Below are 144,179 nucleotides of genomic sequence, written 5' to 3' on the forward strand. Positions count from 1 at the left end.
TTTCTGTTTGTATCCAACCAAAGATATTAATACAAACCTTCTAGGAGTTCTACTTCTACTTTAGTAGAAGTGATCTAGTTGTATGGTGATATAATCCAATCTGTAACCCAAGTTAAACAACTGGCTTCATAGTATAATTTGATACTGCCAGTCGGCCTCATTCTTTTATTTGACCAAATCGAATTAGTTATTTGTTTCTGTCACTCATTTAATGTTTTTTCTTCAATTTAAGATGCTTAAGTAGAAAAAAAAATCAATACTCTAGGAGTGCTCTGTCTACCCTTCACCTGACCAGCCCATGATAAGCTTCTGAAATGAATATAAAGAGAAGAGAACTAGGTTACAGAAAGCCATTTCATCTTCTTCTCATGAGACAACATCTAGAAGTGACTTATGCCTGGCAGTCAAAAACATACCCCTTGTACAATTGCTTTCTCCACTGGATTCAGCCATGAGCTACATAGTGGCCCATAAGTTCCAATAAACAGGTCCTATAAAATTTTGCAGCTATTATAATTCACAGCACACAGTCCATTCTCTGACTATTCTCTCCTGATTAGTGATGTTATCAAGGTGCCACTTTCAAGCTAGTAATTCACAGAGGCAAGTCTAGGCTGACTTTAATGGGACCTTCACTGATTTGTAGCTTTTCTGATTCGCTGGTATGCAGGTGAACTGGAAAGCCATTTCAAACAAACACAAACAGGACGTCTGTAATGAGAATAAATCCAAATAAGAGATGCTAGAAGGAATAAAAGGAAATGGCACTCATCTTTATTCCAGCTGTGAGGCTGGAATTCACAAGGTCAGGCTATTTGTCCTTCCAGCCCAATACTTGCTTGATTATTTGTAACTAGAAACAATCAAGAATTGAACTTCGGATGGATTTCATTACAAAACACCCTTGCACCCCTGAGCAATGGACCCTTTCTTAAGTACTTAACTAGACTTTTTATATTAGATTTGTAACCCAAAAAGTTCATATTATACCTGTGGTATCACAACAATAACAAGAAAATTATAAATTTCCACTTTTAGAAGACTGCTGATGAGGAATGAGATGGGCCTGGAGATCAGTTTGTGAAGAAACTAATGTGGAATTTGAGATTAATTTTATTCACCCTAATAGGGATATGTATCTCTGCCTTGCCTTATCTCTGAATCAGGATCCTCTGTGAAGTTCTGTCTCTGATAATATAGTTCAACAGCTCAATGTATTGGATGTAAAGAACAGGAGTGCTCACAGCATTAATGGTGTGGCCAATTTTTTTTTTTTTAAGTATCTTTAGGCATTTTAAGGGAGTATTGAAGTCTGGCATTGACAGGTAGGTCCTCAAATTAGAATAAATTTGAGGTTGGTCTCTTTAATCAGTTACTTTTACATAGTGACATCATGGAGAGATTATGAAGGGAAAGACAGGGAGGGCATAATGCATACATTAAAATACTAATCACCGCAATCCCACCTTGTGTTGCCTAAGCTCTCTTTTGTGTGTGATGTTTCAAACAACCAAACTATAATTTGATTTCTTACTGATTCTTTCTTTCAATCATTTGTTATATTCTTTATGTATGCATAATGCTGTAAATATTATATATTGTTGCATATATTTATACTTAACCATAACATTTTATGATGTCTGTCCTTATGTTAACCAAATGCTTTTATTTTACTATTAGGCAGCAGAAATGTTGTGTTTGGAAGGAAAAGAGACAATAAGGAAAAAAACCTCAAACAACAACAAAACAACAAAAACATTTAAAAAGGACTGGGGAAAAAACTGCTTTACAATTACTATTTGCCTCACAATCAAGCGTAAGAACAACAATTAACTTTGTCAGATTAAAAGACTACACACTGAAAGGGCAAAACAAAATGTCAGTACCATTCCCTGCCAGGATTTCATCAGTACTGAATATTCATTGTTGCATTCAGTCTGTAAAACATCCCTAACAATGTATTTTCTGAAGGGGGTGTTTCTGATGACCATGTCCACCTGTGTTGTGGTAAGCTCCCCACAGAATTTAGTTGTCCGAAAAAATTAAAACTATGATCAATGCCATGGCCAGACTTGGTATTCTAGATTGTTTGTTAGAAATACTGTGCTTGCAGAGCCCATCATATATTTGATATGTTCAGCAAATCTAGTTCCATGGGGATTTTAAAGCAATGGTCTACATGTTATGTACCTGTATTCAGCTCTGATGAGAACAGCTATTATTTTGAATGCCTTCAGCTCTTCTGAGGATCTTCTCTGGAGTGCAACTAATCTTTGCTAAAGGTAACTGCACTAAAATGGACACAAAGGGTAATTTAGTGCCAACAATTAATGGAGCTCACAATCCATTTACACATATCCAATGGCAATTAAATTGTGATGCTAGAAATCAGAAGCAAACTAGCTTCTATTTTTGTGCTGTTGTGTGATATTGTTGAAGAAAATAGGCAATTCTTCCATGGAGTCATCCATAATTACTTCTGAAATAATAATAAAAAAGCTTCCACGGCAACCTTGCCCAATGTTATGCCCTCCAGATGTGTTGGACTACAACTTCCATCATCCTCAAAGAAAATAGTGGAATGCTAGAAGTCTGTGAAGAATATTGTTGACCTGTTCCAGCGAAGTGAGAGGGAAACTTTTCATTGTTAAAGAGCAACATCTTTTTTGTTTGTTTGTTTGTTTGTTTCTTTTAGGGTTGCATGGATATCCAGTTATCAGCTTTTAGTGGATTAATTGGTTTGTAGAATTGCTTGTTTGATGAAAGTTGTTGCATTAGGCCTCATAGCAATAAGGATGTGAATATTTATCTTGTGGTCCTTGCTATAATTGGTTCTGGTATGGCAACCTCAGCTCATGTTATAAGGTGAAGGAATCATGATTTAAGCTCATATGGAAGGCAATCAACATTCTATGCATGTTGACTTGTAGTACACACATTTCACAGAAGTTACTTAACAAGGCCATTAAAAGCTTACCTGTAAAGCTAAACAAATCAAGCTTCATCCTAGATTTGGGTCACTGGAATGAGCTTAAGTGGGTGGCTTTCAGTTAGAACTTTTATTGTAAAATCACTGTGCCTCATCCATAGATTTTTACTGTGATGGTAGTGGAGAAGTTGAATGTATTTTTGTGTTAAATTTGCAGGCCTTCCACAGTGTATCACCACTTCTTCCCCTCATCATTTAAAATCCATTAAGCAAGGAAAAATGAAATAGCTGCATTGTCTTCCTCTATCAGCTATGCTGGAAGTTATGTATCTCAGAGCATTCAGTGCTGTTGCCAAGACGGACGAGGCCTTCTGGATCTTAGGGGGGTTGTTCCATAGGGCAGGCACTATACCCCAAGTATGCACTAGTGGAAGCCCTAAGGCTGTATCCATCCCCACAAATCTTGAGTGCTGCATTCAGAGGTGTCTGGGAAAGGAGAAAGGGAGCAAGCAGGAAACATGCATCGTAATGTCACAATACAAATTCCATGACTTAGATACTTTTGTCAAACATTGGGGTGCAAATATATAAGGGTAGAATTGTGTTGGGAGGTTTCTGTGTGCATATCATCCTTTTCCTATCATTTTGGCTTGCTGCTAATGCCCCTGGTGGCCCTCAATAATTGCCCTCAAAAGTTGTCACTGAGTTACAATTTTTAAAGTGACAGAAAGAGCATTACTAAATACTAATCATACTAATTGCATTCAGTTAATTTCAATGTAAAACAAAATTAAATTAAATGCAATTTTTGTCCTGGCCTTCTATTGCTTTGTCCTAGCTCCCCTTACTTTTTCAGCAACTCACTCAGAAGCCAAGTGTGGCTTTCAGTCTGAAAGAAGTTGTGCAGCTTGCCGCAATGATTTGTATGAGCTCTGTTCTCACCGACCGATCAGATTCTACAAAACAGAAAAGTAGGCAAACATGCTCTTATGATTTGGTTTGGTAGAAGGCACATTCTTATTCCTTGCAGCAAAATATGACCTAAGAAGCAGCTGTTCCTAAATATTGATGTTCTTGGCTTTCTTATTTAAGCATAGCCCCGGCACCATCCCTATCGCTTCTTCAGCACAGAGCCATGGTGCAGTAATGATATTTAAAATCTCCACACAAATAGATAAAAAGGAGAAGCACGTTGCCAAGTGAATGTCAGTCTCATCAAATATTGAAAGTTACATGCTGTGTTGACATTCCAGTGTTCCCTGAATATCATAAATATCCTCTCACTGATTAAAAGCACCTCTGTGTTTGGGCGTGTTTATTTGTAATAGAAAGATAGGAAGCAGGATGAAAAGATAAATAATATTTGGCTCCATATTGGAGGGACTTGTTTTTGCTTATAGCCGAAGTGGAGAACTTCCTTGCTTTCAGGCCTGAGAGGGGCTCCCATCTGGCTAGCAGTGTCCCAATTTGATCCTAGCTCTGGGTCCAGCAATTAATTTTTTTTTAAAGTTTTCATTGAAATTAATAGAAACTCCCCCACCCCACCCCATCCCCCAAAGTCCTCATGTCACATATGAAAAAGGAGGTTGATTTCCGAGAGAAGCTGCAACTCTCTTTATTATGACCCTCCCACCAGAAAACCACACTCATTGCAATTACAAATGAGGCATGGCATTAAGAAAGGGAAACCACTGGAAAAAGAGAAGGGCTGGGGAGAGTGGAATGGAAGGTGCATATGAATGTCCATTGTGTATAAGAGGATGGATGAGGGGGTGGTTGCTGTGCCTCTCCCCTTTTGTTCTGCTTCTACCCACTGCTGACATGGGCTCCCACAGAGGTAATGTTACAGTTGGAGGGGGAAACTTCCCACTCCTTGTTTAAAACGATGATCAAACATCTGATGTCCAACCCATATTAGTTGCAGCGGTGATCATGATTCTTAACTTTCCTTTTTGACCTCCTACAAAATTACAGCCTTTCAGAAAACATTGTGATCAGCTCTCCTCTCCCTTTAGGGTTGACAGCTGCTCAGCGTGGTAAGAGGCTCATTCCAGTTGGCTACAGGAAAGAGGAACAAGCAAACAGCACCAGTTCTTTGATTAATAAGAAACTAGAAAATTGAAAGAAAGAAACTCTGTGATGCCATAAAGAATGTTACAATCAACTTTTCCCAATTCCTATGTTCTTTGCTGATTTTCTAAGACTAATTACTTTTTGTAAGTCCAGATTGTTTCAGACTTTCTACCTCTGAGACCTTTCCCCACATGAATGTCTACATCATTGGATTGTGCATTACAAAAAATTGTGGATGGGATTCTTCTCTAATTCTCCAGCATGCATGGTCATGGAATTAAGTCTAACACACTGGTAAGCACCATGCTAGGGAAAAATATGTCCTGAAACCCCCAAATGCCTCCAACAGCCTTCTGCAGCTGCACAGTGCCGGGGAGGATAAAAAACAAAACAAAACAAGAAAATGGTCTTTATCAAACATACAAGTATTTGTGTCATTGAGTATCTCATAATCTGTAAGATTCCTGGAATACATTTTAGAAATCACTGCTGCCCATCTTGTCTCCTTCCTGACAAATCTTCTCATCATTGGGAATGCATAATTTTCTTACTGTCAAGGCCATTTTAGATTTCTGCTTGCTTAATGAGGACTATGTTTTAATTGAAAAAATATGGTGCAGAATTAAGCTTTAACTATTATGGCAAAGTAAAAAGGCCCCAGCAAGCCATCAGTGGAACGTGTCTAATTTAACTAGCTGATGGTGTGAGTGGCTAATGGAAGTAGTGCTATGCTCAAAACCACAGATGAAATTTCTACAAGGCTGTCTCATGTACCCTTCCCTACAGCTCACCTCCCCCATGCACTTTGGTCTTTAAAAGACTTCTCTTCTGCTCAGATACAATTTAACACTGTCAATTATGTATTTCATGTTGAAGCTATCCCCTCCCCCCTTTTTTGGCTGCTTATGGCATTGCTGGAACTGATATGTGATCCCTGATAAAACATTTGCATGACCTGACCTTATCAGAAAGAGCCTGATTATCACAGCTTTTCAGTCAATCCCTGTTCCTTTCACTGCCAGATAAAAGCAGAGCCAGGCTGAGGAGAAACAAGGGTAAGTAGATTACTAAATATCATTGCCAATATTATTTTGTCCTTCATCTGGTAAGGATAGAGTACCATAGGCAATTCGCCTTGGTTCCTGGACCCTTCTACCATGTCCTGCTTTCTCTTCAGAAAAATGTAAATGTGTAGGCTTGGATTAATTCCTAGTGACCAAAAGGCAAACACAGATAGTCCTCAACTAGACCACAATTGGGACCAGAACTTCCATTGCTAAGTGATGCAGTCATTGAGTCCTGCCCTATTTTGCAAACTTTTTTGCTGCTGTTGTTAAGCGAATCACACAGTTGTTAAGTGAATCCTGCTTCCTCCATTCACTTTGCTTGTCAGAAGTCCCCTGGAAAGGTTGCAAATGGTGATCACACGACCCCAGGATGCTGCAACCATTGTAAATACATGCTGGTTGCCAAGCACTTGTATTTTGATCACATGACTGCAGGGACACTGCAACAGTCATAAGTGCAAGGACTGGTCCTAAGTCACTTTTTTTAGTGTCATCGTAACTTTGAACAGTCATTAAACAAATGGTTGTAAGTTGAGGACTATCTATTATATATTTGGCAAGGACTGAGCAGAAGATTTTAGAAAGGGATAGTTGGCGAATGGAGCATTAAATGGCAAAAAAGGAAAATGCCAGTGCTGATCCTCTGTACACGCCCCTGAGTAACTTCTTTGAAAGTATACCATAGATCAAAGAAAATTTGCTTCATGGTGACAGCAGCCTTCATTTAGGAAGTTACTTAAGCATGCATTTAATTTAAACATGGGAATTAAGCTCCATTTACTCAATGGTGCTAAAGCACATGATTAAATTTAAACAGAAGATGAAATACTGTGCTCAGTGATGCCATGTTTGCTAAGAGCAAGTGTTCAGAGAGAGTCAGGAAAGCCCCTAATAACTGGAGTTGAAAGATTAAAGAGCTTTGCTACTTCTGCTGTTGAGGGGGATGTTTCCCAGAGTGGTCCTTCTAAGTACAACTGAGTTTGTAGGGAACAGTCCAGGAAGAAAATCTTTGCTCTGTGTGGAAAGAGGCAGTCTTGCCATAGAAAAGCCTGATTCCACTCCTGCTTTGCCAGCTTGAAAAAAAATAAGTTGTAGATTTAGCCTTGATTCCTATTAGTTCTATGTTTATTAAGCCCAACTGTTAGCAATTCAGGAAAGCTGGGCAACAGCTGAGTTAAACTAACAATTCTGGTTTAATATATGTTAGATGCTGCATTTGACACAAAGAAAGCTGTGCTATGTGATCTTGGGAGTATGTGTGTCTTGACACAGAATTAGAAGGCTGAACATTGGCCTGATGTGAGGAGGTTGAAATGTATGCATTTTCTGCCCATCTAGTATAAAATCTCCACTTAACTCCCTATTTATACAGTTGTCATAGCTGGACTGGGCAACCATTGGAAGGCAACAAAGAGTTAGTGCTCTTTGCATCTCTTTGTTGCCATCTAATGGTCAGGCAGCCCAGATAATGCAAACCTACTTATAAGAAGGTAGTGTAACTTAGTGGTTGAATGTGGCTTGTATGCAGAACATTCCCAGGTTCAGTCCCAGCTTCTCCAGGTAGAAGTGAGAAACCCTGATGAACAGTTGCTGGTCAGGACAGGCTATGCCAAACTGTATTGGCTAAGGCTTTAACTTCTACACCCTATACAGGTGCACCCATGGTTATATCCAACACATCATGTATAGGCAAAGCAGTATGATTGTCTGATGTAATTAGGCAATCAACCACAATATGTCTACTTTTGCACATTGAATTACAGATAGATAGATGATAGATGATAGATAGATAGATAGATAGATAGATAGATAGATAGATAGATAGAATGAATGAATGAATGAATGAATGAATGAATGAATGAATGAATTTTGGACCTACTGTTCCTGAATGTAGATGCTGAAATGGTAAACACAGACTAGAGAATAGTTGTATCTATTGCTTCATCCCACCTATGGGATGGAGATGGGAAGCAAATGTTTCATTAGGCTAGAGTTATTTCTTTGTAATAACACATCAGCCCAGAGAAGAAGCATAAACTCAAATCTAGAACAGGTGGCTTGAAATGTCATTAAGTAACAGATAAAGTACTACTTTTACTTCCTGATTTGAATCCTGAATAAAAATTAAAGAATAAAAATGTAGCCAGAGCTAGATAAATGCTTTAATGGGACTTCATGAATTAGGAGGCTTATTCTATACTGACAAATGGGCCAACACTGTCCTTTTAAGTCCAGAGATACAAAACTTGAGAGATCTAAGCAAAAGGAATCATACTAGATTTTGAAGGTTCTGAATGTCCCCTTTTAATTTGATATCAATTTTATCTAATCTGGTAAAAGTTTGTGAACCAGTGGTGGTTCTTAAGGTGGTTATCAAAATTTATAAACAACTTAAGATGGTTATCAAAATTTATAAACAAAAACAGAATGCAAAAAGTTAAAATGATCACCATCATTTAACAATTAAAAGCCTGGTGAAAGAGACGTATATTTACAGATTTTCAAAATGCTGAGACAGTGTGGGCAGATTAATCTGTGAAGGCACTTTGAATGAAGAAATATTGTATATCTATGAAAGTATCTGCTTCTTTCTATATGCATCTGTAGAAGTCACTAGAAAGCCATTTGAAATTCTTCCTACTCATGTGAGTTGTTGTTTTGCAGGTCCCACCAAAGATAGAACTGAGCTTTCTGCATGTTATCACAAACTACCCAAATATGAGGCTCTCTGAGCAATTTTACATAACCACCAACATATTCAGAAGTTACATACAGACTTGTTTTCAGATTCAGATAACCAATTTGTTCTGTGATTGGTTAAAAATTCACTTGACAGATTGTTTTCCACAGTGTTGGGTGAGACACTGTAAATCAAGCGGTGGCAAGCTTAGTAACTTGATAGGTTCAATTAATTGTGGGGTTCAGTAGACTGGTAAGTAGCATTTTAAAATAAAGAGGATTGGCTTCCTTTGAGGCAGCAGACATTTCCATATTAAATCCACTCTCCAGTCAATCCATTCTTGCTTAAAAAAACAATGCTAATTTAAAAAACAAACAACAAAACAGATAACAGGCAAGCATAAAGGCAGCCTAGATTTGGAGCTAGCCAATAAATGCCTGGGTGAACTTCAACTGTTTTCAGAAAGAAGGCAAATGTGTGGGGACAGCAAAACATATCTTGGGAAAAGCTTCCATAGACCAATGTCTACAACCTTAAACTGGATTCAATCACTCACAAACAACCAGTGCAACACTTTCAGAATTGGTGTCATATAGTCCCATTTGGTCACCCCACTTGACAGTCAAGCAGCTGTGTTCAAGGATCTTGGCTATCTTCAATGGTAACCCAACATAGAGTGCATTGCAATCATCCAGTCAAAGGCTATGACTCCTGAAGGCAGGCTATTTTGGACCAGGTGGGATCATAATTGGTGCATTTGCCAAAGCTGGACATAGGCCTGCTCTGCCATTAAGGTCCCCTGTGCCTCTAGCACTAGGCTGTTACAAGTATCATGAACAAAATTCACTCTTTTTGGGTTTTCCTCTTCTTTCTGATCTATTCAAAGGCGAAATTCCTGTCTCCTAAAGAGAGCTGGCATCATTATAGTTACAGAATCTTGGCACATCTTACATATTAGTCTCTGGGTTTTTTAAACTTGCTAATGCAGCAATATTCTGCATTAGATGATTACTGCTGAAGAGTGCCACAAGTTTCCCCACTGACACTTCTTCTTCTTCTTTTTTAATTGATAAAACTGACTGAGTGAAGAGTGAGTTTTATAATCATTGCACAAGAAAGCCCTGGGCAACTTTTCTCTGCAAACCTTGACCCTCATTTCTATGCTATAGCTTTTCCCTGATACAAAATCTGCCACCACCTTAGTTCCTTTTGTTCTGTTTTAAATTAGTCCTTGACACATATAGAATGGACCAATTTGGTATCTCAGATAACATAGCTTTGTCAAAAACATGAACTCTTTTTCATGAACTGTCTTCATCCTTGCACTTTCTAGTTCCATCCTTAAGAAAGATGCATGTTTCTATTCATTTTTTTCTTAAATGCCCATTTCATTGTGTACCTGGTTCATAACAAAATGTAAAACTGAAGTAAAAAGCAGTGTTACTGGGCAGTATGCTGTAACCTGAAGGCCAGAGTCACATGTGGCCTGAGTCCTCTTTTTGTAAATGTTGGAGCCTCTCAACCCCCACCCCATTAAAACTGTTGAAAAATGTTGACAGTTTTCTACTATTTTTAGATGATAAATGAAAACTGTGACATATATTCTAAAATAAGCAGACACAGTTAAGAACCCTCAGTTGCTTCCCAAAACTGCAACACCCCTTCTCCCCTTGCAGCCTTTTAATTGTCTGCTCACTAGACAGGTGCATTTAGAATTTGCCACTCAAATTTGTCTTGGAGTAGAAAAAAAGAAAGTAGAAATCCTACTTCTTGCTCGGACAGGGCTAGGGCTCCATGTTTCCTGGTGTCTGGTGGTTCCTAGTGTTATAACCTTTGCTGGTAAAAACGGAGAAAGGGTAGTCTGTCTATACATTTTGGATATATTGGATCTACCAAACCTTAAGGCCTACTTGTTGAAGAAAACTGATCATTTTGGACAAAGTTTGAGCAAAACAATCTGCTTTTGACCACTCAGTTCACCAAAACTGGCAGATGGGGAAAATGTGAGAAGTAATTGTATCATCTTAAAACAATTACTTAAAGTGGCTTAGAATAGGGGACAGGCTCAAGAAAGGGTTGGAGGTTCTTCTTATTACCCCAGGCCAACATAACTTTCTTTAGGAGGAGGAGGGTTTTTAGCCTTGAGAAGAAGAAAAACATACAAGAATGAATTTCCCTTATGTTTGTCACCAACCTAACCATTTAAAGTCAAGCAGCAAAAAGGGTAAAACTGAACTCCTTTTTTGCTGTTGTCATTTTTGCTGTTGTTGTTAGTAGTACTAATAGTAATAGCAGTCCAGATCAATCCATTATAGGATGATGGCTTTTTCACTGATGGTTATGGTCTGTAATCTACCACACTGGTTGATAGATGTTCTTTGACTTTCCAGCCTAGGTCTGAGAAAGCGTGACCAGCCCAAAGTGACCCAGCTGGCTTCTGCATCTTAGGGAAGACTAGAACTCAGATCTCCTGCTTCTAGTCTTCAAACTTAACCACTTCACCACATTGGCTCTTTTTTATGCTATAGCTATGGGGATATCTTAATGTAGAAATTCAATCTGAGGCTTCAGGGTTACCTACAGCCCCACAAGCCTTGGAAGTAGTCTCCATAGATTTCCAAAAATCATTATCAGTTCATCATTTTCAGTGTGACAAGGGGAAAATTACTATATATAGGGATTAGGAAGTAATCCTATTAATTACATTTCATTTTAATCCCATTTAAATGCATGTGAAAATAAATCAAATTTAGTTTTTGTCTTGATCCCATCCACCATTTTTTGGACTGTGGTCTCCAGACATGGCTCAAAGGCCAAGTACACCCCTCTGTCATGCACCCCTGTCCTAATGAACAGTTCCTAATATTTTAATGCAGGGAAAGCAATTACCTAAAAGTGCTTTGCAAGCAACAATTCAACAAGGGAGAGATCCACATCACTAGCAACCATCTCCATTTGTACCAATTATTGTGCATCTACTACTCTTCAGAGCCACATATTTTGCTGCTGTTGCTATTTTGTGGCTGCTTTGGCCTTCGTGTGGGAGAGACTGTTATTTTAAGGCAGAATTGCCACCTAGCCTTGCCTTCTGTATTTTTCTCAGTGAATTGGAACAAAACTGTTCATAGCACTGGAGCTTAAATGATGCTATGATAGGTAGTGAATTATTGTTGATGATGTTGTTATGCTTTGTCTTGAATACTTGGAATGTTAATGTATATTAGAGATAGAGATAGAGATAGAGATAGTGGCAAAGACTCTCATACCATTTCTGACAGTTCCATGAGTCTTTAAGTGGTGCAGATGGAAATGGACTGGAGCTGCAATATTGGATGGATCTTAATATGTCCACAATGTTCTTAAGAAAATGTCTATGTAACAATGCGTTGCATTTATATGCTCATTCTTACCATTTCCCCAGGAGTGATTATACTGCTAAATTAGACTGGCTGTAGATATTCTTGTCTGTTTTGTCACTCATCCCCTCTGCTATATTTCCAGTGTTCAACCTATGAGTGCTGTATCTTTCAGAGCTCAGATGCACCAATGAACTAGGGAAGGTATCAGTGAACCTGGGAAACCTGAGGCATGAAATAGTTAAAAAAAAATATTTGGGAATAAGAATCCTAGAGGGAGACAATGCTCTAAAACTGTTTTTTTTCAAATTTGGCAATTTTAAGATATGTGGACTTCAACTCCCAGAATGCTGGCTGGGGAATTCTGGGAGTTGAAGTCCATACATCTTAAAGTTGCCAAGTTTGAAAAACACTGCTCTAAAAGGTGCTTCAGAGTGTTCCAGAAGGGTGATTGCTGAGGGCGAGGGAGGCATAAAACTGCTTGGGAGAATGTTGGGGGAGAGGGAAAGGCTCAGTTATAGGAACAAGGAACAGGAGCCTTTCATGTTCCAGCATTTAAAAAAAAAAAACAGCAAGAAGTATCTGTTGTATCCCACACCAGCTGTTTATAAATACCACATACTCCATTTTATTGTTACATGTCCTACTGGAAAGCCGCGGGGTAATTGTTACCCATAACCCTTGTTTAAATAATACAATAGGATGACAAGAAGTTTTAAAGAAAGACTAGAGTTTATGTGCTGGCAGGCAGCAGTAACAAGGGCATTTTTAATGGATTCGGCATAGCGGAGTTAGCTTGGGACTATACTAATGTTTCCTGCATCTTATTACTTCTGAAGACATGCAAAGTCTATAGTGGCAGGGTCACTTCTAATAGTCCTTGTGTTTCTGAAAGGGTAATGGAGTTACAATGTTGGTTGCACGCTAAATGGAATGACAATCATACTGTTTCCAACCCTTACTCTGCTTCTCAGAGCAGTGCTTCAGAAGGGACTGGTCTGACATTCCATAGAAAGATTAGTTTTGCACTGAGAGCTTACAGAGAAAGGTGGCAATCTCAGCACCCAAGTCAATCTCATTGGTCACATGCGAAAACTCATTACATGGCAGAGGGTCCACTGCCAAGCTCAGAGGACCTGCTGCTGCTGCTTCTGTTTAGCTGCACTCTCTTGAGTGTTGAGTCATGGCACGAGTAAGGAGAGGCAGCTTCCACTTGTTTATCTTCTTCTTATAGGTGCTAGTGAAAATCTGGTAGAGGGCAAGACCAAGTGAGTAAATAATTATGAATTGGATCTAGGCATGAGCTGAAGGAGTCTTGGCCAGGATCTTCTAAAAATGGGAAGTGTAGGAAGAGGCTGCTGCTGAATGGAAATCCAGGAGGACTGGCTTCTGTGTTCTAACCTATAGACCCTGGGAAGCTATTTTACCAATAAAAGAGTATTGGCTGTGCAACTTCTTTGGCTTATGACTTGCAGTACTGTCCTGTGCCTGAGCTTTTTTTCCCCCTTTTTTCCCCCTCGCAAAGTGGACAGATTGCTTAAACAAGCTATCTCTTCCTGAGCAGCTTTTCTCTGTGGTGTGGTGTTTCCCTAATAAGCGCTAACCACAAGTTAACAAGCTCTGCTCTGTGACCTTAATTAGTTAATTAGTACCCTCTGGCATGGCTGGTGCTGCTGCCTGAAACTGACAAGATCCCTGCCTTGACCTTAATACATTAGGAGCTGACGGCTTTTGCCTCCTGGCCAGCTAGTGGCTTGGAGCCGCAAGTGCGCTATGCAAACAGCTGGCACTCTTGCATTCTTTTCAATGTGAATTTCCTATTGTTTGCCTGTTTAGTTGCTTGTAATTTCTTCCTCTCCAATGAATGTAAATATAAACATTAATTCCTTTCTTGTTAATCACTCCAGCTCCATGGTGAGCATTCCAAAGGGTGGAATAGAAAGCGTGCTCCACAAAACTGATTTTCTCATGAGTCAGATTCTGGAGATTGTCCTTGCCACTTCGGCTCATCGTGGCAGATTGAGGAAGGACTCCTGGTGCTGTGGGTATATTCAGGGACATTTTCTTAAACTTCCTTAAAAATTTGTTGCCGTCCTGGCATTTCTCATGGTGTTTTTGTTCTTTGGTATTTGTCCTGAAAATTGTAAATTAAACGTCAACGCACAAATTAGTGGCAACGAATGCCTGCTGGCAAAATCAATGGATAGTAATGGTTTTGAGAATGCACCTGACCTGCCAGAAACTATGCAGCTGTTTGAGACAGTATGATCAAAATATATCCTTACTGGTGTTTCAAAGGGTCCTGAAGATCTGGCTCTTTGCCCAGGCCTTTGGTGAGTGTGACTGAAGCCCCCCTTTCTTCTTTCTTCTTTGTTCCCATCTGTTTTTTTTTTTTTTTTTGTCTCTACCATCGTTGTTTCTTTTTCTTTTTTTGTTTGTTTTGCTAAACATTTTTAACAATTTGTCAACTGCCCTATTGTCACTGGGAATTGGGTGGAGGAGGAGGAGGAGGAGGAGGATGGTGATGGTGATAACAATAGCCAGAATTGAAAAATCATCAAATGATTCAAAGTGTAGATTGTGCAAAGAAGCAGAAGAAACAGTAGATCATATACTCAGCTTGTGCAAGATTGCACAAACTGACTATAAACAATGACATAACAGAGTCACCAAAATGATTCACTGAAAGATCTGTAAAAATTATCATCTGCCAGTAATGAAAAATTGGTGGGAACGTACAGTTGAAAAAGTAGTTGACAATGAGCAGGTTAAAATACTGTGGGATTTCTAAATACAAACTGTTAAAGTTTTAGCACATAACACACCAGATTTAACTGTGACTGAAAAGAAGTGTGGATAATTGTTGTGGCAATACCAGGGGATAGTAGAATAGAAGACAAAGAATTGGAGAAGATCAGAAAGTATCAAGATCTGAAAATCCAAGTAGAAAGGTTAAGGCATAAACTGGCAGTGGTGGTCCCACTGGTTATCAGCACACTGGGTACCATACCAAAAAACCTTGGATGGCACTTAGAAAATCTGTACATTGACAAAATTTCCATCTGTCAATTGCAAAAGGCCACACTGTTTGGATCTGGACATATACTACACCAATGCATTATGACATCCTAGGCTCTTGGGAAGAATTTGATGTGAATGAAGGCCAATATAAGTTAGAGAACTGGCAGCTGTGATTTCATGTTGTTGCATATAATAATAATCCCTCTGCTCTTCCTGCTGACGCCCTTTGCCCCTCTTACTAGAACAGATGTGGAGCTCCCCTCTGTCTAACTTAGGAGTGTACAACTTTTCAGAATAGGACTCTACTTCACTGTTGAATGGTGTACTGGGACCCATTCTCCAAAAAGCAAGTAGAGCCAGAACAAAAACTAAATTAGATTAAAATATAATTGAAATCAAATCACTTCAATGTAATTAATATGATTATTCCATTTGTATTTAAGAATGCCTCCATCTGTCAAGTCAAAAGTAACAATTTGGTGATAATGTTTTGAAGGACTATAGGAATTGCACACTACACTTTGCAGGGTGGAGGCACTCAAGAGATTCTTGGGAACTCAGGTTATGCAACCTTGTCCCAGATCACCAATCAGCAGCAGTCTCTTTCCAGCATGCTACAGCCCTCATCCCCTGCTGCCATGAATCACTGCTGGATTTTGGGTAACTAGGAAGGGCTTTGGGAAAAGCACACAACTACTGAAATATTTCATTTGCAATTTTAATTGGCTTATCTGAGACAAAGAAGTGATGACAGAGTTAGAAAATGGAATATTCATCCTCCCTCTTATTCTCAACCACTCAGCCTGCGTTGTCTCTTGGGATGTTTTCAGCTATGCTGCATGGAAATCAGCCATTATAAAACAAAGAGATTCTCATTCTTTGAAATCTCTCTTACATCAACTATTATTCCCTCCCCTCCATATCATTCCTCCCACCTCCCACCCTGTAGCTGAAGCAATGCTGACCTAGCATAAAGCCTTTTCGGTATGGTAGATTGGTATATAAAGGGTCCCCTCCCTCCCTCCCCATATATATATTTTTTTTACAAAAGAAAATTCTTCACCCCCTCTTCCTTTTGTTTTCAATGTTATTCACAAAAGTTTACAAAATAGCCTTGAAATTAAGTTTTTGAATTGAATCCAGTCCATATTGGCTAACTGACATTGTTAATTAATTCAAAGATTCACTCCCCTCCCTCCCTCCCTCCCTCCCCCTCCATAGGATTATAATAGTTTTTCCTGATTCTCTAGCATGAGAAGGTTGCCTCTCTTCAAATTCACTTCCTTGGGAAAGCACTGCAGGAGGCAAACTCTTCAGGTTACAAGAGACTGGTTGGATCTGGTCAAGATTCTCCATGGTGATATACATCCACCCACTCAGAAAGGTATCCCCAAAGGAAGAGGCCTTTTGGTACTTCCAAGGGAGCAGAAATGTGTTGAACACAAAGTATATCAGTAACAGGCTGCCAGAGGATTCATAGTTGCCTGGAAGAGGCCGAGATGTTTTGGGATTTCGAGCTTGATGCTTTCCAACTCAGGATGTCTGCTCTGGATATTGCCTGTCTTTTCAGCAACTTCTCTTTCAATAAAAATGGATTGTCTGTCTTGGATTAAAAGATAACATGTTTGGCCAAGCAAACTCGTGATTTGGGTGGAAAAGGAACACACTTTTCCTACCCATCCTCCATATTTATGGTTTTCATACTTCAGCATCTCCCCCCTTTCATCTGTATTTGGTAATTTTTAAAGAAATTCAACAGATGTATGAATTCATCCTTCTTGCAGAGAAAACCTCCCCACAGTCTTCAGGAGTCCAGTGATGTTGCTTGTACCTCCATGGCCAGGAGTGTCTCACCCTTTCTCCCTTGATCCCACTGTTTGATGAAAGTTGGATATACTACATGAACTGAAGATGAGGCTGTTTTCCATGGCATGCAGGCTCCCTGGCTCCTATCTTGCAATGTGAAAGAACTTAAACCATAGTTGCCTATGAGGCTTATAGACAGCATCAGTATGCAGAGGAACAACACCATCAGGGCACACTGCCTGCTTTCCAAGTATTGGTATTGAGCCTCTTTAGTCCTGGCATTGACACAGGCAACCTTGGTCTGCAAATTTGCAAATGCTATATGAAGACAGGCCCAGTATTCTGTATTGTGGTGTAGTCTTGTGATGTTATACGCATGGGTACCTGTTGGAATACGGGCTATATTTGTTAAGTCCAAGCTGGGGTTGAAACTGGACCAAGTGACATTAGATGAAATTGTATTGAGATGAGGTTTCCAGGCAACCAGGATATTGTAGGTCTGAACTTCCTCAATTATCAGCTCTAGCATGTCTTCACTAAAGGGAAAAGAACTGTTGACTATCAGGCTGATACTTCTAGTGTCAGCACCTATGAGATTTTGAGCCATGCATGTATAGAGGCCTGCCTCTTGTACTGTGACCTTGCGGATCTCCATTGTCCCTTCAGAGTCCACTTTATACTTTCCATCTTCCGAGTATGGCAGTAGCTTAAGGCCTGATGGTGTGACCCAGTAGATCTCTGGTTCTGGTTCTGCTAAAGCCCTGCAATGAAGAGAGATGTCTTCACCATCTACCACCTCTAGATGAGAAGGGAAGCTTTTGTCAGAGATGAGGGGTAGGCATCTATCAGTCATTTCTCTGAAGGGGACATCACGGATGTGCTTTCTCTTTAGGTCTGGAGGCTCAGCACATAATGTGGATTGAGGCTCAATGAAGCGTATATGGTTCTCAGTACTATTGACCCAGCGGATGACACAATCACAGTGGATGGGATTGCTGTGGATGCTTATCTCCTGCAGACTGGGGAGGGACTCCAGTGTTTGCTTATGCAAAGCACTTAGAGCATTGTTGTTGAGCATGAGAGTCTCCATCTGGGGGAGGTGGTGGAATGCACTAGGATGGATATACGATAGTTTAGGGTTGTTGGTCACATCCAATTTCGTTAGTTCAGGCAAGTTGATCAAGGCAAACTTGTCAATAGAAACCAGCTCTTCCATATTGTTGAGTCCCAATTCCTTGAGGTGTAGCATGTTTGTGAAATCACTCTGTTTAATCCTCTGAAGTGGATTTTTGTTCAGATCCAAGAATTTAAGTCCAGGAACTTGCTGCAGCGCTCGCTTGGGGACACTGACCAGCTTGTTATCATAGAAAGACAGACTCTCCAGACTTTTCAAGCCTACTAGAGCATAATCTGAAATCTCTCTCAGGTTCATTCCAGCCAGAACCAAACTTCTCAAGTTGGATAAAGACCTGAAGTTCATGTCCAGAATGGCATCTACTTTGTTACCACCAATCATGAGGATCTCTAGACTAGGTAGTACTTGGAACCAGCGGCTGTCAATTGTCCTCAAGAAGTTGGAGTTGAGGTGGAGTCGAAGGAGATTTCCAAGGCCTAGGAAGGCTTGGGGTGAGATCCTGCGTATCTGATTGTGATTAAGATAAAGTTCCTGAAGATTAGCCAGGCTTGAGAAGCTCTTATCAGGAAGTTCAGCCAGCTGATTTTCTTCCAAGTGAAGACTCAGCAATTGAGGCATATTCTTCAAGCCAAAGTCCCAAATGTCTGAGAAGCTGTTCTGTGATAAATCTAGCTCTGTCAGGTTTTTCAGATAGTCCAGTTCACTCTGCTCGACCCTGACAATATTGTTGCTTTGCAAGAGAAGGATCTGTGTCCCCTCTGGCAATCTTTCAGGCACTGTGGAGATAAACAAATCATTGCAGTCAACTGTGGCTGCCTCCCTGTACACAGACCTAGGGGTATACCATGGTCTGATCTGGCAGACACATTGCAATGGACATTTGACCTTCCATGGCAGAACAGGAATTGCAGTGGTGGTTGCCATACAGATGAGAAGCAAGTTCAATTGGAAGTGTCTCATTTTCAATAGGCAAGTCCAACTTCCATTCAAGGTAAAAGTTGTCACAGGACACATCTGGAATTCAACATGAAGGCAAGAGGAAATAGCCACTGCCTTGCCACACTGAATACTTCAAGAATCTCTGCTGTTACTGCAGGTGGGTTCTACGCTAGGGGTAAGAAGCTTCCTCAGCTGAAGAGGTCATAATGGAAAGAGCTGCAGTCTACTCTCTAATCAGAGGTTTGGTTTTTTCTCTTCCATAAATGATTCATTTTTTCTTTTGCTTGTAATGTTGATTTTTTTCTTACAGCTGTAACTGAAAGAGATTGGAAAAAAAAAGTTTGTAAGAAAAATGGAAATATGCATGTAACAACACATGAAAATCAACACTTAGCACCACATTCTGGAGGTAACATGAAGTTATAGAGTACATTAGAGTTAGTGTACATAGGGTAGAGTTAGTTGGATCCAAACTCAGGACTCACATGGAGATTTCTGGTACTCACTTTTGTGAAACCTGACTAAATTGATTTGACCAAATTAGGAGGGTAAAATGGTGGTAACAGAAATAAGAAGGAGAGGGAGGGATCAACAAGGCCATTCTTGGTCATTTTCTTACAAGAGTTTATCTGCTTAGCTAACAAGAATACTCTCACAGAAAAGAGAGCCATATATGCCACTCTTGCTGAAAAGTACACGTACCCTTTCTCTCTCTGAAACACACACACATCTTTTTCCAAGTACCAATTGCTAAAAAGGGCTATATTCATAAGTCTCTGAGGTAGGTCAAGTACTGTATTTCACCAGCAGCTTAAGGAGAGGCAAGGAGGGGGGAACGCTCTCCTGCCTCAAAAAGTATGTCCTGCACTGAAAAATCATGGAGTTGCTAATTAAAATTCCACTGTCATCTTCATGGTACTCTTGTAACTACTTTGGATCTCTTGCAGATACAGTTTCTGAGAAGGGAAGGAAGAGGAGATGGTTGTAAAATTACTTTCTTCCTATTTGCTAACTGACATTAGTAGCCTTCACAAGAGACACATTCCAGACTCCAAGGTGTTTTTAGTTTCACTTGTGAATAAGCTCTAAGACTCATGGAGGGATCTCTACTGTCCATTACTTTTTAATACCTTTATCTACTGGCAACTGTATTTGAAGCAGAGAGGCCAACCTAGTAACAATAAGGTAGGATCTAGACAGGCAACAGGAGGAGATGCAGGTGATAGATGGGCCACAGGGTCAGCCTTGCCATTAGTCAGGCTGAGGAGCTGCATCAGATGCAGATGTTGAGTATGAATGACAAGTGAGAAATAGCAGTCCCCTCACCCAGTCATTTCCACTTTTGTACTGCCTGAAGACAGTGCTGAAAGTGGCCTATCGTGTCCGTTAACTTAGTTTAGAATCCTCAGAAGTAGTGGAGGAAGCTTTTGTGTCCTGAGTAGTAAAACGTTAGTTGGTTCCGTATACAGTATAGAAATGGGGGTTGTGGGGGCACAACTTGTCTTTTGCTTCAATCAGCAGAATATTTTTGGTTAACCCTGCCCAGCCCAAAAAAGGACTGTGGTAGGGTGTTCCTGGGAGGGATGAGCAAAAAATGCTGGAGGAATGCCTAGAAGATATAGTACCAGCAAGGCCAACCAAGGCAGGAAGGCCATCCCAACTGTCCAGCTAGAGCAAGCAAACACCTATGTTGGCCAGCGGCAAAATAGGAACTTGCTGGAAGCGGATGATCATTTTAGTAACAAGGAACACTAGTGACAAAGGGAACCTTTCATACTGTGTGAGAGAAAGCAGAATCACTCCTGTATTTCACCAAAAAACCCACATGGATAGAAAATATAAAATGATCAATGATATAGTGCCGGATGATGGGACCCTGAGATCAGATGGCACTCAACATGCTACTGAGAAAAGCCAAGGAGCTTTTGGAGTACTAAATGGTGTTTATGAAGCAAGTAGTCTAAAGTCTTCAGGTTGCCTAGTTGCTGATGTTGCCATTCAGGAAAAGAAAATCCAAAGCCACAAAGTTAGAATTACAGTGGGGTCAGGGAACTTAAGAAGCATGAATACAGGAAAGCTCAATACAGTGAAAATGAAATGAATCAGCCACACATTGCTATCTTAGGCATCAGCAAATTGAAATGGCCTAGAACTGGACACTTTCAGTCAGAAGATTATACTATCCAATAGTCAGTAAACAAAGAAAGAACAGTGTTGCTTTCATTATTAGAAAGGATATAGCAAAGACACTACTTGGATACAGTGCAGTTATGACCAAATAATATCAATTACACTTCATAGACCACCCTTGAATATGGCAATTATCCAACCCCTGATGCAAAAGAAGAGGGGGTTGACAGGTTTTATGGTCAACTTTGATCTGAATTTGGCAGAATATGCAAGCAAGATGTGTTGCTTGTGGTTGGAGACTGGAATGCCAAATTTGGAAATATTAAGGAGGAAAATGTAGTTAGACTGTATGACCTGGGAAACCATAATGAAGCAAGAGAATGACTTATTTTTTGCCAGTCCAATGATATCTTCTTTTGCTAACATAGTCTTCCAGTGACCAAAACTTTCTGTTTATTCATGGCCATCATTGGATGGACTACACAGAAGTCAAATTAACTATATTATTGGCACATTGAGGTAGAAGAGCTCAGTTACAACAACAAAGATATTGCCAGGGGCTGTCTGTGGAACAGATCACAAACTACTTATGTGCAAATTCCACAGGATGAACGTGAAAAATGTCTACTAGATATCTAGAAATAGAAAAAAGCAAACTGGGTGTCAGAACAAATGGTGGAAATTGCCATGAAGAGAAGAAAAGCCAAAGCCAAGAAAGACAAATATCTTAGGAAAGAACTTAACAAAGAATTTCAGACAGCTGTTAGAAGAGATAAGAAGCAGTATTACTATGACATCTACAAATATGAATATGGAAACTGACTTTGAAACTTAAGGAAAGTCTTCCAAAAGATCTCCAAAGTCAGAAGGAGGCTCCAACCTCAAATTGATATGCTAAAGGATGCCAATAGACACATAGTAACTGATTCAAAGAAAATCAAAGTTGGAACAAGTATTCTGAAATTCTATCCAGTAGAGATGTCAACCTCCAAGATACTTTAGAAGATATTCCCTACTTATAGGAATCTTTAGTATTAGAAAATGAAGTTAGATTAGCACTCCTGTCATTACCAAGTTGGAAAGCTACAGGAATTGAAGGAATATCTTTAGAAAAACAGCAAGCAACAGAAGAAAAATAACTAAAATTTCTACCCAAACTATGCTAGCAAAACTGAAGAATAACACAGTGGCCAGAGATTGGAAGAGGTCAGTCTACATATCAATACCAAAGAAAGCAAACCATTACAATACCCTTAATTTCACATGCTAGCAAAATAACACAGATTAGAGCCCTATATGGAAAGGGAGACACCAAATGTTCAAGCTGGCTTTAGAAAAGGCTGAAGAACAAGAGACATTATTGCTGATGTAAAGCCAAAGAATACCAAAAATAAGTCAATACATGCTTCATTGATTATAGAAAGGCTCTTGATTGTGTTGACCATGTTAAGCTGTGGAATGTGGTTTAAAAATGGGAATCCCAGAATTTCTCATTGTCCTTATGAAAAATCAGAAAGTCACAGTCTGGATGGACATGTCAAAAGAGACTGGCTTCAGGTTGACAAAGGAGTGAGACATGGCTGTATATTCTCCCTTCCCTTTATTTTTTTCAACCTACATGGTAAATATATATTGGGGGAAGGTGGACTGGAAAAAGATGAGTATGGTTTTAAAATTTGAGGAAGAAACATCAAAAACCTGCGCTATGCTGATGATATTATTCTGATAGCTGAAAATGATCTGCAAGCTCCAGTAATGAAAATCAAGGAGCACAGTGAAAAAATGGGCTACAATTAAATAGCAAGAAGTTCAAATTAGTGTACAGATACAGCAACCAGCCTTAGAATTGACAATGAAGATACTAAAGTGGTGGATAGCTTCCACCTTTTAGGATCCACTATCAACAGTAAAAGAACCAGCAGTCAAGAAATACACCACAGACTAGCACTTGGTAGAGTAGTAAAGAAGCCCTTGGAAAAGGTACTCAGATACCGTGATGTGTCTATACCTAAAAGATCAGAAATGTTCAGGCAATGATTTTCCCTGTGATATTCTATGGAAGCGAACATTGGTTTTCAAAGAAGCAGGATATTGCTGCTTTTGAACTTTGGTGTTGGAGAAAACTCCTGAGAATACCATGGATGAACATAAAAACAAACAAATGGATCATAGAACAAAGCAATCCAGAGTTCTCACTGGAACCACATGTTCAAACTATCATGTTTTTGATACATTATGCAAAGACCTAGTTCTCTGGAGAAGTCTATAATGCTAGGAAAGAAGAAAAAGAGGATGACTAGCAGCAAGTGGATGGACTCAACTGCAGCAGTGATGAGAGCACTGTAGGAAGAACTGAAGGACCAGGTTGAGGACAGATCATCTTGGAGAAAACTATGCAGTCACTAAGAGTTAACACCAACTTGATGGCACATAATTGTAATCAACCAAAGGATGCTTCTCTTATAAACAAAGAAATAAATATATTAAAAAGATCCCTACACACAGAAACCCAACACATCATGGAAAAGCTTGTGTTAAAGTCCTTTTTGATATCTAGTATACTATGTAAAAAGTATTCAGGCACATAAACTGAAATGATTTCAATAAAAACTGTAATTTCTGTTGTGATTTAATCTGTCCAGGATCACTTTTCTGTCTCAAGGAAATGAAGAGATCTTTTTATTTATGTTTTTCCTTTGAAAGAGGAAAATATATTGTTTTGCAGTATCCTGATAGATTTATGGCAGGGGGAAAAAAAAAACTTCATCCAGAGTGGAAAAGAAAATTGAAGGTCCATCACAAAGGATGTGAAAATCGATATAGCAACCCCTTCCTTAATACAATTACTCTGGGAGATGTTATAATAAAAAGCAAAGGCTGGCTAAAAGCCGAGGCATAAATGCATAGGATCAATTTTGGCGCACAGACCACAGCAAGACACTGGCATATAATCTTTACTTAGACATCCTTTACAAAATGGGGGGGGGATAAAGACTAACTATGTTACCCTTGGAAAACCATGTCCCTATTCATTTAATTTTCCCAAATTGCATAGCAGGTGACAAATCACAGATCAGCAACAGCTGCTGGAAAATCTAGGAGGCTGAAAGGAGGACTTGACATTGTTACTATGTCTTAGTCCTCCTTTCCTCCTAAGAGCCTCCTCTGGAGGAGACATGAGGCAATCAGCAACAAATAATTTAGCATGCTGGAAGTCCTCATCTTTTCTAAACTATCTTTAAGCCAGGCTGATAGGGAAGGTAGAGGCAAAGAGTCTTGGAGATGTAGTTGGGATTGTAAAGTCAGGGAGAGGGAAAGATATTTAAAGAAGAATGCTTGACAATGCTCAATATGCGCAATTTATTCTCAAAGCAAATTTGAAAACAACTCCAGTGTCTTTCTTTGGGGTAAAAAAGGATCCTCCCATAGTTCAGTCAGTACCATTGCTTTTTGATGGAACTCACTCACAGGGAAACAGAACGTATGTCATTAGATGGACAGTGAAAACCTGCCCTTAATTTATAATACTGGTTGCAAAAGAAAGAGTTAGATAATGTGAGTGAAGAATCCCCTTCCAGTATACTGACTCACTACTCATAATTTTATATGACCAGACTATAGTCAGACCATTATCCATTCAGTTTGTCCTTGTTACTAATGATGGGTTCACATATCATATTATGCCAACAATAAACTACATTATAATGCATTCCTGGTGTGTGTGAATAGAGCCATTGTATACTTCGTAATAATAGTTTGTCAAATGACTTTCCTAGGTCCTGTGCTTCACTATGGAAGTGTGGTACATTTGAAGTTCTACCAAGGTAGAGGAAAGCATTCTCCCTCCAAGGCATGGAAGACTCTTGCCATGGAACTACTAGAGTCTTCCATGCTTAACCATTTTGTGTTTATCACTCATTTTCTGTCACTCATTGTAAACAGACATACTCAGCATATGGGATGGTCAATTCTTGCTATGGATTTAGCCATTTTACTGAATAGAGGAGTTATGGAGGTAATTTGCAGAGGCCTATGTGCTATGAAAGGCATATTGAAATAAACACCTCTCCATTTCTGATTCTGAATTCTTAGCAGGAATGCCAGCATTTCAAATAACTGCCACTGTAACCCTGTTAATATCCTCAAATACTAGTTGAATGCCATCTTCTTTTCACACATGAACTCTGAAGCACCAAAAATTAATCATTAACCTTCACTGACCACAGGAAGTTTAAAATTCTACAGCGGTTACCAATTGACAACTTAATGTTAACCTAATTGGTTGCAACAGTGTCTTGTCTTCTTTCTGATGACTACCTATGATGCTACCTCCTTGGGCTCTAATTTATATGTGCTGCAAAACTCTTGGCAACTATTAGATGGCAACAAAAAGTTAGGATTTTCTGTATCTCTTTCCTACCATCTAGCCATCATTTGCATTTCTGTAGCCAAGATATCATAGCCCCTACATACCAGCCCAGAACTAGAAATTACAAAGTTCAGATGGGACAACTGGGCAGCTAGATGAAAGCAGGGGATGAGATTTTCTTGCTCTGATTTTTTTCTACTTATCAGAGGACTGCTCAGACTTAATCTTATTGAAAGTTTACACAGCATTTTGCTCAGTATTAAGACTGCCTCTATGCAGCAAACATTTAAAATGGAGAAAAGAGGTACGTAGATCTCACATGACTTATTGACTCCTTAGGGATCTCAGTTCCTCATCTGAAAAACTGAAATAATTGTGACCACCTTCACAGGTATCATGAGGATTGAAGTGATTTATATTGGTTACTGCTTTACTGACTAATTGTTCCACAACAATGTTAAATAGATACATTTTGTTTAAAAGATTTAAGCTCATTTGGGAAATTTAAAAAGCAGACCTGGATTCATGGTTAACCCATCAAGTTTTTTCATCTCTATTTCTCTATCCCCAGTATTCTCACTACACTACCATGCTATTTTTTCCCCCTTTATCATTTCCTTTTCAGATGGGTTGACAGTATGGGTTTGATACAGCATAAAAAAAGACTGCTAATGGATTCCAGGCATTTTTAAAAGGCTTCCTTCTCATCAAGACTTACTCTGAATGTTTCATTTACCTATGGTGCTTCAGGAAAAGTTAGTATCACGGGAAGGGGGAATCTTGAAAAAAGTGAGCAGATTGTTTGCAATGTAATGCTTTAAAAGAAGCAGCTTTGCTGAGACAGAGAACAACATGTATGGGATTGGCTGCATTACCTAAGAGGACACAGAACAGAATGTAGGCTGCAAGGTGCTAATTTTAAATCAATGTGTAGCTAAACAAATATACTAATTTATTATTAATCTGCAACCGAGTAGCTCATCCAAACATCTCCTTTAATGGCAACAGTTGCTAAAATGAAACTTGCCTTAGAATGCTATACCAATAATACATTTTAAATATATATTTGTAAAAGCAAACATCCCCAGATCATTACTCCATAATTTTATGGTTTATCTTATGCATCTCTCAGTTCTCTCTTGTATCAATATTGGAAGCATATGCATCATGTTGTACATATGAAACAAGGCCTAGCTGCTACCTGGGATTTTTTATCTATTTTCACATGTATTATTGTGCTATCATATGATGTGACTTGAGATTTTTATGTATCTCTTAGAGATTCACTTTTGTTCTCAGAACAAAATAATCTGTGTCCATTTACCAGTGACCTCAGTTGAACTTACTTCTAAAGTAAATATATCTGGGATCAAAACATATTTTGAGTGTATAGAGATGCATTCAGTTCAAGAAACTTGTTTGTGGAATTTGTGGGTAAAATACAACACATCTTCCAATTTAATCTAAAGTTAATTTACTTGGGAAAAATCTTGTCAATTTGAATGGAACTGGTTTTTAAACACATGCTTTTAGGACTTGGATAAATAGAGGTCACAAAGTAAGGGCCTTAAAAAGACAATTGCTTTCCTTTAGAAAAGTTAATTGAATAATTCTGTCTCTAGCTAAATAAGCTGGAAGTTTTCCTAATGCCTCATAAATAGGATTTAATGGAATTTCTTTGAGATGAGTGCATCTATTTAATCATCCTGCTATTATGAGGCCTGGACAGTTGCACAGAAACCCAAATGCATCCACTAAGAGGCTGTTAAAATTCAGTCTACCTTCTTTGCAATGCCCTGGATATTCTTATCGTGTGATCCTAAATGGTTCACTGAGAGAACAAAATATTTTTACTAGAGAGAAATTGTGGGCAAGTGGAACTGAAGGACCATGTTTGTGGAAAGTTAAAAATAAAGAAGTATAATTTTTTATTATAAATGTCTTCATCTGGAAGAAAGCAGATATACTGGTGGATTGGCCAGTTGGGCCTGTTCTCCTTGCAACCTTGTTTGATCTATTAAATACATTCATTTTCATTCAAAGAGAGGTCCTTCATTTGCACTCCCATGTGTTGTGAAGAAACTCTACCAAATGCTTTGTACATCCTATAATTTAACTAGAAGTGCAGTTCATCTCATCATAGTGGAGAAGGCTGTAACAAATGGCAAATCTATGCCTGCTCGCTTGGCTGTTCTGGTGCTATGGGCAAGCTGAAAGCTTCTACTTTCCCAGTTTCTTGAGGCTATTTATCATTATGTTGGACTTGAACCACTCCTCTTCAATCAGAGAACATTCCCCGGTACTACAGAATACTTGGCTACTCTATCACTACCTGAATTTAACTCTCTCTTGACTCTCCTCTTGAGAAGCCTGCTGCTTATTTCACTTATGTCGGGCACAAATCTTAAATCTGTCTTCTCTGTTATTTTTCCAGCAGTAGGCAGACCAGTGGGGAGGATCAATGAAACATCTTAAAAGTTGGAAGAACATGAATGGCATGACTTGGCTGGAGAGGAGCAAATCACTTATACCAGAAAAAGAAAAAAAGCTAAAGACTGTCCATTATTCCTTCAGTTCTTCCTTTTTAAATTTTTTTGTCCTAAAGCTTAGGTATATGAGATTGTTATACCCTCTCAGAAGTGCATTTCCTTCCATTAAAGGATTCTTAGGAAAAGGCTCAGTGCTTTGCATTTTCTCCTCTCTGCCTTAAATTTATTGGTTAAGTGTTGCTCAGCAGCTCCAGCAGGAAAAACACAGAAGCCAGCAAGGCTTTTCTCATCTGAAAACCAGATAGTTTCTACCTTGTCAGAGTGAAAAAAAGAAAAAAAAAATTTGCTTGACATTTGAGGGAAAGAAATTTTGTCTAAAAACCTTACAAATTTCTGATATACTTGTTCCTTCAAATCTTACGTTCCTGTTACTTTTTTGACTGTCCATTCAGTATAAATATAATCTACCATTATGTCTAGCAGATCTGGGCTGCAAAAATCCAGATAATGGATGGCAGCCAAATTAATCTTTTCTGTATTCCTTTGTTACTCCATAGTGGTGTTATGGATTTCTACAGCTCAGATCTAGTTGCCATATCAGGTTATTGTGAGGTTTTCTGGATCTGCTTCTAAAAGTAAGATGATGCATGCTTTCAAGCAAGTCCAGAGGTTGGCATGTCCAGCTAGCTGATTATAGCCCATTGGTTCCAAGGTCCCATCTCAGTTATGTTGACCTTGCAGGAACATCACTTTCACAGGAGAGACAAGCTGGTGCCTGCCCTCATTGTGCCCCTGCTGCTTGTCACGTCAGATAATCCAAAATGTTGAATTAACTTTAGATTGGCTCACATATGAAAACACTCTTCTGGTGCAACATTTCAGTGAGGTGTTGGCCAATATGTGGATAGGAAAGAAAAGTGAGACAGCAGGTACACAGCAGGATGAGGTGATAGTTGAGGGGGAGAAAAATAGGCAACTTACGGCTAGGGGTCCAGCCCAGCAACAGAAGCTATGTCGAACTCCCATATTCCACCCCCACATGGCTGAAGGCTAATTGAGCTCTGATAGCAAGGCCTTAAGAATCAACAGAAACCTAAATGCTGCTGATAGTTCCTCCAATGAAATGCCATAGGAGTTCCTCTTCCACTCCTCCTTTTGCATCTCCTGTATTCCCCAAGGTGCTCCAGACAATCCTCCCTTTATTGTATTCCATCTATCATAGCGCATCTGATGAAGTGAGCTGTAGCTCATGAAAGCTTACATCTTTTAATAAAATTTGGTAGCCAAAAAGGTGCTACAAGACGTATTTTGATTTTCTACTTCCATCCCTCTAGAACACATAGAAGCAGCATATAGGAAGTACAAGGGAAGGAAGAGATGCATTTTGGCAGAAGACCTGTTCTGCTGGTGAACAAATACAGCGAATGCTTCTCTGGGTAAGCAGCTTCTCCAAGGATGTCCAGGCAGCAATGTTCCACATTCTGCCACAGGGTCAGCTGTATTTTGAGGTCTCTCTGAGAAAAGTGTTTTCAGTTCCTCTGCATGTACTGCTCAGCAGTTGGTTAGCAACGGTGGCAGAAGGCTTGAAAGCAGCACAGTCAGAAATACAAAGCTCATGCAGCTAGGCTTGGTAGCTTTGCCATTCTAATTACTTCACAGTACAATGAAGTAAAGAGGGCACAGCACTGTGAGAGAATTAAAAGGGTGGGGTAGAACTGGCCCAGCATCAATGGATCTGTTAAGGCCCCAACATTTGCCCAGGGATGCTGTGTACAATGTGCTGGAACCAGAACTACTTATAGACGTGCATAATATGCATATTTATACAGCTGAAGAGAAACTTCTTTCCATGTTAAAATTTGTTACTGTAATTTTAGGGACATGCCTTAGATCTCCTTAAAGAAAAGAAAATTCTGGTGATGCATTTGACTGAATCTTGAGAAACAGGGCCCAGGGCAATTCTTATAGGCTTAGAACAAATTTGTAAGAGAACTTACCTTCCTCTCTCCCCAAAAGCTTTGTCTGTTTTGAAAAATGGGAAGACAGATACATTCTCATTTTCTTTAATCTCCTAACTTCTCTGTCAGTTTGAGTGTTCCATTTAATGCCATATGTGGCAATATGGCAAGCATGTATGTCAAAGTCTTGGCTGAACCACTTCTCAAGGCTACCACAGGCTTGTATTCTGAAAAGCCAATAAACAAACTCAGGCTAGAGTTGGAACATCTGAAAGGAGCTCTTGTTTACATATTGGGGTATGCATGTAAGGTTTCAGTGAATCTGGAAGTCTGCACATGGTTTCAAATTTCACAAAACTTTTTATGCACATAGTTGTATCTGTGCATTGAAGTGAATACACTGAGACTGCTGGATGTGCCCCATAGTACACTGATGTTAGAGGTATGCCTATTTTACCTTCAGTGTCTTAGTTGTTGGGTGTATAAGAGTATAGAGAACAATTATAAGCAGGGCTCTAAATATACACAATTGTATTTCAATTGTAGTTTTATAGTAATATTTACAAATTATGTTTTGATTTTTAATGTAATTTCATTGTACCAAATTCTTATAAAAATCTAAAAATGTAGCCTTTGTCTTCTATATCTGCCAAAAAGTAAAACAGCCGCACAATTGTTACATGATAAAACTGATCCTAGTGTAAGATCAATTAAACAATGTAGATGAAGGAAAGTTCCTATCCATTTACTGCCTCAGATCCCCTACATTTCTTTTGACTTCTTGAGAGTTTGTGTATTCATCTAAATAGTATATAGATCATATGCTATATACTAATTTTCTAAAGAGTCCATCACCCTTCTTGGTACAGTACAATATATGTATAAATTAAAAGCATGGTATGAATAAATGCCAATTTCATTAAAGGTTTATGGTATAATAATGCAAGAATCTCTGGCTGATACTGAAATTCATTCCTTAATGGAAGGTATCTACCCATCCTAGATAATGATTTTTCTCTCCTCATTTTGTTTACATCTTAGGTGACAGTTGACTCTTGAGACATTTGATTTCCCCACTAACTCAGCAGTTATTTACTATTAACACTATTAAGAGCCTGGCATGCCTATTTCATTATTTTCTATTTTTATGCTTTTAACCCTCTTGTAAGATGTCTAGAGATTAGAAATCGCATGAATGAATGAACGAATGACTATGTAGTCATAACCTGGGCAACAGGTTTCAGATATTGGCAGAGCTGCTACTTTTGGTGAATCGCTGTCAAAGGAATGACTTCAAAAGAGCTGACTCTATGAATTGTCAGAGAAACAGCCAGAATTGCTCTCCTATTCTTTTGTCTCTGTTTCAACAGGGCAACACCCTAACCTGGTGCCCTCCAAAGGTGTTGGACAATAATGGTTATGTTGCCTGAAAATTATAATAACCTTTGGAAGGCATTAGATTTTGGTGAAGGCCATTCTGGGGAAGTATAATGGTATTTGAGGTCCTGCATTCTTTATTTATTAAACATTGTGAATTGTGCTATGAAAGAGTCTAGTTCACATATTGTTAGCTGTCTATTTCTTGGATATTTGCATTTCAGGAATTTAATATTTATTGATATTGTATATTTATTGATATTTTATTCAAATTGCTATTCTCTCCATGTATTGAATTGACATAGAACTGTAACATTATTTTTATTGCTAGAAATGCTTTTTATAGTTTGTTTCCTTAATTTTTGTACTACTAAGTTAGTTTTAGGATATATTAACTACTTTGACATCCCTTTTAGAAGGAAAAAGCGGGTTAAATATTAACATGAAAAGGAAATATAAGGATGGATTTTATATAAAAAATACTTTTGAGAACATTGTTGTTGTTGTTTAGTCGTTAAGTTGTGTCCGACTCTTCATGACCCCATGAACCATATTGCGCCAGGCCTTCCTGTCCTTCACTGCCTCCCTGAGTTTGCTCAGTTTCATGCTCATTGTTTCAGTGATGTTATCTAACCATCTCATCCTCTGCCGTCCTCTTCTCCTTTTGCCTTCAATCTTTCCCAGCATCAGGGTCTTCTCCAAAGAGATCTCTCTTCACATTTGAGAACATATATATGTGAATGAAGCCGTTCCTATTCCTTTAACATCTGCTGCATCTGGCTGTCACTTTCTAGAACTATATTTGAATCTTCATGGTTTTAATATGGAATATTGCTCCATGCAACTACATCGAACAGGAATTATAGGTCCAGGAGAATCCCTAAATTGTGCACCAACTCTGTCTGGAGGAGTACAAATCCATTCAGAGATAAAGAAGGAAAATCTCCAGAGCTGCGGGAGGTGGGGATTATCTCAGAATCTACTGCCACTCAGGGTTGCCATGGTTGAGTTGTACCTGTTCTTCTCCAAGACATAGTGAGGACCTTGGGCTCTATCTCTTCTTACCTACCAACACTGACTGGAAGGGGCCCTGGAGAAAGTAGGAAAGCCACTGGAACATATGCTTCCCATTGCTAATTCCTTAAGCCAGTCCAGAAGGGTACCATGATTGAAGGTACTGAATGTTGCTGAAACATCAAAGTGGGCCAGGATGGACGCACTATCCCTATCTGAGTACATCAAAGGTTATTGGAAAGCACAATCAATGCCACTTCAGCACTATCACCCTCAGACTTAATCACCTCCCAGTTGGATTACTGTAAGATGCTCTACATGGGCTGCTCTCGAAGAGCATTCAGAAGCTGCAGCAGGTCCAGAATGCAGTCATACAAGCAGTTTGGGGTATTCCACAATATGTCCATATAATACAATTGCTCCATAAGCTGCAATGGCTTCCAGTGGGTTTCTGGGGGTAATTCAAAGTGCTGTTTATCACCAATAAAGCCCTACATGGGTTTTATAAAGCCCTATAAAGTGCTAGATGGTTGAGTAAGCCCCATTGGTTGGCTGTTGATTGTGGTCTTAGTGATAGAGGTGGTATACTTTCTCTTTCTACTCCAGGCATGTGATATATTGTCTGGGTGGTGGGCTTTGTGGGGTTATATTATTTACACTGTTTTGTTACTGGTTTTAGTTGTCTGTAAGCTGCCAAGAGTCATTATGATGAGATGGGTAGCTATATAAGTTATTTAAATAAATAAATAAATAAATAAAAATTCTTTCTTTGTGTTTTATCATATGGAGGATTAGAATGTCAGTATTATTAATAGATATATTTTCTTGTTTTATCACTTTTTTTAATTCAAAGGGAAAACAGTTAAATTTAGAGAGTCAACTACATGCTATATAATTGAAAACAGATTCTTTCAAAATGGGATCTAGGGTATCAACTAAAATAATATTTCGAGTATTGAACACAGTTCTTCTCCATCTTCACTCTTTTCCTTAAGTTCACTAGCATTGTAGAATTGCTACCACTACTATACCATATTTTAGAAAGTCAAAGCATTGATGGATCACCCCTGCTCTATATTCTGCTGACTGAAATAGCCTAACAATCTTTATGTGCAGGGCTTAAAGAACTGATGATAGGCACAATGGAATCTAACTCTGAAAAACTTCAATCTACCTTCAAGAAGATAAACTATGGTTAAGAATAGAAAGGGAGAGATAACTCAACAAAATGTATATAAGAAGAGCTCCTTGGATTGTACTTAAGACAACTAGATACTTAATATTCTGTAGTTTGCTTCCAACTCACTTTTTGCAAAACTTCAACAAGGGTCCATTAAACTGCCAGACAGTGTTTTCTTTATGTTTCTTCTTCTATCATTGTTTTCTGATGGCTAAGATGCCATCTGAAAATGTTCTATTTTTACCATGGTTAAAAAGATGCAGAAGATGCCTAGAAAAGGCAGAGGATCTTGGGCAAAGAAACCCATATAAGAATGCATTTTGGTGATATGGAATTGAAATGTCATTCAGATAGAGCTTGACAGGAACAATACAATCTTTTCTTGTTCATAAGATTGTGCCAGTTTCAGAATGGCTGTAAAGAGCTAATATACTCATGTCTCTTTATAAGAAAAAGCTAGAAACCCACTGGGTCATTTCCCCCAAAAGAGGGAACAGTCACCATCTAATAAAAATTAAGTTGATTCTTTTTTCTTACTCAGACATGTCGGCCTACACAATTCAGAATTTAGGAATTGGTGGAGAACCATGATAGGTTAAGACAATATATTCCACCGTGCACCCCAATTTGTTCTGTAGTCAGTTGACTGAACTTGGAAGCACTCATCTAAGTGATTCTGTCAGGGAGGAAAGAAGAGGAAATGAAGGAGAAAAATGGATTGGATAGTTTAGAAATGGGTGCACAGTTGGAAGATCCCACTGCTGAATAGAATCGCCAAAAGACTATCAAAACAGGAGGTACAAAAAATTGTAATGATGACCAGTCCACTATTTAAAAGCGGTTGACTCTTTTCTCCAGCCATGGTTCTGAGAAGCAAAAATTCTGCCTCCTTAAGGGAGAAGGACAGTGGCTCTTGTTTTTAACTCATGGGCACAGTAAGCCCTTTCATGCTACTTCCAACCTCTTCTCTCCTAAGTTCCTACCAGGCACCCAGGCCTGAAAGCAAGAAAAAGAGGCTGTACATGTTGTGAATTATGCCTGTTGGATACCAGTAGCATAGCTGCCGCAGCCTCCCTATTGGCTCCTGCACAAATCCAAGTCCTGTGCACAGCACTCCCAGTACACCCAACTGCACACACACGTTTCCAGATTGGATTTTGTTGCTAGGCACATTCTTGCTTCTTTTTCTTCCGCTCAGCTAGGACTGCCTTTGCTATTCCTATAGTGTGGAATACAGTGTACTCAGCTAGCTGGAGAGCACTCTCTGAATTTTACTCACAGGCACATACCAAACTTCTCTGTGCTGCTGCATCTCTACTGGAAAAATCAGGATTTTCAGGGTGGGATTTTCAGAATTGTTCCCCACAAACTGATTGTCCTAGTCAATCCAGGGCAGTCAGCAGAAATGAAAATTCTATCCAAATCCATCTACATTCCTTTCTACTGAGCCCTCTCTATGGAGAGTTTAAGCTACCAGTTTAAGAGAGAAAACCTCTGAGATACTGGGCTAAATATCCATCTTATCTAGCATTCTCTTTGCAGCAGCATGAGGTCATTTGTCCCTAGGAAGTTTGCCAACCCTTTGCATGTAATTTTTCAAATACCTTTGGACTTTGTAGTTCCATTTAGTTATTTGGCCAACTGTAATGGATGGTACTTTTCTTTGTGAATTTGTTCAGTTCTCTTAAGATGTCTCAAATCTAATTACTTATTCTATGCACAAAGAACTCCCCCCCCCCCCGACTTACATGGTTGCTTATCTGAAGTAGTCACTTGGAGTAACAGTGGAGAAATGGAATATTTCCCCTCTTTACAGTTTTTCTTTTGCTACAACTGGTCTTTTCCCAAACTGCCTTTCAACCTATGAGATTTTTTTAAAAGGAAAAGTCTAGAAAAACATGTTTCAATAATAGGAACTATCAAAATTAAACAAACAAAAAAACCCCACCAAAGATTGTGTAAGCTAATAGCTTCAGTAGCCTGAAAAATGCTAAGGAGCATGTATGGATGGGGGGGGGGGGGGAGTGACGGTGGGGAATAAGCTGCAAAAATTCAGTACTAAAATACTTGAAGGGATCTCAGCTGACATTGATACTACATTGCAGTCCATTCCAATTAGGGCAGTTTGGTTTACAAACTTCTGGAATGTGGCCTAAATAATTTCTTTAACCAATGCAGGGAAGTTTTCTATGTATGTTGATTAATGTAGCAATGAGCTAACTCTATGGAGTTTCATTAATCAGGAGCCTGTTCACAGGACCAAATTGACATGTTGGGAAAATGCAGCTTCCAGACAGAGGGTCCTAGCACAGTCCTTCAAAACACACTGTGTAGCTATTCTATTTCCCCCTTCATAGTGGATTTTAAATGGAAACAGACCCCATTCCCCGAAAGAGGAAGAAGTAGTGAGAAAAAGATAAGATGGCTATTAATGGAAAACAATGGAATCCAGAATGCCTCTAAAATCCTATGAATAATGCAGGGAAATCACATATTAAACCCTTATCACTTTTTCATGCTAAGTACGAAAATGAGCATTTTGAACACAGTAAGGATTGCAAAACCAAAGATGAGGTAAATTGTATAAACAAATGCCATGGTCATTTCCTTGACCCACATTTTATCCCAGATTATTATTATGTATAGCTAACATAAACCCTTTAGGCTGACTCCACAAATCACTCTTAGGACAATCAAAATCCAGAGAGTGTTATATGCATCATGTGTCAGAGGAAAGAGAAAAGCACATGTCCAGATAGAAAACCCACTGAGGTTCCATCTTGTTTTTGGTTCTTCTCCAACCTTCATTGTGATACTGATAATCTTTCAAGTTACAAAAATCTGTCCTACACAAATGGGAGCCCTGAGGTGGGCAGGATTATTTCCATTGCTAGCATAAAACTGGGGCAGGAGACATGTTGGTCGTCATTTATTAGTTCCGCAGTCTAGAATGGAGTCTGCCTCATTATTTCTTAATTAGAAGCCAATGAAGCCAGGAGATAGCATGCAAAGTCATTTACTGTTTTATTGCACAGCATCACAGACCGGCTTCAGGGAAGGGAAACAGGGAGCCCCATCTGAGCAGGAAGAATCAGAGGAGGCATTTATGAGTCTGTTTTAATGTCTCAACCACTGGGATGTATTGTACCATGGAGGGGAAGGAAATAAACTGTAGAGAGGTAGAATGTTCATTTTAAAGTATTACAGAGGAACTGAGCAATCTTAACATTTATACGGGGGAGCAGGAAAGAAAGATAATATCAATAGGCTTTCTCCCCCCCCTCCTTCCCATAACTTTTCTAGCATGCTATGAAGGTGAATAAATATTATTATTTATCTGACATCAGAACTTCACAGCATTTAGAGCCACAGTTCATAGCTTTGATGTGACTGGTCCATCCTCTTACATCCTATCCCTGAAGAGAAGATCATGAAATCTAAAAACAATCCCCTAGTTCTTGCCTTCCTACACTGATGATAACACTTCTTAACATGATAATGGTCAACTAATTTTGTTCTGAAGCCATTTCAGATCATCTGTTTTTCACTGAAAGTAGACACTGAACTGGTAAAGTGGACACCATTTGTCTGGAGCCTCCTGTAACTCAGATTACAGATTTCTGAATCCAGGGCATGATTATGAGAGATCCATATCCAGCGAAAACTCAGATCAAAAGGTTCAGAATCCCTTTAAAAGAAACATAACTAAGAGTTTTTTCAGTGTCAAGGGGAAGTTAGCAAAAGTTTCTTCATATGCAAAGAGTGAAGGTGCAGTATTCTGCTGCATCTGAGGTGCTATAACTTGTAACTGACATTTCTTGAATGTATGAAGGTTTAGAAGGAGGAAGTGTGCAGTCACCAAAAAAGAACTGAAGCAAAACATGCAGTCATATTGATGCACACAATTATTCTGGACTACATTAGTTCATGCTGCAGAAGACCATGTTTGAATGCTTCATGGGAATACAGAACACAGTGCCCATCTTTAAAAAATATGCATCCCTCCAAGGTAAACTCACAAGATGGGCTACTCTCAGATACAGCAGTATTAAAAAGTTTCTATTGAGAGCAAGAAGCAAGGTTAAGGTCATAGATATTCAGTTCAGCAATCAGCTGGAAATGGAGAATGATCACCTGAAATATTTTTTCATAACCAGTCTTTGAAAGTAAGTGAGCATGTCAACCATAAGAGTGAAACATCAAAGTATAATTACAGTAGGATAGAGTCCCTGATTGGCCCTTGCTGGAGCTCAGATCATACTCAGGTTGAGACTTTTTGATTTCAACTTGAGAACACTAGAGCATTTTATCTCTCTTTCAGCATTTGCCCTTTGGCTCTGCTTTCTGTGTGATTTTCATCCTTCTGGGTACATGCTTTCCTAATTCCATAACAGAAAAATAGCTTACACAATCATGGGGATAGACAGGCACTAGAATAATATGGTTTTAGCAAGCCAGTTCCTATCTTTTAGCTATGGAAATTCAATTGTCCCTTGGCTACTTGTAAAGTCAGCTAGTAAGTCCATCTTTCTTGCTGGCTTTGTCTGTGAATAATGGGGGAAGGTTCCATGTGCTCCCTTTACACAGAAAACTGGCATTTCAAGAGGAAGCCTAGCCTAACTTTATACTCTAGTTTTGTATCTGTGGGGATCTCCCACTGGAGTATGTCTTGGGTATAACATATCTGAATATAGCTTACATACTATACATACGATTTATATCCCACCTTTTGTTCAGGAGCTCCAGGCAACTTACATAACACTACCACCTCTCATTTTCCCCCACAATAACCACCCTGGGAGATAAGCTGGGCTAAGAGAGAGTGCCTGACCCAAAATCACCTAGAGAGGTTCCATGGTATGTGTGGATTTGAACCTGGTTCTACACAGTGTCAATCTTACAAATAGGAATTCTTAAATTGTGTTTCCACTGTAATTGGTTTATAGAATGCTATAATTTTCTTTTCACTAGCTTTTCTTCTCAGTTGAACAAAGCCATGCTCTTTTAATCTCTGATCATAAGTTTACATATCCTGCAATTTTTTCCAGTTAGTAATATAGTCCATAAAAGAATCACACATTTTGTAGTGGCAGGGATTGTTAATTATATTGTTCTAATTAAATTTTCTCTCATGTGTAAGGAATCTTTATAGTTTTGTTTTTTACTATTTTGCAAATAAACACTAAAATTGCCATAGTCAGTAGACTCAAGAAACATCTGCATTTGTAATAACATGTGAGGAGGTGATCTGTAAAACCTTTCAAGGCTCTTCCAAGATGAAAGGCTAGAGAAAAAACAAGCTATTTAGGTCTGAGCATTGGCTCCTGCTGCCATTAAAATCAATGGACAGATTCCAACAGGAACTGGACAAAGCTCTTTCTTGGCAACGGTGTACAGAAAGGACACCTTCTCATTAGCTCCCATGTAGTGCACACATTTGCTGCAGGTTGCCTGCAATCTGTTGCTGCCTCTGTTCAGAGAAGCGTAGGCTCAGATTCCAGGTTTTAAGAGTTTTTTATTATTATTATCTTCAGTTCAAAAGATTCAGCCTATGGTGCTGCATGCTGGAGTCTGCGAGGGAGAAAAAGCATTTGCGATGTGACTGGAAATTCAATGGCCGAGCCATGTGATTCATGTTGGAGCTTTAACAGCCTGCTGTTTTTGTTGGTAATGAGCTACTGTCAGCTGGGATCCCCCAGCTTCAGGCTGGGCCTGCTTCTGCTAACAATTGCTGAGATGCAGGGCTCTAATGCTGAGGGTAGAGAGAGGAGAGTAAAGTGGATTTTGGCTCGCTATTCCCCAGCAAGCAGCTTGCAGACCACAATAGCACTGTTGTTTTCTCTTCTTTTTATTTCTCATGTCTGCCATTCCTGACCCCAATGACTGTTTTGTTTTTCGTCCTCCCCATGTTTTCCTGGTCTTTAACATTTTATTCACCATTGTTACCCAGATATTATCTGATGCTGATGCTTCACATCCAGTAGAAACAGCTAGGCACATTTGCCTCTACAGTATAGTTACAGAGTGGATGATCAGGAAAGTCAATCATTGGAAGAAGCCATATTGGTTGTATCACATTCTGCCGGTTATCCCTTGATGTTCGCTGAGAATACGCTTGGTGGTAATGCCCACCCTTTGGAATATTCCCATTCTGTTATCTTTTAGATGCCTGTTAAAGGTTCAGTCTCTTCACCCTGGCTTTCTCTATTGACATCTTTTGTCTATCTTCATTCATATGTATCCATGTTTTCATTTTGAGTCTCTTAAATACTTTTATTGGTGTAGTTGTGAAATTCTTGTGCATTTTGAATTTTAACCCTTTAATTTTAATTGGTGCATGAATACACTCCTATGAGATGTCTATCTCATTCTGGGAAATGTTATAAAATCAGTAAAATTAATCAAAAGTAGAACTTATATGTGAAAGCTTTGGAGCAGTATCTGAGGAAGAAGGAAATCAACAATATAAGTGAATTAATGCTTGGCCAATCTGTAACTGGGAATTACATTATAGCCAGATTTTTTAGGCTATAATTTGCAACAATTTGTACCACTAACCGTGTTGCCAAGGGCTAATAGGGACTGAAGCCCAGCCGTGGATGCAGGGCCACATGCTCCCTGCCCTACTGTAGTTTATAGATTTGAAAGGTTGGACCACAAGTCTCCAACATTTGGGGGGCAGTGGCCACATTTGGAATGGTAAGAAAGCCTTACGGCTGGTTGAGAGATACCATCCATATACAGTACGTCTGCTATTTCACAAAACAGTTAACTATTGATGTCTAAATATAGATAGGTTGCCTAAAAATCTTAATATAAGGCAAAGATATTTTAAACCCTCAAATATCCATTTACTTCTTTCAACTCATGGTTTTCTCTCTTGTTCAAGATCATCCCCCAAAACTCTTTCCCTTTTCTCTTTCACTGAAGTGAATCATGGAAAGTAATCATCAGATATCAGTACTTGATGTGGAACAATTATCTTAAGCTACAAGAAGGAAGATACCATTTTAATGTTAGGAAATGTCTGCTAATGGTAAAAGTAGTTAGTAGAAGCAATTACAAGGTTGGTAGTGAGCTTCACTGGGTGTGTGCAAGTAAAGGCTGAACAGCCATTGATCAGGGATTATTTAATTTGGATTTCTGCCCTCAATGTGGATTGGTTTCAGTGCCCCTTTCTACCTCATGATTCTCTATGTTTTCTACATATTATCTGCACATACAACTGTTTAAAGAATTATATTCTCTTGAACACACCCAGACACATATGCAGATACAGTGAATTCACTGAGTTCTTTTAGTGACAAAAAAAAATTGCTTGGCCAAACAATTCCTTTACCTCTATTTCATGAAATAGGCCTAAAAAGAGGGATAATAAATCAATTTAATCCTAATACATGCCATTTTATCTGTATGCAATTATAAATGTAGCCAGTCTAATTTCTGTATCAGAAACGTTGAAATTTTCCCATATATGCTTATGTTTGAAGATAATTTTCTACATTGTGCTAATTTTTGTGAACAATTTATCCTATGTAATGGTTAAGCTATCTACCTATTATGAATCTGCAAACTGTCAATTTTGTCAATTCACTTAAAACTAAGGACCAGATTAAATTCTTTGCCATCCTTACTTAGGTATGTCTAAGTTCCAATAGGCTAATATCCAGGAGGCTTAGATAATGAGATTAATTTATGTATGAAAAAAAATTGTCATCTTTTGCTGAAGCATACATAATTGTATCACTGGACTCCATTTGCTTGGCTGAATGGAGAGAACGGACAAAGCACACTCCAATAATCTGAAAACAGATGGAAGCTGTTCTAGAATTCTTGAAACTCATGTTCTGGTTGCCTTTGTCCAAAACAGGAGGCTAGTAATGATGAGGAATGAGTGTGGAGAGGAAAAGATTTTTACTCTCCCACATCAAAATAGCTTTTTCTTACAGCTAGACCAACTACAGTAGTATTTTAGCATCTGCCAGTGAAATGGCACCAAAGCAAGAGATACCTTCCAAAACTTTCTTGTGTTAATGTGTTTTGATACCACTTTTAAATCAAATGTAGCTGTGCCCCAGCAGATGCTATGATGCTGCCCCCCCACCCCAAATCCCCCCAAAGCAAACAAACGAACAAACAAACCCCCCAGAGCAATGCCACTCAGACTGTGCAACAAAGCCATTCAGAACAGCAAAATATTTTGGGCTGATGCTGCCTTAGTTCATATTTGTTTCTGAGGTATGTTTTTCTAGACACTTTTTAAATTCATAATCATTAAATTGGCTTGCAACTAGTAAATCATAGAAACAAGTAAAGGTAAAACCAATACAAAATCAACAGTACCCACATCATGAATCATCATTAAAAGCATTAACTTGGAACCTAAAATGTACTAATCTTGGAGCTTTCCTAACTTACCCGGGAAGGATATTACTCAAATGGAATATTACTACTACCCTTTCTCCAGCTACCAATCCCCTGTTCTGTCTGTGGATCTTCCTGGTAAAGAAACATCAGAAGAAACCTTATAACAAGTGAGACGACTTATCCATTAGCCCAGTTTTTGTAGCAGCTCACCAAGATTTCAGACAGGAAGTTTTCCCCCCTACGTGTAGAGAAGCCAAAGACTGAATACAGCACCTTTTGCATACAAAGCATGTTCTGTACCATTGAGCCCTGGTCACGTTGCAGTTTTATGATTTATGGTACCTATGAAGATATAGCACTCTTAATATGCAAATTAATGATGAGATGAATTGTTGTTATCTCCATTTTACAGCCAAGGAAATAAGCTTACGTTAGACATGCCTAATTTCATTTTCTGTGTTCATAACCAAGAGGGCAGTTCATTCTTTTCCATGTCTCCCAACCTCAAGGAATAAAAACAAATGCAAAGAAAACCCCCCCACTCTACAACCACCACCAAATTCTTAGCCTCTAGGTTTCAAAGGAATCAAGAGATGATCATTAGTTTCTGTGGCAAGACAGGAACTTGCACACATATGAACAACCCAATTCACATAATCAACCCAGGCAATCCAGGTCACAGTGTGTTACCCGTATGCATACCAGAAGAAATAACTTCAAATAATCCAAATCATCAGCTAGCTAAAGGTTGGCAAAGATCTATCTATCTATCTATCTATCTATCTATCTATCTATCTATCTATCTATCTATCTATCATCTATCTATCGGATCTCCATTTAAAATCCATCTCCCAAAATATTATTGACTGGATAATAATTCCTTCCTGTACCAGTACCCTGTCACTTTGTTTAGTGCTTCTCCAGCCCTGCTCCAGTGCACTGGCTGCCATTTGGAGAAGATAAAACAATAGTGAACAGAATACAAGCATTTCTGAATCAGGTTTTGGTTTACTGAACATTGCTAGGGATGCGTATGGGAAATATCAATCAACTATAGCCAGGTTTCCAATGCAATGTTAACCTAATACACTAAGCTGTGAGTCTCCAGACCCAAAACATTTCCTATTAACATATGGGCAGCTGCATCCTGTACCAGTTGCAGTTTCCTGGCAGTCTTCAGGGAGAGCAGCATCTAGAGCACATTACAGTCATCCAAATGTGATATGATGAGGGCATGAGTGACAATTGCCAGCACCTCATGTACCAGGAAAGATTGCAACTGGCACACTAGCTGAAGTTGGGCAAAAGCTCTCCTGGCTATGGCAAAAGCTGTTCTGGCTATGCTTCTGCTATGGCTTCTAACAGGAACCCCCAAGTTGCAGACCAACGCTTTCTGGTAGATTACAATCCCATTAGAGGTAAAGTTTGTTCTAGCCACACTTAGTCAGCTTCTGTATCAGAAGCCACTCCATTTTGCCTTAGTTAATTCTCAATCAGTTTCTCTCCATTCAAATCCTCAAAGCTGCAAAACACCAGGTCAAGACTTCTGCTGCATCTCCCATGTGGCCTGGAGTAGACATGTACAACAGGGTACCTGTCTGATGACCTCCCCCACAGGATTCATGTAGATGTTAAATAAAATAAGTAAGTGGGTCAAGCCCTGTGGCACCCCATAGTAGACTGCTTGAGGACTTGATTTCTCCAAGCCCTACAGTCATGGACTGGAAATATGTAGTCAGGAAGGAATGGAATAGAACCACTCACAACTTGGTTGATAGTATTCAAAGCTACCAAGAGATTCAGCAGCACAAACAGGGTCATAGTCCCCTTATCCAAGCCCCACCAAAGGTCACTGATGAGAGCAACCAACACTATTTCTGTCCCATGCCAGAGACCTGAATCCTGGCTGAAAAGGGTCCAGAACAGGGTTTCTCAACCTTAGGAACTTTAAGATGTGTGGACTTCAACTCCCAGAATTTGGGGGCTGGCTGGGGAATTCTGGGAGTTGAAGTCTACACATCTTAAAGTTGCTAAGGTTGAGAAACCCTGGTGCAGATAGTGCATTTCTTCCAGAGTTCTTTGTATCTGTCACCTCACTGCCTTCTCAAGAACTGAGATTGGAGAATAGGCAATCGTTCTCTAGTTCTGGGCCAGTCCCTTGAGGGGACAACACAGCAATACCCCTTTTAAGGTGGAATCTCTCCCTTCCACAATATGGATAGACATACCTGTTAATATTAGTAATTTTTATTTTTCTGAAAATGTGGCCCTGTTTTTCATCAAATAAATTAAGTAAAACACAGAATGTTATTAATTTTGGGCACATTTCACTTTTTAGGGTATGGAGTTTTTGAAAACACATTTTCCCCTACACGGTATTGTACACATTGTGTTTTTTCCTGAAACACGTACAGTACCATTATGCTTTTTAAAATATTTTTATGTTGAAAATGAGATTTCAAAATCCTGAATCAGCACACGTGTTCTCATTCACCTGTAGCTTTGGAGATCTGAACTAAGTACCTTTGTATAAAAAATTAGATGAAATGTATTTATTTACTTATAACATTTTAGCCTGCTTTTTGTTAAATGTGATCACAAATTCCTGATCCACTGCTAAATCACATCAGTCTGAGATGCATATAAAGTTATCCTGTCCTATAGCTCTATAACAAGAAAAATGTCATTAGCTCCATTTCTGTAAGTCTGGCTGCTAAACTGAACTAATCTAGCTGTTGTGAAAGGCATAGAACCAATAATGGTAAAGGAGAAAGAGAAGGAAAAACAGCGACATTTCAAAATCAAAAGCAGCCAATGGTGTCAGGGGGAGGGGTCAAAATAGGCAAGATGGTGGAAGCAGGGTCATGATCCAAACCCCACCTCTTGGGACAAGGCTTGGCTCAAGATACTACTTCTGCCATCTTCTCTGTTTTAGCATCCTCACCCCAACCAGGGTGGCTGCAGCCCAGAACTTATCTTAGTCAATCCTAATTTTTGTCCTGTGGATGATAAAAGAAGCCTTCTGTGATTTTTTCTCTGTCCAAATCCCCTTCTATTGTTTCTCATACTTTCAAGAATAGCTTTGATTCTAATAATTTTGTGCATAAATATATATCTAGCCTAAATTTAAAAAATGGTTTAAAACTAGGGCTCAGAGCTAGGAGAGGATGTGTTGATAGACAGGAAAGCTAGGATCCTCTCTCAGAAGTAGAAGTGGTAGCTGCCAGATCAAGTGTTCATGTAAAAGGTTCCATAAGCACAAAGGCTCAGATTTTATTGTGGTGTTGCAACAGATAGAAATATGAGAAAGGTAGGAAGTTTGAGAAATTTTGCTTCTGCAGAAAACTGTATTATTTCCCATATCGGTTGGAGACTGAAAATCTAAAGAGCCTGAAAGGCTTCTCCCTAGAAAAAAATGCTTTATATAATAGAAAAGATTGGCAAGAGCATTTTGAGAAAGGAAACCAGTACTTCCTTCTTATATAGCTACTTATGCTGAGTCTTGCTATTTTGTGCCAGAAATCAATTACTTCATTTAATGATGCCACATGGCTAGCCTCCGCTGAGGTGCTTTACCAACAATCTATGTGAACATTCTCTCTTGACCTTGATCTTAAAAATAGCTGTTGGGTCTATGCTGGGAGTTAATTGGGAAAGCAAACTTAGAGACCACTTCCATATCTGCTTAATTTTCAGAGCCATTATTTTGACCACATGGGTTATGAGGCCCTAGAGGTTATCTGTAGGAACGTTTGCAAAGCAAATATGGTGATCAACAAAAAATCTATCTTGGCATGTTTCATAGAGCTCCTAGAATTAAATTAAATTTAATGTTGGAGAGCTGAAATTAGATTCTTTGGTATCTTTCTTTTCCTTAAAAGGGCTATATTGCACCATGAAACTGGAGGAGAGATTGTTTTTTCTGAGACATTTCCCTTTCTAAATTTCCTTTTCTAGAGCTGAAGGAAAAAATGATGGTATCATATTTTATCTGCCCACACAACTCAGGATAATAATAGTTTGGGGAACAACAGATGAGAAATGGTGAATCTCACTCTTCCTCAGTACCATGGCCCCATCCAAAATCTTTCAAAGACTTTGGGAGATCCAGTCACAGATCTTTGGCATCATTTTTAAGGTTTAGAAGGACTGGAAGACGTAATAGATTACATGTGGGCACCTAATATCCCCAGGAACTCTAGAGATTAGGCCTTTTATTTGGATGAAAGATTTTTTCTTTGGAACCAGTCCTTTTTAAACTGATACTCAGCATAAACATTTCCTGTGATCTGGAACTATTTGTCTTCACTAAGAATGGATAGACTCAAGTGGGATATATTATGTATTTTTTTACTAAATTCTAAAATTCATCACAGATCATCTGGTGCAAAACATACACCATTGGAAATTAAAAAAAAAAAAAAAAAACTCATCTCAGGAATTTAGGTTTGCCACAAAACTGAATAAAGTTAATCCAGCCTTTCATTAAGACACAAAGAAACACACTCCAGAATATCCCAGATCCTTAAATATTTTCATTTTATGGGAAGGGGGAAAGGAGTTATTTTGTTGCTGATCTACTAAACACTGTAGAGTCCATAGGGTTCTCTGAGCTTGGTTGTTTTCTTGCAGGCATGTTATCAACTAGGTAACATCTTCAATGCTAGAAGGGAGTGGGGTTTGCTCTCTATTTATAGTTTGCCCTGCCAGTGTTGGTGGGGGTGTTGTTTTTTCTTAGTAGTTCCTAGGCTAGGCTGTCATTTACTGCTTGTTTATTTGTCTGAGTTGGTAGTTCCTTGATAAGGGTATTGTTTACCGCTTGATTGTTTGTCTGGTGTTAATCCTGGTATTAATCCCTGCTTATCTGGGAATTGATTGCTGGTGGGTAACTAAATGTTTCCAAGAAAACAATCAAGCTCAGAGAACCCCATGGACTCTAGAGTTCAACCCTGAGCTACATATATTCTCTTCTATTGGTAATACTAAAAACCACCAGAATTCAACCAGTAGATCCACTTCTGCTTTCTGCACATGCCTGATCTAGGCAGTCCAAAGTAAAAGCTACTACATACTGACTGGCCTATAGAAAAATCCATGACTCACACTCTTACATTCAGCAAGGCTTAGGTACAGAGTTAGCAGGTAGCAGCGATCATCAATAAACTTATAAGACCATGAGAAATAGTCACCCTTTCAGATCCACAGAAGGAATAAAAATAGAGCAAACATGATGAGAGACCAGGAGAGATATAGAAGGGGGAAATGAGGAGAGATAAAGAAGTAGGAAGATAATGAGAGATTGAAAAAAGAGCAAGGGAGATAGTGGTTAAATGAAAAGAGTCTAGAAATCTTTTTCTAAATGGGGGGGGGGGAGATGCAACAAGAATGAGAATTGATGAGGCGCACAGAAAGGAAGAGTCCTTCCATCAGCAAGTTTGACAGATGAAGTTGGGAGATAAATCACCCACTGGAAGGAGCCTAGGTTTTCAGTGCCTCCACTGGCTGCTTTTTTCCTTCTGTCATCTGTCTAATAGCCCAGCTTCAGGAGATAAATGGCTGCATCTGAGTCTCAGGCTATTCCCCCTTCCCCCAACTTTCGTTTTCTCATTCCCTTGCTATAGCAAGAGAGAAGGTCTGAGAGTTTCCTGCCTGCGAAAGTGATGGCTGGCTGGCTGGCTGCCCCTACAAATAGCAACATTATTCAGACTGGACAGAAGGACAGCATTCAAATAAAACATCAGTGGCTTTAATGTCTTCTGAGTGTTTTATTAGGAGCATTATTATTTTAGGAAGGGAGAATTTGATGTATAAAGAAGACAGTCAGCAGATAAAAGGAGGTGATAAGTGACATCAGAAGAGATGGTCAGTGGGATACAGCCAGGAACCCATAGCTGCAAATTGACTTGGTTTACACTCATCTGCCAATTGCCTCCACTGTGAATTTCATTTTAAGGCTAAGATCTGCCTTGATGTACCAACATGGTTTTGGCTGCTGGATTGATAGGTATCATAAAATATCGCAATCATCATGGTAAGCTGATTCTCATGCTGTAGTTTTCCTACATGGGAGAAAAATATGCAGTGAAGATTCTGAAGGATCTTGGGCTTCATACCATGCTCTATCACATGAGCAATGAATGTTCTTCACAGAGCTACATTTACAGATATCATTTTAAAATAAAATACAGGTAGTGCCCAGGTTAAGATAGCCCAAGTTACAGACAACCCATAGTTAAAAACAGAGCCTATTGTAGCAAAATTTGAGTTAAATACACAATGGTCCGAGTTCATTACACAATACTACCTATATACTATTATACAATAATACTGTTCTAGCTTACATACAGATTTCACTTAAGGACAGACCTTGGGAACAGAAGTTGTTTTTAAACTGGGGACTACCTGTCCACAGTTGTAAGACATTTGTTGTACATTGTCCAAGATTCTCGAGTTTACATGATTATAATTCCCTCAGAGAAATATATGAGAAGCTTAGCTGCTTTCCTGATTCCCCTAACCCACTCTCCCATTTTGGCAAGTTTATGTTGATAGACCTTTAATTATACAATAATAGGATTGAATTTGTCCCTACCTCAACTGGTGGAGGAAAACCTTTACTGTATTCTACCATCTTTAGAAATTTTGAAAAATAAGATATTAGATGAATGCCTGCACAATATTTTGAAATTTATGTAAAATGTTAAAAACAGCAAAATATCTACTACTGATATCAGCTGAGCTTTCTTATGGAGTGGGATACAAAGCTAGAATGCATCTACAAAAATAGTTTTATTTCCAGTGGTAGGAAACCTAATATTTATACTAATATTTGGTATTAGTGTAATGAAATACAATTATCACTTTATCAGCCAAAAAAGTCACTTTCAATTTATAAAAGTATTTTATAGGGTGTTTTGTTTTGTTTTAATTTTTTTTTTGCTCCATAAGCCCAATATTGTCAAGTACCTAAAGACTTCAGCTGGGAAGTCTGTCAACTGCCAGATGTAAGAAGGAAGTAACAAACACTTCAGCTACGATAGTCACATAATAATTCATAATTTCATAAAAGTAGAGGACAATCTGATATTACTGGTTATTTAAAACTACCTAGACCAGCCTTTGTTCTCTCAGTCTGGTAGTTATGGAAGTTCACCAGTTTTTCCCTCCTTTTCCATTTAACTAAGCACTCTCTTTGAACACTTCGAATTGGCCTGTCTTCCAGCTGTGCAAGTATTTGTCCTATGGATTTAGTATTTCTATTTATTATGAAATTGAGCCCAGGCTTAAGAACATAACAACAATACTGAATCAGACCAAAGGACTATTGAGTTCTGCATTGTGTCTTCCACAGTGGCCAGATACTTCTAGGAAGACTACCAGAAAACATAAAGACAGCCATTCTTTCCTACTTGTATGTCCTTCCCCCATCTGGGAGATAAATTCTATAATTTGTTATTCTATGATTTGCTATTTGGTAATGAACTTCTACTGAAAATACTGTAGATTGTTTTGTTTTTTTTAGTTAGCATGGCTAATAAGTGACTGATATACGTCCATTGGTTGGTCTAGTCCTCTTTTAAAATCATCAAGACTATCCTTACTTTCAACACACCTTAAGGTGGCAAATTCCACTGAACTGATTATGTCTGAGTTAATTTCGTTTCTCTGAATCTGTCAATCAGATTTATGGAGTGACTAAACATTTTTGTGTGATAAAAGAAAGAAAAAAATGTCTCTGCCTCTGTATCAGGCAGAGAGAATATATAATACCTTATATTATCACTGTTATATGATTGGCTTTTTAACCGTCTATCATATGTCCAAGATTTTGGTCATTTTGATTGATCATTTCTATGTGTTTTCCAGTAGGATAATATTTCTGAGGTATGCAATTGTAGCTATTTCATTTTTAGTCCAATACTTTCATTTTGTATTCCATCAAAACCGCTGTCTGTGTCTCTTTCTTTCTTTCTTTCTTTCTCTTTCTTTCTTTCTTTCTTTCTTTCTTTCTTTCTTTCTTTCTTTCTTTCTTTCTCTTTCTTTCTCTCTCTCTCTCTCTCTCTCTCTCTTTTTTACCCTTAGCTAGTTCAGATTTTATGTACATATGCAGAATTGGGAAGTTTTGTCCCAATGTGGTACTTCTGAATCTGAATTTCATTTACCATTTTATTGCCCATTCACTTAGTTTGGAGAATGCTTTGGGTGGTTTTTGCAGTTCACTTAGGGTTTTATTATCCTCAATAATTTGGTGTTCTCTATAAACTTGGCACTTCATTGCTTACTACAAGTTCCAGGTAATTTATGCATAAATTAAACATGATTAATGCAAATACAGATCTGTGGTGGATCCTACTATTTCATTGCTAATTCTTTCTACTTATTTCTACCCACCAGTTCTTGTTCTTTAACTAGTTACTGATTGGCATGGAATACTTGGATCAGAAATGACACACTGGATCTAAAACCGGTCTCCCACTGACCTATATAGGATGAAAAAGGAGGCCCCGCCCACTTAGCAAGTGCTCTGATTCCTGGCATCATCCATCTAGAGTAGTTACAAAGGTGTCTTAGAAGGAATGTGTGGACAGACAACATACAGCTCTGTTAAGGAACCTTCCAGGTGGGGCACTCCAAATGAGGCTTTGATCGGAAGCAACAGGATGTGAGGAAGGGCATCTCTTAAGGACAGATTAGGTTCCCCACTCGGATTAGCAGTAAGAAGTTACAAAAGAACTGTATATATTTTCTATTAAGTAGAAGAAATTCCAAGTAGAAATACAGGAGTTCACCTAAATACAACAAAGCCCAGTTGTAAAAGCTAAACCTTATGATGATTTTTCCACATATTTTCCTTCTTTTTTATTTATTTTTTATTTATATTTCAAATTTGTCACTGCCATCTCACTGTAGGGTGACTCTGGGCAGTTTACAATAAAACAAAATCTTTTGTTTAATTAAGTAAAAAGAAGCCAAACGGTTGAATCTTCTGAAATCGAGGTTTCCACTCACATAGCTGTAATCATAATATTAGAAGGAACAACAGAGATCATCTGGTCTAACTTCCTTCTCATATAGGAAATTTGTCACTATTGTATATTTAATCCAGCTTTTGTTTAAAGACATTTAATAAAGAAAAGTCCACTACTTCTGAATTAATATGTTGTGCTGCTTAACTGGTCTTAACTAATCTTTTTTTTTTTCCTTAATGTTTAGTCAACATCCTTTTCTTGTAATGTGAACCCATCATTTGGTCCTCCATTTCAGAGGAATATAAATTTGCTCCATGTTTTATGTGATAGCTCTTCAAATATTTGACAATCTGGAAAGTTTCCAAATAACATAATTAGAATGAACGAGTGCTGACATTGCTGTCAGTCTAAAAGGATTGGTTTTTATGTTTGGTTTTGGCTGCAAAGTACTTTTTAAATGGCTAGGATACATGATTTAGACTTTCTTTACTGCTGCAATGTCATAGGTTCATTTGAGATGGTATGAACATAAGAAAGACTATGAGTAGGAATATGCCACACCCTTGCAGATTTTTATTTCTTAATAGATATGCAGGTACACCTTTAATCCTAAACCTAGATACTTCTTTCTCTTGTGCATAATTTATTCTTTTACCTACACCCCAGGAGTTAGCCTATTGCATTATTTACTGAGTCCTGAAATACGTTTCTTGTAGCTTTATGTATTGAATTAAACTACTACATGGTCTCTGCTAATATTCATGACTGCTTCTTTTGAGAGCTGCTGAAATCACTTCAGCAACTTTAATTTGTTTCCAATTTCAGTCTCAGTTTTTACAGAATTTTTTATCCTACAGGCTACCAGCCCATACAATACTCTGCTCCCCTCTCACTCTCAGAGATTCATTTTCAGGCTGGGTGAGCCAAGTGATAAAAAGCTTTACTTCTCTCTCACCCTTTCAGACTGTTACTTTGGTACTTGTTGATTTCTTTGTTGCAAAACTGCTTTGCCTTTTCTTCACACCATTCACAGCTGCCTTTGCTTGTCTGCTTCTCAGTCCTCCAGTGTCTCAGTGATTGCTCTTCACTGCCCACCCCCTATTTCTTTTCCTGATCCTTTGTCTTTTTTCTTCCTTTGGATGAAACTGCAGTCTCCGGACACACATGCACACATATACACAGACACCAGTAATAACTCACAACTCCTCCAACAATTCATAAAAGGGGGGAAAAATCCAACCTTCTTTGCTTCTGTTGGAGCTCTTTCTGTCACTTAGCTGGTGGGCAGAATGGTGGAGAAAACAGAGAATTTCCTGTCATTTTTAGAACAATTGTGAATTGATATGACAGGGAAGAACTTGCCTTTTCCAAAAGTTCTGCTTTGGATTTTCACCAAAAACATCAGAAAGAAGTAGAGGGAGGGTTGTTCTTTTTTAGCCTTTTCCCAGCTTTATTTTGTTATAAATGTACCTGGGAAGAAAGAGTTCACATTCTCCGAACTTCAAACATTCTTCTTCCACACTGTTCTCACAGAGACTTGAATACTAGATTTTCCATTGTTAAGATAGCTGATGAGACTGGTCCTAGGGCTTTGTGAACTAAAAGTAAATGATCTCTTCTAGGTCACACCTAACTTACCTTTGCTTCCTGGTATGAATTTTAATCACGACATAATACCTGGCTATCTCTAGCCCTATGCAGGCATTCACCTGCACAATGCAGGATGTAGCACACATGCAATACCCATACCCCAACAACTCTCCATATCTGGTTGCTTCCAAAGATTTTATGTATTTAACATGAAGATCTGAATGGAAGCTGGAATTGTGAATGCTCAGGGCTATCATCAAATTGCATTTACATCTGTCTTTCAAATCTTCTTGCTAAAAATACAAGATTACCTTTGGAAGGAGCTACCCAGGCAGGTATAGTATGTCAAAGGGTGGACTTGTGGGCATGGCCATATCCTCAAAACCCCTTTGGTCTTAAACATCTTGAAGTCTTCTATAGCATGTAAAAGATCAAGACCTCTGTTAGCTGTATTATGTCAGAAGGCACTTTGCTAAATATTTTAAACACCAATCTATCTCTGAGCTAAGCAATTCTTCCCAAAATTTGATTTATTTATACAAGAGCCCAGCAAATCATACAATAACTTCTCCAGACTTCCAGTTTCTTTGACAGAAGAAGATGTCTCATAAACCACGCACTGGAAATAAAATGTGTATCAAAATGGGCTGCAATAGCCGCACAGTCATCTCATTTGTGGCTCTTTTCAACAGAGGATTTACAAACACTGGTGGCTTCTTTCCCACAGCATAAAGGAGAAAAAATATTTTCAATATTTATTTCTACTAATGGGATTTGTCAGATGAAAGCAAGAACATTTTTCTTTCAATTGAGGCCACATTATAAGATAACTTCTTCCCACATGGCACCTTCCAGTTGTCTTGGAACTGCATCCTCCTAGCTGGGAAAGTCTTGGAGTTGCAGCCCCAACATATCTAGAGGATAATGGCTGCTACTGAAATCTGCAGAAGGTATTTCCTAAACAGACTGCACCAATTTGTTTTGTTAGGAATGTTTGAACTACAAGTTTGACTTCTGACACTGTGCCATGGAAAACAAGACTAGAGGAGCAACAGAAAAACCCTCATTACACTAGATGCAGTTATGCCCAGCATTAGCCTTCCTCAAATCTGATGTGTTCCAGATTTGATGGGATTGCAGCTCCTAGCATTCCCGACTAGCCTTTGACCACACTGGTTGTGAATTCTGAGAGTGGAGATGTTCTGGAGGATGCTAGGAGGGGACAATTGACCTACCACTTATTAAATTATAATGATGTCTACCCAATGTCTCAGATATTCTAGTATTTTTCTATAGAACTGCTTGGTAGTTTGCTATTGTAGAGGAAATGTTAAAAGATTAAAGTAATTACTTTTTTTAAACTAGGGCTGAGCCAATACTATCTACCTTTTCCAGGAATCTGACAGTGCTGAAAATGCTTTCTTCCTGTCAGATACATTTGCCTGTTTATGTATTGACAGTGATGGCATATCTATAGTCAAATTGGTTGACTATATACTACCCTCACATGTGACATTCATTGCATAACTTATTACTAAGTAGCATATTTAACCCATAGAGTTTTCAAGTGACTTTTCACAGCAGTTTTCATTTGCTGAAGCCATCACAGCCAAATCCAATTGGCATTGTAATTTCAGGAAATTACTCTGTGCATTATGATTATAGGATTTCTGTCTGAATGGCAGGGAAAAGCCAAACTAGTGAAAATTAGTGCTAAAATAGCAAAAGCCAGGTGAAACAATGTACATGTGTGCACGCACACAGATTAAGTGAACTTTTGCCCTAAGTATTACACAGGAAAGAAAGCAAAATATCTGTTTTATCTGAAAATAAAAACGGAAGAATATTCATTGTAACCCTAGTTGGGAATATTTTTCTGCAGCATATTTTTGCAGCACAACTTTGAGATGTCACCCAACAGCCTGCTTCACACACACATACACAAATATGCACATAGAGGAACACATGTAGGTACCATATACCCAGGTGAATAGCACCTTGCTCTAAATGTTTGGGTTAGAATTAATGAGAAAAAGCCTTCCACTTCAGCAGGGTTCTGGCCTATAATTAATGACCCAACTATTTAGTACTTTGAGGCCAAGGGCAGAATTGTGGTAGAGCAATTTCAAACTACTGACCCAAAAAGACCACTGGTAAAATTATTCAGCAATAATTTGCAAAGTTTCTAGTTGAGTCACAGGTTAACAACACCAATTAATAAAGTTAATTCTTAATTCTTGGGGCAAAGGTGTTTCTGATGCCTGATACCAGAACTTCATTCTTGATATTCTTTCAGTCTGAAAAGAGAGCAAAGCACTTTATATTCAATCACTTCACTGATCTATCTAGATTCACACTATCTATTCAAAAGGCAGGGTCTCTGAGAGGACTCAGACTCAGACAGATTTTCTGATCTTTCTTGACCTGGTGTTTAGGTAGGATTTTATTAAATTGGATTCATAAAAACTTCACCACACGAGTGCAGCTTTGCTTGACATAGCAAGACATTGAGGAGATAGGAAGAACTTTACTTTTTAAAATGTTGCCTAACTCTAGGGTTATCAGAGCTGGGCTGTAAAACTGTGGACAGCCACTAGATGGCAACAAAGAGATACAGAAAACTCTTTACTGCATCTAGTGGTTGTCTGGATTTTGGCAGCTGAGATATGGTAGCCATACCTGGTACAGCTGTTAAAGAATAAGAAACTTTCAAAAGTTATTGTTTAAGCTGCAGCATTTTTATAACATATTTCATCACATTTTTGGTTTGTTCTTATCAGGAGCCTTTTTAGAAATGTAAAGGGACTGCAGCTTAGTGGAGACAGGTATAAACAGCTGCTCATTAAATCAGCAATATTAAGACGGTGTGAAAATGAAACCAAGTCTGAATCACTTAAAAAAACAAAACAAGGCAAATATATTTTCATGAAATGATTTTTTAAAAATAAAAACATTCATTACTTGGAAAATGCCTTGGAAAAAACAGAGATAAAAGATAGAATGACCTTTATTTAGGAGTACCATATCTAGTCCAAAACTTTGGAAAAGCAATAGATGACAACAAAGAGTGAGAGTTTTCTGTATCTGTGCATTTTAACGTTTGTATTATTGTAATTGCTTTTATTTTTTAAAATACTTTAGCATACTGCCACTACCTATGGATTAACTCCATGGTCAGTTTAGATAACTTGCTAGAATAGCTTTAAAAGAAATGTGGGTTGTTTATTATCTAGGCAACAATATGTTGATAATCTCCAATTCCATTATTTTGATTTACTTTGTTTGAATACATTCCACTTTATATTTATTTCTATCTTAGTGCCAGTTAAGGACCCCAGCTTTCATATCAGCTTGAGTCCAATATAGGAAGTGACTTTACTGGTGCAAAAGGAGCAGGGGTACCAGATCCAGGCTACAAAACTTCAGATTACCACTAGATGGAAGCAGAAATCTATAGAAAAACCTAGTAGTTGACCAGATTATTGTAGCCCAGATATGGTAGCCCTACATAAATCTCCATAGAGGAGGAGCTGTAAGGAAATAAGCTATAATCTATGTGGGCCTTTGCTTTAAAAATCATACCTGGCTCTCTATTTCTGTCTTATGTGCCTTTATTTCTAATATGATGCCAAGTTTGGCTAAATTCCATGCCTATCCTTGGAGACTTCTTGGTTCTTGACAGCTTCCAACCATGAAGCTGCTCCACTGATGGAGCAGATGGTGAATAGACTGATTGGCATAAGTACATTATAAGAACTGTCAGCGGGAATAGGTCATAAAGAAGAAAGGATATAAGTTCAGCTCAGTTAACAAATTAAGGGAGGCAATAAGAAGACAGAGTATGGACTTAAAACTTTAGACCATCTCTTTTCCACTGAGCTTGGCAACTTTAAGTGCAAAAGAGAGCAGCTTGGGTTCCCTTCTCAAGAGATTAGGCAGCAGCAGGAGTGAGTGGGAGGGAGGTCAGTCATCATAACCTGGGAACAGCTGTGCTGTGAATTGCTCTAAACTGGGACATACTGAGGAAACAAGGCCCTCTTGAAACACATTGGCTTCATGGGAAAACATATTTTCCTCAACATCCTAACAGTTAAAGAGAAACAAATCTGTACTGGAATATGATGGCAGAAATGAGTATTGAATGGCCTTGTTTGGCGTTTGGGTGATTATTCTGCAGTCTTGCAATATACAAGTTTAGCAGGTGTGTATTAAATCATGTGCTTTCTCTGGCTAGTACCATAATTTATAGAAAAGCACACAATTCCTTACCAAATATGTTGATACAGCTCCACGTAGGGCTCATACCGCACTGCCAAGTTATCCCGTGGCCAGAATGGGCAGGCAACTGTTTCTGGAGGGCAGAAACAGATGGCTCTCCCCACTCACCTTCAAAGTGACCTCAGAGTGTGTTTCTCAGCTCTGGTTTAAAGTACACTTTTCTCTGTTTTGTTGCCTCAGGTGCTCCTGCCTCTTTGGGCTGGAGTGCTTCAGTTTGTGGCAGGCTAACCTCAGCAGTTCACTGGTTACTTTACAGAGGAAGGACTATCAGCTGAGCTTATCATGCACTCTAATAGGTTTTATACCCCCTCTCCCTTACTAACTTTGCTGAAGTGCTGTAGTGATCAAGATATTTGGATATTATAGAAGAAGTTGTTCAAAACCCAGAGGAAATACTTTTAAAATATGATTTTTCCGTTCTTTAGCAGTTAGTTTTCCTCCTAGGATTTAAAAAAAAAATAAGTGTAGGGGTTTCTGTTTTATCATTTGTGCAGTGACCTGAATTAGAAGGTTTACTCCCAACTACCAATTAGTCTATTAGGAACTTTAAAAACATTTAAAAAGCTGCTTGTTGTGCTTACAAGTATCTGCAATTTTTTTGCTTTAACCTGGTGTACTGTATATACATTTAACAACTTTATGTATATATGGATGTGTGTATTATTCAGTTGAATTTGTCCAATGGGAGGATTTAATAGTTTGCACTTTGGACTGAATACCTTACAAGTTGTAGTCAAAGTGTCTTAGTCTAGACAGGATTTTTAGAAGCTGGCTGAATGTCAAGCTGACATGAGTGCAGCACAGAGGCAGCTTAAATGGTAAGTGCAGATACAGGTACATAGTAGTTATGGTGTCGCTTCTCTGGGCATAGGAATCAGATCTGACCCTATTGAAAGCTTTGATCTGAATTGTTGATCCTATCCAATTATTCAGAATGATTTGTAAAAACCAGATCAATTCATTTCAAGAACAGGTGCACACCCCTTGTGAAATATAAAATTAGTTGGAGGAATTTGACAATTTGACCATCTAATTAGTTTTTCTATTTGAAATTTCAATTGTATTTATTTTGAACTAAGTCTCCAAATCAAAGCCTTACACAACCCTAGTTGCTACGTTGGTATGATGTAATGATTTGTGTGTTGAACTAGGACTAGGGACACTTAGGTTCTAAACCTCACCCAGCTCTGTGCCTCAGTTTGTAACCAGGAGCTAGTCACTACGACCCAGTTTAAGTTACCTACTGTACAAGATTGTTGTGAAATAAAATGGAGAAGTAGAAAACAATGTATGCCACCTTGACTTCCTTAAGAAAGATATAACAATAAATTTGGCCTTTGGTGTCAGAAAAAGAAATGTACAGTTATATAATACAAACTAAGGGCAGCAAAGAAGCTGCTACTGTAAACGTTATGAATTACTGATAGAGGCAAGCAGCACAAAATATGGACGGAACTATTGATGAATTGATTTTCAAATCTGAGGTGACAATGAACTGAAGATTTTATGTGATTAACTACTCTTGTTTCTAATGGATTAATTAAGTAATCAAAAGGAATATACAAACGCTTTTTAAAGCATGTTTTCAGAAGGTTTAGTAGTATTTTTTGCTTGACTAAAAACAAAAAATAAAAAAGAACCCATACAATATAGACTATTTGATTCTTGTTTAGAAAGCTACCTTAAACATGTAGAATGTGCAATGCAAGTGAAGATTCCAAATGCATTCATATTTGTTGCGCATTCTGTTTTCTTAGATGTTGGCCTGGAGAAAACTTCTCTGCTGACAGTGCCATATAAAAGAGAGTGGGACAGCCATTTCACCAGCGTGTGATGTGTTCCTAGGGCAGGAGTAGGAAACTATGGCCCACCAGATGTTGTTGGACTCCACATTACATCAGGTCCAACTAGTATGGCCAATAGCTAAATATGATGAGAGATGTAGTCTAACAACACCTGGAGGGCCTACCCACTCTTGCTTTGGGTGTCATCAATGAATATCAGTGATTTTTGGTTTAACAAAGTTTAGAGTAATGAGTAGCTGAGGCCAAATAGAATGATGGTGGATGTTAGGCTTGAGCAATGCTTTGATTCCAAAAAAGATGCTCTAGAATTCTCACAGGGAGAGCATATGTAGCATCTGTTTGCAACTTTTTAAGGCAAGGATATATTTTCCCTGGAACAAGTGGCAGCTGCAAAGTGACAACCATACAATCCCAGGAAAAGACATGACTATTACTGGGAAAGGAGACTTGATAATGTTTTAATAGCAGATTACTATACAGTTATTTCAAATCTTGTCTGGCCAAGCAATGCTGCTTTGGCTATGAGGGTCTAGTTGGGGAAGAACAGGCTCAGACTTAACCCTAACAAGTCCCAGTGGCTATGGACTTTGTGCCCAGTGGATCCTGAAATTTGCCATCATTTGTTTTGGATGGTATTGCTCTGCCACAAACAGAGCCAATGCACAATAGTGTGATCCTCCTAGGTTCAAGGCTCCTGCATGAAGAGTAGGTGACAGCTGTGGTTTGGAGGGCCTTTGCACAAATAGATATTGTGCACCATGTGCATTGCTGGATTGGGAGGCCCTACACACTGTCATTCATGCCTTGGTCACCTCTGTCTGGATCATTGTAAAGCACTCCAAATGGGCTACCCTTGAAGGCCACATGGAAGTTATTCTATGATTCTACAGAATACAGTGGTGCGAGTAGTCATGGGCTATCTCATTGTCACAGTGCCAGCAAAAAACAAAAAGTTAACCGCATTGGAAAAATGCGGAATTTGCAGGAATGTTACACCATTATGTAAGGATGAAGTATACTATATTTTGTAGAAGTCAATGTACCAGTTTTCAAGTTAAATGCTATTTTGGCCATAGAAGTCACTTGTTCACATCATATCTTCAGCATTCTAACAGTCCCACTAAATATTTGTGAGTGCAATATGACTGAGCCCTGTCCTCATCAAAGGAGGCCAAAATAGTACAAAAATGAGGGATACTGAGTACAAAGATAAAAGAGTAGAAGACAGACACACACACCTATATTATATACAATTTCATATAACTAGTAAATCATTTGCTGGAGAGCTGAATGAACAATGGAGGAGGATCAAATAAAATCTTGTGCAAGGGAAGAATTACTGCCTTTAAACAATGTAATATAATACAGAATAATAGATTTCTTGCCAAAGGGGAGGAGGAAAGGAAGGGATAGGAAAGGAAAAGAAAAGAAAGGAAAGTTCCATAAACAAACTAACTGAAGAAGGATCCAGTGAGAACAGGCCTAAGAGAAAAAAAGAATGAGGAAAAAAAATCAGCTGGTTGTTCACAAGAGACCGAATAGTTGCACAGACAACCACACACATACACAGAAAATCTGGAGAATAAGAAGAGATAATTGTAGTGATTGGGATATCTTTCGCTCTCTCCTCTTCCCCAAGTCTTGTCATCCATCCAAAAGGTTGCAACTGAGGCAATCCATTGCAAAGGTTACTCTGATTTGTAGATGGACCTGTTGATCGCTGAATCCAGTATTCCCCCTTTCATTCCCACCATCACATTAAAAGCATGTGGGGTTGATTGATTTGGCACGTGCTATCAGCTTTAATCCCCCCCCCTTTTTTTTTGTACACAGTGCAACTCAGCTTACTGAAATCCCAAATTACATATTGGATGCAGAGTTCAATGGAGAATTTTAAATTAGACAATGGACAAATTACATATTCTGTTCATTGTCAAGTGAGTTTAAGAAACAGCTTGTATTATCTCATTCTACACTGGATTTGTGCTTTGCTTTGAATCAGAGTCCAGATCTATTTTCTGCCCCAGGCTGGTACCTATGTATGGCCTCTCAGGGGTTTTAACATGATTTTAAAACTTTATATTAATATTTTATTCTGTTCCTCAGTTATAGTGGCTAGGATGTCTTTAGCCTTTATGAGGTTGTAATAGCTCATGATGTGATCACTTTATCACATCCTTTCCCAGCCTATTGCCTTCTGGCTCCAGATATGTTGGATTTCATCTCTCATAATCCCCAGCTTCATTTGGTGGTTCTTGTTCTTGTTTTATTGCCTTTTAGAGTTGTGTCACATTTGATTCTGTTATACAGATATAGGTTTTAATTGTCTTAAATTGATGGTTTGTTTGTTGCCCAGAGAACAGGTTACAGGATAGCTACAATCAGTCAGTCAAAAGCAGGATGCCAGGTGAATCTGTCAGCCAAACTAAATGACAAAATGTGTCTTCTGCTGCAGCATTTCCTGTTTTTCTTTACTATATTGGAAGTTTGGTATCCAAATATGAGGCAAGACAATTATGTCAAGGGAGAGGACAACTTAATCCTTTCTCCAGCCCCTGCTTTGGAAAGCAAACAACAAACAAACAAACCCCATCACACTGTGTAGATTCAAGAGGGATTTTCCCCTGACAAGGAGAATAATGGCAAGAGTTAATTTTCCTCCCTCCTCCATATAATTGTCTTGATCAGGTTGCCATGAAGTAGGAATAATGTAGTTTGTTACAAACTCTATGCATCATTTATTTTAGCTCTCCTAACTCCAATGGCTGTCAGAGTATTCTGGATCAAAGTGGGTAATATCTGCCCTAGCTTTTATCTCTACCACCTAAGAAGCAAAAGCAGAAGAAAAAAAAAATGGAAATAGGCATGCCTTTTATATTTGCAAAATGTATCTACATCTTAATTTATCATGAAAGCCGGCTAGGTGACTTTGGGCCAGTCACTCTCAATCTCACAGGTTTGTTGCTGTGGGGAGAATAGGAGGCAGGAGTATGAGGTATGTTCACTGCCCTGAGTTATATATAAAAAAGGCAGGATAATAACAATACAGAATTTTAATTACTTTGCTGAATTAAAGTACTTTGTGGGAGGGATTGTGGCTTAGACAGCAATTGCTGCAATGCATCTTTGACAACCCCATGTTGAAAGGGATAGGGATTCATTTTTCTGTGACTTGAACCATACATGATCTTTTCTACAAGTCAGAGCTCATATTGTTGTGAGCTCATATTATATGAGATAGGCAGCCACGTACGTTTTGTAAATAAATAAAATATAAGAAATGTATGCACATATATGTTGCTGCTCATACACAGAGAGAAAAAGATTCACACAAAACACTGAACTTTGAACAGGAGCATATCTGTTTGGCATGATAATACTCTGTAACAGTTCCTTGCATTTTGTAACCACAGCTTCAGAAGTAGGAAACTCATTCAGTTCTGCCTCTTGGAAATTGAGTGTTCACTACTGTAAGGCAGATATTACTAGTTCAAATTGTGTGTTCTTTGATTCTGAAATGCATGAATTAATTTCAGCGTGAAATGGAGATCTGATTGAAAAAGGCAGTTATGGAATTGTGAATTTCAAATCCCGCAGGGGATTTAACTCTAGATTAATTCTTACATGTTCTGGATCAGCTGCTCCATAGTTGTGATTATCAAAGTGTCTGCTACCTAGCTGTTAATCTTGAATAAATGTTCTTAATGACCACCCTCTTGTTTAACATAAAATATCTGTGTTATTAAATTGCAGTTACATTGGATGAGTCATTTGTGGTTAGTGCTGACAGAAGCATATGTTTGTGGCAATAATACCTTTGGCACCATGTTTAAAATCAGATAAATCCTTCCTCTGTTAACTTAACAGAGAAAGATTGATAAATCACAGTTCTAGAGCACTGCAATGCTTTAGTTGACCAAATGGCCACCAGAGCTTAATTCTGTGTGCTACTGCTCACTAGGAGCTGTAGTTGAGTGTATTGATCATAATTCAGTAGTAGAAAATACATTTCTAAGTGAAGGGTCACAGGTCCATTTCCTAGCCTCTCCCTTTAAAAGTATGGAGTCAAACATGATTTCCCAACATTTCTGGACTGGTGGATCCCTTCGGAATTCTGAAAGCCTGCTGTGGGTACTCTCATGAAATGATTGGAAGATTGGAAATTGCCAGTCACAAAACATCAACTTAGCAGAACAAAAATTGGTGAGAGACTATCCCAGGATAGCTCTGCTGTCCTTTCCTAGGTAGGTCAGCACATATCCAAACATGGCAACACACCACTTTATTTTTTAAGAATGCTATCTGTGACCCAGAAACATTCTAGGAGAGAAACATTATGACTGAGTATGGCACTTTCATGGTTGCCACAGTAGGGACTGGGAAACAGGATGCAACAAGAAAGATATCTGAGGCTTAGCCTGAAACTAGGGAGAGCTGCTGCTTTTCAAAGTAAATAATACTAGGCTCAATGGATAAATAATCTGAACTGTATAAAACAGATTCCTATGCAATCAGTGATGATTGTATTCCAATGTAGAATGTACTTCCAGGCAAGACCCAATTTTAATGTCGATTGGGAAAGCCTTGCACAATCCTAAAAGGAAACACTATTGAAAAGTCCTGTTTGGGGTCATCTTCTACACTGGAAATTCAGAAGCATGATCAGATCTGATGGTGTAGCCATAAAGACTTGAAACCTATTATTTTGAAATTAAACCTGGAATTCTAAGGAAGCTGAATATTGCATTGTGTTGTTCTGTCTTGAGAATGATAGAATAAACTCTGCCTATGCTCATAGACCAACTAAAATAAAAATCCTGGTTTCTAAGAAATCATACTGCCTGGGAACACGCTACACCAAAATCAGCAAACCCCTTGTTTGTTTATTGTGTTGTGTGAATCTTGCCAACATGTTTTTTCATATTCAGCTTTTCCAAATATATAAGCTGGTATAATATTTAGAGAACAAAAATGTTTCAGTGAATCAAAGAAGTAAAGGGGGCAGGGGCAAAAACACAATTTATAATTCCTAAAAGACTGAAGAAGACACAAATACTCAAACTTGCAATCAGATGCAAACTATGAAACCACCATTCTCAATCTGCATTATATTAATAAAATGCCAAGCTCCATAAAGAGTAGGTATCCATAATTTCATTCCATCATGCAATCTGAATTAGAAAACCTTCAGATGTGTAAAACAGTTTTTCACATGTATGCTTAATTTATATTCTGCATGAAAAATATAATGTTGCTATTTTGATATATCCCAGTACAAGCACAGAGAGATTTCTCATATGAAGGGACTTAACAGAGCCCAAAGGCATGTGAATAAGTTGAGTTAAACCTTTCAGTTCAGAGTAGCAGCCGATGTCGAGTAAATGATTTAAGAACAGTGATCTTAAGAAATCACGTTCGTATAATATATTTGCAAGGACATCCATTCAGTTAATTTGGAATTGGTCAATTGGATATACTGAGTGTACACCAAAACTAAAATCCATGGAACGTTCCTGACATAAGAATAGGGAGGGTATATATGCTAGGCATACTAAAAGCGAAGGAGTGCCAGGGAGGGAGCGAGGGAAGGAAGCAGAAGGGAGCTTTCTTTACACGGTGCCCGTTGCCTGGCAACCTAGAAGAGAGAGAACACTTCCTTCCTTCCTCTTTGTTTCCTTTCCTCTCACAGTCAAAAGGGCCATTCTCTAATGTGTGGGTAGTAAAGGAAGCCAACGCGGCATCACGTTGTTTATTTTCCTGGGGTACACAAACCTGTAGTAATTATATGAACAGTCCAGTCTTTCTGTAAATATGTATAAAACAGTTATTTATTATGGTTTGGAAGGTCTAGTATATCCCATATATTTTGTCTAACCTCTGTTCAGTACTATGTCTCAAAGATTATTTTGATTCCTGACCTTTGAATAAATTATTTGTTTATTTGTTGTTGTTGTTTTTCTAAATTTTGCCTCTTTAAGAGTGGGGAAGAAGAATTGTAACACAATTTCTAAGTGTGGTCCAGTTGCGTCATTTCTAAAGAAATCTGTTTTTAATTTCGGCTTTTTAAAACACATAGGTACACATGTGTACATGCACACAGAAAAATGTGAATACTACATTCCTGGCAACATCAGTCCAATCCTGTTAATATTTATTTCAGAATAAGCCCACTGACCCTTGGGATTTATCTATACTGGATTAAAGAACCTTCTATAAATCTTTGTAGTAACAGAAGACATTAAGTGAGAAGTAATCACTGTTACCATTTTTAAGAGGTAGGCAAAGAAATGCAAGTGGGAAAAAGGGCTCCTTGTTAAATGCCAAACTTTTATAAATAGCTACCATAAGTACAAATAAGTACTCTTTCCCCTTGATTTTCTAACTCTTATAATGGGAATATGACTGGTTTTTTTTTTATAAAAAGGATTTCTACAAACTTACTAACATGGCAAAAGTAATAGCTCCTCATAAGGAAGACATTATTAGGCTGTAGAAACAGTGTGCCATCTCACAGACTGCTGTAACATGGCAACCGGATCTCCTTCAGCTTTGTTAGCTTTCCTAATCTGTATGCTTTGCTACAGCTTCCAACCACTGGCTTAATACCATGGCAACACCATGATCTTTAAACACACGAGTTTGTGCTATGATCCCAAATGGCATTAATTAAGAGACTGGCAATGGTGTGTGGGTGTGTATTGTCACTTAAGAGCCATTTTATGAAATTCCATTACTTTATGGATCCCCGCACCTTCTCATTTTTCATTAGAAGAATAGTAGACCTCCTACTTCTCTTTGTTTATATTTAATATGGGGGTTCCAGTCAGTGGAAATTCTATTCCCCTATTCTGAATTCAGCTCTAAAAATTGTTCCAGGTAATTCTAGAAAATTCATTTTCTATATCACAAAACGGTCTTGGCCTTGGACAGCACAAGGATAGGAGACAGAAATGACAGCTGGAAAGAGCACCAACTTGCTTGTCTTGCTAGATATTCCAGTGGGAGAGGAGTCCCAGGAGACAGCACTGTCAACAGCTGCTCCATCTGAAGAGGTAGCCCTCTTCCTGTCTCTGACTCCAAGAAATTCTCTATGGAACCTCATTCCTAGCACTCTATAGGGCATAGAAACAGGAGGCTCCCCAGCTCTATGAATAATATGCTTGTCTCCTTTAAATTGCCACAGCTGTCCTCACAGTGTGTGAAGCCAGAAATAAACTCAGGTATAGGATTTTTAAACTTTCACAATGTATTTATAATTGTGATTTATAAGGCCACCCAACTCAAACAAAGTGACTCTGGGTGGTGTACAATAGTAGAAAAGAAACAATACACAAACTCCCTGGGTGGGGGAGAGAGAGAGAAAGAGAGAGAGAGAGAAAAACTGGATAACATAGTGGTTAGAGCACTGCCCTTTGATGTGGGAGACTGGAGTTCGAATCCTATTTTACCATTAGGGGTCCTTGGGCAAAGACCCCCTAATGCTTCACCTGCCTACCTTGAATATGACACTGACACAATCTAAGAAAGTCATGCCAGCTCCAATGTCACCTGGATTAACAAGGTCCATGACAGATATTGGGGGACCAGGACAATATGACGATAAGTGGCCTACTGGAACAAATCAGACAAGAGAACCTGGAATTGATGGAATGCTACTATAACAGTAGACCTAATGAGAGGGGATATATGAAACATATGAGGGAACTATGGAAAGACAGAAGACCTACATCCACAGTAACTGAGAAACAGCTAGTTACCCAACGCTTCAACATAGTGAAGAGGAAGCTGCTCTCACAATTTGAGATAGACCAACTACACATTACATCCCAGACTCAAGAAGATCTGGAAGAACAACTGGATGTGTAGCCAACACCTGAAGCTGGACATCACTTCCATCCCCTCCATTACAGAGGACAGCAGCTGATATGAGAAATAAGGTCATAGATGGACTATGGTCAACCCTTGAGACTAATTACCAAGGCTTTGTGGACAAATACCATCAGATAGTATGCTAAAAGATGCCAATAGAGCATCCATCCATCCTTTAACATGTATTCCATTGGACCTACTAGACTCTTTCCATACATATAATAATGATGCAGAATGCATAATTCTATAAAGCTGTTGCTCTCCTACATAGAGAAAGATCTCATAGAATACACACTGTTCAACTTACAGCCTTCCAGCTGAATTCCATGTTATGCTTTAGGCAAGGACAGCTACATGCAGATAGGTCAGTTGAAACTATAGATCTTTGGTGGTGGTTCCATGGAATGGGAGGGCATATTCAGGATAATGATTTGTATTTTAAAGAAACTTCTTCATAGAAAAAAAAATCTTTAAAATAAAAATAATCACCCAGAATATTTTATTTTGAGCTACAACTTTTAACAGGCTAAACTGGCCTTCTGCAGACCAGTGGCATATACTGAAGTCAGTATAGCTTGGCTTCTGACAATCATACACAGCTGCTCTTCAGTATTTGATGAGTACTGGTTGCCAAGGGCCAAAGGGGTCATGTGAATTTGCCTGGAGCTTCTCTGATTTCATTGGAACCATCCCCTAAGTGAGTATGCTAAAGGGCAAAGCCTTAATGAAGTTGCCATGGCAACTACATATTCCTAGCCAAGTCTTGGCTGCTTCTTTTATGATATTATAATATTGGAGACTATATTTAAATGAACCTCTAGCTGTTATGGATGAATTAAAAATTAATTTAGAGTCACAATGGTTCTGACAGTATTAATTGAAATATGGTCTGACTGGTATGATTTCATTAATCAATAGACTAAACCAATGTAACATCTCTGACCCTTCTTTTCCACCTGCATCAGTGCTGGTTCTGGTTGAGTTGAAGCTAAAGATGTTAAAAAGGTATGTTTCTTGTATTATAATTATGGGGCACAATTGCATGCATGGGAGGGGTTGCTTGGAGCTCTTCAATTACCCTTCAGTTCTCACTCTGATATGCATCATATCAAGTGCATTTTCTTGTTTGATGTATCAACAAATAACTTTAGGGAAAGGGATTTTGCTTGAATCTCTGTGAATGAAATGGAGAGGGCTGGAAGTTCTCTATCCCTGCAACAAGATATTCTCTGAAATCAAGCAGTGAGACAAACAGTGCTCTCTCTCTCTCTCTCTATATATATATATACTTTTATTGAAGATTTTAATTACAGTAATAAAAACTAATACAAACTAAACTCAGACAGTGAAAGGAAAGGGAAAAAAGAGAGTAAAAAGTTCAAAGAAAGAAAAAAGAAAAAGAAAAGAAAAAGGAAAGAGTGAAATAAAGAAAAAAAATATATAAAGAAGTGACTTCCAATATTCACAATAAGTGTAAACAAGTTTGGTAGCTCTTCATCCCCTATAAGGTTACAAAAAATATATCTTCTTCCCATAACCTATCCCTTATTTATAAGCAAATCCATAAGACATTAACTTTTCAATTGTGCTGTCAGCAAAAAATCCATAAAGGGTTGCCCCAATTTCATAAAAACATGTCTTATTTTAACCTTGATCAAATAAACCAACTTTATATTCCTTAATTTTATTTCTGAAAATCTTAATCTTTAATTCATTCAAATATTGTCATAGGATTTGATCTCTCTTCAATTCTTCTTTGTCCCATTGTAAAGGCTTCTTCAAGGCTTTAAGAAGCCTCTTTTGTAAACCCAATAAAAAGACATTATCCAGGTCATTCTTTTGCTTTATCATTTGTATTTCCCCTTTAATTTTTAAAACTTCAGCCAGCTTTTGTATATCTACTAAAGAGCCCTTATCCAGGTCATTCTCTTGGTCTGCCACTTGTATTTCCACTTTAAATGCCTTCTCTGTCTTGCAATCCACACTTTTTTTTAATCCAATATTTCTAATTCTACTACTTCTGCATCAAGCAAGATTTGTTTCACATCTGCCATTCCTTCATTAATATCCTTTAGGCATAATCTATCCATAGAAGCAGACATCGTTACTGATATTTTTGATATTGTGGCTACTAATTTCTGGGCCCATTCTTCAAAGATCTCCTTTAATATTTCAAATGTTATAGTGTTTTGTGTCATTTTGTAAATCCTAATCCTAATCAAAACCAAAAGCAGATTTTTCTCTTTTTGCCTAGAACCTTTAGTCCCCTCTAGTGTCCAATTTAAATAATAAAGTGTCTAATCTCTGTCATGACTTAGAGTAGGCAAAATAATTTTGGTTCCCACAAAAAGCTGTTTATTTTATATAGTTAGTTCCAAAATGATATATAATAATCTTATATTAACTTATAATAAAAGTTTCAATATTCCAAATTTGTCTGGACCCTTATTTTGTTTATAACTTTCTTGGTTCAAAATCTTATTTAGCTTTTTGCCATTTATTTCAAATTCTTTAAGTTCTTAAACTTACAGTTAATTTTTCTTTTGTTCAGAAATAAGGATAGATTCACTAGGTGGCTTTTCAAACAAAAGTGATTAGAAGTGAGGTTAATGAACTTAGTGTCCTTTAAAAGGCTCCGCCGTGGTTGTGACCTTTGTCATGGCCTCAGAGCCAAGGTCCAAGATGCGGGTGGATCAGGTCCCACTGATTCAGCAGCCACTGATTCCCATTCAGGTCCCTCCTCAGCCAGCATTGATCCTTCTTTAACCTACATGGGTGCCAAGAAGCAGGACAAACCCTCTCGGCCTGAGAATCCTGCAACCCATCAAAGTAAGTGCCTCACAAGCAATTGACAAGATGCTGACTCTGCAAGGAAAGCCTCCGCTGGGCACACTTGGTGGGGAGAGGATGTAAACTGTGCAGGGACTGCCTTCTGTTGCTGGAAGCAACTTTGGCATCTGGCTTTGTGCATTTTTGCTCTTGGCTCCTGCTACATTTTTGGCCTTGGTGTGTTCCTGACCAAGTCTCTGGCTCTTCCCTTGGCACTTTTCAAGACATTGTGAGTTTCTGATTATGGGCTGTCTGACTTGGATTATGTCTTCTCCTCAGCCTCTAGTAAACTGCTGGACACACACAAGCTTTTCCTCCTGCTTCCCAACTCTTCTGTTGCCATCCCTGCCTGTCTGCTGCCATCTCTCCAGACAAGCTTCCTGATGCCTTCATTGCAAACTTTCTACTCCAATCGCTCCGCTTCAACCATCTGTATCCATGCTCTCCTCATGCCTCCCATCATTTCCCCCTCCATGCTGCAATTTGACAAAGTTCTCTGCACATTGTGTTCTCCCATACAGCACCTCTGCAAACCTCACCCCCAAGTGCCTGCATCATGTCCACATTTTGTCTTCCAGTTGCTTGGGCATTTTTTCTCTTTGCTGAAGGGAGGACATGAACCTTGATGATTGATCCCTTTGTCTCCCAGCAGTCAAACCTGCAGGAAACCGCTGTCCTGTGGTCTCCTCATGAGGAACAGCCACCCAGAGCACATGTGGGTGATCTCCCATCTTCTCCTTGTCTGGTGAGGTTCCAAAGAGCCAGTCTACTCTTCTTCAGTCTTTGCTGTGGTCATAGTCTCTGCTCTCCCAGAGATGTCTTTAGCTTGCAATACCTCCACCGGAAGTCCAGGACAGCAAAATTCTGATTATCTATTGTTACTTTACTGTATTTCAGTGCTTATCATTATCACATTTATATTCTACTCTTTTCACCTGGTAGCATCTCTTTATTCATTTCATTTGGCATTTACAAAGGTTAGGCCTAGCCTTGATACCTGATTTTAGTAGTATTTCTGGCATATGAGAATGCTGTTCAATATGCATGGAGCTCTTCTTCTCACTATTAGTTACAACCATTCCTCACACATTGGGTATGAAGATGCTGGTCTTTCACAGCAGTAGCCATGACTTCTACTTTGGTATGAGCACCCTCCATCAGCTGATCCTCTCCTCTGGATAGCTCTCTTCCACTGGATTTTACTTTTTATTATTTCATTATTTTATTGCTACTCTTGATCTTATTGTTTTGCTGTGGTTTGAGTGTTAAGTGGAGTGTGCATGTATACATAATTTAATACTAGCTATTTTGAAATGGAAAAGCAGAGTTAAAATCCTAAAAGAAGTGTAAAACTGTAAATTTGAGTGCGCGCACACACACACACTCCTTATAAAGTTTTGGGAACTCAAAACAGGTATACATTAAGCTTTTTTTTTTTTCACTGAATTTTTCCCATGTGGGGAACTCTTGGGTACTCACTGTGCCCAAGTGAGTACAGGGTCTTTTAAAAGAAGTCAGGGCTGAAAGTATATACCTCCTGCCAATTTTCTTTACATCTGTATTTGATGTCATGTGATACTTTCCGATGGTCTTTCTTCCTCCTTGTAGAAAGGCAGATGCCACTACCACTGTTAATCTTAGAGATGTCCTCACAAAAGAACATCCAGAGAGGAGTACTGAAGGAATAGTTCTTCTTCATGTTTAAGTATTTTAAGTGGTTTTATAATATGTTTTAATTTTATTGTATGCTGCCCAGAGTCACTTTGTATGAGATAGGAGGTCATATAAATTTGATAAATAAATAAATAACCAAAACAGGCTGCTCTTTTTATATTCTGGGACCCTTAATCCAGGAACCCAGGCTACTTCTGATTTATTATTTTCCCCTTCTCTCTGACTTTCTTCCTGAATGGTTAAAAAAGGGTTATGTAAAACATGTTATTTGTTTTTTGTCTCTAAGGATGCTGAGGATTTTGCCGGTCTTCTTTTCTCAAGTTCCTATATTTGTGGATGCCTCAAGCAGGTGGCAGCACCGACTAATCTTTATTCAACAAGCCACAGTAGTTTGGCTCATGCAGAAAGCTAAGCTAGAAGCCACCTAGCTAGCTTCACACTTCATGTTAAGGAAAAACAAATAAGCCATACTGTGTATTATTTTGCTGTATATAAACAGCTTCACTCCATTCTAAGCAGTGTATATCATCATGATAATAAGGAATAATTCTTATTGTAAAATAATACAACAATATATACAGAAAACCAAATGACAACAGCAGCTTGGCTTAGCACAAATGTACCCATTTTTCATATTAAGAATTAAGGGCTATTCATTTATTTCACTTTTTCATTAGAGCAGTGCTTTTCAAACTTGGTAACTTTAAGATGTGTGGACTTCAACATGCTGGCTAGGGAATTCTGGGAGTTGAAGTCCACACATCTTAAAGTTGCCAAGTTTGAAAAACACTGATCTAGGGTATATTATTTCTACTCAGACAAAACATTTTGTAGCTTTGTTGCATTAGTATCTGTGTGGGAATGAGATGCAAGACTTTTCAATAGTGGCTCTGCATTTATAGAATTCCCTCCCATTGGCTTCATCAATAGAGACTTTTCAATGGGCTTTGGGTGCAGTTGTTTTTAGTTGCACTTAGACAGATACTGAACTGAACTTTCAATTGTTTAACGATTTACAATGAAACAGATTTTTAAAAATGGTTTCAGGTTCATTTTGAAGGAATGGTCTGTTCATCTACAAAACATTTAAAACTCTTATTTAAATGTTTGCATTTTTATTGGAATAGTATCCAAATAGATCCTGATATGAACTGCATATTGAGGACTTTCACTTAAAATAATGTGTTTGTGAATCTGTCTGTATACACACATTCCCTAGAGATCACATATGATTAACATTTGTATAGGTTAAATGGTTAATCACAAACATTTGACAGGAAAGAAGATAACCCAGCACATGCTGCAAATACCCTAAAGGACACCCAACAAAGCAAATTTTCCATTTATGTTGGATGGAAATAACTAAGTCAGTGTTGTCCAAATTTGGCCACTTTAAGATGAGTGGACTTCAACTCCCAGAATTCCCCAGCCAGCATTCCCCAGTGTTGGACAACACTGAACTAAGTAATAGCTTAGTTATTTTCCAGTATCTGTCTCTGATAGATCACTGACCATATGTGATCCCTATTTTATTATTATTATTATTATTTAGAGAGCATCTTATTTACTAATTGAAACAGATTCCCTATATTAGGATACTCTGTGACTAGGAGACCCTTGTGGCTGCTCAGTCTGCTGTCCAAATACTGTTAATGGGCAACCAACCTCAAGGCCTCTGCTGTCTTTTCTTAGGGCTGTTTAACCAAACTGTGAGTGAGGGACAGCTTCTTATTTCACAGCCTGATGTTGCTGAGGTATGTTTGTACATACCTATATGTGTGTTAATAAACTATCATAAGACAATTTTTTAACTCTGCTTTTTTAAGCAAAAGAACAAATATCTCAATTTTTCAATCAGTGCTGACAGCAAATTGCATAATACATTAATACAGCAGACAGAATCAATTATTCAGAATATGTAACAGTGGGGATTGAGATGGTGTAAGAATGGGAATTTGACAAATATGTTTCTCTTTTTATTTGTGAAATAATAGTGGGGTATGATAGTAGAAGTAATAGTCTATATTCACAGAATGTTTCAAATTTATTTTCTAGTAGCTTTGGACTCCTGCCTGTGATTTCATATCTCTTCTAATTATCATTGTAATGTATATATTCATGCATGTAATGTATCATGTCCACAAAAAAGCAAAATATGGTTTTATAGGCTCATCCATGCGGCAAACTTGTCACAGAATCCACTATCACACATTCAGCTACAGCCAATCATCTTAAATATGCAGTAGTGATTGGATATCAAATGGCATGTGCTGTGCAACATGCTGAGCACTCACAATGGACTCCAGATGGACGGGAAAAAAGTGGGAGTCACTATGCATGGGGCATGCCCTAAAATCATTATGAGAATAGCTTTTCGGTATCAGACAGTCCTTATGCAGAGAAGGAGTTGCATCTGTTTCTTTCTTTTAGTACAAGTAAAGAGGATAAAACATGCTTATTTGCATCACTATGAGTTCAGTTATGAAAAAAATGTTTAGAATTGCGAGAAACCTCAGACTATTACATATGGATAGCTATCTATGACTCTGTTTTTCATACTAAGAATCCTAAAGACTTTTCTATTCCAGAAACATAGACAAAAAAACAAATCCATAAGAGTTAGGTATAGAAAGGTCTTGAAAGACTGATAAACATATGATTATTAAAGGAAAAACTGAGAAAAGAAATGATAGTATTCTTTTCATTGGGATGATGTTTTACATTGTCAAATATGTCTCTTTAAAAGAAAAAGAAGAGGGAACGAATCTTACTGCAGTAGATTGCATCACATTGTATTTTGGGAAGCCTTACAAATGACTGAGCTCTAATAAAGGATGCATCCAGAAATAGTTCACTTCTGCCACAAGACGCAAAACCTGCTTTTAGACATTGCTCTGGTATCATGATGCTTCAGAGGTTTATAAGCATGAATATAACTAGCAAAGCCATACTAGAGGAAGACAGCCTGGCTGAAAGGGAAAACTTCAGGTTATGCCCTCCTCTTCCCTGAGAAATAAGTTAAAGGGAGAGGATTAGGAAACTGAGCCCATTCTGACTTTTACACACAGCAGGAAGTCCTTTGTGAAGGATTTCTGTTAGTGCTGCAAAGAATTCTCTGTGAATTGGACCTAACAAATAGAACACACGTTCATGATTGACATCCACTTACAGGCTACATGTCACCATGCTTTTCAAGAAAGTAGGGGTGTTTTGCTTTGACATTGCTTCAAGTGAAGCACACCCACAAAGCAATGCACCCCTCTGCCCACTATATAGCAAAGTGAAACTGCCACACTGCTTTTGGGGTTTGCCTTCCAGAAAAAAAGTTGAAAACAGAGTTTTTCTGGAGGGTTTTTGGGAGATGATACCATGTATTGCTTTGGTATGCTTTAATGCATTTGTAAGATTGTTGTTGTTGTATTTGTTTATTATTGTGAGCTGGCAAGAGTCTTCTATGATTGCAGCAAGAGATCAATCTGATTAATAAATAAATAAAAATAAATGTGAATCACCTAGTCATTATGAAACATGGCTGTCTTGTGCAGGCCTACTACATATAGTCTCAGGGGAAAATGAGACCCCTACAATGGCTTCTGTTTCTTCAATGTACTTATTTTGATTACAAAAAAAGTATCTTGCGAATTGCATATTCTCTGAATTTCCACTGCTGGTTCTTACTATAGGAGATGCAGATTTCTGGTACATGCCAAATTAGAAACTAATTATTTATGTTACCCATGTGGTACAGATGATAGATTGCCAATCTGGAAAGGTGGAGAGAGTTCTATTAGGCATTAATGAGTTATATAAACTGATGATAACTAAATATGAAGTAAGGTATATCTAGTTATAGGAAAATTAATACTTATAAGAATTATTTCAGAAGAATATATGGGTCATAAACTAAATCTGCTTTTTTAGTTGTAGCTGAACAGGGGACTGTGAAGTACTTCAGTAAATGAGTCTATGAGCAAAGGTAATCCTCCAAGAATATTGAATACATCTCTCATCATAGCTTCTGGGTACACTGGCTGGAGATGGTAAGAGATGTAGTCCAATGTATCTGAGGCTCCAGACTAGTGAAGATGCCAATTGCTTAATTTCTTGATATCACTGGAAGACTGGCCAGTTATTTCTGCAATATGTACAAACAGCTTTTCAGGATTTTGATCATCATAATTGGCAATGAGAATATTAAAAAAACAACATTATCTCATTCCAGTTCTTACAAGAACCCTATCAGATTGGTCAGCATTATGTTCAAATTGGAAGAAAATATAGCCAAGATTAAGAAAATTGCTAGAGTGGTGTGTGTCTAAGACTACTACTGAGTTAATGTGCAAATGGCAAACTGGTTCAAACTGGGAGACTTCTGATTCCTAATCTTTTTGTTTATTAAGATTAGGGGGGGGGGGAACTAATAATGACGAAAGTATAAATGTCAATATTTGAAACAGTTCATAGCTTTCTGATCCTACTTTAGTTGCCAAGCATTCAAAGTCTCTCAAGAAGGCTTTCACGAAGAGAGTGTGATGGAATGGTTTGGTGAAGGCCATGCTCGGGGAGATAAGCATTTCCTTAGCCCCCAACAAGAGCGTGGGAAGGTTAAGAGGATGAGACTGGCACCACCCTAAGGAATTCGCAGTGTTTGCTTGCTGGCTTGGGAAGTTTAGATTTACTCTGGCAAGATTCTGTCTCGTGGGTGAAAGCTAATAAACGCTATCGAACTATACCTGTACTGTCTCGTGGAGTTCTTTGGGCTGAACCTGACAGAGAGAGACAATACAACTATATAACTCAGCGAAACAGAAATTATATAACTCAATAGTAGTGCACATGCAGAAGAGCAAGGTTCAATCCATGGATGTCAAATTACAGGTAGTCCTCGCTTAACAACCACAATTAGGACCAGAATTTAGGTTGCTAAGTGATGTGGTTGTTAAGTGAATTATCATGTGACCACTTCAGTTAGTGACTGCAATCCCAGCAATCCCAGTTGCTATCATTAAGTGAATGACCTGGTTGTTAGGCAACTCCTTGCTGGCTTCCCACAATCAAGTCAGTGGGGAAGCTGGCAGGAAGTTGCAAGCCCCAGGCACTGCCGGGTGGGGAGGGAGTGAGAGTGCATAGGGATGCATGGGAGGGTTGGTGAGGGTGCACAGGGGTGCGGTGTGGGTCAGGTGCATGAGGCCCTTAGAGCCACTTGGATTTTCAGCCTAAATCGAGGGGCTTCTGAAGCCTCTCCACTCTGGGGCTGAAAATCCTCCATGCTGAAAATCCTGCTTGGATTTTGGCACAGAGCTTTTTCAGCCAGTCCTCAGAGACAAGGGAGTCCTCTCGGCAGGTGGAAATGGCTTGCAATTGCCAAGCACCCTGCAATCATATGATTGCCATTTTCAATCTTCCCTTCTGGCTTCCCCAGAAAGTCAATGGGGAAGCCAGCAGAGAAGGTCACAAGCGTTGCTGCCTGCTGAGAGGACTCCTTCTTGACTCTGAGGGCTGGCTGAAAAGGCTCCAAAGCACAAAGCTTTTTCAACCAGCCCCAGAGATGAGAGGGAGCCCTGCAAAGAAAGGGGGAAAAAAGCTGCTTTCAGCTCTCTTTTCCCCTTCTTCACAGTGCAAAGCCAGCCCCTCCCCCTCCCAGGAGCTGCAAAGAAGGCTTTGTGCTGGGAAAAGGGGAAAAAAAGGCTGCTTTCAGCTCTTTTCTCCTCCTTTGCAGTGTGAAGCCCAGCAGCTAGACCAGGCGTGCCTCATCAGCAACTGAGGTGATGAAGCGCAGCGTGGCAGGAGGCCAAAAGGGCAGAGGTTGGGGGGCAGATAGGCAGATAGGTAGGTGGGGGAGTTGAAGCGCCCCTGCAGTCATAAGTGCAGTCGGGCTGCCAAGCACCCAAATTTTGATCATGTGACTACGGGGGCACTGCAACGGTCGTAATTTTGGGCACAGGTCATAAGCCCCTTTGTTCAGTGATGTTGTAATGGTTGTTAAGTGAGGACTACCTGTAAAAGTGAATTTTGCAAATGATGAGAAAAATTTCTGCCTGAGATAATATTAGTTTGACACAATATACAGCTTCCTCAATGACTGCTGTCCTCACTGGAGAAACAGCTGTTTGAAAATAACTTCCCATTATTACAGGGAGGTCAGGTTTTCAGGATACATATTAGAAAAAGACATTTCATCAGGCCTTTCTAGCTGAGCAAGACAAAAGAAACAACTCATAAGCCATCTTGGTTGCAACAGGCAGCACTGAGGTGACACCTTCTCTTGGAAGAAACTATGACCCTGAACATATCCATTTACAACCTAGAACTCCTACGTGCCTCTTAATTCAAAATAAAAGTCTCTAGGAGGAAAACACATGTCTGAAGCTATTAGGGGTAAATACCTTGCCAGAAGGTATCCTACTCTTACTGCCTCTGCATGCAGATCTTGCTAATGACACATATCAATCAGACTCAGAAAAAGATAAAAACAATTCCTGCACAGAGACACACAGGCACTGTAGGAGGGGCACAGAAAGAGAGAGGCATATACAGAAATGTTAAGTTGCGTCTCCTAAAACTCCATGGCTGTGCTCATCTGGGTAAGACTTATATGAATATTGGTATAGAATTAGACTTCAAACTCAGGATTTATGTATTGGTATGTGATGTCAAAGTCTTCTTATACCAATTCCTGGAGTTGTCTCAATATTTTACCTTTTTGGAGTATTTTGCATCCTTTTTGTTAAATTCTCACTGAAGAAGTAAGATGAACGTTTTTCCAGGTGAACTTTGTTTCGTGCACATTCTTTAGCATGGGTAATGAGCAATTCCCATAGTCAGCCCAATAGCAACCCAGCTCATCAGATGCCACCATAAACTTATCACATGAAGAAGTTGCCTTGCAGTGTGGCTAATCCACAGAATACTCTGCACCTTAAGAGATCACTGGGCCCTTCAGGGGGGTATTATTGACTCTTGAACCTGACAGAGTTCAAGAGTCAGTGACAATTTATGACAGGTATCTTTCCTCCAGCAATGCTTCCTGTGCTTCCAGTATAGCAAAGCTATTGTGCCCTCAGTGGGAAGACAATCTTTACAGGGATATTTGTCTACATGACATCTGGAAAGTGTCAGTTAATGTGGTCACTAAGAGGTCTGGTAAAATGTTTCATTATCTAATATGCGCTGTAGTGTCTTATATAAAGTATTGTATGTTCAGATACAATATCTAAGTACAAAGTACACTCACTGTAACAGATATGCTATGCACACACGTGACTTTGTATAGTAATGTTGAGTGACAAACAAGAAGATCATCACACATTCACAATTTACAGAGATAAGCACGTTTGCATTTTACATTTAAAGCAGTGCATTTAAAGCAGGTATTTTGAACTTGAATTTTGTTAAAGTTGCCTGCTGACAAATCCTTAGGCTAATAGTCTAGACCAGTGTTTCTCAACCTTGACAACTTTAAGATGTGTGGACTTCAACTTTCAGAATTCCCTGGCTGAGTAATTCTGAGAGTTGCAGTCCACACATCTTAAAGTTGCTAAGGTTGAGAAACACTGGTCTAGAATGATCCCTTGATGGTTTGTCAGTGGAAGATAAATGACAGGTGCTGATCTCCTGCCCTGATAGTTAGAGTCTCCTTGAGTGTTTGGAAGGATATACTGCAGTAGTTCCCAAAGGTTTTACAAGTTTCCGTCATAACTGCAGGCTCTAAAATTGGATGACAATTTTACCAGATTTCTTTAATGGAGGAGACAAAAGCTCACCATTCATTGTGACCATTGGGTGGCCCATTTTTCTCCAAGGTTTCCTTTCCCCTACATCACTGAAAGCAACTGACTACCATTTCAATCCTTTACATTGCCTTAGGTCTTACCACTGTTTTCAGGACATGGTTGATGATTTTTAAAAATATATATAGAATGGTGTTTTTTCTGTGAATTGAAGGGAAGAACTTTGTTTTTCCTTCTAAAGAATTTTTTTTCTGAGATTTTGACTCTGCTTGAGGCTATACTTTGGCATATCTTGGAGAATGCAAAACATTTTCAGTTAAAGGGAAGTGACAGATATGTTGTAAAAACAGCAGTTTTCTGTTTTAGAAGAAGCAGAAGATGAACAAGCTGGGGATTTACCAGTATTGAAGTCTGAATGAGTCCCCCATTTGCTCTTTGGGGACTTGTTCTGTAGCATTTACTACAGCTCTCCACTTACATATTGAAAATATTACATGCCCAACCAGTCTCCAACTTTTTGTCCTATAGGGGTAATTTAACTTGATAGCAATGCTTGTAGAACTGCTCACTGTTCCAGAAAGTGGGAAACACTATTGTCTAAAGGTTGTTTTGTTTTTGAAGGACCCCCTTTCCACAATCATAAAATTCAGGAAAGAACCTCTGAAGTTACTGATTTCCACGTACATAAGCCTTTTTTCATAGATGCTGGATATTTTAATTCTCAGGTCAGCATCCCTTCATGGATGCTGAGCTGTCAGCTCTGGCTGTGAAATGACATGACAGAAAAGCATCCTGGTGACCTGATAATAGGTAAAGGACGCTGTTTATGATAATGCCAGCAATAAAACCTAGAGATATTTGACAGCCTGCTTTTTGCACAGAGAATAGATCAAAACTATCCAACATGACTGTCAGATAGTGGAAAACCTTTCATAACTCAAAAAATTAAAAATGCAGATGTGGTAGAGGCAAGAAGGCAACAAAGAGAGCTTGAGGCATGTTTTGTGGTTTCTTTCTCAGCACTTGGAAAAACAAGTAGTCATGGGCCTAATAAGGGCTACAACTCCTTCCATCCATAGGAGAGATATGGGGAACATGTATATGAGGACAACTTCCTCAGTCTATCCCTTGACTGAAGGCAGGTGAACAATATTCTTGTTATTTGTTCATGAACTACATTCAATACTTCATTTCCCCCATAATTTTCAGGCAAACACACAAGTGGGTCTTCTCATAACCTCACATTTCTGGAAAAATAAGCTAATTCTCCAGATGATTGACTAGCAAATGGTCCAAGCTTAGTGCATGTTCAGCTAGTGTTATGTTCAAGTGTTAGACCAATACCTGCCACTCATTAATTGAGTTTCCACAGCCTCTCCTCCTCCCCCTGACCAAAAAAGTGGCAATCTAAGTACAATTTCCCTGTCTCCCTATCTATATCCAAATACTGCAGTGTTTGGGGGTATCCAACTATTAGATAATCACAAGAATTCTTGAAGAAAAATTCCACATTATTCCTAAATGCAGCCATTCTTTGCAGCTTCCAATGCCATCCTGCTCCCATAATTATGTAGTTAACAATCTTTGCCTCCAGCTTTAGGTTACAATGCTGATCAACAAAATCCATATTTTATCCACTAAACTACTATTTGCTTGCCTCAAATAAGTCTGCGTCTTGTATCACTCCCCACTATTCTTTTATTCCCATTTTCTCTTCAGTTCAGCATGTACAATGTTCAGAGGGTGAAGTATGAACTAGAATGCTGATAGAAGCACAGAAGCCAAAATACAATTGTGGATCGTATTTTGATCTTTCTACAGAGGCTCCTATGATTGACAGCACTGTACCTCCCCCACCTGCCCCCCATACATATATCTTCCCTTGGACAACTAAGAAAAACAAACTCCTGCTATATCTTGTAATCACTAAACTCTCAATTCATTTTAATGGGGAAAGAAGACAGACTCATTATTTATGACCTAAACAGATTATTTACAGGAAACGCACAATAAAGAAAACATTTTTTTGCCCCAGGAGAAAATTTTTCTATTTTCTCAGAAACAGTCCAGAGAAATTTCTGTTCTATATTTGGCCAAGCAAACGAGCAAACAAGAGCATATAAAATTTAATATTACGCAAATTACAAAAGAAAATTAGTTCTCCATAATTCCCATTAAAATCTGTAAGGCTTAAGTGTGAGCAACTAGACTAATTGTTTCCAAAGGGACTTAAATGTGATTATTTATTTTGGATTGATACTTCTGCTTTTCCCAGCCCAGTGTTCTCCAAATGCATTGGATTGCATCTTGTGTCACCCCAAGTCAGCACAGGCTATCCAAAGTGAAGGATAGGAATTATAGTCCAATACGTCTGGAGAATATGAGATCAGACAAGTTATGCTGTAATGATTTAAAATATTATAGTGTTAGTGTTACTGATGATAGCTGAATGTACAAATAATCTGGAAGCTCTGGTAATGAAAATCAAGAAGTACAGTGAAAAAATACACTAAGAAAACCAAACAATGACAAGAGCCTTAGAACTCTCAGTGAAGATAGTGACATCGTGGATAGCTTCTGCTTTTTATAATCAATTATGAATAGTAAAGGAACCAGCAGACAAGAAATACGCTGCAGACTAGCACTTGGTAGGACTGCAGTGAAGGCCTTGGAAAAGATATTTAAATACTGTGACATATCTATACCTACAAAATCAGAATCACGCAGGCAATGGTTTTCCTTGTGACGCTCTATGGAAGTGAAAGTTGGACAGTAGGATAGAAATAATGTTGATGCTTCTGAACTTTGGTGCTAGAGAAGACTCCTGAGAATATAATGGATAGCCAAGAAAACAAACAAATGGATCATAGAACAAGTCTGTTCAGAGTTTTAATTCGAAGCACAAATGATCAGGCTCAAATTATCCTATTTTAGAAACATTGTGTGAAGATCTAGTTTTCCTCAGAAGTCTGTAGTGTTGGGAAAGATGGAAAGAAAGAGAAGAGATGACCAGCAGCAATGTGGATGAACTCTATTAGAGCAGCAATAGGTACACCCTTAGAGGACTTGAAAGACTACGTTGGGGACAGATCACCCTGTGTCAGTGCAACAAGGTAGGCCAGACTAATAAACCAATGCCATATACTGTAAGTCAGGATTACTTTTATTGTAACAGCTATAGTAACAGAATCTTGTAAGTCTGAATGTGCTTCAACCTCCTTCACTTTATCTTGGCCTGGGCTCAAGCCCCTGTTGTCTGCCCATGGCCTTGGTAGCAGCTCTTCCTCCTGTCCTCCATTCCCTCTGCCCTCTACATCCTGGAAGTTTATCTATGTGGTCACTAAGAATCAATACTGACTTGATGGCAAAATAAATGTTAGTGAAATGACATTTATCTCAGAATTAAAGCAAACTAATATGAAAGTATTTGCTCCCATAATTAACTGATCAGTTTACATTTTTGCATCACAAGTGGCAATGAATTAGACATTAATAATCTCTTTTACTGGAAATGCATGTGATTGAACCAGGGATCCTTCTGAATGAATGCCATGTATTTTATCACTGACAAGCTATTGCTTTCAGTCAGCTGCCTGGGAATTATTACTGGAAAATTATATCTCATCATTTTAGTCAAATACAATTTATATTTTTTAAACGCTTGTATTTCTGAAACAACTGTTCTTACCAACACAAGTGATAAAATTGAATCTTTTTTGCTAGCTTATGGAAAGCTTGCCCTGAACAAAAGGTCGACAACTTTTGGGAGCTTGAAAGCCACAGTTGCCCTTTGATAGTATGCTGGCACATACTCTTCAAGACATGAGTGGGGCCAGAGCAACAAGTAATCTATTATTCATTTTGACTTAATGAAATTTAAATGTACAGTTACTTAAAATCAAAATGAATTAAAATAGATCAATTAAATGCAATTATTATAATTACTTCTTTTGTATTTAAAATAATTTATCTTCTGTAGCATTAAAAATTATAAATGGACTGCAAGTTTTGAAGGATCTCTAGGGATCCAAAACTATAGGGAGCTGATTATGGGCACCAGAATCTGCACCCATGTTCTAAACATATTTTGGGATGTCTTGTTTCCTAGTCATGAGATACTGCATATATTGAAAATAATAGTATCAGAAGGTTCTTATGATCCACTCCCATGGTGCAAAAAGTATGTGTGGGGGGGAGCGCAAGCTCTATTATAGGTATATACGTCTCATTCTTGGATTCATTCTGTTTCTTCCCCATCTTTTATCTTCCTTTATCAGCCCCCTCTCTTTGTAAATGTTCCTGCAGCACTACTTGCTCTCACTAAATCAACAATATGAAAGTGGCTAATTCTTTTCATATGCCTGATGGCCCAATTATTAATACATTGTTTTGACTTCAGAGACCTTGAATACCCAGGTTAGGCTAGCAGGGAAAACCTGGTGTGGTGGTTGGTGGTAGTGGTGGTGGTGCTTGCATTTGTGTTATGTGTTAAAATTTAGACAGCGGAGTGGAATATGACAAGCTGCCAACTTCTTAGTTTCTGTGCATGCTAGAGTTGGCAGGACTGGCTCAGGACTAGGCCTCAGCCACTATTCCTTTGCTCAGCAGACATTCTTGTCGCCTGTCCTGATTCACTGATGTTGACTTGAACTTCAAGGGCAATGAATGAATGCAGTTGCTTTGTGTTAAAGGCACACTCACATGCTGGAATGGGCAATAAAGTGCTTTGAGACAAACATTGCACAAAACAACACTATTTTCTTTTGGATAATACTTCTTACCAAAGTGTACAATGAAAAAGTGAGCACTAATCTCACAAGGTATCCCATTGATCTTAATCTAGATGACAGTATATAACAACTATACTCTTGGGTCTCCAAATTAAACAGAAACTTATTATTGTGACCTTTTTTATGCAGAGATTGCCTCCCAGGGATGTGTTTTCAAGCTCTCCAACTGTAGTGGAATGAATCCTACTACATACAATACAGTTCCTGCTTAGGCTAACTCAGAGGTCAGGTCTATCAGATGGAGATGAACTTCACTGACCCTCATAATGAAATTCATTCTATATGCTATGCTGTCAAGTGAGATGCTTAATAATTCAACTAAAAACCTGAGCAGCCTAGAAAATACCTCTAGGCCTTGCTTAATGAATTCATCATAGACTGTTCATCCAATGCCAATTAAAGTTACTTACCTGGGTCACTATGAGAAAAGTGTTGGAAAGATCTAAGAGTGTTCCTCTAAGAAATTACATATGACAAGAGTAGGAAGGGGCTTCTCAGCCCCCAACTGAAATCACTTTATATTTGGAGACATGTTAAGACCTGGATAGAAAGTCAAGAGTAGAAGGGAAGAATGAGTCACTCTAACCAAAAAATAAATATTTGTATATTCATGCAATCTAATCGTTGCAATAGAATTGGAAAAATTAATAGAATTAAAATTTGATGCAGTTGGAGTTTGTTAAGAGATTGCAATATAGTTGAATCTAGTTGCAATGAGTCTGGGTCTCTGACAAGTACATAGAAGGCTGCTGCAGTTAAAGAGCCAGCAAAAGTAAGATCCACAGAGATACCTGGGTAAGTAGGCAGAGATAAGAGGAAGAGATAAGCTGCTATTGCTGCTATTAGACAAAATCAGTGAAGAAGGACTTGAGGGATGCCACATAGGAATCCCAGCAAGCCCAGTAATGTTTTTACTGAGCTGCCTCAACACAGAGATTACAGTTATCATTATATATTGAAGAAACATTTACCTGCTACAAAATGGCAACACATTCAGCAGAACCTGATTAGCATTCAAGATTTTTCTCTTCTGAAAGTCTTCTGGAGTGACTGATGTACTGTGTAAAATAGTGAATTTATATTCTTTTATGTCAGTGGAAATTCGACTATTCTATTTTGAACACAGCAACTACTGATTCTGGGGCTGCAAAACAATAAAGAGTGAATAGCCCTACCTGCCTGTGTACTGTGTGCGGGAAGAGGGCTCAGCACCTAAAGCGGTAAAATTGAACATACAAACAAGTAAACAGTATTTTTTAAATACTTTGAAAACAATTCTCAAAATGGTCCAGGAAGAAAGAAATATGCCATCACAAATTGTCAGTCTGTCAGAGGCCTGAACTAATAGATGCTCAATGGTCCATACCAATACAGTACACATGCTGTTTCATAATAGTTTTGGATAGTGGAAAGGATGACAATGACTTTCCTTTCTGTGCTATGTCAAAATATTATAGCACTAGATGAAATTACAGTTATGCTCAAAAGACACACTAGATGCACTCAACATCAACTAGTTGTTACAGCTGCACTACAGAAAAAAAAAAAACAAGCAAGAAGAATTTACACAGTGGATGCATCCTGCTGCTTCATTTAACTTGGGATGGTTGGCTTACAAATTTATTCCCCACATAATTGTAGCTGATACCTGGGTAACTCTCTGTGTTAGGATATTAATAGCAAAGGTCGAAAGGACCTGAACCCAGCAGTAGATTATAGAGTGTGTTCTTCTTAGCAGCCAGAAGGAAAACTGAGTAAACTGGCATACTCTCCCAGCATTGGATCCACTTCTCTCATAATATTTGGGGGAAAGCCCACCAAGTCTCATTTATATTACCCTGTCAATACTTGCAATACATTTAAAGTCTGATAAAAATTAGAGGGAAAGAGAATTTTAGATAAATATATGAATTCACTGTGCATGGCAGCTGAGCTACATGACTACAATGGAATTCACAGCTGAACTAACCTCACTGAATTGTTGCTTAATGTATAATCTATCACTTTCCGCTTCTATTGTGCTTGAAGTTCTGCTTGCTATTCTCTAGTTTTCTCTGTACTGTATCTACTCATGGTTTATATGAGATAGAACCCATATACATTAAGAAAATGAGCAACCTGTCTTGAACAATAAAAATAACTAATAAAAGTATTTCTTATGGATTAAGAGAAACTCAAAAAATGTGAGGCTCCTGTAGAAGGTCTGGCTATGAAAATCTAATTTAATTGCACATTCTTTCGGTAAGAATTTGATATCCTCACTACTTGCAGGGATGGAGCTCCAAAGTGGTATTCCAGCAAATTGTGATGTCATTTCACAAGGCCTCTCTTCATTGACTCAGTTCAGAAGTATTGAAAGTTTTTTTAAAAAAGAAAGAAAGGGTGAGGTTTCAGAGAGCAAAACTTATTTTAAAAAATCCATAATAGCAATATATAATAACTCCCTTTCCTCCTATAAAAATAATCACATTGCTACAGTACTGGTGGTCACCTTTGTAACAGGCTCCTTGTCCTATTTAGAAATAACATCCATACAGAAATATGAGATGTTAGAAATTAAGCATGGTTTGTCAGAAAAATCTAGAATAAATCTAGAAAGAGAATTACTGAAAGTGGTACTGTAACAGATGTATATATTTTATTAAATGTGCCCCATCTAAATCCCAATAAAGATAAAAATATCTCCTATACCATTTCCAAGATGAAAATGTAATTATTATCATCATCACCATCATCACCACCACCATCACTTTCCTTCTAAAGCAATCTCTGTACTTACCTATTCAAGTCATGTATTTAATGTAGACATTTGATGTACAGTGATTCATGGCTGTTACGAAGAATGCCCTCCATAGTTACTGCTGGAACAACCAAATTAAAGTACAGGATTAGTATGTAGGTATCAAAACATCCAGCTATGAAGCTGCTCCCACATATCCACATGAAGACATTAAACAACAGACATAATCTGAAAAATTGAAGCCAAATTGCATCCTCAAAAACCAAGTGAACAAACATACTTTCCTCACCCCCCCCAAATATTAAAGAATTTAAAATAGACCACTTGCACAATGAGATTTTATTAGTAATGCTAATAACTTTCCATCTGGAGAGGATCCAGCATAGTTTTAACAATATATAAGAAAGCACAACAATAGCTTAAAGTATGCATGTTCAAATAGGAATGAGGGAAGTATGTCCATTCAATGTTCATGAGCCCTAGAAGTTTATAGAAGTCTTTTGTTTCGTTTGCCAACTAGACAACCCGTGATCCATTGGGTCAATGTTTCAGAGATATTTCCTTACCTAAACAGAGAAACAGAATGACCAAGGGCAAAAAAGCAATGGGAGTGTGAGTAGCTTACGACTTATTGCTGGCTTCCCCATGGACTTTGCTTGTGGGAAGCTGGCAGGGAGCATTAGAAATCTCCCTCCCTCCCTCCCTCCCTCCCTCCCTCCCTCCCTCCCTCCCTCCTTTCCACATATAATATGGGCTTGCACCATTTGCCCTCCCTTCATGATCCTCAGGAGAGCCCCAGTGAAGCCTCTTCCTCCCCCTCACCTGACCTGCAGAACTGCCTGCTGTTAAGAGATTTCAAATTTCTGCCTTGGTTCCAAAGCAGTCAATCACCACTTGCCTGTTGGACCTGGCTGCCAGCTGACTGGGCACCGGGGACAGAGGGAGATGGGAAAAAAGTCAGGGATACACCCATGACGAACACGTGATCTGGGCTGACCACAGCGGTGCAGCAGTGCTGAAGTGGCCACAAATTCCCCAAATTCCAATCCCATGAGAGTAATGGGTCCTAGATTTTGGACACATTCTGTAAGTTAGTCTATTTGAGGCACCTTGGCTCAAAAACTGTTGCCCTGTGATGCACTGTTTTGCATAGGCTGATAGCAAAGACTGTGGGGCAAGCACGGGCATGCACATTCTTCAGATTAGTTATTTATTTACATGCATTGCTTCAGTATAAACCACTAGTGGTCACCAAATATTTTCAGTGTAGTTGCAAATAAAATAATTGAAAGCAATAATGATATACAATAATGAAGTAGCCATATTAAATAGCAAAATAATCAAAGCAGCTGTGTCAATATTTAAAAATACATATACAAGTTCTCCCTCTTTTATCATAAACTAGAGACAACATGCCTTCTTTTGATTCACTCTCTACATATCCACAGAAGTTTGTGCCCCAAGCCTGAGGGTCTGAAAAATTCAGTGGATGGTTTTGACATAACCTGAGTAAACTATAAATTCCTGATATGGAGAAGAAGGGTTGAGGTTCTAATTCTATATAACGTTTTACTTGTGAGCATTTCATAATTGAACTTTTAGATTTGAAACCTAATTCACAGAACCCCTCTGTTGGGGCTGTATTCCGTGTGACAAATACTATGACCATTTCATTCTGAATAGGGTGTGAGGATTGTAGTTTCAAGATAAAATCTGGGTCGATCACTCTGAACAGTACTTGCTGCTAAGCTGTAATTTTTAATGTGAAAGAATAAGGAAATTATTAAACACATGTATATATATATTCATATGAATATATGAGTAATCTTATTAGCTGCCTTTAATTTTATATAAGTGAAACAAATTCCATTTTTGTATTTTCCCCAACCAATTCTTTGTCCTGGTACTATCCATTTCTATGAATTAATTCTCCAGCATGCAAACTCAAGAGTCAAATGCAGTTTGTTGTGCAACCCTAATTGAAGTTTTTTAATGGAGTGGGGTTTTATTTCACCAAAAATATGTGGATATTGTGCCTCATATATAATGGTTAATAACTACAGCTTTTTGACTTATAAACACAACTACAGTATATCATTTACAAATTCTTAGGTGGGAGAAAGCTGCTCTAATGAATCCAGAGTTCCTCTGGTCTGGTTTTCCTCCCATCCTTTGATTAACTTCATGTGTTCTAATCATGTTAGCATAGGTTGTCCCAAATCTGTTTAGCTTGGTTAAGTTTTCTGCATTTGGAAAAGCACTCCGTTGAGAATTATATGTTGTTCCCACTCTCTTTGCCCTTAGAAGAGAAGCCAAGGTACACTTCTTTTGACAGAGTCTTAATTGGGAATTAGCAATATTTAAATACTAGTGTTTTAGAATGCTGAACAATACTAAATCATCCTGCAATTTCACCTATCAGTTATTCAATTTTATGAAAGAGAATTTGCTTCAGAAATTCTTTCAAATGAGAAGAAAATTTTGAAGAAATTCCCATGCATAAATACTTCTGTATTCTTGCACTTATTTATGTACTGTTTTTCATTGTGCAGTGATCTCTGCAGCAATTTGCAGCCCTTCTGGATTTCTATTCTTACCCAAGAGAAGGCATAATTAGGGAATTCCTCCCCTAAGCTGTTTTTTTTTTTTAAGTAATAAAAATTTTTACTTTCACCCTTAAGCAGCAGCATTTTCCTTGAGAAAGATTTCCCCCTTTTCTCTACCCACAAGTTTAATGGTGAATTCATGTTTCCAATTTTTTTTAATAATTGTTGTTCTTAGTTACCTTGATTATCCAAATAGGAAGGCATGATGTAATTGTATAATTGCCACACAGAAGTAGAGAGGTGCACCCAACAGTTTAACAAGAGATACAGTACTCTTGTAAAGTATTATATTGGCAACCCACATGATGCAAATATTCTTCCAAGTCCATAAGTCAGCTCTAGATATTATTGCAAGAAGTGGGGGATCTTAGAAGCCTCATCCATGTTATAGAACTGAGAAAAATAAAAATGGGGAAATGCCAGTCAGTTCAGCTGATATAGGTCAGCAAGGGTTTCACTGTGCTTATGGCTAGCTTCCCAGATTTAGTTCCCGAATGCTTTTCTTTGAGCACTTCCCACACCCCTGCTTTTGTGTTCATCTGCTCACACAGGAAATCAATGTCTAAATAAGACTTGATTCTGAAGAACAAGAAAGGAAACACATGAACAGAAATGATTCCTTTTTTCTCACACATTTCGCAGGGTACCTCCACACAAATATTCTGTACCAGTTTGAAGGCAGCTATGGGTTTCTCTGATCCCCAAATGTTGCAATGTTGGAGAACTGAGGAAATTTCTTTCTGGCCCAGCTGTGGTGTAGTTGAAACTACTGTATACCTTTTCTTTCTTTTTGCAACACTTTGAGGTTCTATGAAGCCATAGAGTTTGTCTGCAATCCATTTCCCCTTGGAGGGACCTCCTGCTTCACTGTCCTTCTGAGAGCCTGGGCTTTGACTGCCTAGCAGGTCCTTCAGGGGAGTGGCACTATATGACTCTGCAGTTCAAGGGCTGCAGATGTGAGCAACCACACACAACACAAAGGAAAGATATGGTTGTGGGAATGGTAGTTATGGATTTTATTTCTCTTCTGTGGAGTGGAGATTAATTTTTTTTTCAACCCTAGGACTTGCAGCAGCTTAGTAAAGATTGTTTTACTTTCTATGGTCCTTATTACCAGAATTTCATGTCAGCACTGTTGGAGCAGACTACAGGAGGCTTGAAGCTGTTTTGAGGTCTGCGGGCAGTGTGGAAGATAGAAAGTGTATATGTGTGTGTGTGTGTCTGAGTGTGTGAATATATGTACACACACACATTTAAGGAACAAAAAAATGACTAGATAAAAGAAAAAAGATATAGTGGATAGAAAATAAAATGTCAGTACATAAACAGAGAACTTACAATTGTCATAAAATTTAAAAATATTTTTTTCACATATTAAATACTTAATTGAATATATAAAGCTAGACTCATTATATCATCTTCAGAAATAATTGTAAATCAATACAACACTCTAAATATTAATATTTATATTAGCGTCACCACTACGTCATTATTCCTAAAATAAATGAACATGATCTTGTAAAATAATAATAATAATAATTTTAAAAATCAGTAAAACAATATTAAGTTCTAAATTCTTTTCCGTTATACCCTACCAGTGATTATATCAAAATATTTATGAACTTTAAAACTGCTTTTGGTTACATCTTTATATCAAATATTTCCCCCTTAAAAACCATACTCTAAATATCTGAATTTGCCTTGTTCTGTAACATGTAATGTATAGGAAAGCCATTATTGCTTAAATTTAGTCAAATCTCTGTTCTAACATTTATTATTGTATGATTTATCTATTTTTGCAATTTTACCAATTGTCTTTTAAATTATAGATTGGGATAAATGTTATTGATTTTTTTCTATAAGTAACATAGAAAGACTTGATAGTGATGACCCATCACTCAGGGTCAAGGCAAGACGAACACTGGGCTGCTTCTTTTTTTTTTGTTGTTCTCTTTTAGGAAACTGGAGTAAACTCAAGTTTTTGAGAGGCTGATCAAGTTAAACTAAGGGCAATTTCATACTGCAGCCTAAGCTACAGGTTCTCCTTGTTGTCCCTGGCTGTTTCTTAAGCCAACTTTAGAAATTCCAGTCCAGATTGCAATGAGCTGACAACTTGGTGGGCTGGTGCTCAGTCTGGATTATGGCCACCTCAAGAACTGATTGGTCATTCCCCTGCTTCTTACCCTTCCTATCCATGCAGGGAAGGTGAGCTTCATTGGTTGGGTCCTGCGGGGACCAGTCTACCAGTGTCTGCCTTCTTTTTAGAGATTGTTCCCTTCTCACTAGCCCCAAAGCCTTTCTTTTGCTTTCCCAGATGTTTGCACAAATGGATGACCTTCCTCCCTATCCCATATTGTTTCCTTTGACACCCACCTTCCCCCCTCCCCCGCATGGTGCCATGGAGCTCTGATGCTACAGTAATCAAAGCAATAGGAAACAGATTGTTCTTTTATGTCTATGTTCTTCAGTATGTCCATGGTAAATTTGTAGCAAAGAACCGATAGTTCAGCTTTACAGAAACAAAGTAAAAATGCTCCTACTTTATATAACTTAAATGTGTTTTTAAAAATAAAAGGAAGGGGAAGGAACCTTAGCAGTGCTGGGGGCAGGGGGTGGTAAAGCAAGGGAAGCATGCTTCATCCAACCTGGGCAAGAATGGAAAGAAGTAATGGTTGAATGGAGCATGAGCTTCTAGGGTTGAGGACAGTTCATTGACTGAATGGGCAATTGTTGGATCTATTGCAGATTTTTTTTAAAGCAAGCAACTGCCAGTCAGCAGGGAACGGAGCAGCCCAACATGAAATGGCTGCCCAGGGCAGTGACCAATCCAGGCAGCCAATTGGACCTGGGGCTGCTAGCTGCTAATGAAGCACTAGAGGCATCTACTCTGAAGGACCTAAGATGGTTCAGATCACAAAATAACAGTTTTGAATCAATGCTGGACAACATAGGCACTGGATGCATTTGCAATGGGCTGATAAATTGCACATTTCTCACATCTGATTGCCCCCAAACTCAGATGGATTGTGCCTTTTATCCCAACATTTCATGAATATAGAGTTTTGGGCAAATGTTATCATTACCTTTTTATTCTGGAGCTATGGAATCCTATCAGACATTGATAACCTTGCCAGTGCAATTTCTTCTGCAAATGCTTTTCCATTATGGACAATAATTATAAAATTTGTAAATACAGTTTGTAAATACAGAGCATAATAATTCCCTCTTTGCCTCCCTGCTCCATGATGTTGTCCCTAGTAGTTGAAATAAACCTTTAGCAAATTTCAGATTGCTTAGGGACTTAATTTCAAAATACTCAGTATTAAATTTATGAGGGGAAGGTCTTTTCCTGAAGAGGCTAGAGAAAGACCACAAAAAATTAACAAGAAGTTTGGCAGATGGATCCTTTTCTCACCAAAAGATTTCAGAAGATCCATGTTCACACTCCAGGCTGCCAGGTAGTGAACAATCTCTTTCTGCCTAATGACCATGGAAAGCATACAAATAGAGCTAGAAAACATAGAAAGGACTGCACCTCTTCTGTCATTCCTCATGTACTCCGCCTTTGCTTCCTTCTGTAGTTAGTGACATGCTAGGACCCATCTAGGCAGGCAGTTGACTTTTTTTCTGTCTTGGAGGGAAGCAATAGTGATGTTTCAATCCAAGAGTGAAAAGGTGATTTGCTGACTCAGCCAGGGATATTAGGTGTGGAGTGACTATTGGGAGGTCGGCTTTCCTGGACTGAAGCTGCCACAGTGCTTTAGTTTAGAAGAAAAATCTAATTATCATTCAAGGGCTGCTCCAAGGCCAGCATGGAAATACAGCTGACTATCTTGCTTGGAAAAATAGTGTCCATCAATGGCAGAAGAGCTACTCTGGCACCATGCCAAAGCATGGAACTTGGACAATGGCTGTGCTGAGGAAAAAGATGGATTTACAGCCATAATCAGCCACCCCTCTTGCACCACTACCTCAGTGCTTTGCCTCAGTCTGTTTTAAGGGAAGACTGGTTCCAGAGAAGTACTACCGGGTTGCAAATCTGACACTGCTATGGAATGCTTTCAATTCAATATGTAACAAAACTTAACATCAGCAGATACAAATCTGCAGTTGTTTGTGAAACTGAAACAAATATTCAGAATTCAAATGCCTTAGATGTCATAAATTTAAATTTTTCAGGCTTCATACTTGAAGCTTGATACAAAATATCATTGCATGTTATCAATCAAATGCTACAGAGGGGAAATGGCATTTAAATACTACGTAATGCCACATACTATTGCATGCTAGCCATTAAATATACTGTAAGCAGTGATATCTCAGTGATTTTCAAATTATCTACCAGCAAGCAACTGAAGCTTTTACTCTCTTACAGAATTTAAGAAAACACTTTCTAAGAACCCATTTTAAATGGATCTAATGCAACAGCTCCAAGACTGACGATGAACTTGAAATTACATAGGAAATATTGTGCATGTTTTAGAGACACTGAATGTCCTATTTTGCTTTGTATCCTATATGTATTTTTATCTATCTAGCTACACCCCCACATAATATTGCAAATCTGTTGACATAAGAATTATTTTCAAATCATTTTCTAATGAGCTGTTTACTCCCGTAAAGTATGTAACACTGATTTCTGATAAGATCAGCATGTCATGTGAAACAGTGAGATCTTTGAGGATATGACTTCAGACCTGGCACTTGATCTGTCTACACAACATTGAAATTCTAATAGTTCAGGAACACATGAATAACAAGTCATTGTATTAATAATACTGGCAATATATACACTATCTGATAACTTTCTAGTCAGATAATGGTTAGCCCTTTACATATAACCACCATCATATGGGCATATATATTTCCATAGACATGAATTCTTGTGCAATCAAATCACATTCTACTTTCTATTGCTAGTAGTAGCAGGACTGTCACACATACAGTACTGTGCAAAAGTTTTAGGCAGGTGTGAAAAAATGCTGTAAAGTAAGAATGTTTTCAAAATATATAAACAAGTGGTAATTGTTTATGTTTATCAATTTACAAAATGCAAAGTGAGCGAACAGAAGAAAAACCCAAATCAAATCAATATTTGGTGTGACTACCCTTTGGCTTCAAAACAGCATCAATTCTTACACTTGTACACTTTGTACAATGCAACAAAGTCAGGGATCTTCTAGGATTAGAGTCAGGTGTATGATTAACCAATTATACCAAGCAGGTGCTAATGATCATCAATTTCATATGTAGGTTGAAACACAGTCATTAACTGAAACAGAAACAGCTGTGTAGGAGGCTTAAAACTGGGTGAGGAACAGCCAAACTCTGCTACTAAGGTGAGGTTGTGGAAGACAGTTTCATGTCACAGGTCATACACCATGGCAGGACTGAGCACAGCAACAAGGCACAAGGGAGCTCTACTGCATCAGCAAGGTCTCTCCCAGGCAAAAATTTCAAAGCAGACTGGCGTTTCAAGATGTGCTGTTCAAGCTCTTTTGAAGAAGCCCAAAGAAACGGGCAACGTTGAGGACCATAGATGCAGTGGTTGGCCAAGGAAACTTAATGCAGCAGATGGAAGACACATCATGCTTACTTCCCTTTGACATCGGAAGATGTCCAGCAGTGCCATCATCTCAGAACTGGCAGAAACCAGTGGGATCCAGGTACACCCATCTACTGTCTGTAGAAGTCTGGCCAGATGTGGTCTTCATGGAAGAATTGCAGCCAAAAAGCCATACCTCCAATGTGGAAACAAGGTTAAGTGACTCAACTATGCACAAAAACATAGGAACTGGGGTGCAGAAAAATGGCAGCAGGTGCTCTGGACTGATGAATCCAAATTTGAAATATTTGGCTGTAGCAGGAGGCAGGTTGTTCACTGAAGGGCTGGACAGCGGTAGAATAATGAGTGTCACAGACAACAGTGAAGCATGGTGGAGGTTCCTTGCAAGTTTGGGGCTGCATTTCTGCAAATGGAGTTGGAGATTTGGTCAGGATCAATGGTGTCCTCAATGCTGAGAAATACAGGCAGATACTTATCCATCATGCCATACCATCAGGGAGGCATGTGATTGGCCCCAAATTTATTCTGCAGTAGGACAACGACCACAAACATACAGCCAATGTCATTAAGAACTATCTTCAGTGTAAAGAAGAACAAGGAGTCCTGGAAGTGATGGTTTTGCCCCCACAGAGCCCTGATCACAACATCATCGAGTCTGTCTGGGATTACATGAAGAGACAGAAGGATGTGAGGCAGCCTACATCCACAGGAGATCTGTGGTTAGTTCTCCAAGATGTTTGGACAACCTACCTGCCGAGTTCCTTCAAAAACTGTGTGCAAGTGTACCTAGAAGAATTGATGCTGTTTTGAAGGCAAAGGGTGGTCACACCAAATATTGATTTGATTTGGGTTTTTCTTCTGTTTGCTCACTTTGCATTTTGTAAATTGATAAAAATAAACAACCACAGTATATATTTTTGAAAGCATTCTTACTTTACAGCATTTTTTCACACCTGCCTAAAACTTTTGCACAGTACTGTATAGTAGTATAAGACTATGATACTTCAGTAATGAAGAATGATCATATTCACCTCTATTAGAATGATCAGATTTACCAATATGTGAACTGGTCCTTTTGTCTGGAATAAATAAGGCATGATCTAGTCATGTATCTTTTCACCTATGATCTTGTCATAGGTCTTTCAACTTGCTCAGCTCGCAAGCATATAAACCAATCATTATGATGACCAAATGCAGACCTGCTCCTCATGATAAATATTGATAGACATATCCTTTGGAATGCTGTCCTATTGCCCTTATATTTTATTTGTTTTTAATTTACTTTTTCAATTTTGTTGCATCAAATGAAAAGGGTTCAAAGTGGTACCAAAAAGCAATTTATTATATTGAAACAATAGGAAAGTGATTAACAAAACCTAGAATAAGCTAACACATTTAAAAATCTTCATATCTGCCTAAAAAGGATAGCCATATGATTTGGGTAGATTTTTTTAGAACAACAAGGTATTAAATATATGGGTAACAAGTTGAAAGGGTGATGATAGATCTCTACTGCAACTTCCTTCCTTCCTTCCTTCCTTCCTTCCTTCCTTCCTTCCTTCCTTCCTTCCTTCCTTCCTTCCTTCCTATTTATTTCAGGCAGTGAGAAAGTGCCACACAGTATGAAGTTCATCTGAACTAAGTGGGAGGCTCAAAGAGTCTCACTGGGGATTGCAAGTGTTGTCTGTCATACCTGAAGCTGACAGATAAGGCTGCAACCCTGATGAGATTTATGGCCTCAGGTTGTTTCAGTGACAGAACAAATCACTGTTTTTGAATTGATAAGGGGAACCTGCATACTGGATGAAAATTAGCAGTAAATATAGTTCAGGAGAGGGTTTGATGCTTCAGGGCTTAATGTCAGGTGCTGCTCAGAACCACACACAGAAGAATACACCACATGGTGCTCAGAATGTGCAAAGGAACCACAGATCTTTAGATCAGGTGCTTCCAGTTGGTAATAACACTGGAATAATGTCTCTTCCTGCTGAAGTTAAAATTGGTTATTTCATTGTACTATGTTTACCACACTCCATGCTGTTTGTGAGTAATATGGGAACATCCATGCAGTATCTCATCACTACTGCAAAATCAGCTCTGTATCTGCATGATCCAACACTACTGTTTCTGTTCAGCAGCTGAGTTGCTTAACTTCAGCTGTAATGTATCCAAATCATGTAAAAAGAAAGCAAATGAAGAACAATACTAAAAATCAGCAAAAGTTGTAGGTGGACTCTTATACCACTGGCTGGAACCTGCCTTCTTCAAATTGCTACTGAGAATAGAAACTGCGGTGATGTGAAGATGTCCATCTCTCTCTCTCTCTCTCTCTCTCTCTCTCTCTCTCTCTCTCTCTCTCTCTCTCTCTCTCTCTCTCTCTCTCACTCTCACTCTCACTCTCACTCTCACTCTCTCTTTTAATTCTTTTACTTGCATGATATTTTATGGTTTTACATTTCTCCTGTTTTAATATTGTGAATTCATACTTTGGAATTTATATGTTGGGAAGACTTAGAGAAGGACAACAAAGTGTTAATTAAGACAAAAAGATGCCCTTTATTTTTTAAAAATTAATTAAAGAAGTTACCATGAAAATGATTCTGATCTCTTTTCAACAGCCTATTTTAAATTGCTAATAGGCTTCTCTGCTGACAGCTATATAAGCAAGATGTGTCCATATTCAGAAAGCTATTCATCTAGTGCCTGGTGTCATCAGTTCTTTCATCACTTAAAAACTTCAAAAGTTATTTGTCTGCTTTTCTTCACCATTTGTAAGAAGAAAGGTATTCCTAACCTTTTTTGTAGATGGGCGCAGACAAACAGAACATGAACATGAACAGAATCATGCCCAGATTTCAGACCTGCCCATAAAAAAACAGGAACAGTTTGTCCTGTTTCTGCTGTTGTCGCCATGCCAACCTTCTTGACTTTGGCTATCCAATTTCCATGAGCTTTAACTTTCATAGTAAAGGCCTGAAGGGGGAGATTCACATACATGACTAGGAATCTGCAGTTAGATAGCAATTGCCAAGTTAATTGGGAGAATGGGATCCTCTAACATAGTTTAAAAGGAAGATGCAATCAAAGAAAAAAAACAAATTATTGCTGGTTTCAAACCAACAGGAAATACTCCCCCCACCCTCTGGGGTAAAAAAGCATAGACTAGGTAAAGCAAAACAGAAATATAAGGAAAGAGAATCTCAAAAGGGTGAGCAGTGTACGTGTATAGAAAAGTGTGGAAGAGAGCAAATGTGTAAGGTAGGGATTTAAGCCGGAAGAGCAATTGGATATCACTGCAAAGAACTGTTTAAAAAAAAGTAGCTTGTAAGTAGCACATTAAAGGGAAAAAAGGAGCTTAGGAAACTGAAATAATTTAAAAGAAAATAATTTAAAGGGAAGCAGTAAGAATTGAGAGAAGCAGGAAGGTCTTTTCCCTCCCAGAAGCAGAAGAAAAAGAGAGGCAACTTGGGAGTAAGCAAAGAGGTTGGAAGAAGGGAACAAAGGTTTTTCTCCTGGCAGCAAGTTTGCTCAGCAAGGATTCCCCTCTCTAATGAAACAGGGATGAGTACAAGGGAGCAAGAGTTTTAGTTGGCAGTAAATGGGCCAAGGATGAAAGCAGCTGGCAGAGTCAGCAGAGATCCTGGCCAGAAGAGCCAGGATGAGCAGCAGAACTGGAGAAAAAGAAAAACTGTCTAAGACCAGCCATGCAATGACTGTCAAGAGAGAGGAGAAACACAGAGAAACCAGTCCAAAGTAAGGACAGCTTGGGTTGTTCAGCCAGGGGAGAAGATTGACATAGTGACTATGTCAATTGACTATGTCTTTGTTTAATATGTACTATGCCTTTAAGATCACCTTCTGCACCAAGGGCTAATGCCAAAGACATCTCTAGGACAATGGAATGGAGACACAAGTGATAAGCCCATGTTTTAGAAGCAAGTCATCAATTTCTAATAGATTTCTGTCTATTTTAACTATATACTGTACTATATGTCAGTGTTAAAAGGGTTTTCTATTAAGCTGTTGATTAGTATTGGTAGTAAATCTGTACACTGTTCATAACCAAGAAACAGATTCTATTTTATTTGAGTATTCCAGGGAGGAGCTCATCCCACTGAGTCTCAAGCCTTGGGAGGAAGGACAAGTTTACAGGTAGCCCCCAATTTAAGAATGAGTTCCATTCCCAAGGTCTGTCCTTAAGTGAATTTGTATGTAAGCTGGCACTATCATTGTATAATACTGTATAAGTAGTATTGTGTAATGAACTCAAACCATTGTATATTTAACTCTAATCATTGTGTATTTAACTCAAATTTTGCTACAATGGGCTCTGTTCTTAACTATGGGTTATCTGTAAACCTGGATGGTCTTAACCTGGGGACTACCTGAATTTCAAACAAAGTGCTTATTAGCTAGGGAGAATTAAATTAAATAGGGAGAATTAAAGCCTCTGCTTTAAAAGAAGAGCTATATCTTCTAATGCAGACTCAGGTCCTTCAACATTAATTTTCTTGTTTTGTCTTCTTTCCCCAGAAGTATATTGTCCTCCTAACTCTGGATAGCCAAACAGTATTAAAGACTTCACCCACGTGAACAATATGGATTTGCATAAATATGGAGATAATTGCTCAATTTCTATTTAATTTAATAAATCTCTTTGTTCAGGGGAAGACTGTACCAGAATGAACTCTATGCCCTGCTGTGTCTCCTCTCCCACTACAAACTGTTGATGGAAATTCTTGAAACCAGATTAGACAGTACAGCCTGTACAGTTCAGTACAGCCTCTTAAGCAAAGGATGATTTCTGATAGAGATTGGCTTCTGATAGCTCTTCAGGTAGAATAAGATATAGCCTTTCTTGACCTTAGGATGTAATTCTGAATTTCAGAAGAGCAGAAATACAGATCTCTGATCAAAAACATATGCTGGACTAGCAGTAAGTGCTAGACTGATGGACCAGTCCCATCTATGGGAATGGAATAGAAAAAACAAAACAAAAGGAAAAGCCAGTAATGGGGCTAGCTGTTGAGCAGATAATACATTGATTGCACATCCGATGCTACTAACTGCATCTGTCCTTTCATGAACAGTTTGTCCTGCCTTTTAAGACTGGATCTGTTCCCAGTCCTGAAAATGAAGAAGAGAAAAGGGATTTATATGCTGCCTTCAGATCCTTCGCAGGGATCTAATATTTTTTCTTTATCAGCCACAAATTAATGTGGACTATGTGAACAGAGCATCCCACCTGTGTTTTATGATTCCAATCACAGCTTGACTAATGGCAATAGAACCACAAGTTCAGGCGTGCCAACATGATAGAAACAGTGCATTCTGGGATTGTTACTTTGGCATCAGACAAATCAATATGCACCAGGCTTCCTGTTTCAATGCCTGAACTGGCACTTCATCAAGAGAACTGTAGCTTCGCCATCAGTTCCATGGACAATGATTATTTTTCTATTAAAAGCAGAGAAGAGAATTTTGCTCTATTTTGCCAATAGATTCACCAGTCTTAATACCATATGTGTATATGCACTGTATTATAAAGACACTTGGTTCATTCCCCCAATTAAGACTCTGAGTGGGATATAATATTTAAAAATGCAATCCAATTATGAATTAAAAATTAAATTAAATTACATATGAATCATATCATGAATGCATTTTGAGATAAAGTGCATCAAAAAGGTGGCTCAAAAACACAGATTTAACAGATTTCAAAACTATGCTCTGGGTCTGTGAATCTCTAGAAGAACAAATTAAGATTCATCATAAGAGACAATGAGAAGTCAATTTTGGTAACCAAAATGTGCTCTTTGCTTTTTGCCCTTGCCAAAGTCAATTGTCTGGATGAAACAGCAACTACTTGAGAAATAGAGGAGGACATAAAACAAATTAAAAAAAAAAAACACAGCACAAAAGTAAATTTTTTAACTTCAAGCTTCCTTCTTTACCTTTTTCTCTTTTTATTGATAACTGAAGAATGATTCTTTGATAGGAGCAATCATCTGAATTGAAGATATATTATGAAATCCATATGCCCATGTTCTAATTTAAGAGCAACATAAAATGCTTCAAAAGTGAGTTTTGTGGTGCTTCTCAGAAACTGTCTTATATCACTGACTCTCAGCTGTCACCTGGGCAAAGCTGACTTCTACAGTTAATTAGGATTAAAAATGCTATGTAAGAGTATGGGTGGAGGGAGTATAGTTTGCTTCCCCTCTCAATCAATACAAGGGCTGTAACAAAGTAATTATATATACATTATCAATACACACCCACCCAGCAGAAGAGAAATGTTTGCAGGCTCCTATTTACTAGTATCCTGACCCAGTAGTCGTAGCACCTACTGACCTTGGCTGATCTCAAAAAAGTCTAAGCAAGGTTGTTCCCACTAAGTGCTAGGATGGAAGACTACCAGGAAATCCCAGGGTTGCAGGCTAGACTGGGAAGTAAAAAAAAAAATCCTGGAAGACAGCAATAGTAAAACTACATCCATACTGTTGCCAAGAAAATGACATGTAGCTATCATGATGTATCCAGATAGCTGCTCAAGAGAGTTTTTACTTATTTACAATCCTGATTATCCATCGTGCTTAGAAACTTCTGCTCCAGAAGACATCTGGGACTAATCCCACTGACTTTACATCTCTTCTGAATCTGGCTTATTTTAAAATGTGCTATTTTACTAGAATGCATTAAATTTTATTTCTTATCTTTTTTTTTTTTCAGTTAGTTGGTGAAGCTGTCAGACCCTGCACTTCCCTCATATTGTCCTAATTTGCTAATTTAGTTGGCATTCTTCTTTGCATTGTTTTCTAAAATTTGCATTCAGCAGCAATGAACAAATTAACCAGTTTTGATTATCTCTCTTCAGAATACCCTTTTCTCCTCTTGGTTTAAGAGTTTTGCTCTTCTCTAGTTGACATCTTTACCCACTTTGCTCTTTATTATGGCTTATTAACCTTTTCCTATTCCCCATCCTCTGAAGGACATGGTAGGGCTATCTTCTTGATTGTAAATTCTCTCTTTCATTCTTCCTATTTTTCATTTAGTTTCAGAATTAATGTATTTATTTAATTATATTAGATTTGGCTGGTAATTACTAATTTAGGTGTCATTGAGGGTAAAAGGACCACTGATCCAAACTGAGATTTAAATAGATGTTATAGTTGTAAATGTTGACAAGGGGCAACAAGGGGCAACAACAAGACAAATGACATTTGCTCTTTAACATCATTATAAATAAATAATTGTTTTAATATAAAGATCCTAGCATCCATCCAAATCTTCTATATAGCAATTAAAAAAAAAAAAAAGGTCTGGGTTACCCTATAATGTCAATTTAGCAAGAAAAAAAAGGAGCAAATGAAATTTCCAGAAAATTGATTGATTGATTGATTGATTGATTGATTGAATTATTTAAATGTATTAGCCACCCAACTTCAGTGGACTCTGGGCAACAATAGTATACCACAATATTCAATCAAGGTAATAGTGATAGGAATTATGTCTAATCTATTATCTTTTGAATCCCAAACAATCCAATTAACTAAAGGACCCCACTGCATTTGTAAAAAAAAAAAAAAAAATCGCTGTGTTGTTCAGTGAGAAAAATGCTTCATTCAGACACATATTTTGCATACATTAACTTGATACTGAAACAGGTTTTAATATTTTGGGATGTCTATTTTTTTTAATTAGATATCTACTACACAGAAATTGACTGCTGAACAATGAGAATAGATTCTCCATGCCTTTAAGATATTTGTTCTTCAATACTGAAAAGGTAAATTTATGACCCCAGTTACTCAGCAGACTAAAGACCTGAAGTTACTTGCAACTTATGAATAGTTTACTGATGTAGACTATTATGGATGATTATAATGAAACATGATAATTATTTTAAGCGTATGTTTGTGTATGTATATAAATGTGTGTGTGGGTGTGTGTGTGTATACAGTGTGTGTGCGCGCCTTTTTCTGTTTGTTTTGTTTAATTAAACAAATAAAACTAGAAATAAAATGTTAGATTTGGCTAGCTATCATTTATCATTATTTTGTCTTTCCTTTTGGATTATGTGTTTAGATTTTCTCGTGACCTAGCAACCCAACCAGCTGAATATTCTGATCACCTCATCACCAACTTCTATGCTGCAGTTTGGAGCTTACCAAAAAATAAAGAATCTCTAGGATATCTATTATTTGCCTCTACAGATAGTCTTTGTTTAGCGATTGCCTCGTTTAGTGATTGTTTGCAGTTACGACAGTGATGAAAAAGTAACTTTATGACCTATCCTCACATTTATGACCTGCGCAGGTCTGTAAAGCAAAGGAAAGCTGAAGGAAGATCATAAACACAGTTGCCATTTCTCTTAGCAACTGCTTTGCTTAACGACCAAGTTGCCAGTTCCAACTGTGGTCATGAAATGAGGACCACCTGTATAATTTTTTTTATATAACCTCTCCAAGAGCTCAATATAGTTTAAATAGTACTCCCTCCCTCATTTGTATTATACAACTATCCTGTGAAATACTGATTGATTCGTAATTACCACTGAGCATCCATGACTGAATGTGGACTTGAATCAGAATTCCCTGGTCCAAGTTCAGCACCCTAAACATTATATCATGCTGGATTTAAATGTTTTTCAAGAAATCTTCACATTTCCTCCAAAGAATTCTCAAAGACTTCTGTTCTTGAAGTGAATTATTTTTCAATCATTCCTTACCATTTTCTTTTCCTGTAGAAAACTGTCAGTTTAACATCCATTCTAAGTGACAGTTGTAGCTTGTTCTAAATCCTTGGAGAATTGATTGCCATCTGTTTGTGACTGCGTGTAGTCCACTAGCAGCTTCTCCTTCAGTTGGGTCCTATAGTGCCAATATTTCTGACATAAGCTGATTATATGATTTTAATCCTTACAACAACTAAGTATTGTTCATCAAGTCTATAACTTCAGAAACTATGCCCCAGCTGAATAATCTCTGTTGCTTTCTTTCATACTCTCCTGAAACACGATTCATGTATTCTTTTCTGCTGGTTTCAGCATAAAGAGAACCAGTAGGAATAAATAAATTGTTATCCTTTTTTAAAATGTTTTACAAATAGGGTTATAAAAAAGATTGTGTGCTTTGTTCTGAAGTGGACTTCATTATGTATTTCTAAATACAAATGTTTTATTATCTTTCCTTTTTTCTTACATATTCAGTGTTTCTATCTATATTTATTATATAAATTTATGCTGTAGCTTTTTACCATTTTTACCTCTTTATTATGCAACTGTGCTCTATATTTTCTTAGGCTGGTCTTTACCTCTATCAATAATGCTCCTTCTCTCATATTGCTGAGGCTCAATTGAACTCCCTCACAGATGTTAGGTGTTTTGCAAAGCACAGGCATGTTTGTTGGCAATTCCAGCAGAAATGTTTGTTCCCATACATATCTATGCAGACATCCAAGAACTGCCCTCGAAAAAGGCACACGAGCCTTCCAAAGGGTGCGGCTGCTCTAGCATTCTAAGGAGCAGTGTTTTCCTTGTGCTATGATCTTTTGCAAAGCACATCTTTCAAATGTTTGTGAACCTGTAGAAAATGAAACAACAATGACAACAAATGCTGTATACATCCTGTGCTCAGAACTGAGCAAACTGAGACTCTATAATTTGGGGAATTTGGATTGTGAGAAATACATTTTACACTTAAAATGGACTTGATATAAATAATATATTTCAACGTGTACCCTAGCCTCTATATGATTTTAATTAGAATAGAAGACATGAAATAATACTTTTATCCCCTTAAAATAATTCCTGAGTGGAACAGTAGAAAGATCTGCCACATATACATACACATACACAAGAGAAGTTTCATCCCAGAGTGAACAGAGTAAATAATATATTACAGAAAACTGCTGTATTTATTTATTTAAAACATTTGTATAGCCACCCATCTTAAAACCAAACTCTGGGCAGCTTGCAACCAAAAATAAAAGAATATGTGCAGCAATAAAAACAAAAGAAACCGTAAAACCAGTGTAGTACATTAGGTATTACAGTTCTGTTATGAGGTGTCTGTCAGCACCAATCACCTTGACTGATGACTCATCACAAGCAGACCTGACATTTCTAAATGATTTGTTTTGATAGAGATGGCAGCATTTTTAAAAGCCCTTATCATAAAAAGTTCAGATATAAATTGGGATACAAATGGAAAGCCACTATCGTCTTTGCATTATCTTTTTATAGGTTCCACTTTAACACCAAAAACTTTGATATTTTCTAAAATTAAGGAAATGGAAGTATCCCTGAAGAAAATTTTCATTAAGGTATGCCATAAAAAAAGTACTAAAAGTTAGAATGAACTGAGATCTCTTAATCTGTTGTGGTCTACTTCATTCCTGACTATTTTAAAACAATCTCTAGATATGAGAGATGCAGCACAAATGTTTAAGACAGATAAATATCAAGGTAAAGGTGTCTGATATTGAGCCTGAAAAGTGATCAGATCAATATCCACAAGAACTACCAAAAATTCAGGGTTAATGAAAGGCTTGCCTCCCTATAGGGCTGTAGACAAGGCTCACAATTTTGCAGCATATCTTCTGCAAGATCCTTTATGCTGTTCAGAAAGCTCTGGGGGAACACAAGGGCACCTGAAGGAAGGAGAAGGTCCTTGTAGTACAGTATGTTTTATATCTCTATATATAATCTATTAAAAGATTAATGGTTTGAGTGCTCTCAGTTCCTCTGGAAAGTCCACCACCAATTAAGAGAGGCCCACTGTTTATGCCTGAATCCAGCTTCTGAAACAGTCAAACACAAGGGTAGAAAATGAGGAGAGGAGGATAAAATGCTACTGGTGATGGGGGAATAAAGTAGTGAATTATCTGCGGTTTCCAAATATGTGCCAAGAGAGGTGCATAATTCTCTCCTGTGGTTTAAGCCCTCCTGTATTTCCTCCTATGATATCAGTGCGAGGGAGGGGAAAAGTCTTTACCAGCATGAAGGACTGGGCAGCTTGTAGGAGAGTTGCCTAATACTGAAAGGGGAACAGAGGGGAACCTGGATCTAGAGTTGCTCCCTGTTTGGGAGTCTATAACCAGAAAAAACTCTGACAGTGGTCTGTTAATGGCCTCAATGTTTGTAGAGCAACATTGGAGAGTACTGTGGTCAACTTGTCCTATTAGCAGAATTCCTCAGGATTATTAATACTTTACTGATGTAAATGGCTATACAAATGGCCAAAGCATTTGAACAGAATTACAGCTGCATGTCTCTTTTCTTTACTTCTTCCCATTATAAAGTTCTACTTTGCCTTTTTGCTGTGGTATTCTTGCCTTGTGCTTCTTCCTAATTCATTTTCAATCTTTTACTTTCACCTCCTTAGTTGTGAAGATGTTGTGGGTTTGGGATCCTGATTATATAATATCTCTTTGTACTGCCCTAGTTTTGTTGGTCAGCTGGTTAGCTAGAGTGATTTCATTTTGACCACAGCTTAATTCCCAGTTTACCAATGTTTTTCCTACGTATCTAGGCTAAACAGGGAAAAATGAATTAAAGGGGAAAATGCTATAATGCTACCTCTAAGCATCATATGAAAAACCTCTCATTTTATACATTACATTTAGTTTTTAATTTATGGATATTTAAATTTGCCTATTTCTAGGTCAAGCTTGAAAAATAAATGAATGAATAAATAAGCAACAAGCAAACAAGGTAGCCACTATGTCTCTTTCCAACTGATAGAGCTGATTTTAAAATTTTTATGTCTCCCATGGGGCACAATTACAATAGAGTCCTTAAAGTTTGCCAAATGCTCTGAAGGACTTTTATGATCTCTATCTTCCTCCCCCCATTTGATTGCTTCTATAGACAAATGAATTAATTAGGTAAGCTAATATTTCCCTTGCCCTCTAGAGGGGAAATAGGACAAGTGAATTTTAGAACATTAAAAAAAAAAAATCTAGGTCTGGGGTAGCAGATTTTTCAAAGCAACCAACTTTCTTTCCTCTTCTCCCCCAATTATATACTGTTTTAAACTCAGGACCATTATTAGATACAGAAGGTTTTGTTCTTATATAATCTAGGGTAGGAAGGAAGTTAATTCCTTATAGAGTTGAGTTGGTGTCACGATGTTACAAAAACTCATTGACATATTTTGGTGAAATACTGTATTTCTCAGTTAATTGCATTTGAACATATTTGAGTGCTATTAGGGTTGTACAAAGCATTTGAAAAGATGTTTTGCAATGCACAGGAGCACAACGTACTTAACTTCCATTTATTAATGCTATGGGATATTTTGTCAGACTCACACAGCTGCTTCAGGAACCATTCATGGTTGTCTCTACTTTTGGAAAAGACATGCCTGCTTTAATGGTTCCAAGAGAGGTGCTTGGTTCATGTTTCAGTGGATTGCAAATCTTTCATATACTTTGCACAGGCCTAATTGTTATAACGGTAGATATTCAGATTTTTCATGAGATAATTATATAACTACATAGCAAGAGCACTTACTGGTGGCTTGAAATGGACATACATGTCACATTCTGTCCACATAGACATTACTCAAACAATTCACTGATTATTCATTAGTAGCACCAGTATTGCAAAGCAGTTGCTAAGATCATGAATCCCAGCTCAGTCTCCCCAACCTGGTGCTCTCTCCACATCATTTGTCATTGTGATATGATGTCCTGAGCACTTGGGGTACTATTTGTTTGCTGACCTTCTTCTCTAAGTACTTGTAGTCTTACTATTTAAACCAATCAAAATACCAGCAGGTACTGTATATTGCATGTATTGGTGAATAGCACAATAAAAAGATGGAAAACCCTCCTGACTAGTTAGCTTGCAAGAACTAAAAGAAAAATATAGTTCACTGCAAAAATGCTCACAGAATCTGCTTCTTCTATTGTACTGCTTTGGCCCATACATCCGGGATTAACCCAATATCTTTATTACTTTGACCACACACTTTTAAATAATACTTGAAAACAATCATAAATGTCAGACTGTAGTTTTGTCTGTAATGGTATGAAACGAATTTGCAGAGCCAGAAAGATACAACTGTTCCTTAGCTGGATGAAAGGCCTTCCCAAATAAACATGACCTAACAATTGCCATAACATTTATTGGTAGCTTAGTACTGTATGATGTATTATTAAAATTCATTGTTAATTCAGGAAAGAATATGTCATTTTCTTTTGACTAATGGACGAATCTAGTTGCTGTCCTAAATGCCACTAAAAATTATAGCAATGCATCTAGCTGTCCTTTTCTCTCCATAAACTCTAGAAGAACTTCCCTCAAACCATTGCAAAGGAACCATTTTCCACATTTCCTCATTTTAAATGAATGCTTGCTTATAGTCAAGGTTGAAAAATGTAGAACACTGTGACACAGGCTAAGTTCTTCCACAACATAGATGTTGGTGAAGTAACTCCATCATTTCCAACCTTTATGGAACAGTCCTGGTTGGAAATGATAGGGATCATATACCAATATATCTAGAAAGTGCATTGGACTGGAAAAAGTTGTCCCAAAGAAAAAAGAGAAATTTAATATTTAACTGACATTTTATGTAGTCATATGTTTATAATAACCTCTAGCTTAGCCTCCACTTGAGAAGAACATAATTATGGAATTATTTGAAATTCTTTTAACTGTAGCTCTTTGTTGAGAATGTATTTTCTTTTTCTATTTCCTCCCACAATGTAATATATGAAGATTTCCCTTACTAAATTGGTTCCACCCACACAAGCTCTGAAGGAAAGTTCCTGTTTGCTTGGAGTTTTCTAGCACATTTTTTTCCTAAAGAAATCCAACTCAACGATGCCCTTTTTGAGCAATTTAGTGCTTCATAATAATTCCAAGACAAAAATTATTTTTTGTAATGTTGATGTTTCATTCTCTTCAGGCTACCAACTGCATGTTTCTATGGAAACAAACACATTTTCAATTATCAAACTCCTGTCACCTGGACTGTTCCTGAATGCATGTGCTGAGTCACACATGGCAGTATATTAAATGATGGTAAAAATGGAATAAGAATTCTTAGAGAGCTTAGGAAAAAGAAAAGGCTCATTCATAAAAACAGAATTACCTGTTTTTCTACCCAGAAGGTCTTTAGCCTCTCAGAGCAAACTGAAACTCTTCTGGAACATCAACTCCAGAACACCTTGAAGTACTCCCAGTTCTGAAGATTTACCTCTGGAAACTGTTGAATTGCGCCCAGAATTGAATGATCTGGGGCCTGTTTCTTCATCAGGTTGTGATTTTGACAAACAGAGTGAAAGAGAGAGGGGACTAAAATTTGCACATTTTTTTTTTAAACATTCACTATTTTGTACCTCCTTTTCCTGGTGTGAGTATCTTCTGCAAGAGATATGTATCTATTATACACCTTTCTCTTGCCATTTTTGAGTTGCAAATCATACTGAGAATTTTAAAAATGTTGATTTTATTGCACAAGCACATTCTGATTTGCACACAGAATCAGGAGATGTGAAGAGCAAAGTTCATATAAAAATTCAGGCAAACTAAAATTTGGACCAAGCATCAGAACCTTGAATTGTGTACTGAGAGCCAATGAAATTGATATAAAAACATTATTTTGAAGAGATTCAGGAAATAATGCTGATCATGAAGAAAACTGTCTTTAGTCCCATGCATGTTTGTTTATGTGTGTGTGTGTGTGTGTGTGTGTGTGTGTGTAACCCAGACAGCTTAATATTTCTCACTTCTTCTGATTAGGATATTTAAGGAATTTATGATTATGATCATTGCAGAATTATCTTAATTTTATTCTAGAAGCAAAATAAACTTGAAAATGCATGTTTCATGACACTAAGAATCCTGGACCAAACACATTTTCCAGACATACAATTCTGGTGAGTGGGACATGAAGCTGTTCCACATTTGACTCCTTTGTTATTGAAAATATTGGTATTGTTGTTTGAGCCAAAATAGGGTGGTGTTATTATAGAATGCTTTAATTGCTCTAATAACAAATTGTTCTCATGGCAACTTATATAAATGCAGATAAAACAAATACAAATCCAATAAAAATCCAGAAATGTAAGATCAGTTACTAGGATACCTGGCATAGGACCTACTCAGTGTGGCATTATAGCTACAGAACACCAGTCATTTCTCAAATTAAAGAGTTCTGGTTTCCCATATCATTGTAATTCAGTACTGCAGCAAAATACTTGTTTACATTTACTTTTATTGAATCTTGAACTGAATGCCATTAGCTATATTTTATATTTTATTAGAAGGCAGCATTGGAAGACATGCTATAAGGCAACAATTACAATTAGTTTTGATGCCACAGTAACTTATGTTGCTCATCTTTCTATGCAGTATCAAAATATATAATTGTTGGTTGTTCATCTTATAGAGGATTAGACCTTACAAACCCTGGTAAGACATGAAAATATCTTCAGCATGACAACAATAACCTAAGATGACTAATCATGACTGCAAACCCTACAAAAATTTTTTAGTCAATCTATTTTTAACTTGATTAATTAGCAATTTACAATACATTAGCATAAACCATGGCAACAAATTTTAATCACTTTAATCACAGTACAGTAAAGGAATCTACTGAAGCCTTATCTAAATGGGGTACAACTCAACAAGTGGGCTACTTTTCTACAGCTGCTTTGGTTTTGGAAGGTTAGAAGGTTTTTAGAACGTTATTATCATAGGAAAAGAAAAAAGTAGTATATTAAAAATGGCCTTTCCTACTAGCAATTAATTCTAGTATTTTAGTGCAAACCTATGCACCCTTACTATTATTTATTGATTCAATTTATATCCTCTTTTTTATTCCATTGCGTACTCAAGGCACTAACAAAAATTAAATAATTTCCACTGATATTAGTGGAATGTACATATAAATATTTCAGTATCTTAAAAAGGTAATTGGAGTTTGGTAATATGCAAATTAAAAGTTCAGTAAAGGATGGCTACTAAAGTAAGAGTTCTTTGTTAACCAATACCTAAATTTAAAGGTGTTTTAATAACAGTAACTTTTTTGTTGCTTAAATAAAGTATTGGAAAAGAATACAAAGTCGCTCTTAATGTATTGCCAGAAGCAATTATTTACAACAAGGCCATCAACAGAAAGCACAATTTTAAGGGACAGTTCCTTTTAAAATCCAAATAACACACAAAATTTAATTTGTGGTTAATGAATGAATTGACTATATGTGCTAAGTGCTTTAGTGCTGGTAAAAATAATATAAATAGCAATTTAAAACACATGAAAATAGTGAAGGAGGAAATAAATCTGCAACTTTATCCTGATTGTCTTGGAATTCAATAGGACTTGCATATGGGTAGAAATATATAGAATAGTTGTTGTTGTTGTTGTTCAATCGTTAAGTCGTGTCCAACTCTTCGTGACCCCATGAACCATATTGCGCCAGGCCTTCCTGTCCTTCACTGCCTCCCTGAGTTTGCTCAGTTTCATGCTCAATATAGAATAGTATAGTTAATTAATTTAAATAACCAGGTATAGATATAGTATATCAGTTTTAGCATATTACACCTAAAGCTTGAACTGAAAAGCCTCAAAAGAAAAGTAAATAAATTACCAATATCACTATTCTCTTGCTTTCTTCTGCTGACAACTTCATATAGTTCATATTTAGGACATCAGATTCTTTGGAACAAAAGCCATTATAATCTGTCAGTATAAAATGTGTGTAATTCTATCCATCCATCTATCTCTTGCTCTCAGTTTCAACAGAGAACAGTTGCACATGGCAGCATTTTAGATATTTGTGACTGCTATCAGATTTTCCCTCAGTCTTCTCTGGAAACTAAACAGGTTCAACTCTTTTAGCTCTTTGTCAAAGAACTTAATTTACAAACTTTATATTAGTTTGGTAGCTCTCCTCTGAACTGATTCCAGCTTCTCCATGTCCCTTTAAAGTACAGCACTCTTAATTGGACAGAGTAGAATTGTTAAGTTGGAAGGGCCATTTAGGCCATGGAATCTGACTCTACTCAGTGAATCCACCAGATTCCTCCTCCCCCCTCCCCTCCCCTCGACTGACAGAAGAGCAAGACTGGCCTTAGTTAATACAGACTGTCAATCTTACTTGTTTAAAATTTGTGATTCAATCACAAACATACTTATTAAGAAGTAATTCCCACTGAAAATATTTGCACTGGATGTTTTATCTAGCATCCATAAGCATGTGTATTTTATTTTATTAATGACATGTTTCATATTTCCACTAAAACAATATATGCGAGATAATACTTTCAATGAAAAATTTCCCCAAACCTGTAGCTCCAGATAAAATAATGAGAACTAGTAATCATTACAGGAATGTGAATGAGGGAAGGAACTGACTAATAAGGATATTATTTGTGGGAACTGATAAAATATTGTCCTCCCAAAGAAAAACAATATTCATTGTGAATGAACACTAAACAGCTATCTTAATTTACACAAGACAAAAAGGCCTGAGGGACCTTTCAGAAGTACCTTCATCAATATATGAAAGCAAAATCCAAACAGTATTTTTGTATATGTGTCTGTAAAAAACAAAACTTCTGAAAATATAAAGATAAATTTCATGCATTTGTGGTCAGAATGGAAATCTACCATAGAAATGACAAGCAAAGATAACACAGCCAGATACAATAGCAAGTCAGATTGTACCAGTGCCTGTAGAGCCTTAAAGTTAAACATGGAAGGGAGACCAAAAGCATCTGAACTAGACAGGGACGGTGACTGCCATTCACTAGCACTGACTCTGCTGCTTCTTTGATTCAGTTTATCAAACACTTAGGCCTTTAAAAAGTCTCACATCAAAACTACAGCCCTTTTGAACATAGTAACAGATGAGCATACCAACTTCGTCAAGGGCAATTAGTGTTTCCTTTTACATTCTCAACATAACAGTAGATTACTCCTGTAATGATTTCAGCACTAAAGTACTCCCTTCTCCACAACCTCCTTAGTCCTGGTTTAGTCAGAGTAAGGCAACATTTTAACAATTTGAATCCTTCCACTAATTCATTGACCACTCTTTGACTATTTGCTCCCCAATATTCCATGAGTAATTAATACTGGTTTACTTCCACATCTCTTACTGCTATTACAGGACTAACTAAAGCAGAGAAGATGCAGTTACTATTCAACACATAAAATCAAAGAAAGTGAGGGTTGATTTGCTGCATCTTAAACTGTATGATTATCACCTGGAAAATTAGTCTTCTGAAATCACCTCCATGAGTCATGCTAACCCTATCATCCATTATTCAAATGACAGTATATTCCTAGAGAAGGAGTTTGACTTCTCAATCATTATAATCCCCAAGTCCTTTGCACTAGGGAGAAGACAATGTAGCTTTGATTTAGCTAATTTTGAGGAAGTGCAACACTATCTCTAATTGAACACAAGGAAGTCAAGCATACAGCTGAGTTGGGGGTGGGAGAATGCTGTATATAGTATATCTCTTCCTTTATAGTCAGCATTGTTTTCCCTGCAGATGGTTCTGGAGACTGCAAAATGAGTGAAACTTGATGAAATTATGCAAATTAAAGCCAAATGCTTTAACTGGGAAATGATTAGTTATGCCAGGGCTTACTCAATGAATAGTTAAAGAGCTCCTGCCTGTACCTTTCTTGCTCTGCTGTGAGACAGCCTACTTATTTTTTGTGGAAAAGATGTCCACACCACAGAAAGTCCATGTCAGTGGTAGCTACCAATGCTGGCTGAAGCTGGAAAATGGAACAACCTTTCTTGTAAGTGAAGATTCTACCTTGCATGGAGCAAAAGCCCAAGGGAGGTAAGTGACTGGATTGTTTGCAATTGGCCTGCTGCAGTACACACACACCCGACATCTGACCATGTGGCTCTGTGGCCTGAGACCATAACCTCCCCAACAACCACTCTTTTCTCTAGGATCAGGACAATATCAGGGTTGTTATTCTCACTGGTAACTCCCATGCAATTTGCTGTTGCTTCCCACCACAATACGTTTTCCCCTGATTACCTCCTTTGCCTTCCCTATCTCACTACTCTTTGACCTGCAGTGCACATCGTGTGCCTTCCCTTACCTCCATATCTGCTGGAGAGCAGTACTGTGGCCTGAACTGCAACAATCACAGCCAATTGCCCCCCTTGGAAGGACCTCTGCTGGCCTAGGGATGATTGCTGCTGCTGCTGCTATAGGCCACAAAGGAGGAGGAGAATTCCCTTCCCTTCCCCTGCCTGCTTCAACAGCAGCGGTAGCAGCCACCACCGCTGTAAGAGCAAAAAAATCATTGTTCCTCTGCCAGCCTAATTTTGGAGGCAAAAAGGAGAGCTGCGGGCACAGCAGTTTCCCAAGCAATGTGCTTTTTTCCTGTCTTGAGAATATAAGGAAAGCACCTTGCCAGGGATGTGGGGAAAGCCTCCAAAAAGCATATGACTCAGCATGAGCTTCATTTTAGGCAAGTTATTAATTGAACAGCAATTGACTTACCACACAATCCTGTACATATGTTTACTTCAAAGTATACCCAAATGTCTTCCAGGGATCTTACTTGGAAGTGTATGTAATATTGCAAACGTAAAGGCCAAAATAACTTCAGTGATAGACAATTGCTCAAGAACCAGCTGCACACAGAGGGTGTGTTTGCATCACATGCTTAGCCAAGTATGGAGCTAATCATGGGTTAGCTACTTGATACTTATCCATCCATAATGGGTCATAGAATGTGTAAAGCATGAGCAGTTCAACTTTTCTGATTGCCTTCAATTTTGGCTGGTTTGCAATAATTGTCAGAGTGACACTTCCTGGTTTGTTTTCACTTATTTAAAAAAAAAAAAAGTAATACCTTGATCAGGCTCAGAACCATCACACGCAGAGCAAGCCTTTTTTAATTTCAGGTCTTCGTTTTACTACCTATATTCCCTCTTTCTCTCTCTCTCAGTATGAAAAAGAAATAGGAACAATAAAAATGCTGCAGTCAGAACAGCTCATTTTGTACCTAGTCCAATCTCCTATGTCTCTAGTCTGGAGACTTGAAGGAGTAATCACAGATTAACTGATCTATCTGGGTGGACATACTGGACCATAGTCTCTGTAAGAAAACATAAGACAAGCCATGGGTACAAATTGAGGTTAAGACTTTCTTCCTTAACCACAATTTCAAACTAGTGGTTTGTTTCAGTCATTGCACTAGGTTGAACTAAATTATGGCTTAGTGTATCATGCAAATCAAGTTTTTGAAATTGCAGGAAGAACCTTAAAACAAGGTCTGGGGCCTGTAGGCAGATTTAGAATTTTGAAAGCATTTTCACCTTGATAATATGGTTAATCACCAAGCATTTATTTATCCGGAGACAAACTGGTGATGTTGTTCCCCATGATCCTGATTTACTTCAGCCATTCACTATTTTATTTTCTGAGAATGCCTTTGGAGTTTATGTGCAGCCCAGAGGCATTGTTGGAAATACAGGTAAGGCTTGAGGCTAATGTATTATTTTGCACCTGTCTACTTTTCCATGTTTAAGTTAAAATAATCTTAAACAATGATTCAGGCAAGGTGGGGAACTTGGTGATTAAAGGAAGTTCACAGGTACACTGTTGTCTATGAATGCAACATTGGGGATATGAGCTATAAAAGTATAATTTATCTCAATGCTTATATCCTACTTCCAATGTATTCATAAAGTACATAAAACATAGTAAAATGGCTTGAATTGTTAAAATAAATTCCATGGGTTTATGGCTGGTGTGGGTCTTCCGGGCTGTGTGGCCGTGTTCTGGAAGTTTTGTTTCCTAACGTTTTGCCAGCACCTGTGACCGGCATCTTCAGAGTGCAGGAGCACAGACAGGAGCAGCTGCTCCTGTCTGTGCTCCTGCACTCTGAAGATGCCGGTCACAGGTGCTGGCAAAACGTTAGGAAACAAAACTTCCAGAACACGGCCACACAGCCCGGAAGACCCACACCAGCCATCGTATGCCGGCCGTGAAAGCCTTCGACAATACATCCATGGGTTTACTTTTAAAGGGCCAAGTAAACGAAAGCTAGTGTTATTAACTGAGCTGTCACAGGCACAAGGGATAATGTCTGGTCAGCTTCACATGCATAGTGTCCATTTTATAAAGCATTTCCATTTTTTTCTGATTAAGCAAGCTACCCGTAAGTGTCTTGGGGTGGGAAGTGATGAAAAGTGCATTCCAATGTTATGATGCAAACACTTCCCCTTACATGCTAGCATGATATATTGAAATGCCAGTACAAAAGGGAAGAGATTCCATCATAGTGTCATGATATACATTTTGGTAGCATTGTGGTTAGGAGTGGACACCTATGACACTGGCTACTTTTGTTTGTAGACAACTAGCTTGTTGCTCAGTTAAAACAAATATTTATTTAACTCTCCATCTGCTGCCTAATCTCTATTAAAGTGACCCAAATTGTCCTAAATTCCTGGACTATGGGGTAGTGTTAAGTAAACACTCTACTCAGTCTGGAACTTCCAATGTAAATATTAATAAGTTTGTTACAAAGTTGAATAGCTATTAGAGTGTGCAAAACTTCAGGGGGGTGTTTGAAAGTGATTCAACAGAATCACCACTCTGCAAAGCATCATTTTTATTTACTAGATTTAACCATCATTTTCGGCTGCTTGTTTAACCTTTTATTGATCTTCTGCACATGCACTTGCATAGAACAGCAGACCAAAGCAGATCAGTCTTCAGCCCTTTAGGAACTGGAGCATTCTGCTTTTGACACTCAAAGTGAAGTGTTCATGTGGATCACACCCACTTTGCACAGGCCCTAGTGGCTACCCAATTCAGCATACTAGCAGTTTCATTTGTAGGAAGAATGGAAGATTCATATGAAAATAAATTTAACTGTTTGGTTTCTCATACACCCTGCTTTGTGAAACCTTATAAGGCACTGATTGGTTCAGGGGGAAAAATACCAATTTGCCCTGAGAATCTTAGTGTAGGATTTTTGTTTTTAAAAAAGAAGAACTTAAATTACCCACGTCACTCCAGTTCTACTTCATTTTTTTCTTTAAGCTAGTAAGATGCTGGGTTGGAGAATCAGACTGAATTGTTTATTAGTGTATTTGATGATAGGGAAAAAAAGAGTTTTAATAACCAAGGGTGAAAGTTAAAGTATATCAATAGGCTATCATATCTTGCCTGCAAAACTCCAGATGGCCACTAGATAGCAGCAAAGCATTCAGGATTTCTTTTAGCAGTCAACTGGATTTTTACAGCCTAGATATAGTAGCCCTAATAAAAGAGTATTTTCTAACTTTCATTGAAAAAATGCTGAGACTAGCCTGAATTTTAGGTTAAACAGTCTGGACTTTTTGAGAATGTTGTTACTTGGTTTCCTCCTCTAACTAGATATGCAAATGAACAAGGTTATATCACAGCAAGTCAGAGATGATTAAACCCTGGCAGTCTACAGAAATGTCTTGGTTAGTTGTGATGAAGTGCCAAAACTGATAACCAGGCAGTGTTATCTTAGCTATTAATTAATCAATTTTAGCTCATCAGTGGAGGGAAAAACAAAGAATCACGTGTTAGTGTCAGCAATGAAATAAAGCAGTTGTCTTAAAACTTTTAAGCAAGTATCAGACTAAAAGAAAATTGAATTGACACTGCTGAAGTTAAATTACAAAATAATACCAACACCATGTTGTACAATGATAAGAAACCAGAACAATGAGCTGGAAATAGCTTCAGCCATTGTAAGCAGTCTTGAAAAATATTTTCATTATCTTTGCAATTTTGTCACAAGAACTAAACTAGGATAGCCATATTTCTCTGGGGACATTAATAAGACTGTTCTATGGCTTCTGTGAATCTGGCTTTTATTATGAAACAGTAGCTGGATTTACTGTGAAGAGCCTTTCTAGCCACTGAAGATGAACCCCAAAGAAATGAAATGGTTGACTAAACCTTTACTAGCTAGAGTCAGAGTTCAAAACCTCTTCCTGTCCTGTGGAGGAAAACACCTCCCTTCAGTCACATATATTGACTTCAGCCTGAGTGTGGTTCAACTATTTTTCTTTCCCTGAGTTACCTACTTTTCCTGTTTTTTTAAAAGTAAGTCCAACAGTTTACCATTTCATTTTTCTAGTCACTTGAGGGAAAAGGGGTTTTATAACACAAGGCATCATGACATCCATTCTTATTGTCATCTAAATAGAGGTATAATGGAAATGGTGGTGATGATGAATGGACTTCAGTTCATCAGTCCTTGAAAATCTGAAGTATCTTTCCATCATCTGTACTGATTTTTCACCTAATAATACAATACTATGCATAGACTTTATGTCCATATTGTACTTTTCCATTTTTAAATCCAATGGAAGAAAAGGCAATGCTGACTGTTCTAACCCATTCTAATTCCCAATTTTTTTTTAAACTCATCAATCCATTTTCTACACCTGCTGTGCAGTACATCAGATGCCTTGTTCAATATAGTAGTTGTGGTAGGGGACAGATGACCAAGCCAGAGAAAATGTGTGAGTAAATTTGAAACTATGGTTGTCTTGTCTCCTGCAATCTCAGGAGATTTAAATATAGATTATTGATCTGTTGAATGCAACCCCTATGAAATTCTTCATTGCTGAGTCACAGCCTCTGTTATTGGCTGTGTTCCTAAGCCTTTAATAGCATTGTGACATACAGATTGAATTCACTCACTATGTCCCTATGACTCACTGAAACACAAAATAACCTGCCTTGTTGAGCTAAGTCTGGTTGTGGTCAGTTTGTGGTTTAGCATGTTGTGAAAACCCAGAGAAAATGACCAAGTAAGCCATGGTTAAATGCACTATAGGTCAGTGTGTAATAATATATCATAACAGAAGTGGCAGGCTATCTTGGGGGAGCCACTATGATATACCAGTTTGCTTGTTCATACTAATTCTAAATGGAATAGGTTCCAACATAACATAAACTATAATTGCTAGGTTTGCACAACATGCTAAATCAAAACCAAACAAGTGGCTTAGTGCAATGTGTGAACCTATCATAGATTTGGTTTATACATACAACTAAACCAGGTTTTTAAAATTGTGGAACCTATCTATGAAGGAGTTCCATCTGAGAGGATCCAGGAGGAGAGCCTTTTCTGCCATGGTACCCGCCCCCTGGAACATCATACCCCGTGAGGTTAGATTGACTCCAACCTTGCTGGCCTTTAGGAAGTCCCTGAAGATATGGCTGTGCCATCTGGCCTGGGGATCCCGTGAATATGTGCCTGCAAGATGGCCTTATTGTTTGTGAGCTGTAGGTTGGCACTCACTCATACTTTGTATGTTTCTGGTTAATTGTTTTTAACTGTTTTAATTGTTTTTTGTTTAATTTTATTGTATGACTTTTTTGTTTTAACTTGTGAGACTTCCAGCTTGATGGCTGGATTGAATAAAATAAAGTCTGGGTTTCACATATTGGGATAAATACTTAGAAATCTCCAAGCTAAGAATAATTTTATCTGCTGAATTTGTATTTGTCTATAATGTATTTTATTTACTATTAACTGTATTTTTATGCAAACTTCTCTCTCAAAACACACAAACCCATACATTTTAAGGAACACATGTGGTTCCTCTCTTTTATCCACATGACAATCTTCAAAAGTAGGTAAGGCTGAGAGATGGTGACCAGCCCAAGAACATCCAGTGAACTTTATGGCTGAGAGAAGAATTGGAACTCAGGTTAATGTCTAAAATTCCAGGTACTGCACCAAATGGTTCCCTTGTTAGGGAAGCTCATGCGGGCAATCTATTAAGTGTAGGAATAGAACTAGTAAAACCTGACAGCCATTCATGTTAGCCACTCACCCACCATATTTTTTTCAGGTGAAATGGGACTTCAGTCTGACAACAGGAAGTAAAACAAATCTGTGATTTATCCTAACTTCTATTAACTGGAACAAACCTTTAGGGTATTTGTGTGAGCTGAGATGAATTATAATGGCATAGATTCCTCTGCCCCTGAAGACTCAGGGTTTTGTTTTATAGGGCAAACTTCATAAAATATGAGATCATGGAGTCAGAGATCACTCTCTAGTTCTTACAGAAATAGACTGATCCTTTCCTAGCGCTCTCAGCTGGCATGTCTGAACTTATTTGAATATGAACTAATTTGAATAAATTGGTAATCAATTAACCCTCTTTTTAAAAAAAAAATTAAAAAAACTATGAGAAATGTTTGGCTACTACACTTGAGACTTGTAGAGTCTGAAAGCCTAATAACTTGAACCAAAGATATAACTTTCTCATTTGGCTTGAACAGAGAATGACATATTTCAATAGACACAAGGGAAAGAAATAAGGTCCAATTAACATGAAACATTTGCAATCACAGTGCTACTGGCACAGTGACTAAAATAAGCCCAACCACAGGACTATTGTGATGATGAACTATTGCTAACTGGGGTCCACTATGAGCTCATCCTATTCACATTCCACCTGATGCTGCATTTTAGGGCTGAGCTCTCCTCTTAATGCAGTACTACTATGTTACTGAATCATAGCTTAAACTTTTAGTATCTACCCTGGTACATTATAGTACTCACTGTATATTTTCCTAGGACAGTATTTTCTAAGGCGGGAAAGACATGCATTTTTACAGAACTATTGTACTACTAATTGTTTGAATGACCACTATCTATTGAAAGTTTGGAAAGAGGATGGGGATTAATTTCACTTCTATTTATAAGACACCAGAGTTATGGCAGAAAGAATGCCTCCCAATCTGTCTGATTTTATATCACTAGCTAGGTTCACCAAACATGGCAACCCATGGCTTGTTTAATAATAGTTTATTGACTAAATCACCGAAGCTAAGTTCAAAGCCAATTTCAAGTGAGCCACATTAAGGTGCAGTGTAGTGTTTGAATCCAATGAATATCAACAAGATTTGAAGAGATCCATGCAAATCTATCATCATGGTTAATATAAGTAAAGCAGTCAGAACTGAACATGAGGCGAAGACTTGCAAGCTGATCCTAATTATTAAGGGCCTGCTGTATCCAACAGTATCTAACCAGCATGGGGCAGGACACTGAATGACCGTAGATGGGTGAGGAGGAGGTACTGTAAATTACCCACCCTAGTTGCTTTTTATTTTTCTGCAGATACTTCAAAAGATTAGTTAAAAGAACTTACAAAGAAATATAGTAAAAAGCTAATATAAAATGAAGCAAACTCAGGAGAGTGGCACAGCGTTATATGGGTTGCCTGCAGGGAAAAAAGTACTATAGAATACTTTTTGAGCAGAAAGATTATTGTTGTAGAAAGGGTTAATTGTATCTCTCACCACTTCTTTGCTTTATATTCCCATCTTTCTTGAAGTGTTGGCTTTGGGACACTATTGCATGTATGAATATCATTAGCTCAAAAGTCTCATTTACTTCAATTAGATAAATTGTCTTCCTTTCCAAAAATATGTGTCTAGGACTACAGCTGCAAAACACAATCTTACACATAAATACTAAGAAGTGATCCACCCTGAATAAAATTAAATTCATTTTCTAGTGAATATGTTGAATGCTTCACCTTTCCTATGTGTAGTTACATGCAGTTTAGAATTCATTGGCCTGATTAACACCACAATATAAGGTGTTACAAGATGCAAAGCAAAGGGCAGGATTGGATTTACCTGATTTGAAATTGTATTTTGCAACTTGCTGTTTGGTTTGGATGAAAGAGTGGGTGCTGCTGAGAAATAGAAGGCTTTTGGAGTTAGAAGGACATGACCTGAGATTTGTTTGGCATGGGTATTTGTGGTACAACAAAGTCAAGGTTAATGTGGATTTTAAAGATCATTATGTTAGACGTGGCATACAAAGAATATGGAATAGATACAAATCCAGGTTGTACCTGAAAACACCTTTGTGGGTCTTAGCACAAGAAGCATTTTATAGACAAATGGCTAACTTATTGTGAGATACCAGAATTTTGTCAAGGGGAATACAAAATAAAATCAAGAGAAGAACTGATGGCAGAGGGACATAGTTGCCAATTGTTTTCTTATTTACAGTTATTAGAAAGATTTAAAGTAGACAAAATAATTTACGGTTTTGAACATTGTAAGACTGAGTTTGAAATGGAGTTATGTACAAATGATGAACATGTAATTACTAAAATGTTCTATTGAAACTTGAAACAAAAGAAGAGCAAGTGAAAGAATGTATGATAAAGTGAGCTAAAACTTTTGGTTATAATATGCAGATGGAACAATGGGAAAATACGTGGTTGAAAGGACTGAAATTTACATTATGTTATAATTTTAAAGAGAATTTTTATAAAATGATGTACCGTTAGTATATGTCACCACAGAAATTGTCTAGAATGTTATAAAAGCACTTCAAATACATGTTGGAAGTGTGGACGACAAGGGACATTTTATCACGCTTGGTGGACATGTAAAACTAGAACATTTTGGATTCAAATACATACACTGATTCAGAGGATTTTAAGGATTAATATACAATTGAGACCAAAAGTCTTTCTTCTGGGACTGACAAACAGAAAAAAGTTATGGAACTTTGTTTTTGTATACAATAACTGCAGTGAGATTATTGTATGCACAAAGACGGAAAGATTCAGCAATACCTACAATGGAGGAATGGTTGGTGAAGATGATGGAACTTGCTGAGATGGCCAAATTGACTTCCTTATAGATTTTTTGCAGAAAACAGGAAAAAAATTCAACTTAGAATTTATGATTTTGATGATTAGACAGAATAGATTATAAAAAGAATAGAGATATGTTGTAACTTTAGAGAAAGAGTAAATTTATAATTGTACTTATAATTGCTATAAAGAAGATTGGAAGCCACTTTTTTGTATCTTTTTTATTTCTTTTCTATTTTTATTTTACTTCTTTTCCTTTCTTGCACTTTTAGCTTTCTCTTTGATTTCTTTTTTTTTCTTTCTTACTTTATATTAGTTTGTATTAGTTTTTATCTTATTCTTCTAAAAAATTATATATATATATATATAAAAATTCATTGGCCTGATTTGTACAGAGATAGTATTATTTGGTGTTGGTTCTGCATTGTGTGTGAAACTGTCATTATAGCTCAGAAGACATGGCTTGCAGCTTGTTGTGCAAATTCTGCCAACTTATTTTTTTCAATAATCCAATGTCAAACAAATGATACTTTAACAAGATGTCTGAACCAACTCCTGAAATGGTATTTTTATGGCAACCTAGATAGATTTTGTTGCCTCGAATATTTTAAAATTATTCAGTGACTATCCTATGGAAGATAGCAACCAATGGCTTTGCTCATACAACATGCATACTCGTGGTTAATTGAACCATGGTTTGATCAATTCCATTTTCTATGCGTGAATGACTTACTAAATCATAATATGGAACATTAAAATGTAGCTAGTTTATGTTTCAGAGTATCTTTATGAACACAGCCAGTAAGTAATTTGTTTCCATTCAATGCTATTGTGACCAGAAAGCCTCAGCCATCAGGACCAATTGCCTTATGAGGGGGAGCACAAGATTCTCTGTTGGGAAATGATGGCATCATGTGGCTCTTCCTGAACATCCCATTTTCATCCCATTCCCATCTTATTGGAATGATGGGATTAGGAACCATGGCTAAATTATGTTGTTTTCCTTTCCTCTCCCAATATCCTTTTCTATGTGATGATGATGATGATGATGATGATGATGATGATGATGATTTTTACTATAACTCTGAGGGGAGGGACAATCCTGTTTTAATTGTTATATAAAATGTTCTGGGAGATTTCCATGCTGAAAAGTGGATGTACTGAATTAAAAAAGGCAATGAACTGATTCCAGTTGCTTTTCGTGGGCTTTTGTTGCTAATCTAGCTGATCTGGCATCTCTTATTTTATTTTTGATTGGGCAGCACTTTGCACCCATTCTGACCAAATATAAGTATCACACAAATTATGTTATTGTTTATTAGGCAGGCTGTACTTAGAAAATATAATGTACAAGTATGGCAGTGAATATTGCAGTATGCCTAGTTCACAGAATCTTTTTGGCTGAATGGCACATGAGTGATGGAGCATGAAATGTTTTGGTGAGCAATTAATTAGCTACAATAAGTTTGAATAAAATAATACCTCATCCTCCGCTTTTGAACAGAATATAGGGGTCATACATCCCAGAATACAGGGTTCTTATGAAAGTCAGGCCTACAAACCATTTTGCATATTCAGACAGAACAAGATTCTGTCATATATTCCAATTCTTGGCTGGTTTTCAGAAGTCCCAAATGTATCTGGCTGTATTTAGCCCAAATTGCTGTGCCGTAACTGGATGTCCAATAGATATTACACTGACAAGTTAGTTGGTATTCAGTGTCTAACAAATGCCTTTTTCAATCTAAATTAAATCCTACACTGAAATGCAATTTAGCGTGAGACCATGAGTTCATTAGGAACCCTAGCTGAATCCAAAAGTACTGCAGAGAGTGATAGGTGCACCAGCAAGCAGACAGTGAGGCAAAGTTAAAAAAGGGGAAAATCATCATATTAGGGAGATGAAGATTAAGTGACAATATTACCTCCCCCCAGCTGAAAGGATGAGCAGGCAAGCTTAACAAACTGTGACAAAGTGGAGTGCACCGACACCAGCAGTCAATTCCCTTAAATAAAACTTTTATTGGAAATGATATCTGAAAACAAGCAAGCTACAATAGGAATTAATGGCGATTCTCCCCAGCCAGGCTTTGCCCAGAGTTTCCTGGGGAAAGGAGATTTTATCAGGTAGGTTTCTAAAGGCAGAATCTTGTTACATGAAGCAGGTAAGCCTGGGGGAGGGGAGTAAGAGAAGGAGTGAGAAGGAAACATTTAGCCTTCATTAATCCAAATTAAAATCAGATGTGAGATGACAATTACAATTTGTGACCAGCTAATTGTTTCCCTCAGAAGCTGATCATTCTGTGGATTTGGAAAATTAATTGTTCACAATCCTAGGTGGATTGGTTTTGAACCCTGCTGAGAAAATTAAACTTCTTTGAGGTAAGAGTCTGTGACTGTGATCCATGCATTATAGGCTGGTAAAACATAAAATGAATTAACATTCATAACAGGAGTCTGCAAGGAAAAAAATATATTTGTTTTCTTTACTATATTGGAAGCCAAACTCTTGAAGTTCCATAACTGTTAACACAGATCAATAACCTCCTAGCAAACAAAACAAAAAAATCATCATACAGTGCAAAAACAAACAATTCTATCCCTTCTTGTAAGACTACAATATTGCAATTCATTGCAAAGGAGTGTGTCTATCTTCTCTATCTCACTAAACTTTCATCATGTGAAAGTTTTGATTGACCACATCCGTAACGGGCAATGGAGGTCAGTATTAATGGACCCACCTGGTGATGACCATGGCATACGGAAGACTGTGATTTGGAATGTAAAAGGAGTGAATGATAAATAGTATGAATTAATAAATGGCATGAAAGAACAACAACAACAACAAAATCTTGTATGTCTGTAAAGTTAAGAGATAGGAGAAGAATATTGTAGTTCTGAATGAAGATGGCCTGATCTTGAGAAGTTGAATTGATGAATACATGCAAGGAAAGTGAAGGTGTGGGTTTAATCATGAGTAAAAGGCTAAAATGAAAGTCAGAGTATGCATTGGTGTGATCTTGTTGGTATATATGAAATTAGGCATCCATAGGTTGCTGATAGTTGTGAAGGGTAATAATGGAAAAACCAGATATCAGTTCAGGAAAAAAAAAAGTGCAATATTGTGAATGGATCCAATCCAGAAGAGGAAAAAAAAACCTGTTAGGTGATATTAATTGCTATGTGGGAACAAGACAAAGGAGTACATAAAAAGTGATTGAGCCTTTCAAAGACCAAGAATGAATGTGAATTGTGATTAATGAGAATCCACTGAGGAAAAAAATATCTGTTTCAAAGATATGGTTTAGACCTGAGTCTAGTCATACATAGACAAGGTAGACATGAATATAATTTTAAAAGGATGATCAAGGAGTAAGGCAAAGATGTGTGATGCCTCTTTGGGTGTTTAATGTATTTATGGCTGTATAAAGAATGCTTTCAATGATGTTAGAGGTATATTGCTGGGGGGCATAAATGTATGTGCACTTTTGTATGCAGCCAATGCCATAAGATTGGCTGAGAGCCCAAATGATATACAGCAAACATTAGATTGATTATATGATCTAGTCCTGAATATTAATTAATCAGACCAAGGAGTTGAGTTTAAGAGGGAAAGTGGAATGAAGAATCGCAAGTTATTCATAAACAACAAAATGTCTGGAGCAAAATTTATTCAGCTTAAAACATTTACTAAAGATGGGGAAATAGGTGGAAAAACTAAGACATGCAAATGTTGGTAGAAAAGTAGTGGATAATATGTGGTCTGTTGTGAGGAATGGATGTTTGCCAAAAGAATTGAAAATGGTTATGCTTATTGAGCTTCTGCCCAATTTATTATATGGAAGTGAAAGATGGCTATGTCAGGTGAAGCATAAAAGTAAATTGAATGCAGTGGGAAGGGGTAAAAATGTGTGTGTAGTAAAAGCTGAAGACATATGGTCAGGAATGAATGGGTGCTGAATGAATGTGGATTCAAAAGCAAGTGACTAGTACAAAAATTACGTTGAGGCGGCTTGGTCATATAGAGAGAATGAATCAAATCCCAAAATTAACATATGAATGAAAAATGAATGTACTGAGAGGAAGGTGATTGGATGGGATTAAGGATATCCTCAAAAAGAAAGGGATGATAAATTTAAAGAACAAAAGCTAGGAATCAGGGTATGTATATGGTAGAAGCAAGAATGGTTTGCAAAAATACAAAGATATGGTGAGTTATAGTGAACAGTGTTAATGTAAACTACTTTTAGCTATGTTTCCTATTCCTTTTCTTTGATATAGGGTTGTTGCCCTTTACTCCTTTACTCTGCATCACACTGCTTACTTTAAAAAGGAATAGTATAATGGGTATGTATATATGTGTGTGCGTGTGTGCGTGCGTGTATGCATTTTCATATGTGCATTTAGTACTATAAGAAACAAATTAACTTGGGCATATAAAATGCTGAATAAATCCACTTATTTCAGTTTTATTTAAGTATACTAATAGATTTCATTCCATCCCACCCCCCACTTTTCTAGACTGAATGAGGGCTGGTTTTCATGTAATTTTATAATGTAATGTGATTTTGGGGGTGTGCGTGCAACTTTTAAATGGGTAATACCATATGCAATGGAAAGAAAAAAGACAGGTTATTTTAATCAGATAAATTATTAACTACAAAACTATCTGCAATACTGTTGATTTTGCTAATAAACATTTTACCATTTCACAATGGTGAGTGTTGCTGTCCCAAAGAATCTAGAACAGATACATCAAATGGTCCATTTAGAGAAGTTCTAGAAAATGAAACAGCTTCAGAGGTATTTCAGAGTGGGAAAGATTATGGAAATAGCACTTGTCTGCAACTGTTTAAAGCAGCCACATCTTTTTCTGGGATGATGTTGCAGCTGCAAAGGGCAGCTACATGATCCTAGGTAAAGATATAGCTGCTTTATGGAGTTGCAGATGAGTGCTATGTTTGTATTTCTGTATGCTCCAAAGCATCTTTTCCAAATTATTTCTTCCAAAGTATTACACATCTTTACAATTTTCTCTCTCTCTGTAAACCTGCCCTGTGTTACTTCACTTTAGGAACAATTACTCATTCAAGGCTGGATTAATTGTCTTGCTAAGAATGCTAAGAAGAAGAGCACAACCAATTCAACTCATTTGCTGTGGTATAATTATCTGCAGTTTCATTGTGCAAAAACATGCATTTCCCCCCCTCTTTCCTGAACTTCTTTAGAATTCCAGAAATCTGTAACATGTTTACTAAAAGTTAGGATGGGCAGTCTTAAAATTCTGCTACTTTTGCTAACAAGTGGAAGAGGATTATATTAATATAGCAAAAGGATTAAAGACAGCAAAGAGGGAAAGTATTGCTTGGCGTATGGATGCATTTGTTTTTCCTGCCATTAAAAACAAACTGGCAGATGCAGCCATCTAATTTATGGTCTAGAGCAGTGTTTCTCAACCTCAGCAACTTTAAGATGCATGGACTTCAACTCCTAGAATTGAGAGTTGGCTGGAGAATTTTGGGAGTTGAAGTCCACACATCTTAAAGTTGCTGAGGTTGAGAAACATTGGTCTAGAAGCTTTCAGAATTTGATTCAATGTAACATTTGATTCCTGGAAGTGGCAAAATTTAAGAAACACCCTTTTAATCTTGCATTATATTTCAGGACCATTCAGGAACTCTAGAACCATTTTGTCACCATTAGTCCTAGATGCAGAGTAGCCATGTTGAAGAATATTTTAAAAGTTTGAGTATAAGTATATGCAAACAAAATTATATGTACAGCATATACCTCAGACATGCATCCTCACATACAGTAATTTTGTTATTTGCCTTCAGGATATCTGTAAATATTGACCAAATGAAATATAGAAGACTTGATCAAGAAAAGGCTTGCAATGCCATCAGAAACTAGTTATGACATAATTGTTGGCTTGCTATTTGAATGTGGTAATTAACTCTGACCATTTCTGAATCTTAATAGCTGCTAGCATCACTGCAGCAGGAAGAAATGGAATATTTTTTCCCCATTACTGATTTCAGTATCATAAGACAGAAAAATCTTGAAACATTGTACCAGGGAGCAAAAGTTTACCAATAATATTTTTCTTCCTAGGATGCATATTTGTTAAGTTGGAACTGGTGTGCTCCATTTTTCTACCTGCCAGATTGGTAAATTGAAATTTCTTATTTGTTTGCTCTGGGAAAATGAGAGAATACATGCCTGCTGAGAAAAGATGTGATTTACATATGTGGTATGAAGAAACAAGTTTGAAATTGGGGACTCACACAACTTGTAAATCACCAGTTGACTTGCCCTATATGATACTGTAAACTTTTGTGGGGATAATGAATTGGTAAAATCTTATTAAAGTCTTATTACTACTGCATCATTTGAATTTGACATGCTAGATATGTTTTCATTCCATATGGATTACAGGTAGTCCTTGGGTATAACCATTCGTTCAGCAACCATTCAAAGTTACAACAGCACTGAACAAATGGTACTTATGATGGGTCCTTATAGTTCTGGACATCACGGCACTCCCACAGTCATGTGATTGCGATCTGGGTGCTCAGCACCCAGCTTGTGATTATGACATTGCAGCGAGCCACAGTCACATGATTGTGATTTCTGTTGTCCCCTGCCAGTGTCCCACAAGCAAAGTCAATGGGAAAGCCAGCAGGAAGTCAGAAGTCATGGTCACATGAGTCCTCGCTTAATGACCTGCATAGTCCTCATTTCATGATGGCAACTGGGACTGCTAGAATTGCCCTCACCAAGCAACACGTTCACATGAAGTCATGCTTTATGACTGTGTCACTTAGTGATGGTAATTTTGGTCCCAATTGCTGTCGTAAACCAAGGACTACCTGTAGATTATAAACCATGCCATGATATCTATCATGATATCCATTTGATGTGAACCTTTCTCTTTCTCAAGAGATTTTGCAGCATATAGAAGCACATCCTAATACATGAAGTGCTACTTCTGCTTATAAGATATGTGGTGATTCTAGGCTAAATTTTACTCTATGCTTGCATTTCAGGGTCAAAAGTTATGACTTTTACAGCCCCTTAGCAGTGAGACTGAAAGTGTTTACAAACTGTTTTCTTGTTGGTCCACCTCCACCTCTATTCTATTAACTGGGATTAATAACCTCTGTAACAGGCTGGTAACTAAATAGGAGTGGAGGATGGCAGGGTGGGACTCCCTTGAATGTTGCTATTTTGAAGTTGGAAGAGTTCTTTTAAGAAGGTAGTCAGAAGAAATAGTTACCTTTGAGCTTGTAAGTTAAGAAAAGTATAGTGTGGAAGCTTCAGAATCATAAAGGGGTAGAAGTATGTGGATAGGACATCAGGAATACGCATTTGTCTCATACACTGAATCAACGAGAACATCTGGGGAAGGAGGGAAATGGCAGATTGACAAATCTGGAGATTTGAGATTTATGTATAGAGATGACCATTGTTCCAGTGGAACTGCTTCCTCAAACTCAGGCTACATCCTGATGGCAGGTACCTGTTAATCAAGCTCTTTGATTTCTTTTATTATGCACATGGAAATTGAGGCAAATAAGTAATGTTTCATGCCACCTTCAAGACAGTGCTGAAACAATTTATTGTTTTATTGCATTTCAGCTTCTGCTTATGTCATTGTGATGAACAATTCAGAAGATCCATTTGGTACTATAGGTATAGCAGCCATTGCATTGTTTTTGTATCTAGATTTCAAATGTTGAACTCTCAAAAGTTTCTTTAGTTTTGTATCAAATCTAACAGGTAACAATACCATTGCATTTTGAAAATGAATAGTGATTAGGAGATGATTTGTCTAATGCAGTAGAAGAAATCATACAACATGCAGGTATAGCCTGCCTTGCAACCATTTTAAAGAAATATTGAAGAAAGGTCTCTATAATGTCTGGCAAGGATACAAGTTAGATGAACTTTTCTACTTATGGTCTGAAAGTTTGCAAGGCACCTAACCTTCCTGAAATTAAAAAGATTAGTAACTTCAGGAATACACACATTTCAAGAAGATAAACAGTAATGTAACTCTGGAAGCCAGACTAAATCTAAAAAACAAATGGGTATGTGGAAAGAAAATAAACTCTGTCTCTCCTTCCCTCCCTTTTAGTTAGGACGTAGTATACAGTATGTATACTTGCTTATATGCACACATACAAATACACACACAGAGCTAACCTTTATATAAGGTATTTAAATACTTTATATAAAGTATTAAACATTTCACATACATTATCTTTACAACCCTATTCTAAGGTCGGTCAGTATTATTATCATGTTTCATGTATCTCTTCACAGATTGGGTGGTAGACAAACTATAATTATGAGCTGTCCAGTATAATAGTTAATATCCAGGAAAACTTGAAAGAGGATTGGGTTCATGCCAAATAAAAACAAAAAAGAAAAAAAAACAAACCCAAATTTGGTCAAAAAGGTCAAATTGGATCAAATAACATTCAAAGTAGTATTCTAACAAACCATCTGTCTATTTATCTGTCTATATCTCATTTGATTAGTAGTGACCTAACTTAATAACATTTGTTTCCAGACTTCAGATTCAATGAAGAAGAGTACTATATCCTGATGGGAAATCTTTGGGTAATTTTATAGGTAATACTAAATGAGGGATAAATGAAAGAAAAAAAACATTTAAACCTTTTCTATCACATCTCATGGAAGTAGTTGGCTGATGTTAACAATTTCATGTTTGTCTCCTTATCAGCAGCCACATAGTTCTGTAATGTAATGTATCGATTTTTCAATTCCATTTCATGAAACATTTTGGAAGCAATGTACAACACATTGAGCTAATTATGTGATTCTTGCCATCATTAAGCATTAAGCATCCAAAGCAAAAGGTGAGCAAAACGAAAATATAATCTGAGATGTTCCAAACTCCAATTAATAGTATGTGACTTCTTTCCAAATATGTTTAATACTTCCTGCCAATGTAACATAATGAAAAAGCTAAATACTGAAATTCTATTATAATGTAGGCAGGGCTAACTCAGCTGTGCAATGTAGTGATTAAGCATACATAAATAAAACTTCCACCAGAAATAGTTGCCTTAAATACAATTTAAAAATAAACTTTTAGACCCTATACCACCAAGTTACATTTTTTTCAGTACTTAGTTTACACATAATAGGTTTTTCATGAGTGGATGTGGAAGCATTATCTGCAAATTAATTAAGCAACTTTGAGCAAAACATATCAAGAAAAAGGCTTCTACAATTAGATGGGCTAGACATGGAAAAGTAAGAAGGGTTGAGTTTGTTTCTGTAACAACACTTATGGTGCTATACCTCTAGATATCTAACACAGAATATGAATCTGTGAACCTCACTTTTTGTTCTCAGCCTGAATAAGTGTGTATGTCTGTGTCTGTATGTGTATATTATAAAATAAACTATATCATGCGAACATTGTAGTCTTCAAGACCTCCTTCCAATAAATCTAAAACCCTTGAACCCTCTCACCATTTAGCAATGAAGTAAAGATATGTGATAATAACATAAGGTTATTACTTCTGTTTTCTTTTAACTTAATGTCGGCTGCAAGAAGTGCAAACTTATCTTCTAAGCAATATATACTATACTAAGGAAGGCCACATTTGAAGTATCTCCATTTCTGGCAAATATATTTTTATTTGTTTACCTGCCTTCACTTAAAAAGTTACTTGTTTGCCATTGGCTTACCACTCATAATCCATAATTCCTGAAAAATGTATGGCTGTTTTATATTAGCATTCAGATTATAAAGAGGAAAGTAGAATGGACTTTTAATAGGAAACAGATTGCGACATATGGGAGAACAGATAGTACATTAAGAGCCATGCTGCCTAACCCAACATTTTGAATACAATGCCATCTTAAATTTTAGGATTGTGAATTTACAGTGCAGATCAGATCCATATCTTTAAATCACTTCTGTCAGAGTAGAAGTTAGCAAGACTGGGAGAAAGAACACTGGGAACAGAGAACTCTGTTATGAAAATGCTGCACAGGTGGCCATAATAAATAAGCCTGAGAAAAGGGTGGCTACCAGTCTTTGCAATGTAAGAGTAGGAGAAAGAAACTGAGGTTTAACCCTATATTTTGTGTATAGATATAAATGGACTTTGTCAGCTAAGCAAAAGCTGCTTTCTGTCCAATTTATGTTGCTGTGGCTGCAATAAAAGAATTTTATACATTCAAGTCCTAGATTTCCTGTGTGTTCGCCTAGTTCAATATTGCAGGCATCTGAGGGCAGGTTTGACAGTAAAAGCAGGTCCTCTTCACTTAATAGATTCTGGTGCCACAGGCAACATCATAAACTCTTCAATTGTAGGCTTTGCCCACTCAGTGTGTAGATCCCCCAGTGAAGGTAGAAACCACAGATGGTAGGATCTTACAGTCTCGGCCAATCTCCAAATGTGCAGACCCTCCTCTGCTCACCATCTGCAATCATCAAGAATCCCTGCAACTTTATTTGGCTTGACCTTTTCATTTCCCTATAGTTTTGGGAAAGTATTAGCTGTAAACTCATAATCCACATATTCAGTAGGAAAGCATTACATTTTTTCTCAGACATATGAAATTCACTGCCTATGAGTCCCCCTGCCCTCTCCTCAAAACTCAGCAGGACACTTCTCCTGTCTTATAATACAGAGAGACATAGAGAAAACCTGAGAAGAAGCAGATGGTGTCCCCACCCCATCCAGCAATTTCATTTGCACTGTCCCTACAAGCTCAGTCCCACAGATTATCTCCATGTTCCAGTTTCAGCTCCAGCAGACAGGATGAATTGGAGGGGAGGTATGCTGAAATTTCTAAGGCAGGAAGATGAAAGGCTAGGAATTGAGAAGTCCCATGTGAAAATGCCATGCAGGTAGCCATAGCAGATAACAGATATGCCTGAGAATATGTCAGCTACAAATCCTTTATGAAATAAGGGCAGGAGAAAGAAACCCAAGATTTAACCCTTCATTGTGCATGCGATGGTTGAAATGGCTGGGCTCTCTAGTGGGTAAACTCCCCTCTTCATCTTATTTAATCAAGTCCTAGATTCCTGTTTATGCAGCTGAGTTCCTGAGAGAATTATTGTAGGAGTCTGATGGCAAACCTGACAACTTCATGCTGCAGAAAATAAAGCAGCTATAGTTCCTTCCACCTCTTCCTTCTTGATTTTGTTGTCCAAGTTGTGGTGCAACATATCTGGAATCTCACTCATGCCAGATGTGAAGAAAGGAGGTATAGAACAAAAGACAAAGAGAGGTATTTCTGAAGATGCCTGTCTGTGTCTAGAGAGACGTACATTTGCGATTACAGCCCCCAGTTTAAGAACAGGTTCCGTTACAAGGTCTCTCAAGTCAAATTTGTATGTAAGCCGGACCAGCAGTATTGTATAATACTATATAAGAAGTATTGTGTAATGAACTCGAACCATTGTGTATTTAACTTGAATTTTGCTATAATAGGCTCCGTTCTTAATTATGGGTCATCTGCAACCCAGGCATTCTTAACCCAGAGACTCCCTGTATCTCGGGTGTAGATATCTGTGATCAGGTAAAGGCATGCAGCTTGAGAACATATAGGGAAATAGATGTAAAGCATGGCAAGCTGTGGCTCTTTATTTTGTGATTCATCCCCAAGTCCTCTGGGATCCTTATTCTATTTGAATCAACAAATGTTTGTGCTTAGCTAGAGGAGCTAGTAAAAAAACTGTGCAAGGTCTACTGGATCCTTAGTTCAGAAAATAACTTCAACTGCCTTGTGCTGCTGGTCCAAAAATGGATCATTCTGACTCATCCTTAATTCTGGAGCATTATGCAGAAAAACTGGGGCTCTTCCATTATATAATATGAAGAAAACAAATGCCTCCTAACCTTTATAACTTTTTTCTCATCAGAGCTGGCCAAAATTTGCACAAAAGTTAGATCATACTGTGAATATATGTTTCACTTTGGCTGATATAGAAAGCTAAGCAGAATTAGACCTGATTAGTACTTGGAAGGGGGACAACGTGGAAACCCTAGGATTGTAGATTAGACTGGGAAGTTTAAAAAAAAAATCCCGGAAGGCAATTGCACAGGCAAGAACACTGCATAGATCTGTCCATGTCAAAAGCATGGAGTTGAACTCAAATTAAAGACAACTTTACTTTTATTTCAAGTTACATTATGTATAGTTTCAGTCATTAACATGCTATAACATTTTTGCTTTTCAACAGAAACCTAAGGAAAGATGGACCATCAGAATGGGAAGGAACTTATAGAAAGCCAGATAATGAATAATGAATTATAATGAATAACAAATGAATGAAATGTGCCAGCTTTCATAAAAATAGATCCAGAGTTTTTCAAGTTATATGGTCTTTTGATTTTAGCAATTAAGTGCCCAGATCACTTCAACAATGTTCCCAGTAATGTTTCTTAGTACAACTTCACCCATCCACTTGACTTCAACTCCCTGGGGATATTGTCTAATATATTAAGTGTGTGTGTGTGTGTGTATCAATAGGGCCAAAATAGGACAAGAGAGTGGGAGTCTATACTGCTTATAAGAACAAGATGGACACACACACAATGATACATTACTTATAATGTGTTGCTATAAGTTATGAATGATTTGCAGGAGAGAAAAATACACAAGAGAGGAAGACTTTAAAAAGCCCTGGTACAACTGAAATGTATTGTCTTTAAGAAAATAAAATGTTGGATATATTGTGCAAGGAAGGAGGTAAGAGAAGTGATGGGAGAAGAAAAAGAGGAATGGAAAGTGGGATAAACAAGCTGTCTGAAGGAGAATCAAGCTAGAATGAGGATAATATATATCTAAACGTGTAAATCAATTAGCTGTTTATGTGTAATGGTATGTGGGAATGACCTTGGGAGACAAGGGGAAGAGCCACAGCCAGAGAAATGGTTGGATAAGAGGCATCTTAGCCCACAGAAGAAATGTTAATATGGCAAACGTTTCAGAAGGGATCATCCATAGTTTCTTGGGCTGTAAAGGCAACAGGGGAGAAATGTACTTTCAGACTTGGAAGATTCTGTTAATGTAACCTTACAATAAAGTAGAGCTAGTTCATCTGGCTGTGCTTCCTGTCTGGACTACCTTGTAAGGCTGACATCATAGGTGAGGATCCTGCCACACAATCACATCAATAGAGAGCTGTGATCATAGTGGCAATGAATGAGTAACAGCACTCCTTTCCACTCTCCACAATCTTGTTCCATCCAAAGGACTATGACTGAGGATATCAGTCCCAAGTGGCTAAGATGTACCTATCAGTCACCGTAGTTAAAAAAAAAAAAAAACTCCTTCCTAACAAAATACTCTAAGCAAGCATCAGAATATACTATTTCTAAATTTTTAATTTTTAAAATTTATACTGCAACACTCTGCCCTTTCCAGCATTCCAAGCTCATGTTTATATATTAGAGGTGGAGATCTCTGCAGGAATTTGAATCAGAGTTAGAGATGTCTATCCCACCTCACATTAGTTAAAACCATTCCAAATCACTTAATTTTGGATTGATGTTCAGACCAATTCATAGTCCTGCCCCAATAAAAACTGTTTTATCCACTTGGGCCTGCCAAATCACAATGGAACTTTGCTAAAATGATGTTTGAAAGAGTTGAGTTGGGGGGTTGCTCTTCTCCCTCTTACAGATTAAACAGCTGATTGTTAAAATCTTATCTGGGAAAGACTGTGACTGGATGAACAGAGTGTTAAGAACAAACATGAGTTGAATCAACCCTGCTGTTCTTAATAGACAATGCTTCTTCCACCTACCCAAAGATATTTTAAGAAGAAATAATCAAATGGTATAGTGCATTGATGCCATTCTTTCTAAATGAATAAATCAAAGTAAAAGTTCTTAAATTAGTAAGTGGAGAATAAATATTTTCTTCTACTGCCCACGCCTCCCATATTTACTGGGGTAGGCTTTCACGGCCAGTATCTGTTGTGCAGTGTTGGGCTTCAGGGTTTAGTGAAGGGTTTATAGCCAGTTAGTCCCTGCTCAGTTGTCTGTGGTCTGCATAACAGACCATTTTGCCTCTGAAGATGCCAGCCACAGTTGCTGGTGAAACATCAGGAAATCTGTCCTCTAGACCATGGTCATTAAGCCCTGAAGCCCAAAGCTGCCCTCCAATATTTATTGGTAATTAAGTCCTAAGCACTAATAAAACATTTTGATTATCTCTTCCGAGAGGACTGATACTGAAAACAGCATTTCCAGATCTGAAATACAGCTGTCCCAGGGGGAAAGTATCCCTAAGACTGAATTCAGCAACAAAACAAGATCAAGAATACAATCTTCCCTCAGCCCCTGATTTTAACAGAGGATGTACTGTATGTCCAACCAAAAGAAACTTGTTTAAAAATTAAAGAAGTTCTCAGTGGTGTCAGTATACCTGGAAAAAAAAGTCCAAGTTAGGGGAAAAGACTGAATCATCATGGAGACCTCATGCAAAAAAAAAAAAATCTGAAACTCCTGCTGTTGGAAATACTTTAAGGTAGGATAATATAGCTCAATCTTTCCTCATCTGATAGGAGTTGTAAATCAATATATCCACAAAGCACAAAAAAGTCTGGTGTAGTTGGGCAGAGGGATATGAAGATCATTTTAAATTTAATTCAAGACAATATGATGTACATTTAAATAGAAATGTTCAATTTCTGTGATTTTTTTTTTAAATGGTAAAACACACAATTGTCATCATGCATAATTGTACATAATATATGCATTTTATACACACAATTTCCTAATAGTCAATTTAGTCTAGTGGTTAAGGTGTTGGATTAGGAGCAGAAAAAGCTGAGTTCTAGTCCTGCCTTAGGAAAGGAAGCCATCTGGGTAACTTTAGATCAGTCACTCTCTCTCAGCCCTGGGAAGAAGGCAACAGCAAGCCACTTCTGAAAACGTTGCCCAGAAAATTGCATGGACTTGTCTGTGTAATCACCAAGAGTCAAGATTGACTTGAAGGCACCATAAATAAATGAATGAATCAATAAATCCAAATATAAAAATGTTTGCACACTTTTTTAAAAAAATAATAAATACATTTCTATATAAAGCTGCTCCTAATAGGCACTTCTATGATGGATTCATTCTTTTAACATTTCTTGGTCACTTCAGACATAGGGAGATAAAATTCAGCAGAGGAAATAGAAGGCTCTGCAGAATAAATTTTGAGAAGTGTAATTTCTTATGTTACACAGAAAAAAATTGTGGTATCTGCCTTAACACTGTCTTAAGTAGATCCAAAGTCTGAGGAAGGAAACAGTTACTCCAGCAATCAGATTAAGTGTGGTGCTGTCCAGGGTGCTAATCCAAATGCTGAGGAAAGAAGAATCAGAAACAACTCTAAATCATGCTTCAATATGTTTATTATGGTAATTGATGCCACAACATCAATTCAGTTCAGTTTAGGCATTCAGTTTAGGCATTCAGCAAGTAGGGAGCAGCAGGCCACATATAACATTTGTTCCTAACATTACCATTTTCATAGGCTCATCTATAGAATTTTGAAAATTTAGCAAAAACTTCCAATTTTAGACAAGTTTCTAATTGTATGTAGCTAAACATTCTTGTAAAGTTGCTTGTTTCTTAATATTCACTCCATATGCACAACCAGTACTGCACAAGAACACTGCAAGTTATACTAACATGTGCAGCGATATCCCCATAGTAATTTTGTCCTTTTGTGTTCCTATGAGTATATGAATAGGTGAGCAGGGGAGGGAGGGGAATGAAAATCTTATTATTATATGTTCATTTTATATACATATATACTTTAGAACACATTACTCTAAATGCATTTAGGGGGTAGGGTGAGGACAGCAGCTTCAGCAAGCACAATACCAATCAAAATGACATCTGAATAAAGTTCAAGGCTCTCCCTTTCAGAGTCAACCTGCTGAGGTTCAGTAACCATAGAGGAATTCATGGCTCATTAGAAAAAAGAATGCCCTTCATTTTCAGAGAGGCTGGAATCAATAAACTCATGACAGATACAGGAATGGGAACTACAGGCTTGCCCATTGCAATTGTCTTGCTACATATTTTAATTTGCAGCCTAAATATGTTTTAACATATAGCCATTACTATTGTTTTCTGGAGAGTTTCCCAATGCAGTTTATGAAATTCTCAGTAGAATGAATGCTAAAGACTCCAGGGCTAAACACTTCTGTGGATGCTCACTGGAGAGAGATAGGTAAGTCTTCTTAGGGAAGAGCTACAAAGATAAAACCAGGCATTAGTGTTAGGTTTCCTATCAGAAGGGGAGAACTCAACATGCTAGATGGCCATAGAGAAAAGATAATAGCAAAAGGATATCCCTCACCAATTAAAAAATTGTCACAAATTGGTAGTACTCATTTGCGCCTATATAAGTCAATTTCATAACTTTTATTTTATGCCAAAGCACCCCAGTGCATATATATAGTAATGATAATGACAGTACCTCTCAACACGTGCACCTGTTCATTTATCAGTTCACTTGGTATAGAGAAAGAGTTTCCTAGTCAATAGGCATAACCTCAAGAGAGGCAGGCTTTTATTTTAGACATTAAGCAGTCAATATAGTGAACGCTGTGACCACTGTACAGCTCTTTTCAAGTCAATAACATAGTTTTTTAAAAGAACTAATAACTATATTAGTTGGAATGAAGCTTCTATGTTTAGCAGTAGTTTTATTACCAAATGCTGACAGCAACAAGATTTTTCTTATTGCCCTTTCTGTATAGGTTACTAGACTAGATTAAGCTGTCTCACCCAGCTTAGCAATGTTTAGATTCCTGAAATCCTTCATTAAACCCAGGGTCTAACAGGAGTTCAACATATATCCAACTAGATAAAACACTACAACACACATCTTTGAATATGCTATTTATGCTCTTTCAGAGTTGGAGAGACAGTTGTGTTATCCGTTTCTTGAACATGTGACATTTTCCCTTTCCCCTCAATTAAAGTAGACAAAAAACTGCATACGTGGATCAGAGTTTCCTTATCAATAAAGAACTATTGTATCATTCTGTAAATTAATAAAAAGGAAACGTAGGGAGGGAGAGTGACCACTACATTTTGTAGCTTGAGGATGTCATACTGCCTGCTCATTTTATTGCAATCTTTCATTGATTGATGGATTCCTATTTGTAGCCTGTTTTTCTGTCCTGCACACTCAAGGCAGATAAGAGACAAAACAAAGAAAAGCAAAATATAAAACAATTAAAGCTCAGTTAAAATAACAGTATTGTTATCATTAATTCAATTTACATGGCCTGGCTGAAGATGAAGCTTCTTGATTCCTTTCCTAAATTACAGTATGTATATTTGGAAATAATGTTTAATTGCTGATTATTGTCAGATTGTTTACTGATGTTTTAAAAAGAAAACCAGAGAAACTTGATTCAGTGGTGATGGTTTCACTGGATATGGAAAAAGCCTTTGATATGGTGCAGTTTAAATTTTTGGAAGATGTTTTGGTGGAATATTGGTTTCTTTCTGTTTAATCTATGAAGATATTAAATTGTGATATCTTACCCTATCAGCTAGAGTTATTACAAATTAATTATTTAATCACCAATCAAGATGGTTCATGGAATTGACCAAGAACATCCCTTATCTCTTCTTCTTTTTTTTCTTTTTTCTTTTTGGTGCTGGCAATTGAAGGATATTGTAGACTGGATTTGAATACAAATTATTACTCTATATAGATAATTTAGGTCTGACTGATAATTATCAATGTCTCTACCAACATTTATGGATATTATACAACAGCCAATAAATTATCAAGTTATAACTGGGATAAATCCAACATACCTTCAAGTGTAGCTAAGGTATATATGAAAATCTGAAAAAAAAATGTTTTATTGTTTGAATCTTGAAACTATCTTGAAATGGTTTTTTCCCAGGAAAAGTTCTTAACTGGTTGCTGTAAGTATTGCAAACTATCTTAGGTTAATCTTTATCTTCAACTTTATCATTGGGTTTAATTTTGACTTCTACTTCTTTGCAGAGTTCTGGAACTTTTTGTTCTGAAAAACTGCTATGGATACAGCTAGAACTTTCTTATTTGACCACTCTACTGTGGTAGGGGCTTGGTTCCTCATTTAACCAAAATTCAGATTCCCCTGCCCCCAGTATTTGATTCTTGTTGACATCTGATTCTTACTGTCAGTTTTGGATTATCAGAGGTAACCTCCCCCCCCTTATTTTTTTACCATTATTGGGCAGAAAATGGTGTTATTACAAAATATCAAGTTATTGCTATTCAGACTTTCAAAACATTTAATGTACTGTAAGAAGAATTTGGGTTACTTAAAATTGCTGAATGGCAGTATATTCAATTAAAACATCTTCTGACTGATGAATTAGCATCTTTTGAAACCCATATATTATTTGTGTAACGGGAAAGTATTTTGGAAGATTCCAAACCTACTGTTTATTTTTATAGACAGCTGAAGAGCATTATTGAGGTAGATATCAGTAGTTTGCAAGAACTCTGGAATAGTTAGAATATCCTGTTTTAACCAATCAATACTCTCATGTTTTAAAGAATGTTAGATATGTTTTCTATTATCTTGAAATGAGATTAATTCATCAACAAATTCTTTATCAAGTTTATTGGACACTTTAAAGGATGTTTAAGATGGGTTGGGTGTCAACTCTGGAAATGTAATATATTTGACAGGACATTGATTCATATGATTCATATGATTTGGGTCTGTTCTATGGTTGTCCCATTCTGGTTTAATTTAATTCACATTATTAATTTGATGTCAAATTATGTATCAAAAGTTTGAAATTTATCAGTTTATGAAGAACTTTGAATTTATCAAGTATGGTGTATATCTAAAAAGTTCATTTTGCTTTGCTGGAAAGATATTCCGAGATATCCCAGACTTAACAACTTGGGTTGAAGTTACATATTCATTCTTTGCCTTTGAATTGGCTCTTTACTGATGTGATGAGAAGACTGAACAATATTATTCTGTGAGGTCAAGTTTCAATTTTTGGTATAATTGGAGTTGATTTTATATATGTATTTTGTGTGTGCATGTGGGTGTGTGTGTGTGTGTGTGTTTCTTTTCTTCTTTTCTCTTTTGCGTTTCTTTTTCTTTGTTTATTTTATACACATGTACACACACACATACATGTGTGGGTATACTATAATAATTTTTTCCTTTTCTTCTCATATATTATACCAATGATATAAAATAAAAAGTGTCTTTGAATACAGTAGGGCTTTCAGGATTTTTATGATTTATATCCCACCTTTCTGTTCACAGGACATAATACAATGAAGCTTCACAATCTAGAGGTTTTCTGGGTTAGATTTATTTTCAAGAAATTAGTAATATTTAATTAAGAACATTTAAAAGAAGAATACGTAAAGTAGCCTACAAATCAGGTGTAGTAGCTGAGATACCCTTGAATTTATTATTTACATGAATTATTTCAAGATGAGTTACTTCTGGTCAAGAATTCTAGGGAACAACCCATTGATAGTAAAATGAAAATAGCAATTTCTGAATCTTTGCTCTTACCAAGACATACTTAATTTTTTAAGTCTGCATGTCTACCAACTATACAAAAGCAATAAGAAGCTCTGTATACCCAGTACCTTTTTAGTAGTGAACTCAAGCATAGTCTGATTATTTATCTTGCTAGAATAGGCAGTAGTATATATGAATAATCAATAGATTCTCAAATACTAGGATGAATATGGATAGATCCTAACAGATTGCATTTTCTCCAATGATGTTTTTACAGAGATTGTTTATTTCTTCTTCTATCCAGCAAAGGTTACTATTAGGATGATGGGGGGGGGGGAGGGGAGATTGCTCTGATTTAGCCTTATAGCTTATTCCCCTCTCTGCAGTCCACTTCTAGGTTTCTGAAAGTTCATCAGTCCTCCAGAGCCATATTTAAGGGTACATAATAGGAACTAATAAAAATCACATAATTTCATTGATGATAGCCTTGTCTGGATCAAAGAGTCTTTCATTACTGGAAATATAGCATTCTATTAAATATGAATTAAAGGAACTTCATTGATTATAACCAATACTTTTCACTAAGCAGGGAGTTCATTGCATTTTACTAAACAAATCAGATGCAAAAATGCAAAGATGCCAGGATGCTGATCTACAGAACTGCATAGGGCTAATCATTCTACGCATCTAAAACATATTCAAAGGGGATTTACATTTTCAATAGTGCCAAAAGAAAAACAAGATTTTTTTTTTCCAGAACGGCTGATTACTCTGATCCCTGTGGATAGATATTAAAAATAGTCTTTAAGGGAGGAAAGAAAAAGAAACTAAGCCTCTTTAAAAAACCTGACCCAATGTTAAACACTGAACTGTTTGAATAAGGAATTTGGCCTATATAATTTGTATTATCTAAAAATCTCCATTTGCTATCAGATGATGAGAAATCCCATTACAAGTGTTATAATGTCATCAATATTACCTTTATTAATTCTGACATAAGCCTGATAACGAGGAGAAAGAAAGAACTCTCAGAGGATCCAGAGTGGTTTAAAGTGGAGAGGAATGTATTGACATACTGTTTACTTTTTTAAAATATTATTTTAATTCTTAAAAATTATAGAAAGCTGTCAGATTGCAAAGTGTCAACCTCCAGCATAATCTTTGTTAGAAGACTATTTGCAGACCTACATGTTCCCCATAAGCTTTCTGAGAAACCAAATGCCCAAATGTCCCTTCTACCACTCCATAAAAGTTAAATATAAGCTGGGGAGAGGATGAAAGAAAATGTCCTTGGGATAGTGAGAAGTTTGCCTTCTGGCTTATGAGTCACATTTCTGAATTAAGTGATTTGGGAAGCCCCCCCCCCCACACACACAATAGAAAACATTTTGGCAAGAACACCTAAGATATGCTATCAACATCCCAAATACTCCCTATGTCTCAAAAATGTTATAGGTATCCATAACACTGCAGTCTAGAAAAGCTCTTTGTGTGTCTCTGTTTCAACCCATGCTGCATGTTGCTGAGCTGTTCAGATCTGCCCTACATACTTCTACATGTGCTCCCAAATCCCTCTGCTACAGGTCTGTATCACAACTCTAGCTGTTGTGCTCTGCATATACTGTAATTCTTTCCAGAAAGTCATCCTGCAACTATTATGGCAATGCTGGGCCAGCAATATGACAGAGAGGAGAGCATTTACGTGAACAGCAACATTATGACACAACCAGGAGCAAGATGTCTCCTTCTACCAGTTATTCCTATACATTTCTGATGTGTAGTCCTTCAGGTGTTGCTGGATTACAACTTCCAGCATTCTTCATTATTGGCCATGCTAGCTGAGTGTTTTAGCAACATCTGGAGTGCTGTATGTTGTATGCTCATAGCTGCTTCCATTCCCCCATTGCAAGCTTGAAATTGATACATACTTCATAAGGATGTATCTATGTGTGTGTGTTTGTGCAAACTGTATTACATAGAATCTTATAAAGCTGCACATATTTAATTTTCCTCTCCCCAACTTTATTATTTTTTTTAAAAAAGTGTTTCTGGCTTCCAACAAGTCTCACCTTTTTTGACATTTTCTATTTTTATCTAGAAAGGAAGAACTTTGCCATTTCTGATGGATTCTAAATAGCAAGAATTCCGATTCAGTGGCTGAAAGTACCATTGCACAAAACTACTGTTGTTTGCTAAGTGGGAGCAAAGCCTCTGAGAACTCTATGCAGAAGCCGTTTGATTTCCTCCAGTCTTTGGACTATGCTGTCTTGTAATCCTGAGTTGAAAGCAGGAGCAACTGTTTGGGAGTTCCCACAATCCTTCCCTTCTTTCTCCGCAGAGAAGCTTCATGGTCTAGCACAGCACATTTGTTACACTAAAAAAACAAAGACTCCCTTGAGTCAATCTTGACTCATGGTGGTTACAAGGACATGTCCCTGTAGTTTTCCTGGCAACAGTACAGAAGGACCTTTGCCTTCCTTCTGGATGATTTTTGGACTTCCCAGTTTAGCTTCAGCTTGAAATGATCCAAGCTTGCTTATCTTTTTATAAGATCAACCAAATTGATCTTATAAAATCTGCTACAGTTATTCAAACATGCAACAGCAAACAAATATTACCACTTTGAGTCATGTTGATTGGGAATTCTGGAAGTTACAATCCCAACGTATCTGGAGGGCATCTATC

General features: G+C 37.7%; 1 protein-coding gene across 1 annotated transcript; it reads right to left on the reverse strand.

The window, feature by feature from the left end:
• Window positions 1-16,344: 16,344 nt before the first annotated feature.
• Window positions 16,345-86,284, reverse strand: LRRN2 (leucine rich repeat neuronal 2). The gene is made up of 2 exons (XM_088154067.1): window positions 86,204-86,284; window positions 16,345-19,322 (listed from the first exon to the last, which is right to left on the reverse strand). The coding sequence occupies exon 2, from the start codon at window positions 19,079-19,081 to the stop codon at window positions 16,931-16,933; it is 2,151 nt and encodes a 716-aa protein (XP_088010193.1). The 5' UTR covers window positions 19,082-19,322; window positions 86,204-86,284; the 3' UTR covers window positions 16,345-16,930.
• Between the last annotated feature and the right edge of the window lie 57,895 nt (window positions 86,285-144,179).

The sequence above is a fragment of the Python bivittatus genome, unplaced genomic scaffold (genome assembly GCF_059951505.1).
Source record: "Python bivittatus isolate LINGU-HERP-01145 unplaced genomic scaffold, Pbiv_v1 ctg000700_np1212, whole genome shotgun sequence".
Taxonomy (NCBI): Eukaryota; Metazoa; Chordata; class Lepidosauria; order Squamata; family Pythonidae; genus Python; species Python bivittatus.

What these genes read in the sequence shown, in the direction of transcription:
- LRRN2 (XM_088154067.1), bottom strand. Translation starts at nt 19,081, where the DNA reads ATGTGTCCTGTGACAACTTTTACCTTGAATGGAAGTTGGACTTGCCTA.